This window comes from Sander vitreus, chromosome 9 (assembly GCF_031162955.1).
Source record: "Sander vitreus isolate 19-12246 chromosome 9, sanVit1, whole genome shotgun sequence".
Classification (NCBI taxonomy): domain Eukaryota; kingdom Metazoa; phylum Chordata; class Actinopteri; order Perciformes; family Percidae; genus Sander; species Sander vitreus.
This window is the reverse complement of record NC_135863.1, coordinates 33,881,186-34,006,007: the sequence shown is the minus strand read 5'-3', so window position 1 is coordinate 34,006,007 and position 124,822 is coordinate 33,881,186. Positions and strand designations below refer to the sequence as shown.

The 124,822-nt window shown below is 41.2% G+C and overlaps 7 protein-coding genes across 8 annotated transcripts; 6 read left to right on the top strand and 1 right to left on the bottom strand.

Annotated features, from left to right (window-relative positions):
• The first annotated feature begins 15,405 nt into the window (after window positions 1-15,405).
• Window positions 15,406-24,495, top strand: amotl2a (angiomotin like 2a). Its single transcript, XM_078259876.1, has 11 exons — window positions 15,406-15,606; window positions 16,361-17,153; window positions 17,603-17,753; window positions 18,279-18,423; window positions 18,525-18,617; window positions 20,469-20,764; window positions 21,261-21,451; window positions 21,559-21,660; window positions 21,753-21,913; window positions 22,204-22,383; window positions 22,634-24,495. The coding sequence occupies exons 2-11, from the start codon at window positions 16,435-16,437 to the stop codon at window positions 22,717-22,719; spliced, it is 2,124 nt and encodes a 707-aa protein (XP_078116002.1). The 5' UTR covers window positions 15,406-15,606; window positions 16,361-16,434; the 3' UTR covers window positions 22,720-24,495.
• Window positions 24,496-33,052: 8,557 nt separating this feature from the next.
• sap130a (Sin3A-associated protein a) lies at window positions 33,053-44,184 on the top strand. Its single transcript, XM_078259875.1, has 21 exons — window positions 33,053-33,152; window positions 33,796-33,923; window positions 34,365-34,621; window positions 35,193-35,360; window positions 35,451-35,577; window positions 35,704-35,819; window positions 35,914-36,038; window positions 36,227-36,374; window positions 36,771-36,861; window positions 36,998-37,102; window positions 37,213-37,354; window positions 38,813-38,928; window positions 39,100-39,387; window positions 39,911-40,082; window positions 40,886-40,984; window positions 41,092-41,453; window positions 41,740-41,985; window positions 42,091-42,216; window positions 42,322-42,425; window positions 42,588-42,701; window positions 43,301-44,184. The coding sequence occupies exons 2-21, from the start codon at window positions 33,812-33,814 to the stop codon at window positions 43,457-43,459; spliced, it is 3,177 nt and encodes a 1,058-aa protein (XP_078116001.1). The 5' UTR covers window positions 33,053-33,152; window positions 33,796-33,811; the 3' UTR covers window positions 43,460-44,184.
• Window positions 44,185-44,200: 16 nt separating this feature from the next.
• myo7ba (myosin VIIBa) lies at window positions 44,201-73,974 on the top strand. Its single transcript, XM_078259872.1, has 48 exons — window positions 44,201-45,823; window positions 46,271-46,308; window positions 46,447-46,548; window positions 46,650-46,802; window positions 47,303-47,487; window positions 48,177-48,298; window positions 48,398-48,540; window positions 48,635-48,748; window positions 48,851-49,004; window positions 49,594-49,670; window positions 49,764-49,883; window positions 51,098-51,228; window positions 51,375-51,585; window positions 51,671-51,806; window positions 52,530-52,699; window positions 52,823-52,963; window positions 53,064-53,222; window positions 53,326-53,418; window positions 54,410-54,504; window positions 54,598-54,682; window positions 54,773-54,991; window positions 57,182-57,391; window positions 57,478-57,687; window positions 57,791-57,949; window positions 58,469-58,780; window positions 58,861-59,021; window positions 59,107-59,233; window positions 59,331-59,450; window positions 60,087-60,260; window positions 61,092-61,319; window positions 61,765-61,932; window positions 62,854-62,971; window positions 65,821-65,947; window positions 66,052-66,218; window positions 66,333-66,514; window positions 66,607-66,728; window positions 66,835-66,989; window positions 68,214-68,367; window positions 69,131-69,286; window positions 70,445-70,550; window positions 70,651-70,764; window positions 70,873-70,960; window positions 71,075-71,181; window positions 71,466-71,651; window positions 72,456-72,572; window positions 72,800-72,883; window positions 72,961-73,080; window positions 73,185-73,974. Exons 2-48 carry the CDS (start codon window positions 46,291-46,293, stop codon window positions 73,278-73,280), a joined length of 6,696 nt encoding a protein of 2,231 aa, XP_078115998.1. The 5' UTR covers window positions 44,201-45,823; window positions 46,271-46,290; the 3' UTR covers window positions 73,281-73,974.
• A 105-nt stretch (window positions 73,975-74,079) lies between these two features.
• Window positions 74,080-82,006, top strand: gpr17 (G protein-coupled receptor 17). The gene is made up of 2 exons (XM_078259874.1): window positions 74,080-76,205; window positions 78,554-82,006. Exon 2 carries the CDS (start codon window positions 78,562-78,564, stop codon window positions 79,579-79,581), a length of 1,020 nt encoding a protein of 339 aa, XP_078116000.1. The 5' UTR covers window positions 74,080-76,205; window positions 78,554-78,561; the 3' UTR covers window positions 79,582-82,006.
• Window positions 82,007-82,215: 209 nt separating this feature from the next.
• On the top strand, window positions 82,216-99,922 carry inpp5d (inositol polyphosphate-5-phosphatase D). Its single transcript, XM_078259871.1, has 27 exons — window positions 82,216-82,553; window positions 83,047-83,110; window positions 83,989-84,124; window positions 84,227-84,350; window positions 84,569-84,709; window positions 84,792-84,882; window positions 84,968-85,045; window positions 85,163-85,240; window positions 85,344-85,467; window positions 91,040-91,146; window positions 92,280-92,382; window positions 92,470-92,666; window positions 92,754-92,871; window positions 93,320-93,416; window positions 94,203-94,341; window positions 94,683-94,791; window positions 94,942-95,030; window positions 95,428-95,509; window positions 96,445-96,534; window positions 96,624-96,734; window positions 96,826-96,905; window positions 96,993-97,080; window positions 97,164-97,310; window positions 97,399-97,462; window positions 97,548-97,733; window positions 97,844-98,272; window positions 99,116-99,922. Exons 1-27 carry the CDS (start codon window positions 82,414-82,416, stop codon window positions 99,123-99,125), a joined length of 3,222 nt encoding a protein of 1,073 aa, XP_078115997.1. The 5' UTR covers window positions 82,216-82,413; the 3' UTR covers window positions 99,126-99,922.
• A 2,549-nt stretch (window positions 99,923-102,471) lies between these two features.
• Window positions 102,472-104,330, top strand: smx5. The gene is made up of 5 exons (XM_078259870.1): window positions 102,472-102,578; window positions 102,798-102,865; window positions 103,258-103,288; window positions 103,402-103,461; window positions 104,149-104,330. Exons 1-5 carry the CDS (start codon window positions 102,576-102,578, stop codon window positions 104,272-104,274), a joined length of 288 nt encoding a protein of 95 aa, XP_078115996.1. The 5' UTR covers window positions 102,472-102,575; the 3' UTR covers window positions 104,275-104,330.
• A 1,733-nt stretch (window positions 104,331-106,063) lies between these two features.
• Window positions 106,064-123,706, bottom strand: bcl6aa (BCL6A transcription repressor a). Of its 2 annotated transcripts, XM_078259868.1 has the most exons (10): window positions 123,125-123,706; window positions 113,902-113,994; window positions 109,746-109,917; window positions 109,409-109,630; window positions 108,350-109,315; window positions 107,812-107,993; window positions 107,539-107,706; window positions 107,314-107,444; window positions 106,906-107,043; window positions 106,064-106,793 (listed from the first exon to the last, which is right to left on the bottom strand). In XM_078259868.1, exons 1-10 carry the CDS (start codon window positions 123,150-123,152, stop codon window positions 106,650-106,652), a joined length of 2,244 nt encoding a protein of 747 aa, XP_078115994.1. In that variant the 5' UTR covers window positions 123,153-123,706; the 3' UTR covers window positions 106,064-106,649. The 2 variants fall into 2 exon arrangements, with proteins under 2 accessions (XP_078115994.1, XP_078115995.1); XM_078259869.1 differs by lacking the exons at window positions 113,902-113,994; window positions 123,125-123,706 and adding an exon at window positions 112,169-112,327.
• Window positions 123,707-124,822: the final 1,116 nt, after the last annotated feature.

The following is a 124,822-nucleotide window of genomic DNA, read 5'->3' as shown; positions in this document are numbered from 1 at the left end:
ATGAAAATCTCTACAAATTACAGTACATTACTAAAGCGGATGTCCAGACTGAATTTTTAAACAAACTCAATACCCCCCAAATCTCTGAGGAAAGCACAGTTGAGATATTAGAAGCTATATGTGCAATGACGGCTGGGAAAGCAGCAGGGCCAGATGGCCTCCCAATTGACTTATATAAATACTTTAAATATAAATTGGCAACTCCGCTTTATGAGATGTATCGAGAATCCTATGGTACCTCTCGGCCTCAATGAGGGAGGCCTTAATCATCCTGCTTCCAAAACCAGGAAACCCTAACACTAAATGGGAGAATATGCGGACGAGGTCTCTAGTGCGCCTGCTCTATGGGCCACATAATGCGAAAGCAGCGTCGACCATCCAGGTAATGTTATACAAGGAAGTTGAACTTTTTTGGCTTCATGCGCCACATATGAACGGGGCTCCTCCTCAGACGCTGGATCCAGGTTTTTAATACATCCATTGATGGCGCGCTGCCGGTGGTACTAGCATTAGCAGGTGTTGGCTCAGTAGATCAGCTAGTATTGGCTAGGTTGTCTTTCTTTTTAAAGAAACTTCCTATTTTTTTAAGCTTTGCCTTTTCTTTCTCAACTGCGTCTTTTAATTTATGCTTCTGAAACTTACTTTTGTGCTTGTATTGCATTGCTCGTCTTGTCTTGAAACGTCATTCTCTAGCTAGCTAAAAAGTATTTTTTGCGATTTTGCTACTTAGTATGCACGTCCATAATTACCAAGACTCAGAATTCCGCTGGCGCACTTTGCACATTTTTGCATGGGAGAAATTGGCCTTCAGGGCTTTCTGTGAGAAAGCCTTTTCTGCCAGAACTCTTTTAGATTAAGGCAAGAAAGATTTGTTTTGTGTGAACACTGCAGATGTGCTGGGTGAGATATTTTGATCCGCTGGTAGCAAGATAGCGTGCAGGACCCAAATAGTTACAGGCCCTAATGGGAACATCTCATTGTTCCTGACTCAAGAGTGGGTGCAGGTTGTGGCTGGACTCGTCTCCTGCAGTGGGACTCCGGACGTTCGCTGCAGGACACTTGGAATGCTGCAGAGACAGAGGGGCGTGTTCTGATCAGCCCGCTCGCTGCTCTGTGCTAAGGGAACTGTGCCAGAGAGGTCCAGAGGAAAAGACTCATTCCTCTAACACACAATGAGCGCGTGCATGCACACTAATGTCCCACTTACAGTACGTGTTTGTTTGCATGCTCTGGCATGTAAACAGTGGTGGAAGATGTATTGAGAGCTTTTCCTCAAAGAATGGAATTGGAATACATTTGAAAACATAAGAATACTCATTTTAACCCAGCAATAAAAAATCTCAACACACTTTCTGTTTCTGAAGGGGGGTCAGGAGGCTAAAGGCAGTCATCTGGCCGAGTATTACTAGCGGTAAACACGGACCTCCGGGTACTAGCGTTACTCTTCTGCATGTATGACAGTACACCGAAAATGAATGAATTAACTTTCCCTTAAGTTACCAGCTAACGCTAATGCTAGCTAGCTTTGGTTGACAAGGTGCTACTGAACGCTAACATTTTTAGGCAACTAACATCATAACTTGGATGAAATAAAAACACACTGTGAGAGGGTCAAGGACAACACCCAAAACTATTTCACAGCTATTTTAATGTACACAGTGCCATGGATATGCGTTGCTAAGCCTCTGTCCTGATTGACAGGTCGGCGCGTAGCCACGCCCCTAAACCCTTCCAAACCAGTCAGTGTTTTGATTTTGGTGGTGGGTTAGCCCTTCTGTTTACAATATGCTTGGATGGATGGATTGCACCTTTAATGAATATGGGATGAAGTTTAAAAGCCCCCCCATTCTCATACAGCCCCACAACCATAGCTTCGTCACTTCCAAATAATATCAATTCTTGGAAAAATGGAGCATCGTCTTGTTGATATTCAGCCCAGTCAGAACAGGAATTCTATGATGCACTTTCTGCGTGTACGCTTTGATGTCGGGTTTCTGTTATGTAAAAACTATTTAGAACATTCCTTGTTCATTCAGGGCTAATGAGGGCGTCCATTTGGATCGTCTTGTGTAATTAGTTTTCAGATTTCCTCTGCAACCACAAACAATGCAGCCTAGCCTCATTTTCTCTCTCTCTGTCTTACGCAATGACATGCACAAGTTAGACTGAGTGTGACCATGGTGCAGTGTTTTGTGCTTCAGGATTGAGGTGTGAGTTGTGACATAATATTAAATATCTAAAACAGTGGGGATGAGGCACTTTTGACTCTACTTGTAAATGATTTTGAATGCTGTATCCTTTTATTTGCATATTGTTGCAGCTGTAATTACAAACAGAAGTAAAGCCATTAAAACACCAAAATTGGAATTACCAGGTTTTTACACATCCATCACAAGTGAAAAGATGATTTGAGATGAAGTTTGAGACAACTCAGTCTGAGACAGTTGTGATATGCTTGATACGTCTATGCCAGAAAAAGAAACTCCAGGGAAGAAAGCAATGAGCAACAACTGATTATAATCTACATCACACAAGCATCCTGGGATACGCTGATGAATCCGGGAGGGGAAAAGTCAGTTTACATTCTTTCATTTTTAGTGACATAAACAGCCATTTTATGAATGGCAACATGTTCTCAGAATTTTCTAATGAGAAATAGAAATACAGTTTTTACAGTACTAGATAATAGCTCCCAGAGATCAGCAATCGCCTACAGCGTCAAAGGTTTTGAGTTTGAGCCCCTGGTGTTGCAAGATGGTCATACATATATCTAATCATATATCTAATCAGGCAAGGTGCTGTGGACAACTGCCCTGCATATTTGAAATGTGTCTGCATTAACACACCTGATTCTGATTAACAATCATTCCAGTTTAGGGAAGTCATGTTATTGAGTCAACACAGGCTGACTCAATAAAATATAGCCCCAATAGTTAGGGGTGAGATTAGTGCTTTCCTTAAAACCTGAAGGTTGAGAGTTCACGCACAATGAGTTACAAGGTGAGCGTTTTATAAATATTTAATTTATCAGCCATTGTGCTTTGGTACACATTCCCTGCATATTTTAGATGTTCCTGAGCATCAACACACCTGCCTGAAATGATCACACACCTGATGCAGATTAACAATCATTTCAGTTCCAGTTTAGGAAAGTCATGTTATTGTGTCAACCAATAGTATTGCTCAACCACTCACTTAAACAGTAGGCCTGTTCCTTGGGCGTAATCAACGTGATGAGCATCAATGTTTGGCACTTCTGCTGACAGAACGCTCATGTAGCCTATTTGCCATTTTCTTCTCTTCCTCTTCTACATTCACCGCGTTTTCCTTTTCCTCCTCAGAATGCTCGGCCCAGGCCATCGCTGCGGAGCAGCTATCATTTTCTTTTGCTGTTCTGTTTTGTGAAACGTCGGCATGTTTTGTGAAATGTGTTTTGTCCATCATTTCTCATCTCTTTAGTGAAAGCTTCCAAGGTTTCCACTCCACGTTTTATATGCACAAATTGAAAATGTGCAGTAGAAAAAGTGGATGGAAATGTACTTTTTTTTAATCTTGTTTGCTCGTGAAATAATGCAGTCTAATCTCATCAGGTCTCTAAAAACTATCCAACTGTAACAATTGAGAAGGGAACAGTGGGCAAATTGGTGAATCAGTGGTCTAGATCAGGGGTCTTCAATGCGTTTTAAGCCAAGAACCCTTTAACTGAAAGAGAGATGGAGCAGGGACCCCCTACTACATATATTGTAGAAAATGAAGTTGCATATTGAACTGGGCCTACAATAACGTGTAGGGTGGCCTAAAGCCTTTATACATACCTTTTTAGTGTACAGAATACTAAGCTATTTAATAATTGTTGGTATGATTTTATAAATCATGTTTAAATGTTAAACATACATTTGACACAGTGAATCCTTAGGATGAACTGGATCTGTGGATGGTTACCGTGGTGACTACCTTACCTAAAGGACAGTAAACCATCATTAATGTCTTTTTTTCACAAATAGGCTGATTTATATTTGCTAATAATATGTTGGATTCATGTTAAGACATTTTGATTTTAGAAAAACTTTCAAAAAATGAACAATAATTTGGTGGCCCCCCTGCAGTAACTCTGAGGACCCCCTGGGGGCCCCGGGCCTCTGTTTGGGATCTCTGGGTTAGATCACTGGTTTTTCCCCTGAGTTACCTTTGATTTGACTCTGCTGAAATGTCAACATATACTGCCAATACCAAAAATGATTGTTCCTCATGTTACAGCTCTGGTGCCAAGAGTGATGAAATAAAGTCTGATAGTTTCAAGCAATCACTAATGACACCCACAGACAAATTGCCTCATTCAGTCTTTATCTAATTATGCCCAGTACTCTCAAGTACCATGAAGAATGTATGTATTTATTTATATTAACCAGAACATGGTGACAAGATATCAGATCCTGTAGTGGATGGTGTAAGAATGTTTACACTCTTGTGTCTTGAGAGGGAGGCTTTTTTCACGCATCATTACTTTCAGCCAGCTGTTGCCAGCGAGGTGGGGGTAGATAACAACAGTGTTATCAAGATAATTTGTACTCAGAAATGGATGTCATTATCTGTCCATTCCAAATAAAACTCATCTCCTTCCAGTTTCCACTGAAGTATGAAGGAACGTGAAATCATCACACTGTACCCAACCATAAACCACTCATTAACCCTCTTATGTAATGTCTCTTACTTTACCTTCTCTCATTTGAAACTTAACATTTAATAGTAGGGGGTTTCTAGTAATCTGCAGCAGCTTGAAACTGCATATTTGTAATGCCATTGCCTTATCTGGGATCTCCAAAGCCAATTTAAATGCCTTCTAAGTCAGACTCAAACATTACAGACTCTTAACAGCTTCCCTTCCCTTCATGTTTGAGTCAACTTTGCTGCTCCTGTGTGTTTTAAGTCTTGAATTACACAAGCCATAAAATGGTCAGTGTTGTTGGAGATCACAGAGAAAATTGTCGTCACCTGTGGTGATCAGTCAGCGGGGTGACTGCGTCGTAAATCTAGAGGCTCTCGCGGCTGCTTGTTCAGCAAATCTGAAAGGCACTTTTAATGACATATGGTGGATTTTAAATACCCATTTGCAGTTACGTAGATGAAAGGCCTTAGTCAGACACTTTTAGAAGAAGTTCCAAAGCTTTAAAACATGCAAAGAGAGGCGAGAATGTGTTGCATCCATTCATCACATAAACAGGGTTTGATGTGTGATTGTTGGAGGTGTTTAAAGTTAACTGTGTTTGTTTATGTGATTCATCTAATAATGGAGTGAACATTGCTGTCAGCATAATACGCAATGGTTTTTATTTCTTTTTATATTTATCTATATAAGTTTTTTTGATCAACTGCAGCAGAAGAACTCAAGATGATTGTCCTAAAAATGTAAGGGAACACATTTTGCTCTTCGGCCTGTGCTTACTTTCTGTTTGGCTAAATTGAATGTACTTCTCATTCAGCTGGTCACTTCAGACCCTCTCTTAAAGAATGGGACTCCTATCCTACCCTGGACTTGATGTAAATGGTTCCTCTTTATTGACCGCTTCCACAGTCACGGCCTGTGGATGTCATCAGGCACATAAAGGCCACCTGACAATACACAATCAGTGATCCGCAGGTCTCCTCCCACGCTTTTACCGCACTCACCCCGAGCTGCACATGTTGCATTACTGAGGGTGAGTTTGTATGCAAACGGCAGTGCTTCCTGGCCTCTATCTGCTGGGGCCAGGGTGGGATTTCCTCATTCCTGACGTCTGACCCCTGTGCTCCTCTGTCTCCTTTCTCCCTTTAACTGCAGTCTACCATCTGCACATAGAGGTTATCACAGCAAGCTTGTGGCCGCTTCATGTTTGTTCAGTTAGTCCTGTATTTACCAAAGCTCTTATCTGACATAGTGTTAATTAACAAATACCAACAGGTTCCCTTTTTATTTAGAAATCTACATTTAGATGCCCTTAATATTAGATATTGTTAAGAGAAGGACCTCCATTTTAGTACTACGAATTGTTCCAAACTGAGGTCTGTGGATTTTACCATTATAGTTGCAGACTTATTGACTCTGTTAGTTGATAGTGTTTATCTAAATACTAGTATTGTAAGACCATCATCAGAGGGCACATTCAAGTTTCTGTATATAAGTGATTTATTTGATTGAAGAGCATTATTTCTGTTCAATGGACACCTTATTTTCTCCCAACTAATGACAAAATGACCACAGTTGAATAGCCTCACATTGCCAGACCTTCCTCCACAGCGCTGCGGAGGAGGGTCTGGCTAGTCCACACAGCATTCCGGGATGGGAGAATAATTTCAAAAGAGTCACAAGCCAAAAAGGTTGGAAACCACTGTTTTTAGGCACGCTGGTGTAACACTTGTTCAGTAACTTTAACATTGCATTTTATATCTCAGTAATATGCAATGCAACATATTTCAAATTTATAGAAGGGACCATCTAGGGACGTGCATTGCAAATTAGTTTAGGCTATAAATGCTGTAGTGTGTGGCATAGGTCTATGCTATTCAAATAAACATGAATAAAAACTATTTAAAAAATAAAAAAGTTTATAAAGTCCTGTTATACATAACTACAGACTTTCATTTTTTTTATTATTCTTTTAATGGTAGATCAGCTTCACCCCTGACATATTTAATGTTGTTAAATAGGAACAAAAGAACAATAACAATACGCACTGGTGTGTTATCTTTGAAAATAAATACTTTGGCGTCCAACAGTCTGTTGCAGTCAATCATGAATACAGTTTAGAATATATTCTCTGTGTTCACTTGCGTGTCTGTCCGGATACACTTTCTCCAAACACCGCAGTGAAAATGGCAGAAATCGGCCCCAGAAATCCAAAGAAACATCCGTAATTTTAGAGAGGAATGTCACATTCCTTTGCAGCTGACTGAGCCCAGTCTTCCAGAGTGCCTCCTATCAGGAAGTGCTGCACAATGGGAGCAAATTGCCAGAAACACAAAGTCAGACATTTGGGACAGAGGTGGGGGCAGACAGAGGAAACTGTGTCAGGCGCTGCTTTCAGACAATAACCTCTGCTACCACACTCAGATTTAACATAAATGTAACCAAGGATAAACTAAATAGTCAAATGTTCTGGGGATGGAGCCCTGTTTAGAATGGCCCTAATTAACTAATTAATCAGTTAAAATGTTGTATTCCTCCACTTGTGTTAAAGACAACGTGTCATCCAAATGTACACAAACAGCTCTCTGCACAAGTATTATTACATGGATTACCACTATATTTGGAATTATATTTGTCACTATTTAGGACATGATGGAACATTTTGAGCACCGAATAAGATTTTTTGCAAGCATCATTTTATTTTGTGGAGAATTTATTCTAATGCAGTTTTGAGAAAACAAGTCTATTCTGTGCTGAATTAATTAGTATGAACTTAGAAAACATATGATTGGGTGTTCATAAAATAGCGACCACGCAATAAATGTCTTGAGCGCAGAACAGATTTTTGTTTGCTCAAATTCAATTCTCCTTTGCTTTACAGTACCTTATTCAAAACAACCTTTTTTTAGTGTTCAAAATTGCCCATTGCTGCTAGAAATTTAGACACAAATATCATTCCATATACACAACAACTAAATTAAAGTTATTCATGTTTTCTGCCACAATTAAAAGGTTTATTTACATCGGTAATCTTTAGAAACTCAGGAGTAATTCTAAAACAATACCAGTTGAACCTCTATGTGTTGTTTTTTCCATTGCACATGCATGCATTTTGATTTAAGAATAATCCAATTAAGACATCAACTAATTTTATCCTTAAATTGATTGAATGTTGTTTCTAAATTGTCAATATACCCTCTTCTCTCCCCGTTTTCAAATGGAAATCCCAGTGTTTAACCCTTGCCTGTCAGTCTTTTGGCAGTAAGATAATTGCACCACCTGCTCTCTGTCTGACACAGGGCCGTTTCTAGGCATCCATCTCAGCTCAGTGGCTGGTGAGCAGATTGGGGGCTCTGCACTCAGCATGGCCCTAGGAGACATCTTTATCTGGCCTGGAAGCCATGGCTTTACCCGGCCATCTGCTTCCAAGGGGACTGCACCAGGCCTGCACTGATGGGGAGGGGGCAGGGGAGCATGTGTGTAACCTGAGATTCATTGTTCAGACTTGTTGTCACTGTCATTTTGGATCTACAAATGATGGTGTGGATTAAAACATTTTTATGAGATGAGCAACAGCGGCTGGACTGTTAAACAGTTTAAACATTTGTTCACAACTGCAAGTGAAGTGCAGCTGACGTTAAATGGTTCTTCCACCTGCTCTCAACATAATGGCTTTAGAATGTGACCCAGAGAAATGGGAAGATTGAACTTGAATAGGTCCTCTCAGTCAGGAAAACAGATGGAAGATTTCTCCTGTACTGTTTTACAGTATGTAACATATTTGAAGTCTCTTTTTTTTTATTTTTTTTTTATTGCTGACTGTACACTTGGTCTGCTTTTTGTTTTGCACACACTGCATTCTGGTGGCAGAAGACCATATGGTGGGGGGCTGACAGGTGCATCTGCCTCTAAGCTGGAGGGCAGGAGATAGCCTGCACTGTGCTTTGTTTCCACAAAACATCTGCCCCTCAGCCTGAAGCCCGGTGGTATTCCACTTAGGGCTGAACCATTTCAGGAAAAAATCAAATTGCGATTTTTCTGCCAGATGCCAGGTTGCAGTTACGATTCGATTTGCGATTATTATTGTTTAAAGTTTAGCTGAAGTTCAATATTGTCTGTGTAACAGATGTAACATGTCATGGAGCATTATAACATGAGACACCATCAAAACTGCTCTATATTCTTTATGCAAGGAATATAGATATGAATTTCCAGCGTGATATCACCCGCGTTTCAAGTGATATGTAAAATTATTCCAGCATTTATGTTATAAAAAAAACTGTAAATATAATAATAAAAAGAGGAATAAATAATGTTAAACCAAATGGTACACCAAACACTCAACTAAATATTGCACATTTGATTAATCGCAGCCTTCACGAATAGCTAATCACATTCTTTCAAATCGCCCTGATTCCACTAAATACCATCCTCTGGTTTAAAAAAGTAGCCTTGTTTATGTTTAAGGTTATTCTTCATCAGCATTGTCATCATACAACATGAACAAAAATGAAACCTACAATAAAGGCTTGCAGGCCTTCTGTGTTTGGTAAAATTCTTCCTTGATTGTAACTGTGTTTATGCCACTTCTTGTTGCCTAAAACCTTTTTTTTTTAGATAAGTTATGGTATGTTTTCAATAAACATTAGGCAGCATTCAAAAAGGCAACTCAAGCATCCCAAAGAATGCTCATGTTATCTGTTGACACAAGCTTGGTGTTGTGAGCCAAACACAAGTTGCTTGTTTTCCTGAAATGGCTAAATTGAGCTTAACACCTTCCAAAGGTCTCTGCAACAGTGACTGTAAGGAATGTTTGGGCATCAGCTGTTCTCAGTGTTTACACAGCTCTTTATTCATATTGATGTCTTTAGTTTCATTGAAGCAGTAATAAGAAGTCTTATCACGTGGATATTTTGGGGGTTTTGAAGGCTTGTGAATCTTATTTTGGCTTGTAATTTCGAGGTAATTTATGATTACTCCATTATACACTCAAAAAAAAAAAAAAAAAAAACATTCTCAATCCCACAGTATCAGTAAAAGACAGAAGTGGCTTCTGGTATCCTTTTAACCACCGGTGTGCATGGAAGGGAATAATGACCAAGAAAGTCATAAAAAAATCATGTCCAGGCACTCAAGGTTGGATACAAAAAGTGATAAAAAAAAAGGCCTTTAATAAATAGGGCAAGACATTAGTAGATATGGTTGTCCTACTGGCCGTTAGGAGAGCATCTTAAACACATTTGTTTAGGCAGATGAGACTGCAGGATGTTGGTGTAGCTGCAGAGATGACTCTCTGACCCCTGCCTAAAGCAAATAGCCAGCTGCCTCTGGGCAACGCCGTACATGTCAGCACTGGACTCCTCACATAGTTGGGAACATTTTTGTTCTAAACTATTTAAACAAAATTGTATCTGTTATACACCAGTTATGGATACCAACTCATAAGAGGATTAATAGTTGTTACTATAAATACATTAGTTAACCTGCTTACAGCTACTTTATAGTGTGTTATAAACTATGTATTAATTAATTGATTAATTAGTTATACACTACATACTAAATAGGGGAAGTTAAGATGAATTGTTACCAAAGATCCAAAAACAGAGTTTGGACTTACTAAAACCTGCTCTGGTTTATTGACATTTCTTTAAACCAATCACAATCATCTTGGGTGGGGCTAACCTCCGGACGGAGCCACGGTGCCTCTGCTAAATAGTCTCAGGAAGGAACTTGTTTTGGTGGAACATGTGGACGTTCAAAAGTAGTTTTAGTCGTGCAACAGAAAACTCAGATTGGACAGATAGTCTAGCTAGCTGTCTGGATTTATTTAAAGAGGGACATCTGGCGGAATTTCCGACAGCACTCTTAACAATCCCAGAAGTGGAACGTGGTGGATATAGACTACTATATGTATAACCCAATACTGTTATGGTGTATACCTCTTGAATGTCTTGTATCAAAAACAGAATCATGTGAGTGATACAGGCTTACAGATCTTCATAGCAGGCAGCGTCACTGTATTCTTATTATTTAAAATGTGCTGATAATGTGAAACTATTCCCAAATACTACTGTGTTTATCTGTTTTATATACACATGCAAAAGGTACATAAAAATGTGCAGGTGGTTGTAGCAATAACCAGGGCCACGTGGAATCTGCAGATGCAGAATTATCTGCAGATTTGAAAAGGAATTGGAATTTTAAAACACCTCCACCCCAAGTAGAAAACCAGTCCGCTAAATTCTACAGATTTTTCATTCTGGATCAATGCTGAAAACTATTTTTTTTAAAGATCTGCAGATTCTGCTTGGGTCTGGTGATAACCAAATAACATGGCTCTATCAACTTATTTGTAGGTTGTGTTCACCAAACTGATGAAAATACTGTGACACTGGGATCCCAAGATGTCACTTAAGTCAGGGTTTCCCCCAGTGTAATGCAAGCCTGGTGGCCCACTGGGCCTAAGTTGCCCCCCACCAGGCCTAAGCCACTGGGGGGGAAAAAATGTAATGTATTTTAAAGACGTTTTATGACGTATATTTTCAAATCTGAAATTAGCTTTCAGCACTAACTTAATGTAGAGCCCTATGAAATATTTCTTATAGCTTTTTTAAATTCTCAATTTGGCGATTCCTTCCATGATTCTGTTTTCACAGAAACTACTATTAATGCTGCCATCAGTCTGGGACTGGCCCCAGGCTGGCCCTCGTCAAAAAAAGACACTTGCCACCGGCTGAACAAGGTTTCTGGGGGAAACCCTGAACTTGTTGTACTAGCCCATGAAGTGTAGACGTGAATCAAACTCTTCTGAATTGAGCTGATGTGCAACAGAGTCGAACCAGAGAAGCGATGAGTCCGCGTTGTAATCATGAAAATATGTGTCCTTGTCTTATCTGTAAACAGCATCACTCACAGGCGCAGTCCTGTTTACAGCGCCTCATTGGTTCACTCGGACTTGTTTACTTTTATGGTGAAGCGAGGAATTTCATGTGTCACCCGGTGCGAGAGACTGTTCCTTGGTCGACCTGCAACAAGTCAGACTTGTGTGAATGTTGTTCACCTCCAGTTGTTTCACAGTCCCTAAATATGTCGGCTGACGTTTGTTAGCGAACATAGCATGGTCTCTCAAGTCTGCTGCTTTCAGGAATGACTCCTACCAAGCATCTGTGTATTCAGTTTTTACATTTTATGACCTATAGAAAATAGCTCTTTGCTGACATTTTAAAAATCACAAATCAACACACATCAGAATGAAGTTGGTCTGCCTCTGTATATTTAACTCACTTTATTTCCATAAGTTATTCATAGCTATTGTCTACAAAGTAAAGTTGTGCTTATGATTTAGGACAGCAGTGTTATTCATTAGAGAACCCCCCCCCCCAGTGGCTGCTGGTTGCCCTCCTGTCGTCCCCAGTGAAACAGCAGACTGGAGGCTCGGTCAGACCCCATGGACATGGTAATGTGAGGAATGCGGCCATTTCCTCCTTTACAGGAAAACAAAAGGAGCTGCTGAAGCGCCTAGCTTGTCCCACCTCACATAACAAGGCTGCCGCTCCCAGATCACAGTCTGCATTGTGTTAACCCAGTCAGCCCAAGCCCCGCCATTAACAGGTTCGAATGGCTGATCTTAAATGTCACTCCTGTTGGCAAATGTGTTTTCGAACTCTGAGGAGAAAAGTCTTACAGGATGTCTCTTTGACAAAGCGGGAATGTGCTAATATGGTGACCAACTTGGTGTAAAAGTTGCTGTTTGAATAGTTTAAATCTTTGACTTTCTTCCGTTGGGAAGGCATGTACTAAACAAGTGTTGGAAACCACGCCAGTGATCTCACCTGCCTCCCCTGAGAATCTGTCACCTGACTGCCAAACAACTCTCAGGAGAGAGAGGGAGCACATATAGTATATATACACATATCCCTTTTGTTTTGTCAGTGAATTTATGGGTTATGTAAATGGTTACCAAATAAACAGCTAAGCTAACATCACCTGACTCTAGCACCATAGTTATGTTCAGAAATGAGAGCAATATTAGTCTTTGCATCTAACTTTCTGCAAGAAAGCAATATGCAAAATGACCAACTATTCCATTAAGAGACAAATAGTTTCCTTCGGTTCTTTACTTGTTTTTACTTGATGTAAAATCATGTTTTGACAAAACAGCAGGAAATGATTTTGATATTTATAACCGTGTGAGTGGGATGAACACATGAATAATATTATGCTGGTTCTCACTAAAATTAATCACATTTCCAGGGAATGGAATCACACAGTCACACTTTCAGGTGTTTGACGAACTGGTGTGGTTCACAGAGTGGGAAAGAATAATGTCGACTTGTACCAGCACCGGCATTTATTTTGCGTGTCTGTGCTGTATTTTACCATTAACAGGACATATCTATATGCTGTATCAGAAATGATACACAAATAACACCCTGTGCATCAGTTTCTATATTTTCTAGTCAACCTACCAATCATCCACACCATACACAAACTATGTATTGACGGTATTGACATTTTTCCACGGTGCAAATAAAATGTGTGCGTCATGGTGCTCTCTGTGTAGCTGGAGATGACACAGTTCAACAGAGATACTACATGAGGTCCATTGAACTGGACTGAATGACGTAAGGGCTGACGTGTGGTGAATGTGGCCCATTGTTGCTGATACCTCTGTATAGTTTCATAGTAGAAATAAGTTGTATGAACTACATTTTTTCTTCAGTTATATAAAATCTTAAAAGGAATAGTTCAACATTTTGGGAAATACGCTTATTCACCTTCTTGAGTCAGATGAGAAGATGAATGCCACTGTTATATCTGTTAAATATGAAGCTACAGCCAATAGCAGGTTCCGGGTCTAATTTATGTCAGTTCAGGTGTCCTTGACATGAAAAAGTTTGTGAACTCGCTGACCAAACCGCCCTTAATTGACAGTTCACTTGTATGAAAAAAATAACAATATCCACTTTTAAATAATATATAAAGTGTTATACATTTGGAACATATTGGGAATGGATGACGGGGTATGTAAGTTCATCTGACAGGGCTGTGGGGGGGTACCTCAGACCAAAAAGGGTTGGAAAACCACTGCAGAACATCATAAAATCCTGATAAAATGGTACACAGTGCAACAACACAATGTGGGGTGTTGTAAACCTCTTTCTTATCTTGTCGACCCAGATGAATCATGAAATGGCAAAACCGGTAGATTCTTATCCGTTGCTGATGTAATCAGCATTCTTTAGCAACTGCTGACTTCAACTGCCATGCAAATCACCAGGTGTACGTTTACCTTTGAGTGTTTGAGATAAAGGAACCTGCAGTTTTTCTGTTGATGGACTACACCGCCTGAACATGGGGAGACTTGTTTACCCCCAACGACCTCCACCACCATTAGGATGATCCTTTTCAAAAGTCTGCAATCAATGACATTACTATCCAATACTGGCACCCAACCCCCACTGCCAGCTGATCCCATGGTGTCCATCTACATACGTGTGTGTGTGTGTGTGTGACTGTGAATGAAGCGTATAGCTGGTGCTAGTGGTGGAGGGGAGACCAGCAGATGGCAGGGCTGCCCCCGTCATGTCTGCTCTTTGGGGGAGAACAATGCATCTCTCAGAGCTCTTATTAAAGGAGGGGAAGGGGATTTCAGTCCACGGACAGCTGGCAGGCACCCGCCCCTCTCCCTCCATGTCCACACACAGACACACACTCTGCAATTAACTGGCACGGGCCATGGCTTAAATATTTACCAGGCACATGCAAACAAAAGGCTGTTCGAGAAATAATGATTAATCTGTGTCTCAATTATATGAAAGCACTTTTTTCATCACTGCCTAACTGTAGTAGTTCTAATACGACCCCGTCTATGTAGTCTAAATCATGTAAAGCAGGTAAAATCTGCCATGCAATACAATTATAATGAGGTCTCGGTTCACTATCACATCTTTTTTTTAATAATTGTTAGTGCTGATTATCAGTCAATTATGGGATTAGTCAATCTACAGAAGATTGATCAGCAACAATTTTGAAAATCCTTTTTTTCATCAAGTGATCATTTAGGACATTTATCAAGCAGAAATGTCAAGCAAGTTTTTTTCAGCTTCTCAAATGGGACAATTGGCTGTTTTTCAAACAAGGAGTTTGAATCCATCGCTGGGGGCTTCTGGGAATTTGAGGTGAGCATTTCCTGACATTTTATAGACTAAAAGATATAATAATAGATGAATTGATAATAAGAGAGAAAGAGCTAATGGCAACCATTATCATTTTACTACATGTTGCAATGAGAGACTGACACATTGTGTAGACAACAAAATGTCCCCCTGCTCTTGTATTTATGTATTTTTAAACACAGAAATCCTTAATCATTATCATACCTCTTACATTTGTATTTCAATAAAACATGTATGACAGTGAGTTAGTAACATTTTACTGCATTACATGATCTTTTCTCTTTCTTTCTTTTTTAATCTCCTGCAGCCTCAATAACATTCCTATGTTGCTCATAAAAGTGTAAGGACTTTAATCTTCTTTAACTGAGCAGCAGCAACTTCACATTCAACAAAAACAACAACACAGCTCTTTAACATAATACAAGCAGCCAGCTGAGACAGTGTGCTGCTGCTCTGAATCCAATTTTTGCTCCCCCCTTCCTCCTCCCCCTCTTCTCCCCCTTCCTCCTCCCACTGCCCCCCCGCTTTTGATCCCACAGGGACTTGGAGCCTTTACATTCCAGTCATTCCAGCCGCAGCGAACAATCGGCCCTCAGTATTTATCGGTGCGGCTCTCGGCTGCGCTCCGCTCAGTCTGCTGCTGCCCGTCGGCGTGCACACACGTATGGAGTGGAAGGAAACTTGTGGACCTTGTTGAATTTAGCGCAGACTACTGTGAGATTACGCCACCGTTAACTCTTTCCTTTGTGATGAGACTATAATTTGGTAAGTTTTACGTTTTGTTTCCCCTGTTTTGATCTCTCGGCCGGCCTGATGGGCACGGACTGTGTGCATGGCGCTGTGTTGACTGGTGGATTAATTATGTGAGTTTTCACGTTTTGTTTCAAGCTGAGTCCTGGTGGAAAAGTCCCATATATTTATTTATTCTATAGTGCACCTTTATTGAACTCCTGATTTCTAAAGATATACAAACATTCAACATTTAATAAATCTCACTAAGTTGAGTTTGTGTTCGATTAAAAGCCTCTCAGTAGGATTTTATAACATCAATTCCCACAATGCTTTTAGAGAACTTTTTTTTTATTTTATTTTTTTTTATAAAGATTAGACATTTTACATGTTACAGCAGGTTTCCTGTAGGCTCATAGTTTTGTGCTATAGCCTACATCATTGTATTTTATGTCAAATTTGGGAAATCAGTCTATTTGTTGTTTGTGTAAGTCTGTGGGATGTCTGGGATGTTTATAGTAACTGTATTAGTATTACACTTCTGTCTGGCTGGGGGAAGTTATGATTTTAAGTGTGTGGGCAATAAAACTGGATCTGCACTGACATCACTGGCAGGGGTATTTCCAGCTCATGCACTTGAATGTTGGCTTCTGCTTGTGGCTCCCAGCTGAAATACTACCATTAAAAATGATTGTGATGGACAATGGAGTTGGAGGAACCCTAAAAAAATACTTAGCTGATGAGATACAAATGCTAAATCTGATCAATATTATTATTATTTTTCCTTCAGATTTGTGATTTGTGAAGTGCCCAAAACTGCCACCTCGAGGCTGTTTTTTCCCCACTCATTCCCTACGGACTGAAATGAGAACCGCCGAAGGCTCATCTGGAACGGTCCTGCACCGTCTCATCCAAGAACAGCTTCGCTACGGGAACCTGACGGACACTCGCACACTTCTGGCTATCCAGCAGCAGGCCCTGCGTGGAGGCAGCGGCGGCGGGGGGGGCACAGGCAGTCCTCGCTCCTCTCTGGAGAGCCTGACTCAGGAGGAGTCCCAGTTCATCCAGATGTCAACAAGACAGGAGCCTCAAGGCCAGGAGCACCAGGGGGACTGCCTGCACTCTGAGAGCCAGGTGTGCCATCTGTACCAGCTCCATGGAGAAGAGCTGCCCACCTATGAGGAGGCAAAGGCCCACTCCCAGTACCGGATCTCCCAGAAGGAGCAGGAAGGGCCCAACGTGGACATAATTGGGAGTCACAGCGAGGGACAGTGGGATCTGAAAAGGGAGCATACTCGCTCCCTCAGTGACAGGCTCATGCAGCTTTCTCTGGAGAGGAACGGACCTAGAGACAGTCTGGCTATGAGCTCCTCGCACAGCTACCCACAGCTGTATAATAATAATAATATGACAAATGCTGTGGCACCTAACAGGCAAGAGGCCCAACAGTATGCCGAGCAGCGGGGGCCGCCCCCCGACTATCCTCTGTTTGCCAGACTTCCTGGATACATGCTCAGCCACTCCCAGGATCACGGACAGTTCTACAGAGACCCTCCTCCCCCCCTTTACTCACAGCATCACAGGTGATCACAACAGATAGAGGACACTATTTTCATTGTCGAGCAATCTGTCGGTTAGTTTCTCGATTCATCGATTAGTTGTTTGGTCTATAAAATGTCAGTGTATGGTAAAATAATGTTGATCAGTGATTCCCAAAGCCCAAGATGACGTCCTCAAATGTCTTGTTTTGTCCACAACTCAAAGATATTCAGTTTACTGTCACAGAGGAGAGAAGTGAAGAAACTAGGAGATATTCACATTTAAGAAGTTGTAGTTGGTGATTAATTTAATAGACAACTTATCAATTAATCTATTAATCTTTGCAGTTCTAGAGGACACTATGGATTTATAATTTAAATATCATATTTAGATAAAATGTAAACGGCTTCAGACACTGCTTTCATTCAGTATTTCCAAGGCCTTGTAGTTTTCACCAGTGTTGTAATGGATTACTCATGTCTCTCCTTGGCAGGTATGTGTCTGCTCAGTCCCAGGTGGCTCACAACAGCATCCCCGCAGCCTCCAGCGATAACTCTGCTCAGACCGACATGTTGATGCTGGAGAATGAGCGGCTCAGGAAGGAGCTGGAGGTCTACGTCGAGAAGGCCGCCAGGCTTCAGAAGGTGAGAGGAGAAGGTGGTGTGATGAACGGAGCCGTTGGCTCATAGAGGGTGTGGAAATCGTAAAACAATACTTCTCCTGTCAGTACATGTCAAGGTGATAAGTTGTCTGGCAGTTAAGGAAGACACACATGCGAGAGATCCCAGTGGTTGGTTCACTTTTCAACAATGTGCTCCACCAGTTAGATGTTGGTAGTCTTCTCTTCCTTCCAGCCCCTGGAATGCTTACAACACATCCCACCCCCTGTGTCTTTCAAACATGCTGGCATATTGCCATGAAAGGAAATAAATGCCTTGACACCTGGGACCCACAAGTGCTCACTCAGGAATGTTAATTCCCACTTTTCCATTGCACAAAGTGTTAAAAATCCATTTGCATGTTAGAAGTAAAAAAAGAAAAAAAAGGGCAGCATTTGTTAAAGATGACTAATTGGTCTTATTGATATTAACAGAAACATAAGTACGCAGTACAGACAATGAATGGGGATGCCTCTCCCAGAGACTGAACATCTCACATTTTCTTCCCAGTTGGAGTTGGAGATTCAAAGGATATCTGAAGCTTATGAGACTCTGATGAAAGGCTCTGCCAAGAGGGAAACTCTGGAGAAAACAATGAGGAATAAACTAGAGGCCGAGATTAAGAGGATGCATGACTTTAACAGAGACCTGAGAGGTATGTGCTGCTCATCCATCTGTTGGTAATGCACAGCCTGTTTTTAAATGTCACTCAATGTGTGTGTAACCATCATGTTTTGTTTGTTAATCTCTGTGCAGATCAGCTTGACTCAGCAACCAAACAGCGAGCGGCCAAGGAGGCTGAGTGTTCAGACCAGAGGCAGCATGTCTTCGTTAAACTGCTGGAGCAAAGTAAGTTTTTATCTGTGTCAGTCTTTTATTCTGAATGTCTTCTCATAGCACGGCTCATGACAGAAATGATTAAGGGAGACTTGAGGATATATCTGACTTCACAAATCACACTGCCCTATGTAGCACTTAACCATGAAAGGCAGGGAACTCAGTTTGGCAGGGATTGGTTTCCTCCTTCACTGAGGTGGTGACTTATAAAAGCTGTGGCTCGGCATGTCAGGACACAAACGGCTCCATCTCTAATGTTAAGAGTTGACACTTAGATGGAAGCCGTTTTTCATAGCTGCAGTAAATGTGGCCTGGATTCCAGGATTCTTTTAGGGGCCCCCCCCCCCCATGCTCAGTTTTGCATCACTGCTGACTTCCCTCCTCAAGGGGAACTAATGAGTGGGACTCCAAGGCGTCCAGGCCCAACTCAAGATGACCCCTGGCCAGCTCGCTCTACTAGTTAGGGCATACCTCACAGTTTAATCATGAACGGCCAGTTGTGAATATTTCTTTACTCCTTTTCTGTTCTGTTCAGTGCAAAGATGTGCTGTTGAGTACACCCATCTAACCCCAGCATACTAATCTTTTTATTTGCCAAATACCATTTTCAATTTGATACATTTGTCAAGGTTTTTCTGACAAATACCTTGCTTTTTATACTTTGTTGTAGCTACATAATCAGCCATACTGTTCTGGGTACTAGTGTACTTTTCTGGGTATTTTACACAGCCATATTTGAGCCATAAGACCAAGAACTATAAAGTCTGTCTGCTTTTCCTGGACGTAGTTATCTTAGAACAACAGGAGCAAAGCCACATTACATACATTATAAATACAATTACAATAGTGGGATGTGTCATGTTTATTTTTTTGGTTACAGCGACCACTTGAATTATGTTTTGAGCTGCTTGTTAACGTCCTTTCCCTAGAAGCATTCCAGAGCTTTTCCCAGTACAAAGCTATGCCTGTGTGCGTAAGTGGATAAGAGGAAGTCTGCATTCCCTCAACAGGCATGCACTCGTGTTGTGTAATCAAGCCTCTATTAAAAGTGGCACAACAGATAAACTGGCTTTTCTTTCTAAACGTTTTTTAGTAAAACATGACAAGACAAGACCTGGTGACAAATGGTCTGTCGTTGAATAACATGCCTTGATGGCTGTGTGTCTCTCGTTGGGTCACGTTCCATTCATCCTGACCCATCACTAGCCACTTAATTAGTGTTGATTTACTGTACAGTATACCCTTCTTTAGCATTAATTTGACCTCTTCCACAAGGCTGCTACTGTCCCAGGACAATCGGATAATAAGTCCCCAACCTCATACATTTCAGGAACATGTCACTGTTACTCTTTACAAGGGTTTGGCATTGTTTTGATTTTAACAGTTCTGATTCCAATTCCGGTTCTTATCGATTCTCGATTCCATTTCTTTGAGAGGTGGAGTTGAAACGGGTCACATGCTTATTTCACAGAAGATTATTTTTTGGGACTTTTCCCCTTATTTGATAGTGACAGTGGATAGACAGGAAAGGTGGGAGAGAGATGAGGATGACACGCAGCAAAGGGCAGCAGGTCAGACTCGAACCTGGACCGCTGCTAAGGACTCAGCCTACATGGGGCGCACACTCTTACTGGGGGAGCTAGAGGTCGAGAGTTTTATTTTGATTCACTGGTGATTTACAGCTTTACCAGCACCTGGAAGTACGATGGCCGCTGCGGAAACCAAAACTTGCGCGATGATCGGATTCGTAACGAAAACGATTCCAATAAAAAAACTTTTTGAAACAACTTCAAGTTGGAACCAGTTCTCGGTGCTCAATCACACTCTCTACCATCTTTTATTAACCTCTTTTTTTGCTCTTAGATGAAGAGCAGCAGCGGGAGCGTGAACAACTGGAGAGGCAGATACAGCACCTGCGTGTCTCCGGGGAGGAGGGCCAACGGAGACGGGAGCTGCTTGAGCAGGCCCTGGCCTCGACGCAGGCCCGCAACCGGCAGTTGGAGGAAGAACTGCAGAGGAAGAGAGCGTACGTAGAGAAGGTAGAACGGCTGCAGAGCGCGCTGGCTCAGCTGCAGGCGGCGTGCGAGAAGAGGGAGGCGCTGGAGCTGCGGCTGCGCACGCGACTGGAGCAGGAACTGAAAAGCCTCAGGGCACAACAGGTGAGGCAAAGAAGTACACACATCAACTTGTTTCTTTTGTCTGTAACTAAAAGGAATAGTTCAGCATTTTGAAACCTATGCTTATCTGCTTTGTTGTCGAGATTTAAATTAGAATATTGATACCACTCTCAGGTCTTTGTGCTAAATATGAAGCTAGAGCTGGGTGTTGATTAGCTTAGTTTAAATGCTGAAAGCTTGGGGAAACAGCCAGCATGGTTTGATCCTGCCAGCACCTCTAAATGGTCACAAATGTACACATCATAGCTTCTTTGTTTTATTCCATAAAAAACACTTTGAGGTGCTAGTTTTTTGTCTGTGGACAGAGCCAGGTTAGCAGTCAGTCTTTACACTAAGCTTAGCTAACCAGCTGCTGCTATGTAGCCTCATATGTAGTGTACAGATAGTTCTCACCTGACACTCGCCATGAAAACCACTAAGCTTATTTCCCAAAATGTCTTTGTTTCCTAATTTCAACAACGGTTGTCTATTATCTCAGTCTCAGAGACAGGCAGCTGATCCCATGGCTGCAGGACTGAGCTCCACGCTGCAGCAGCAGCAGCTGAGGGAGAAGGAGGAGCGTATTCTGGCCCTGGAGGCAGACATCACCAAGTGGGAGCAAAAGTACCTGGAGGAGAGCACCATGAGGCAGTTTGCAATGGATGCAGCTGCCACTGCTGCCACACAGAGGTACGACACAACATGGAGAAATACAGCAAGGAGGAAAACGTCTTTTAATTAGAAATGCATTGAAGTCGATGGATATTTTTTTTAACAGTCCTCTATTTACTTCTTAGGGATACAACCATCATCAATCATTCACCTTGTCATTCACCAAACAACAGTTTTAATGAAGACCTGCCTTTGGCGAGTCATAGACATCAGGAGATGGAGAACAGGTATACAACTTTCCACATTGTTGTTACATACTAGCCTATGCCTGCTTCTTTTGTTTGAATTTGTGATGTAATGGTGTCTTCCATGTGTTTAGGATCCGTGCCCTTCATGCTCAGCTCCTGGAGAAGGATGCTGTGATCAAAGTCATCCAGCAGCGCTCCAGATGGGAGCAGGGCAGGCTGGAGAGACAGGGGCTTCGTCTCGCCATGTCCGTCCCCTCTATCAGCACGGTGGCCAGCAGCACAGAGTCTAAAGGTGAGTACAAGATGGTTGCCCCCATGCTTCATGCAACACTGAGGAATTTTGAATCTGTAATGACGCATGTTAAGCGACAACTGATAGACTGGTCAGTGTCGCCAGACAGAATGTGCACTTCCTAAAAAAAAGAATGAAGTAGGAGACAACCTACATATCATCTCTCACTCCAGAATAGCCCAACCCAGAATAGTCATGGGAAGAACTCCGCAGGGTAGATGTTCAGTAGTGTGTGAATGTGGATGCAAGTGGGTAATTAAGCAGCCTCCTCTCTTTGTCTGCATTCGTAGGAAAGAGCCTCTCAGATGACCAGACAGGTGCTGCTGCGCTGCAACCCCGACCCCGCGTGGGGCCCAGGGCCCCGAGCCGAGACTCCAGCACCCAAAGTGACGAAGTCCCGCAGGAGCAAGAGCTCACAGCAGAGCCTGGAACACTGAAGACGTCTGAGATGAGGTCAAGAGCTACCACTGGTGGGTTTATTCTTTTGTTAAGCATTTGACACCCAATCACCACCACACAAACTACTGCTCTGTTCCTTTTAACAGATCTTTGTTCTATTTGACCACTATTTAAAGTGTAACTAGACCCTGGATTAGTACAGACTAGGGATGTACTGTTGATACTAATAACTGATACTGCTACTTAGGCAGCATTGCAGTTGTATTTTCTTTAGCATGCCAAGGTTGTTTTTCTAATCTGCTAATTTTATCTTCACTGTAGACACCTCGGCAGAGCCAAAGGCGCCCCTCAAGACATTCAAGAGCATCAACAGCTCAGATGGAGAGGTGGTTGAAATCCTCATTTAAGGGCTCACTATAGCTGATATGACTGTACAGTGACAGCCAGTGATGTCTTTTGGCCGAGGTGTTCACCTACACCAACATGCAGAGTCCAAGATGTGGCACAGTTTGGAGAGGAGAGCTGAGCTTTCCTTCTAATGGACAGTTCACAAACGTTGACACTTTCAGAATAGAAAGAGTCAGAATTCTCCAAGGTACCTGGACAGTATTCTGCATTGTGATAGGAACTGGGCTGCTGGTTGTGCATATACATTGGTTGTGTTTGTTAGTTTTTTACTTATGTATTGTATTTATATTTATATATGCTGCTCATTTTGTGATGTTACTCTTATGTTTGGGGGGTGAGTAGAACAACGATTACTAGCCTAGCCTTCTCCACTTAAATTATATACAGTTATACTCACTTGTCAAGTTAAGCGCGTACCCCTTCTTTATTTTGTTTGGTTTATTTAAAATTTCCTTTATCAATCCTATTATCATGCCCTTTGAATGTAATGGGGATATTTATAATATGAGCATTCTCTTTGTTTTAATGCCATGTTTGGGGATTATTCTGTTTAACAGAATGACTCAAATATAAATCAGCAGTTGCTCCTCTCTTTAAAATACATTTGGGGCCCTGTTCACAGCTCAGAAGAAGATTTAGAAACTTTGAATGCAGAGCCTGCAGAACGTCTGCTCATTTCCCTCTTTAAAAAGCCTACGAGGATTGACAGTGTTTCACGGGGGGGGGTCTAATTTTCCAGATCCTGGGTTAATGTTCGGGGCCTCAGATGGCGACGGTCCAGCATTTCGCTCCGCTGTGTCCACTGACACGCTGGAGCTAATCTTCTCACATTCCCTCGCTCAGGGAATGCTCCCGTTAAAGAAAAAGGCTATCTAAAGTCTGACCCCTCGCCCTTGTTAAAATGGCACGCATTCTCCACATGATTCTCTTTCTGGGGCAGGTTATTTCGTCTTAGTCGTGGTGGCTGGTTCTACCATGGGCATAGAAATGGTCAACTATAATTGACCTGCATTTGCTACTCTATTTGTTGTCCCCATCACTGTGTTATATTCAGCTGTGTTTTCTCCACTGCTCAAGTATCTCACATTTCTGAGTGGACTATGTCCTTAACATGGAATCTTCTATTTATTTCTCCCTGCATAGTGTAGGATTACTGAACACTGCTGAATGTAGACTCCTGTTTTCCAGGACTATGTGTTGTATTTAACTGGAATGTGCACAACTCAGATTTGTTCTACTCCTTTTAGAGGGGCATACCCCTAAGCTAATATATTATCCTTCAGTTTTGAATTCCTGCATTGTCAGGTTCCACCTTGATAACATCATCAACAGGAGTAGTGTTTGAAAGCCCACAAATTGCATGGGAATTCTCACATTTGACTGGTATTCCCCTTCAAGCTTTTTCATCATATTTCCTCCCACAGTGTGTTTGCTGGTCAATGCAGTGTGTCAGTTTGAGTTAATGCCTACTTCACTTGTTTGGAATGTGTTTACATGAATGGCTATCTGAAGTGACATATGTTAATATATATATTGTATTTTTGTTTCATTTATGTAATTTTTTTTTTTCTGGTGCCAAAGATGTACTCTACGTTTTAAGTTATAACTGATGACAAATACAAAAGGTCCTGTTTAAGGTACCTTGCTTCAGCTGGTTGATCCGTTTTGATGTTGCTGTGAACATTTGTAAAGGAAACATTTGTATGTATGCCTTAACATTTCACTATAATAGATTAAAACTCCTAATATATGTCTGATAAAAGTTGTTCTGTTTTGATGTGTTGCACTGGTTTAATACAGTATGCACTGGATTGATTACACAAACCCTACTGAAAGACTGAGGTAGGGTTAAAGACCCCCATTAAGACCATCACGGTTTGGTTTTTTCACTACCAACCTTCAGCTATGGTCCATCTTGATCAATAAGATAAATTAAGTGACGTGCTAAAACACAACAACAATAACATGCAGTTGCATATTGTTTCATTTCTTAAATTCTTAAATTTCAGAATATTTTGGCCTTACAGCGAGATAAAAAAGGTTTGTTGCTTTACTGCTGACATTTGAGTGATCTATTGGAACATACGCCACAGTATTCAGAACTTGGCATAGTTGATTATTATAACTTCAGAATTCAGTTAATCTAAAACTAGTCTCTCATTGCCAGACCTTCCTCCACAGTGCTGCAGAGGAGGGTCTGGCTAGTCCAACCAGCATTCCGGGATGGCAAGCAAACCTGCTCTGATTTATTGGCATTTCTTTAAGCCAATCACAATCGTCATGGGCGGAGCTAAGCACCGGATAGAGCCGACATGCTAAATAGTCTCAGGAAGGAACTTGTTTTGGTGGGACATGTGGACGTTCAAAAGTAGTTTTAGTCGTGCGAGAGAAAACTCAGACTGGACAGATAGTCTAGCTAGCTGTCTGGATTTACCCTGCAGAGATCTGAGGAGCAGTTAACCATAGTCCTCACAAATCCACCGGAGGTTAGAGCGCCAACACAAAGGAAGCTTCTGGAGAGTGCTCTTGATCTTATAGTTCACTCTCACAGTTCACTTTCATCAACCTTGTTTCTGTTTCAACAGGCAGCTGTTAAGAAGAAAGCTAAATAACCCACCTGCCCAGCACCAAATGGAAGGGGTGGGTTACCATCTAGACACAACCTTTTCTCTCTGGACCTGGTGGAGACCAAAAACATAGCATTTATTTGAAGTCATTTTTTCTGGCTTCGCTGTACTTTAAGCTAACACCTTTAAGGTCCCTAAGGATGATATGTGTGTTTACAGTTGGTTACGCTGTCCCCGCTATACTGAAAAAAAAGTGTAACTGGAGTTTGGCAGTTTTATTTTGGTGACGTTCAAAAACAGTTCTAGTGAAAATGAATGAGAAACATTAGAACACTTGACTGCAGCATTACTCGGAATAATAAAAAAATCCTGACTGAAAACTGAAAGTAGTAATTTGATAGTATGAAGCTCAGGTTTGTGAGGAACCCATTATCGTTATCTTTTGGTGAGACATAACCTTTGCACCATTTGTGACAATACTTTGACATTTCTTTAGAGAGATGGACTCCGCAAATCAAGAGCTCAATCTTTTTGTCTAACTGCTAATGTTCCAAGACTTAACTAAATACTCCACATCGATCCTGCATGTTTTAGTTTTTTTTAACCATGAACACAATACCTTCATGACATTTACCCCTCATCTGACTCACACAATATTGTCCTCATAGTCTGTTTTCCATTATTCCTCAAGCAAACAAGTCTCTCATGACAGACAAACATAAGTAGCGTTGTGCTGTGAGCTGTACTTTACAGTCTTTACACCAGATCCTGAGCAAATGTATAAATACTTGGAATTTCAGCAAGTCTCATCATAAACAGAAGATCTCATTTCACATAACGTAAAATTTCAATGAACTGTTCTACTGACTGCGACAAAGCATACATTTTGAGAATATATTTATATGAGCATGTCACATTTTATGCTAATTGTAATGTATTGCTCCTCGGGAAGTTCATTTTTAATGTGTATGATCTGTCTAGTAGATTTCCATTGAGCTAATACAGCCGTTAAATACAAAGATTCCCCTGTACACCTTTTAATGTAAATATTTTTGCCTTCCATGTTCCCCCTGGTGAGCTTGGAATGGCATTCCATAGATGCCACACATTTTCCTCCTGCTGCCTTTACTTGTTGAAGCTGAGTGCCACTTTTCTCAGCTCAGAAGGGCTGCAATAATAAATCTCCATCTGCTAAATGCCTTTTATTCAGCTGGGACACATGTAGCACCTTGGGGTCTGTGATATACATTATTATTATATTATATATTATTTTGGTCCCGTTTGTGCTCAGACAGATCACATTTCAGATTTAATTCTGTCACTGATGTCCGTACATGTAAGACAAGAGCCCCCCACCAAACTTTGAGAGATGTAAGGGGGATCTGTAGGTGAAAGGTTATGATGACCTGACTCCAGGCAGGGCCAAGTTTGAACAGCTTCCCAGGACGAGAATCATTCCTGAGGATGCTCAAGTGTCCTAAAAGAAAAAAAAGAATCAATCCTACGTATGTGTGCATTCCACACACATCTGGAGTCCTATGGAGTTATATTCCTATCTTTATTCAAGAGCGCATTATTTCAATTTGAGAGCATTTCTCACTAATATTACGTTCAGATGTTGTAATAATTTCCCTCAAAACCTTGCTCTCACACTCAAATAGTCACTGCTCACACTTGGATTTGCTGCGCTGGTGCTCAAACTTTCTCCTTGCACTCAGGCTGATTCTGCGCCCTTGCAAATCTTCTCCTCTCAGATTTTTCCTGCACTCTCGGATTGTTTGTGTGATGCAGCATTGGTCGAGCCCTTCAGCGTCAACTGGAAGAAAAGAAAAGAAAATGCTTGTTTCTTTTCTGCTCAGTTTGCTTTGTATTCATAAAAAAAAAAAAAAAAACTGCTATTTAAGGAGCACATCAATTCTAGATCTGTTTTTATTATAGTAATAAAATTGTACTTAACATTACAACGTTTTATACAGACTGATATGAATCCATAATTTTCAAACTAATGTTATATGAAGGAATGAAGACTAAATTCTGATGAACAACACACAACAGTGATCAAAAACGGACACAAACAATCCAGTTTCTGGTGTTCTTTCAGTTATATTACAGTTTAGGTTTTACTATTGGCTGACATGAAATTAGCCAAATCCCCAGGAACAAGGTTAACCAAACGAGGAAAAAATACAAAGTGGGGTTATTAAATACCAGTTGTAAATACACACGTACTGTCCGTCATATGTCGTTCAATCTAGCTAGCTAAACTACCAGGATAAAGAAAAGCTATTTGTTTACGGACATCAAGCTAGGCTAGCTATGGCTAGCGCCATATGCTATGTGCTACATTTATGTTACTCACCCTCGTAGTTGAGGACCTAACTTGATATGTCCCACTTCAAAGCTTTCTCCCGTTTCCTGATGGGTGCAGGTGAAAGAGCGTCGACCATTCTGTGCACATTATTGACATATACTAATAATAAAGCGATGGACGGCGGGGGTAAATAACCTTGGGTTACAGACCCATGGTTACAGAGGAGCCGTCCACAACGGATGTTCTAACATAAAACAAACGCACCCTCAACGGGGCAGGGGTCATTTCATTGGTCAACACTACAGCTGGCATTCTATTGGTTGCTGAATTTTGATAGGGTTGTCACACAAACAATCCGAGAGTGCAGGAAAAATCCGAGAGGAGAAGATTTGCAAGCGCGCAGAATCAGCCTGAGTGCAAGGAGAAAGTTTGAGCACCAGCGCAGCAAATCCAAGTGTGAGCAGTGACTATTTGAGTGTGAGAGCAAGGTTTTGAGGGAAATTATTACAACATCTGAACTTAATATTAGTGAGAAATGCTCTCAAATTGAAATAATGCGCTCTTGAATAAAGATAGGAATAAGAGTAGGATAACTCCATAGAGTCCTGCAGGAATGACTGTTGCATATATCATGATGATTTCACCACTTTGATGACTGCTATTCCCTGCTACGCTCTGCAGTGCCCTGCTATGCCCTGCTACATCCTGCTAGGTCCTGCTATTCCCTGCTACGCTCTGCAGTGCCCTGCTATGCCCTGCTACATCCTGCTACACCCTGTAACGCCCTGCAGTGCCCTGCTACAACATGAATTACTACGACTACCATTTGTAGTCACTGTTCCATTATCTTTATTGTGACTATTATTGCCACTGTTCATCACATCCCCAACCGACACCGTCAGACACCACCTACCAAGAGTCTGGGTCTGTCCCAGGTTTCTTCCTAAAAGGGAGTTTTCCTCACCACTGTCGTACTAAATGCTTGCTCTTGTGGGAATTACTGGAATTGTTGGGACTTTATAAATTATAGTGTGGTTTAGACCTACTCTATCTGTAAAGTGTCTTGAGATAACTCTTGTTATGATTTGATACTATAAATAACATTGAATTGAATTTATTTAGTTTGCTTTGCATATATTTGTCTTGCCTCTACAGTTATTGCACTTTCAAAGCCATGCATCATTTGTATCATAATGTGAGTAAATCAATGTGTCTGGCAGCAATAGAGGGGACAATTGGTAACAAATCATCTGTCTCCTTTCAGAGGCTTTGGAACACATTTTGCACTAAAAGCCTGTGCAAAATACTTGGAAAAATAACTGTGGAGCTCTGTGTTTTGCATTAATTTCCATGGAGATTCCAAAACTTCCTGCCTACAGCAGTCATGGAATGTGCCCCCACCCCCTTAACTTTTCCACATAAATCAGGGCATCGTCCTCTAATTTTAGGGCTGTTACTGAGACATGATGAAGCAAACCTCTTAGTTAGCAGACTACTTGCAACAAATTCTTAGGGCCATGTCAAATTCAACATTATGTGGCTGGTTGGCCAAAGGTATGAAGGTGTTTTGCTTTGGGTGTTGACTTTAGCTGAGCAGCAGCAAGAGCACCACACCTGTTCTGCTCCTCTGCCACCCCCTTCAACCACTTCACTCTTATAACTCTTTCACACCACCTACCAGTGTTGGGCTAGGGTTGTCTGATCAGGGTTCAACCCACCTTTTGGAAATTCAAACCAAGCCAGTCTACACGGGTATATCCCTGGACATGACATCAGAGATCACCTGGGTCAACCCGGGAGCAACGCATAACAATTACCTTAAGTGCTAAAAAAATGGGCAGGGCTTTACACATCATATTCAGTGAACAGCTAACATCACATACTCCCATCCAGCTGTACACCAGAAGAACTAATGTTTTGTAGCTACTTGAATCTGTCATTGTATAGTAGGGAGAGCTAAATAAAGCTTATGATTGTTTCGCAGTGATTATGTTCCAAAGCGCAAATAAATAACCATCAAACACTTATCAGATGATTTTGTGCAGAGTGATTTCTCCTCCTCTGCATATTTCTTGCAGCTGCTGGAAAAGGAGGCAGACTAGTGAACATCCAGGCACTCACTGTCAGCTATGTAAAAAAAACTAATGTATGTGAAAACAATTACCCCTTTTGAAAAGAAAATGACATTGTCAAAAGCCATGTCATTTTGATGAACAAAATTCTTCACTTGCAATTTGTTAAAGGGGCTGTACTCGATAGTCAGAAAAAACATGGTCTGGGATTGCCTCCACACAGCTCTCGTGAATTGTTCCCCGACTCGTCAAATACCGACACATTATCGTCGCTATCAAAACAAAGAACAGAGAACCTCAAATGATATCACACACAGAGGGAGGGTGACTTCATTCTCTGCTCAGGACGCCATTACTCCACTATACATAGCAAATATTTGTTTACTGCTATATTAGTGTTCTGAATATCAAGTAAGTATGTTTGTCAGTGTCGGGGTACCTACCTGCTCTTTAACCTGATATAGATATATAACCTGTATAGATTTATGTGTAGGGTATCTGAGTCAAAAAATGACTTGATCACTGTTTTAGCTAACCCTGTACGCAGTTCTGTCAGATTTTCTTCCAGACTGTGGAACCATTGGCGAACATGTCTGTATGTCAGACACTGAACATTGTGGAAGGTTTTGTATTTTTGTATTTTATGTTATACTCTGTGTGTTTTTTATTGTGATATGGATCCCCCTGGGTCTGAAATAAAGTTTATAAAAGAAAAGTACAGCCCCTTTAAAAAAGACTTGGACTTGCCCTCAGGGACTTGAAACTTGATTTGGACTTGTTGATAGGTTCCAAGCACTATTCAATAAGATAAGATAGATTTCATTGATCCCACACTGGGGAAGTTCCCTCGTTAGAGCAGCTCAAATACAACCCAACAGATAAGAATATACACATTAAATAGAAATAGAAGTTAGAAATAGAATTTGCTTCACTTGTACACTGTGTAACCTCTAACCCTGTCCTTAGAATCTAATCTCAACCTACTGTACGTCTGGCCCTTACTGTTTTTACATTTTAGCCAACAAAACATTTAGGACAGTGTTCTTTATGAAACATGCATGAGGCGCCATGTTCACCATGGCTGTGTGGCTGTTAACAGTCCCGGACTGCCAGTGGTTCCCAATGAATCAACTGTACAACCTGGAAAGACTGATTCACTGTAGGAAAGGAGTGGGTGCATCATGAGTCAAATGTTGTGTGTCTAAAGCAACGCAGACACACGGTGGAAGATGATCTCCAGGCTAAATGAAGACAATGGCAACTGAGTCAGTGGTAAAGAACAGACACTGTGTAGCCAGGTGCAAGCTAGTTACCTGTGAAAAGTTATTTTATTTATGTATACAATGCCAATGAGTAATTAACAACATAGACGAAACAGTAAGTGGAACATTGGTGTGTTTAATGGCAATGATCATACGATAGAATTCATAATAATAAGATTAAAGGATGGGTAAGTCAGCATAACAGAAATTCCTCCATCAGCAGACATATTTTAATACTCGTCACATTAGTTTAGTCTCAGCGTGCCTCGCTCTGTGCAATTTAACCAACCTTTGCAAAGTAATTATTGGCATTTCCCTATTCTTTGTGAAGATGAATTGCATGAGATGAGTTTCATGACAACACACATTATTTTCTTACGTAGTCAGCAATTATATCCAAAGAATTCTTATCATTATATAAGATCTGTGACTAAAAAAAAGATGTTTTAATATCTGTAGTTGAAAAAAAATCAAGCTACTCTTCCATGACAATGTCTTGAAAGGCAGTGAAAAATCCATCTTAGTAAAGTTGAAATGTAGATGTTTTTTTTTCAAAACTGCATATGTGTGAATCTTTTGCCAAAGACGATTTTTTCATTGATGCTTAACCCAATTTTAACCTCCAGATGGAAATATCGTTGAGAATGAATTATATGCCAACAGTTAATAATTTAAGAGCTGAATAGCTTCAGGGAGTTTACTTCTCTTGAACCTCTCAGGTGTCCTTCTAGTCACAGGTACGGTCATTTATATAATTGGAGACATGGTGACCTGAAAGCCATGCATCATCGTAATATGTTTGAATAATACCCAGAAAAACAGGGAATCCCCACACAAAGACTCTAATAAAGCGTATGGTCATACACACTGTCACATACTTGTTTGACCGCTGACAGCATGACCCTTGACACTGTCTCACCCATTCTTTAGATTTAGTATGCCCCCAGAAAAATGTCCAACATAGTCATAAAGTATAGAAATGGACATTATGAAAACACATTTTGACTTGTCATCAGGAAGATGTTACGAATAACATTAACAATGGCTCTGTTTGTTTCAATTGTAGTAAGCCATACCAAAACCAGGACCCTGAAAATGAAGCAGCTAAATGGAATTCAGCCATCAATCATTTTATTATTTACAGTGTTTTCATCCTGTAGGTAGGTGAACATCATGGGGCATACAGTAGAGTACTGACATTTGTGTAAGTGGCTACTGCTCTCTAGTGTTTCAACCAAAGTATTGCGGTATCACTAGTGCACTACGAAGGCTCAGATTTAAGTTCACTGGCAGGAACCAATAAGAAAGCAGCCAGCACCGGCCGGTACCAATCAGATTGTAAAGCGGGAGACTCTAGACTCTAGAGCCGGTGGTAGAGTTCCACCGGCAAGCCGATGTCACAGACGAGGCATCAGCAGACTACCTTTAACCCTAACCCATTTCACCGGGCTTCCATATAAACCCTTTATGGTTTGGAATTTAACATTGACACTGTCAATGGTGGAAAGTACTTTTAAATAGCCTACATGTAATTTACTACGTGTAGCCCGATTAAGAAGAACTTTGAGTTACTCGTAGTAGCCTATTTACTTGAGTATTTCATCCTACTTCGTAGGTCCAGTCAATACTGTACGTTTTACTCCGTGGCCACTACATTTATATGACAGCTATTGTAGATTAAGATTTTACATAGCCTACATTTATGATACATATATAGCCTACATCGACCAGCTACAACATTAAAATGCTTACATGTGTGCATCAATAATAATATAAAATAGTGTAACTCTGAAGAAGAGATGTTTCTGCATTTTAATAGTGATACTTGGTAGGCCTACATTTTGCTAATAATCTGTACTTTTTCTGAAGTCTTTTAAATGACTTAAACTTGTAATTGAGTATTTACTAATTTAATAACTTTGACTTAAATAAAAGATCAGAGAACTTCTTCCACCACTGGCCTATTAATAGTCTTTCACGGCAGGTTGGCATTGCTAGAAGATTAGCTCCAGTGCTCCACTGCAGGTTTAGGATGGTCAAAATGTTTCCGTAGCTCCGATTGGTCAGCGATCGCAGAGTCTCTTTTCTGATTGGTGGAATGAAACTGGGCGGTCCAGTTCTTCTTGAGCGTTCTTCCGGCTTACATGTTGGAAAAAAGAAAAGACGAATGGAAAAATTGTAATCCACAAAACGACCATTGCTTACTACCTTCACGACACGGTAACATCTGCACACACGTAGATAAGTGTTTGTTTGTTTAGCCTGACGAAGTTTATGCCGTTGTACCCTTTACAAAGTTCAGGATTTAGCAAGAAAAGCAGGCGGCAGCAGGGTTAGCGATTCTAACGTTAGCCTGCTGCTAGCTAAGATAACTGGCTAACAAGGTAGCATTTTAGTTTTAAGGTTACCAAACCAAAATCACTGACCACAGGAAGCATTATTTCACTGAGCAGAGATCGCGTTTAGTCATTTTGATGTAGGCTGTCGAAAAATCGTTTTTGTACGTAAACTTGATAAACAACGAGCAGTTGTGGTCGAGCAGTTTTATCATAATGATGGTCATAACGGTAAACAAAGGTCCACTAAAATCATATTGTCTTGTATGTATTTATAACGGTATCTATTATTATCAACGCCATTTGGTAACGTTAATGTTATCGACTTTGCTAGCTGGTAAACACAGGACTCCGCAGCGCTACATTAGCCTTTAAAGGGTTAACTGTGGTAGGCTTTTATTGTTGTAGCCGTCGTACTGTTTAATATAGCTAGCTAGGAGTGGAATCATCAACTGACTTAACACCTTGGTGATATCGTCAGTGTGTCTGGTACTTGACATTTATGTACAATCTTTCCACTATTTTAGGTCATAATTAGTTCAAATGAGCTCCCAGCAATTCCCCCGACACGGGCTGCCTGCTTCCAGCGGGGGAGCACCTCAGATCCCCGCTGCAGGAAACCTGGTGTCTATCACTCAGCCGTCAAACCCACCAGGTAGTGTATTGACCACCATTACAGCCCCCTCCCTCTGGAACTCCCTGCCCATACACATCTACAGCCCCCTCCCTCTGGAACTCCCTGGCCATACACATCCGTGACTGTACTGACCTGGACTCATTCAAAACACACCTCTTCAGATTGGCTTTCCACATACAATAGTCTTACATTTCTCTCCTGATAGTTACTGGTTGTATTGTTTTTAATTGCTTCTAATATGCTTGTTTTATGTGTTGGTTTTATTACTTATCTGTTTTTAATGTGATATATGTGCTGGTTTTACTGTAAAGTGTCTTTGAGTACCATGTAAAGTGCTATATAAATAAAATGTATTATTATTATTGTCACTGAAATGACTAGCAGGATATTGTATGTATGGTGAGGAAGACACATGTAAGTAAGTGTTTAATCAAACTATTTTTTCCTTCTCTGGTGCAGATGCTGACAGCAGTCGGGACGCTGACCACGGGCACCAGGATCACCCCCATGCTGGGGGCGGGGGAAGCTTGGCGTTCAGAGATGACAAGCAGGAGACCATGGTGGTCAGACCTTACCCACAAGTACAGACGCTCGGCCAGCCACAAGCTACTCCCCAAACCGTGGCCATCAAGCCTGGCACACCTGTGACTGTACCTGCTCCCTCTGTCCACCTCCCACAGGGCCAGCCTGCAGTCCTCACCGAGGGACAGATGAAGGTACTGATTATGTAATAGTGTCTTTACCATTTTCATTGTTGTCAAAGATATAATGCATTCTGTGGTTAGAGAACAATAAACTGTTCAGGTTGATTTATTCCTGTTCTGTTTTCAGTCTAAATAGATTTAGACTTTACAGCTTTGAGTACTTCCTGTTTATGTAATTTAATTTGGAGTGATGAACTCTGTGACTGAAAATGTATTTTAACTAAATATATTCAAAAGCAATTGCTTTTTAAATGTTGGAGAAGAGATTTGAAAGATGTAGTTGATGTTATTTTTATACTTATAAAATCAGGTGTGCTATAAAATGCTATGGTAATAAATCAACAAATTGTTTCCAAGGTGCTTTAACTGGAAGGGCTTTGATAGCTTGATAACTGACCCACCAATACAATTTACTCTCAACTTGATGAGGATACTTGCCATGTGCAAACTGTCTAACCCTTATAATGACCTTGTAAAAATGTTTTACTGCAACATTTCTGCATTCACTTAACTTGTATTTCTAGCATTTCTAACCCTAACACCCTTCATGGCTAAAGTCCAGAGATATATATATTTTTTTTAGGCTGTCCTGAAGTTACCTATGCCAAGTCGTCTAATTGCCCCAGCACCAGCTTCCAACCAGGGTCATATTCCCATACCTTCCAAGGTGCCTGGTCACATTACTGTCACCATAGAGAGCAGTATTGCTCCAACCCCATCTATTCCTGTGGCAACTATCAGTGGTCAGCAGGTGAGTGCACTGTGAGTCGACTGTTAGTGTACGTTGTTGTCTTTTTCTGGCTGATGACTGAAGTTGTGGGCTGCTTTTATTGTGTTTCAGGGTCACTCTAGCAACTTACACCACCTAATGCCAGCAAACATTCAGATCATTAGGGGCAGTGCCCCAGCACTGCAGATCGGGACTCCTACGGTCCCTCCGCAGGCCTTCACATCCCATTTACCCCGAGGTATGCCTGATGTAATAGGAGCAGTATGGCAGGCTTGATGCTTGCTTGTACTTGAAATAGTAGTCCATTTACTACTCATCTGTGGCAGTGCATTTCTCTACAAAGGTCTGTTTCTTTGTTCTGAAGGGGCTGCTGCAGCAGCTGTTATGTCCAACCCCAAAACGGTCCTGCGGCCAGCCACCGGAGCAAGTGCGGGCCCCGGCCAGCCCACAGTGCAACACATCATCCACCAGACTATTCAGGTACCGGGTGTACTTTCATCTAAAGAATTGTTGGTATCATTTTGGACCTTGAGAAACGTTGTGTGTAACAGTGTCATCCTCCCACCGTCCCCAGTCCCGCCCTACTGTAACAACGTCTACCGCCGTGCTTCCAACTGTGGTGGCCCCCATTTCAGCAACGAGAACTCAGTCCCCAGTTATCAGCCCAGCAGTCACACACTCTGCAGAGGTGGCACATGGGTAAGTAGCAGTCCAATAATGTATTGACTAGGGCCTAAGTAGAGATGCTGCATGTCACTCAGTACTAGAATAATAAGTCAGTTGCAATTGGTGAGAATGATTCTGCACTGACCAATCCCTCTGGACTTTTATCAAACCATGCCTGTGCCTGATTTGATGCACTAAAGGGACAGTTATTTTTTCCCCAGGAGACCAGGGCTGACCATTCACCCCCCTCCGGCCACCGTCAGTATTCAGAGGTCTCAGACATCCCGTGACACCGCCACACGGATCACGCTGCCGTCTCACCCTGCAATTGGGGCTCAAAAGCCTCAGCCTCCGCACACCATGACACAGGTTCCTGGTTCTTGATGGCTGCCTCCAGAAATATAGTCATTCGAGCTGCAAAGATTAAACGATTAGTTGTCAACTATTAAAATAATTGCCAACTATTTTGATAATCAATTAATTGGTTTGAGTAATCTTTTTATTTATTTTTTATTTTTTTTAAAGTATAAATTCTCTGATTCCAGCTTGTTAAATGTGAATATGTTCTAGTTTATTCTCTCCTCTGCCACACTAAACTGAATATCTTTGAGTTGTGGACTTTTTGGGAAACACTGATCAACATTTTTCATTTTCTGATATTTTATAGACCGAACAACTAATCGAGAAAATAATCGACAGTTGCAGCTCTAATGGTCATTTAATACAGTGACTGAAATAATTGTTCTTATTTTTTGTTCCCAACAGAAACCCATCTTCAGTCCTGTAACACCAGTAGCTGCAGCTACTGTGGCACCAATAGTTGCCACTAATACTGTTTCATCAACAACAACAATAGGTATTGCCTTTTTATATATTGTTTGTAAGCTAGCCACAAAACTTTGTAACATTTAACTGAGGGAACACAAATTGAGACTGCAAATTGTGCAGTTAATCTTATACAAATGATTGATTATCTTGTCATCTTTATATAGGCTCTGTGCCACATAGCCAAATGACCAGTAACACTATCGTCACCATGACAATGGCATCACACTCCTCTCATGCTACAGCAGTGACCACCTCTGCCATCCCTGTTGGTAAGTTGGCCCTTTGGCGTCTTAGGTTGGAACACTGTGGTGTACTTCATAAGCAGGAGGTGTTATCTTGATCTGAATGAATTCTCAGTGGTGTTTGGTGTTGTTTACAGCTAAAGTCGTCCCTCAGCCCATCGCGCACTCTTCATCCCGTGTGCAGTCGGACTACCCTGGGGAGAGAACCAACCTCATCCCCATCCCAGGCCATCGCTCATCTCCTAACTCGGTCACCATGGAAGCAAGAAGTGACAACAGGTGAGCAATGTTGGCCCGTTGACACGGTTATACTACGAAACAAAAACATGCATAATATAGACAATGTTTTGGTAATACGAAGACAAAGGTTGACCACTAAAGGGCTCAACCTTTCGTCGTCTCTCTTCAGTTAGACATTTTTGTTGTTGTCTTAGTGACGTCTTGCTTCACCCTCGGCTCGTTGTTTGTTTATTCGATGATTTGACATGATGAAATGATAAACTGCACTATGCAAATGTCTTGCATTTCTGGATAGGCTCATACCTTCTCCTTGTTAAAACACATCAAAATGCTTGCTACAGATGTGAAAAAATGCACAAAAATTGAACTTGAATTTTCTTTTATGACGGACGGAATTTTTGGAGGCAGTGTATAAACATGATTAAAACAACGTGAGATTGTATTTATTTTTTAACATCTGAAAATGTTGGACTCAGTGTGCAAGGACCTTAACAAGAGTCTACAGCCACACTAGAGTCTGTGTGAGGCTGTACTCTGCATTAAGCCCAAAGCACCACTGTGTCCAACACGGCATGCTTACATGCTCTGTTTATGTTTACCATCTCAGTGTTAGCATGAAGAAGTAAGATGTTGACCTCATGATGGCAATAGTTAAAGTCGGAGGATCATCAAATATATTTAACATATATAACTTACACGTAAATGTCTGCATAAAAATGTCATGGCAGCCCATCCAGTAGTTGTTAAATTATTTCAGTCTGGACCAACAGGATTGGCATCGCCATAAACCTACTGATGATAAAAGGATAAGAATAGGTTGTTTTGCTAACCCATTGATTATGTTTATGGAAGCATATTTGAATTCAAAAATAGATGATAGATCAATAGATATTTGAAAAAATAGATGGGTGGTTTTATAATTATGACTTGTGTATAAATATATGGAGAATATGATGATTATTAATTATGATATCCATATCCTGTGACTATTAGGAAATTATCTTTTATTTGCATCCCTTACTAAGTAGGGGTAGGTTACCATAATGTATTATTGTTTTGAGTAATCTATCGATTACTCAAACATCCCAAAATCCATATTTTAATATGCCTTTTTGAAGAATGGACCCTCTTTGATTAATGAAAACATTAACCTGGTGCATTATAAAACATTTTTGAGGGTTGCTTCTTGTTTGTACAATTATACAATATACAGCCTATACAGTTCTCGTGACAATCTCTTTCATATCTAAGCAAAATTGGTATTGTAACCTAAATTTCCCTAAGGTAATTAATATTTAATCGAATCGGAAAAGTAATCGAATCAGGACATTGTGTGTCGTAATCGAAATGATTGGAGAAATCCTTGGCGATACCCAGCCCTAATACTTAGGAAGTTAAGACAAGAATTAAAATGGCATCAACCTCATGAGTACAGATACTTTATTCAGCTGACGATGAGTGTTGGATTAATCTTGTACTGTATGTTTTGTTTTGAAGGCCTTCGGTGCCTGTGCAGTTCCAGTATTTCCTGCCGACGTACTCCTCGTCATACCCTCTGACACACACCTACACCCCCATCAGCAGCTCTGTATCCACCATCCGCCAGTATCCTGGTAAGCTCTGCTAACCAACGTTGTTATACTGGCAATCACAGCTGCTGTGGTTTAACATACCCTTTTATTTGACTGATATTGACAAACTATTCTGAACTATGTACTTGGGTTAAACATGCAAACTTGGTAGCACAAAGATCTCCTTTTAACTTTATTTTCCCTGTAAATAAGTCACTCCTCAAGCTCCGAGTTCAGCGCTGCCCACCCAAGCTGGAGTAGGCGTGGCGACCACTGTCCATTTAAACCACATGCAGCTGATGGCAGTGGATCGGATCGGTCTCCCATCTGCACAGATCAGCACCCAAGGAATCCAGCAAGCGCCGATCACTGCGCAGGGCATTCAGCCTGCACCAATAGGAGTGCAGGGCCTGCACACGTCTGCACCAATCGGCGCACAAGGACTACAGCAGGCGCCAATAGTCACTCAGCAGCAGCAAGCGCAATCTGAAGCAAAACCTGGTAATCAATAAAGCGTGATTTATACTTCTGTGTAAAATGCCAGACCCTACGCCGTAGCCTGACGTCACACCTCGAAAAATGTAACTACACGTCGCGGCGACACACGTCACTCGGCCGTGGCTTGGTAGCGTTGCATTTCCCCCCGGACTCATTTAGGGTTAACTTTTCCTGCTCCAGATTTCCCACCGTAGTCAGAAAGAACAGGGGAGACACTTTGTTTTTATCTCTCTATGACTCTAGAGTCGTGACTCGCTCCGGAGCTAATCGCTGTCACTCTCTCATGTTCTCTACCACACACTCCCCATGCACACACACATGCCGGCCCTACAATTCTCTTAAAGAGGTCGACGCACACACCAACGCACTGAAGTATAAACTTCAGGCCACTTACGTAGGCTACGGTGAAAGCTCTGCGTGGAGCCTCCGCAGAACCATAAATCGAGCTTGAATCTGTACTGCCTCAGTAAAAACGACATGGTGTTGAGTGGGGGGCTGTTTGTAATGCTTGTTATATTTTCTACAGGTGTTGTTTTGGCTGATGGCTTTGTAGCTAGCCCCATCAGCAGCACATTCAGCACCACCCAGCCAGTTGCCACCATGGTGCAGGCACACGCCCAGGGAGGAGTAGGGGGAGCCCCCCCTCTGGTGTCCTCCCCTAGACCCAGCATCCTCCGCAAAAAGCCCGCTAATGAAGGGTGAGTATTACTCCAGCACGCAAGATGGTGGGCCTACTGGAATATTGGCGTATTCATCTCCTAAACCTCTTTCCGTAAGGTTTGCTTGTAAGAGTGCTCCAAGTCGGATTCAGCAGACTGGTGGAACCTTTTCACCCTGCAAAAGAAAACCACTATTGTTCATCCATACAGTTAACTTCATGAATATTCAATGAAGTTAACTGTTCACACAATACAGTAATGTGAGCTATTGAAATTAGCTGATACATGGTTAAACCTCATTTGCTCTTACCAGTGGATCTCCATGTGTATTTTGTCCATAGCAATTCTCCGCCAAACGGTCCCAAAACGTCCCAGTTAGAGAGGAAATGCCGTAAACATATTCTTTGTAAATCTTTACAATCATTCCCTGAAAGAACCAAGCAGACCTGTCCTGTAGCATGATCCAAATGTTCTTCTAAACTTGCCATTTTCAGCATGTAGCTTGCCAGCTTGAAGTTTGTTGTTTCCTGAAGAGAACGGAGTTGGACAGCGGCAACACACATCGCCGGAACATCCGGCAGCGTTGGCAGTTATTCTGGAAATGAATTGTCGTCGATCCAGACCAACCTAACCCTGACCTAATTTAAGAGCTAAACTGAAAACTGGGTTTGACACTGCTCTGTATATACATTGTCTTTTTAAACTAGGCTTTTCAGTGGCACGTAGTCACTTTATAGCAGGTTGACTGTCAGCATTAGACTCTCCAAATAAAGTTTGACAGAAACCTGTTCCAGAAAAAAGTTCCTTTTACCAAACCAGTCCTGTTTATGTTTGTGTTTCAGATGTGTCCGTAAGAACCTGATCCCCGCCCAGCCCAGTGAACCTGGTAGTGGCAGAATTGAGAGTGGTGTGCGGGGAGCAGGATCTCCCCGGCCTGCAGGGTGAGCCTCTGTCAACATCGATCACATTGGTTACATCTGTGTTCACATCTGGTCATTATAGGTTATGATATGAGTCTGTAAGCTGACACTTTCTCTTCCTCTCTCAGAGTCAAACCCAAAGCTGAGGTGCACATGGCGGTGGCCCCTCCTGTCATGGCTACAGTGGATGCACTGCCTTCTCAGGGAGGAGAGCAGCAGGGCGTGTCCTCAAACGCCCAACACCTGGCCCAAGCCATCCCCACCATGCTTGCCACACCGGGGCCTGTTCCTCCCTCCCAACCCTCCACTGTCCTCTCAGCCCTGCCAGCAGCCATGGCTGTAACTCCCCCCGTCCCTGCTTCAATGGCCAACACTGTGGCCTCCCCCACTCAGCCTGCAGCCAGTAGCACTGCAGCGTGTGCTGCCAGCTCCGCATGCCCAGATTTGAAAATTAAGCAGGAGGTGGAGACCATGGAAACCTCGCAGCCAGGTGAGGAGCATACCAGTTGTCAGTGAAATTGATTAAAGGTGCTGTAGGTAGGATTGTGAAGATCCAGGACTTAGCCAAAAAATGTGAACATCAACAACTTCTCAGTCCCTCCCTCCTTTCTGCTGAAGCCCAAACGGTCTCCTAAGCCCCTCCCCCCACAAGGGAGAGCTGTGCACGATAGAGTTTCAACGTGTTTTGTCGCAAAACATCTGTCTGAACTGGGCTTTAGAAAAGCCAAATACTGTGTACACACAAGAAAACAATGTGTTTCTATTCTTCCCCTCAGATCCCAATTCAAACTTGTCTTCAGCCTCGGCCCTCAACACCCAGGCCTCCACCCTGAACACTCCCGCCATAGGAGACCTGATCCCTGGGGCCTCCCCGAGGAAAAAGCCCCGCAAGCAGCAGCATGTTATTTCTACAGAGGAGAGCGAGATGGTGGAGACCAACAGCACAGATGAGGAGAAGGCTCCAGGCAGGCCCATCACCGGCAGGGCTGAGAGGCGCGAATCTCCACCAAGGGAATATGTTGGTATGTAATAATAAATAAAGGCCTATCTATCTATCTATCTAAAACAATGCAATCCATTGTCACAGTGAAAAAAGTGTCTAATCAACGCTTGTTCTTGTCTTCCAGATGAGGAAGGAGTGCGTTACGTACCGGTCAGGCCTCGACCACCTGTTACTCTTCTGCGGCACTACAGGAACCCCTGGAAAGCTGCCTACCACCACTTCCAGAGGTACAGCGACATCCGGGTCAAAGGTCAGTAGCTTCCTGTGCAAAAAACGCCTTTATTTGATACAGTGAATGAGAAACGAACGGCATTGGCTTTTTATTTCTCACAACGATCCTTTTCTTTTCTCTCAGAGGAGAAGAAGGGCAGCTTACAGGATATGGCCAACCAGAGAGGAGTGGCATGCAGAGCACAAGGCTGGAAAATTCACCTGTGTGCTGCCCAGCTCAGGCAGTTGGTGAGTGCTGGCCCCAGACCTGCAGAATCCAACACTTTTACTCGGTCCATTCAAATTCACTGGTGTCTTTTAGTGATACTGTGCAGAGAGGAAATCATTCTTGTGCACCCTTTAATTTATTTGACTTCTGTAAACACGCTGTGTTTGTTTCTTGGTCTGTAGTCGAGTTTGGAGCATGATGTGTACAGCCGCCTCTCCACCCTTCAAGAGGGCTTGATTCCTAAGAAGAGAGCAGGCTCCGATGATGACCTGCACCGAATCAACGAGCTTATACAGGTAAGGTTGTTACTGCAGACCCAGACCTTAAAATATACATCTCTCTGCTCAGTTATTTGCAGTTTTTGCTTGCCAACATTATCTATACAAATTAAATGGAAAGCAAACAACTATTATAAACATTGTTTATTGGCCTAAACCAGACGATCTAAAAAAAAATCCGTTCCTTAAAAAAGTCCACAATCATTTTCAGGCCTCAGCAGCAAACACCTGTGCACATACATGAGAGCAGCAGTGTCATGTGTACAGTGGAAACAGTTTAGGCAGCCGTGGTAAACACTGGTTGTTTGAGAACACCTTCAGAATATGACACTAAATGGATAAATAATATTCTCTATGTCAAAACTGCAAAAAAAATGCAACCAAGCGGTAGAGGAGCATCATCTTAGTTGTTAGTCACATACATTACTCACAGGCCTGAAAAACACAGTACCTATACATGTACAAATGGAGAGATGTCGGAGCGAGGGGGCTGCGCTGCCCATGGACAGGCGCCCTGATCAGTTGAGGGTTCGGTGCCTTGCTCAAGGGCACCTGGGCAGGTGAACTACCCGTCCACACTCTGTGGTTACCCTAACTGTTTGTGCGTGTGTCCTCAGGGTAACATGCAGCGCTGTAAGCTGGTGATGGACCAGGTCACAGAGGCTAGAGACACCATGATGAAAGTGCTGGACCACAAGGAGAAAGTGCTGAAGCTGCTCAACAAGAACGGGGCTGTCAAGAAGTCCTCCAAACTGAAGCGTAAAGAACGGGCATAAGCTTGGCCCTTCTCCTCTGTCGACAACCGCTGCCCCCTCTATGAAGGGGTCTGCTCAGAATCTGGTGCTATGATTTGCTGCATACAATCGCACGCACCCTCCCTATCTGCCTGAGAGCAGACAGAGAGAAGTGACAGGAGGGCTTAAAGAAGCCGAAAAGCCCGTCTGGAATAGGTTCTCATTCAAGACCCAGCGCACATATTGAGCGTGGAGCATTGTAGGTTGCATTAGAGTGTCCGACTGGACAGCCCTGTCACTGTTTCCCCTTCCAACCCCTCCCCCAGAGACCAATTTTAATAACCTAAATTCTGCCTCTTCTTTTAAGACAATGTTTGAACTGGTGCATTGTGTCTTTGATATTTGGCACTAAATGCAGTTGTAGTAAAAAGTGATGAAAGTATTTCAGTTAAGGTGAACCACATGGGAGTAATTGAATGGGTCAAATCAAAATCATTTAAAAAGGAGTCCATCACTAAGCTGTGTGTACACAGGCTAATCTCAATCGTGCTCTTTTCATTAATCTGTGCCTTCATTTTGTCAGGTGTACATGAAATGGATGGGGACACGTGAAAGCTGTTCCACGTACTGTCTAAATATTCTTAAAATATCTTTCAAAGAAAAGTGTCACTGCTTCCCCTTTTTCTCCAAACACCTGCATTTTTCTAGTTACCAGCCACAAGTTTAGGTGTTATCTAGAAGATAATGAAATAAAGTTGGTTGACGTTGTAAGACGTTAAAAGTACTAGGAGAGAACCTAAATGTGTCAAATGTAATACATTTAATAGCCACAAAATGCTCTTTTGGGTGATGATTAGGGACCTACGATGGTTATCTGAAAGTGAGAACATACTGCATAAGCATAATGCCAAGTTAACTTTCCATTTAAACTGCCAATAATCATCATCTTAATCCAAAGTAAATGGATGTCATGGTGGTGAAAACTATATTATCGCTTGGTTTCAGAAAGAGTTAGTGCTTGAAAGGAAGAGAGTGAGTATCCTTGTGTGATCATACTGGTGGATTGAATTCATGTAAATCACTGTAAATGTGCTTTTGGTTTTCCATTGACCTGGTTCTTTTCCAGTTTTGTACTCGATGAAACATTTCGTGCCGTGTGATGTGCGCCGCTTCATTTCGTAGAGAGTCACAGCGATAATGACGTTTACGAGATGAAGTGAGCCCAAAGCATCAAGCTATTGTACATTGTTTTTGTCTGTGTAATTATAGTAAAGATACTTAAACATACCGGATACACTGTTTATTAGTGTTCCTTTTAACGCTTTCATCAAAAAAATGGTTGCAAGTTTTTTTTTTTTTCATTGTTAAAATAATTTCTCATTCGATCTGCTTCTAATGTTGTAAATGCTTAAAATAAAATGAAACCACATTCTGTTGCTAAACTGGATAAACAGACCACACCTTAGGACAGAATGTGAGATTGCAAGATTATTGCTTTACAGTTTTGTCATGGATCCTCTGAAGGAGCATGCACAGACACTGATCTAGAATGTAAGCCTTTCCAATGTTATACATCTCCAAAACTGTATCTTAATGTCTCAGTCTGATCTGTCAATATCCCAGACCATGCAGCTTCTATGGATGGTATGACATGTTTTATCTATTAAGATCACATTCTCATATGTCCAGAGTGAGCCATCAGTCATTCTTCTTTACTATCTGCTGTTTACAGCATAATTGCAGTCAAGTACAGCGCAGCATGTTGGCTGTACTTGACCTGTGACGACAGTTTATGGATCAGTAAAACGACTTACTGGCATTTGAGTAATCCACTCCCCCCTTTTAGCGTGGTTTCTGACACCAGCTGGCTGATTCTGTCGACAAAGAATACAGTGTTGTCTGGTGTTTATCATTATTCAGTATATCTAATAAGATTAGCAAAGAAAATATTTTTAAACATATATTGTGCATTTTTTTCAAAGTGAATTTTGTTTGCCATATATGAACTGATATTTAGTTTTTAGTTTACAGTAGATAGCAGTTCTACTGTAGCCTTGTCTCTACTCATCAACCATTGTGAAGCCAAGCGTCAAGTAAAGTAGTCAAGTAGTCAGACTTCTGTTCATTGGAAGGGAAAGAACATGTTCATCATCTTTACATTACCATCAGATATTTAATGTAGATTTACAGTCATTGTGATAAAAGCAATTTTGACACACTGTGATGATATAAAGTATATGTCTTGAGTCTGGTGGTTGGTGACACTGGTTGGCTCTACCTTTGCAGGAGCAAAGTCAAAGGGCCATAAAGCAGTGTTTGCTCGGATACCTCCCTGCTTCCTGCTTCATAGTCATTCAAAAACAGCAGCAGCAGCAGGGGCTTCACCAAAGAGACAGCTATTCTCAGGTAAGAGTTGACACCATACACACAACAGTGTCTTTAAATCTAGGATTTCACCCAGGGTCTTATTGTTTCCCAACAGGTAGCATAATGATGTGTATTTTTTTCCACTGTGATCCTATGAGGAGATTTTATGTAAAAGCATTAATAACAGTCTCCAAAGTGAAAATTATATTGATATCATGATTTTTTTTAAATGTGCTTAAGGTGTCCAGTCAAAATGAAAAACCGGTAGTGTTTACGGCCCCCAAAACTGCCTTGTAATTTGAAGTTTTTAAATTTGATTATATCTTCTCTACAGTATGTTGCTATAAATAGGCATTATAGAGGCATTGGCCACACTATTAAAGCGTGAGGTGTAATGAGTAATATTGGTTTGATAGCAGGTATCTGTCAACTGTAATAACTGGGCTGAATCTGAATTAAGATAATATCTTCTCATTTTCTTTACAGACTCAACCCAGGTTTATGATATGCTGCATTTGAGTAAGGTAAGAAAGAGTGTGTCTGTAATATATACACATAATTCTAAAATCCATGATGCCCAGATATTTAGTTTGAGAACTGTTAAGGCGTTTTTATGGTACGGCAAATTTTATTATATTATAACTTCTGGTTTCCCCAACTAGGGGGATTTTGTATGGGTGGACTCTGGCATCGGGGTGCCAATCGGGGCGGAGGTCACAGTGACAGACACCGGACAGCTTCAGCTGATCGATGATGAAGGAAAGGTACAAAACCCCACAAGAGTTTGCCTTTTTTTCAGGTCCAGGAAAACGAGTGTAAGCTTTCTATAAAATGTCAACACTGTCATAACATACTGTACATACAGGAGCACAAGATCAAGAAGAAGACGGAGGGTACCATCAGACCCATGCACCCCACCTCTGTGAAGGGTGTGGATGACATGATAAGACTCGGTGATCTCAATGAGGCAGGGCTCCTCAGGAACCTCCTGGTGCGACACAAAGAAGGCATCATCTATGTAGGTTTCTATTCACCAGATTCACTCTGAACCTAGTTTTATGATGTCCATAATGTTGAAATGCTTACTCGCCTGTCTTCTCTCGCTGTGAATGGCTTTCTGTCTTAGACTTTGCCCTGTAGTTTATCACAGTGTTATTTGTCTCCATAGAGACGAATGAGCCTCTGTTGAAAGAGAACGTCAACAGTGTTTTTATATCATCAAAGCTAAGCAGTGTGTGTTCAATTATGAATCAGGCCAATTTGTTGTATAAAAATACTACTGCTGAATGCTGGGGGCAAAATTTGACTTGGGCTGATAATCCTTTGTGTTGGCTAGCTTTTCATGATTATAATCCATCCATGAAATCAATAAATCATATTTAGAACATGCATCCCATGCATTGCAGCCATAACCCAACAGGGTCACTGGATAAACAATAACTTTTTTATACTCATGTACACACAAACATTGGTCAGCTGTGCCGATGTGTGATAGTTAACATCCCCTTCTGTTTTAAGACATACACAGGCTCCATTCTGGTTGCAGTCAACCCTTACCAGCTGCTGCCCATCTACACCACTGAGCACGTGCACATGTACACAGATCAACGGCTGGGTGAACTGCCGCCGCACATCTTCTCCATCGCAGACAGCTGCTTTTTCAACATGCGCCGCAACCGAAAGAACCAATGCTGCGTCATCAGGTCTACTTTTGTCTGAAGCTGATTCCAACTCATTATTAAGACACTAATACAATTATTCCATTTGTAAGGTGCAAAGAAACTAAAAGCTGATTTTCCAAAGGTTTACTTCAGGGAGCTGGATTGATGTCTAGGTAGCTTTTGAATCAAAAGTTTATGAATGAAAAGAAGGCGTTGTTTCTCACTGAGATAGAGATGTCCAGTTTACATTTTTCTAAAGGATTCAGTAATGAAACTTTGATGTAGAGGTTATAACGGCTTAAGCAAAGAAGCTGATAGGTGCATATAACTGCATCACCATAGTCTGCAATTGGAAGAATTCTGACCAAATGTTTTCTGTTGTTTTTAAAGAAGCACTTCCTATTTCTATATTGGAACCCAAGTTTGAGTTCAGGCTTCTTTATCATTTTTGGAATATAAAACAGCAAGATTCATACAAAAGCATGATTCTTTTTCTTGAGGTATGCTTATACAATTGTCATCTGCATACAAATGGAATCAACAATTATAAGCCTACAGGAATAGGTTATTATAGTTTATGAAAAGAACAGGACCTAAAATTGATCCTTGTGGAACCCCTTTGTTAATTTGAGAAGTTTTTAACCACATTGCCAATGGGTTTAAAATAGGAGTTTAGGTGGGAAACAGTCAACAGCCTTTACACATGCTTACTTCTATGTTTTCCCCATCAGTGGAGAGTCGGGAGCAGGGAAGACTGAGAACACCAAGCTCATGCTGCAGTTCCTGTCTGCAGTGAGTGGCCAGCACTCTTGGATCGAACAGCAGATTCTTGAAGCAAACCCCATCTTGGAAGGTATGAGCAAAATACTAAGTTATAAGAAGTCTTCATAATCAGCTGAATCCCGCTTTTGACTTAATCTGCTTTTATTATACCTTGTTGTTTGCTTCTCAGCCTTTGGTAATGCCAAAACCGTTCGTAATGACAACTCCAGTCGTTTTGGGAAGTACATTGACATCAACTTCACCAAGGGTGGGGCCATTGAAGGGGCCCGTGTTGATCAGTACCTGCTGGAGAAGTCCAGAGTTTGTCGTCAGGTAGGAATATTGGTTAGCTGATTATTTTAAAGAGCAGTAACACGGTGCAAGGCAAATGTTTTTTGTGGTAATGAACATGTGCTTTCATGTGCAGGCGCCTGAGGAAAGAAACTACCACATCTTTTACTACATGCTGATGGGCATGACAGCTGAGCAGAAAAAGATTCTTTCCCTTGGGAACGCTGCTGAGTACAACTATCTGACCATGGTACTAAAAATAATCCTGCAAACTTTGAAATCAGAATAAAACTTAAAGGTCTTTATATGTGACTGTGAATCACAGATTTAAACCATGCGATCATATCACTAGGGTAACTGCACCAGCTGTGAAGGACGTGATGATGTGAAGGAATACGCCCACTTCCGTTCAGCTCTGAAGGTCCTCATGTTCACAGAGAATGACTCCTGGGAAATCTCCAAACTACTTGCTGCTATCCTTCACCTGGGCAATGTGGACTTTGAGGGTAAGGAGAGCACCATACAATGGGATGCATGCAGTGGTGGAGTGTAACTAAGTACATTTACTCAAGTACTGTGCTTAAGGTCAAATTTGAGGTACTTGTACTTTACTTGAGGCCTTTCTTTTCATGCCAATTTCTACTTAGTTACTAGTTGGTTTACAAATTAAGATTTTTGCACACAAAACACTTGTTTTATAATAATTTAAACTACCCAGCAATATAACGACCTACAAGTCCAGCTGAAAGGATTAGACCATTAATCACTATACTACAATAATGATTGACAGAACTGTTAGGATCGTTTCCAGATTCTAAAATGTGAGGCTTATTCTGCATTGAGCATACTTTTACTTTTAATACTTTTAATACTTTAAATACATTGTCCTGATGATACTTACATACTTTTACTTAATGCAGGACATTTACTTGTAACAGAGTATTTCTACAGTGTGGTATTAGCACTTTTACTTCAGTAAAGGATATGAATACTTTTGCCACCACTGGATACATGTACTGTAGATATAATAATAAATAAATAATAAATAATTGCATCTTTTGAGCCATGAAACATATTTTTCTTGCATAATTTCAGGTACCATAGTAAATAACCTAGAGGGCTGTGACATCCTCAAATCATCCAATTCCAATATGGCCAGCCAACTTTTGGAGGTATATGTCGTTTGTTCTTTTTTTCTTCTTCACAAAAGCAAATAAAAGGAGCTGAGAGGACCTTGTCTGACTGTGTTTGTCCCATTACTTCAGGTGGATCCCAAAGCGCTGGAGAAAAGTCTGACTCAGCGATCTTTCATGACAGCCAGAGAGAGTGTGACCAAAGCTCTGACCTCTGCCCAGGCTGTGGACGGCAGGGACGCCTTTGTCAAGGTAACACAAGTCTTGATTTATGTTTTCATAAGGCAAAAAAAATTATTATAATAATAGTAATGCAGCTCATGTTAACATATGCTAAACTAGCCCCGAGAGGATGTACTGCTCATACACACCAGAAAACAAAATCAGTGGATGATAAATGGAGAAACCTTTTAATTCTTAACATGAATGATACCTGATGTGCTGTGGCTGACTCTACATACAATATTACTTTTCTTTTTTCTTCTGGCCTCTAGAATTCTTTCAAATAAAGTAATCCGAGAAGGGAAGGAAATCATGTTTTGGTTGAACTGCTCACAGCTCAGTCCAGAACTAGGCACCTGCAATGACGGGTTGCAGAGACACTGATTATTTATAGTAGTATTAGTTATATATAGTTGTAGTAGTTATCCTATGATAAAAAGGTCGGGAACCATTGGTCTAGCGTTAGCTGGTCATTGTCAGGTTTAGCTCAACATCCATCAACGTGACAAATTTCCTTAGTTTTACTGATTAATTAACTGACTAATTACTGTTAGCAGCATACTATGTTAACTGTGGCAGCATAGTAACATTTAGTATTGAATCATGTTAACATGCTTATGTGTAGCATGTTATACATGCTAATGGTAATATGCTGGTATGATAATATACTAAAGTTTAGCAGCATAGTCATGTATTTTATTATGTTAACTAACATGCTAACTTTTAGCAGGTAAGGATACATGCTAATGTAAGTAATATACAATATGTTAACGTTGGCAGTGTAGTAGCGTTTAGCATTTTATCATGTTAACATGCAAAGTTTTGAATGCTAATTTTTGAATGTTGTAATGATATGTTAGCATTAAGCTCAAAGTATAGCATAAGTGGAAATTTTGATCTGCAGTTAACACTAGATAAAAAGTGTTTGGGAGTTATCTTCTGAACACAATTTTTTCTATACCCTTTATTGACCCAAATTGTCTTTTGCAAGGGAAACCTGGCCAAGACAGACAGGGCTAATGCTTTTGAGAGCAGAAACCGTTAACAATGGAGTCATTTACCATAGCATGGATGTAATAACATGTCAGAGTGTGTGACATTTGGATCTTTTGTGTTGTTTTGTTCAAACCGTGTGTGGCCTTATGTATAATATGGAAAGCTATCCTCTGTATGGGTATGAGCACTGTAATTTCCATTTTTATGGATGAAATAAACTTGACTTTGACTTTGTATTATTTGTCCAGGCTATTTATGGAAGACTTTTCCTTTGGGTTGTGGACAAAATCAACGCTGCGGTTTACAAGCCACCTGAGGATTCCCAACAGTCAATAGGCTTGCTCGACATCTTTGGTTTTGAGAACTTTACCAAAAACAGGTTGGTGTTCACACCAACTCTCATGACATTAGAGCTTTATTGCTGCTGTTTTTAAAGACAAAAAACACATTGTTAATTGACACACTGCCTGAAATCCACCCATCTTTCTTTCCTCTTGTGCTGTTGCATTTGTTGAACTGTTGCAGCTTTGAGCAGCTGTGCATCAACTTTGCCAATGAGCAGTTGCAGCAGTTCTTCGTCAAGCATGTTTTCAAACTGGAGCAGGAAGAGTATGCCCGTGAAAACATTGTGTGGAAGAAAATAGACTACAAAGACAACCAATGCACCCTGGACGTATTGGCCAACAAACCTCTGAACATGCTGGCGCTTATTGATGAGGAGAGCAACTTCCCCAAGGTCTCTATCCTCCTTGTACCTTGTAAAAGTCAAATGTAATAAAAGAAAGGTGGGTTTTAACTCTCCTCTTTTGTTGAATTTTCAGGGCACAGATACCACCCTGCTCCAAAAAATGAATCAGGTCCATGGGAAAGGGAACATCTATATTCCCCCCAAGAACAACCATGAGACAGAGTTTGGAATCCAACATTTTGCTGGAAAGGTCTACTATGATTCAAAAGGTGCTCTTAAAGCTTTTAAAAGCAACAAGTCAAGGGTTTGTGCAGGGTCTTAACTCTCTGTCCACTATGCAACTTTTAGTTCTGGGTCAAAACTTTTTTGTCACTTTTTTTTTTAATGTTTTTGTTATTTATTTCAAATGCTACAAGATTAAAACACCCAAATTCAATGAAAGTAGTGAACTGATCATTTATTTTACTCATGAAGACCGTTGTAGTGAACCATAAACGTTATTTTTTTTTTTTTGACAATTTGGTTAAAAGAAGCCCAAATTTCTGATATAGAAACTTTTTTAAAACATGGATCAAATTTGACCCGAGGACAACAACAATCAAAATTGTAGGCCTTAATAAGTCGTAAATTGGCTGAAGTATTGTGTTCTAGGTCTTAAATCATTTTAAACAGGTCTTCATTTGTCTATGTCCATGTAACGCTACCTCTGATGCTCATTGAAATACTTTTTTTTAATTCCATGGTGTTGTAGTTCTTTCCTTCAATAAATACAATTCAAAATATAATTCACTGTATATGTATAGATTATTATTATTATTTATTCACTTTGCAAGTACATTTGTGACTCTGCATTTCATTGTACTTTAATTTCGTGATGTAGGTCTTAAATTTCAATCATAAAGGTCTTAAAAAGTCTTAAATTTGACTTGTTGAATCCTGCAGAAACTCTGAAGTCCCGTAATATGTTCCTATTCTGTGTGTCTTGTTTTGAGGTTTCCTTGAAAAAAACCGTGACGCCCTCAGCTCAGATCTGATTCAGCTAGTGGAGACCTCCACCAATAAACTCCTCAAGCAGGCCTTTCAGGATGTTCTGTCTACCAGTACGATCAAGAGCAGCGCCAACCCCAGGATGAGCATCACCTCGGCCAACAACAGCATCCGGGTCAGTGCAGCCTTTAGCTTCAGCATTAAACACATATATATAGTCAGTTATAAAATAAAACATACTCATTATTGTATGTAATTACTTTACTTACACTATTTGACATTTGTCTGTGTCTGACAGCAAGCGCCTGATAGCAAGAAGCGTGTGCCAACTCTGACTGGCCAGTTCCGTCAGTCTCTGGATTCCCTGATGAAAACACTGACTGTGTGCCAGCCCTATTTCATCCGCTGCATTAAACCCAATGACTTCAAGAAGCCCATGGTGAGGAAAGAAGCTGCATTAACTCTAACTAAATCTGTACCAAAAATGAATGAAACAGTTTGGTGTGAGTAAATCCGATCCCATTCCTCCTGTGTCTCAGCTGTTTGACAGAGAGCTGTGCATGCGTCAGCTCCGTTACTCTGGTATGATGGAGACCATCAGGATCCGGAAAGCTGGATATCCCGTCCGCTACACATTCGATGAGTTTCTGACTCGCTACCGCGTCCTTCTGAAAACTTCCCTCTGTGATCCCAAAAAAGTAAGTTGGAGGTTTTAACGTGATATTTTTGGTCATGACATCCTCACACCATTTCTCATCTTCTCTTGCTGTATTTGTATGATGATTCATTTTGCTCTAACAGGAAAGTAAAGAGAAATGCTGTGAAAGCATTTGTGAGACTGTGTTTGCTGGAGAGGGCGACTGGAAGACTGGCAAGACAAAGATATTCCTCAAGGTGCTGCCTTACATTTTTATGTACAGTCTGTTGTTAGTGATGGATATGTGTGGAGGTATACAATCGCCAAAATAATTAGAATGTTATAAGCGGGCGCCTGGGTAGCTCACCTGGTAGAGCGCACACCCATATATAGAGGTTAACTCCTCGACGCAGCAGCCGTGGGTTTGACTCTACCCTGTGGTCCTTTGCTGCATGTCATTCCCCCTCTCTCTCCCCTTTCATGTCTTTAGCTGTCCTGTATAAAGAAAAAATAATCTGAAAAAAGAAGTGTTATAAGGAACTCAATTCCTAATTGTAAAATATAACAACTTCTGAATACCTAATGTTGAAATTCTAATACCACTAAATTTACACCACTGACATAATTAACTATCTAAATTTGTGTGCTTTTAATTTCTCTATTAAGAAATAAATAGAATAGAAATTTCCGATAAGTAATTTTAAGTAAGTAAATAAAGTAAAAAGTAAATTCTTTCGCTTTACAAATTCAGTAGAAAATGTGTTCACTATTAAATAAAACTATATTCATTATAATCATTTGAGGAACTTAAATGTAGTTTTTATTCAGGGTTCTGTGGTTATGAAGCCTAATAACGGTGTTGATCCCCTGACCTTTCATGGCATCACCAGGTCCTAATTTCAATCTGACCAATACTTTGGTTTATGACCAAATACCCGCAAAACTAAAGACATTCACATCAGCTGTTGTTTGTGTTTATTGTGAAATGTTAGCATGCTAACGTACTAAATTAAACAGGTGAACATGGTAAACATACCTGCTAAACAGCAGCATGTTAGCATTGTCATTGTGCGACTGTTAGCATGCAGATGTTAGCATTTAGCTCATAGCACCACTGTGCTTTAGTACAGCCTCAAAAACCACATTATTTGATTATTTTTTTCCGATTAGGTATTCAGTTGCTTATAATATATAAACTGGAAGTGAATATTTCCACCAAAATAAAAACTTGCTACTGTTTTCTCTCAGGACTTCCATGACACAATGCTCGAAGTGGAGCGAATGAAAGAACTACATGAGAAAGCCCTTCTGATCCAGAAAGTCCTGCGAGGATACAAATACAGGTATTGGGCAAAAGCTTTAAAATGAGCTGCTTGTTTTTTTATTTGCTCATGTAGTTTACAACTTAATGTCTGTTTGACTTATGCCCTCTAAAGGAAACAGTTCCTGAGGAAAAAGGCAGGTGCTCTTGTCATTCAGAAACACTGGAGAGGACACAAAGGCAGAAAGCTGTACAGAGTGGTGAGTCACTGTTTAATACATCAATATGTATCAACGTGAAAATACAAGCTTGACATGCAATAAATCCCTTCAATTATGTTTTAATTCTAGGTCCAGCTGGGCTTTGCGAGGCTGCAGGCACAGGTTCGGTCTCGTCAGCTCCACTTCCAGTATAAGAAGAAGCGGGAGGCAGCCCTTGTGCTGCAGGCCCGAGCCAGAGGATACCTGGCCAGGAAGGAATGGAAGCGCAAGAGAGACGCTGTGATCCTACTGCAGGCACACACCAGGGGTGCGCTGGCAAGAAAAGCTGTCAAAAAGAAGAAAACCGATGTAAGTAGAAAGTGTCTATTTCTAACTTTCAGTTGGCGTTGATTCTAGCGGCCCCTTTGGACTAAAGCGGTAGTGTTTTACCACACCTGCTGTGGTAAAGCTCTTTTCTTCACGGTGCTGTATTACCCACTGGAGATTACTGAGTTAGCGTTACGGGGAGGTCATATAGTTGCGAAGAAAATCATTCATTTTCAATAAGAAAGTACGTTACAGATGCATCGTTGCATTTCAAGTGTTGCATACGGTAACTTAGCCTAATTTGGATGTCTCGTGAGCTTAACTGGGTAACGTTATCACTGTCACTGTGTCACAAACCCAGCATTAGGAGTTTGTTGTAGCAACCAACGTAATAATAACTTAGACAGCGCATTTAATGAAACCCAAGGACGCTTTACACAAGTACAGGGGGACAAGGGAAAAGAAAATAGTAGGCCAACACAAACACGGACTAAAAGGAATAAAACGTCTGCGCTAAATGGAAGGGGGGCGTAATTTAATGTTGGCTACTAACGTACAACCACATCACGCAATCTAAAGTTATTTTATGAATGAAATAGGCTCCTTTTACCTGGCTGGATACTAACACAGGCTTTTCCGGTGTTACAAAGAAATCTGTGACCCTTCAGAATATGTTACTGTAGTAACACATTCAGTAACAGTAACAGTAACAAATCATTCTGTGACTTTGCGGGAAAAACCCGGCAAAGGCATTAATTAAAACTATATAAAACTAGCGTTCTTTTCACTGTTATTCTCGTTTGCTGTTACAGGTCATTTATGATCATCAGATGGAACATTACACAGTTTCAGAAACATTTCAAAGTTACATATATTCACTTTAAATAACTTTGAAGAACCCTTTCTGGGTGTCAATTGTAAAATAAGGTTAAAGTCCCTGCTGGTGTTATCCATAGACTGTATATAAGGTTTTATCTTGTACAGCCAACCCACATCCCTATCCCCCTTTCATCCACAACACCTGTTAATGTTCCAAATGCCCATTAGCCTACTAGCTACTATTACTTGCTACTTACGTGAACTGTGTATACATTACTTTAAGCTAACTATTTTAACAATGTATTACTTTTAGCTATTTCACCTGTTTATCCATTCATTTTGAGGTATTATTTCAACTGTTTAACCATTACCCTTAGCTAACTATTTCATTCATTTATCAGTTACTTTTAGCAAATTATTTTAACCAGTTATCTATTACTTTTGGCTAACTATTCCAACAGTTTATTATTACGTTAACTAACTATCCAAACCATTATCCATTGCTTGACTCCTCTGCTAGCTTCCTGAACTGACTCAAGTTAGTGGAGGTGTGTACTGTGACGTTAGCCTATTGTAGCTGGAGGCTTACTGGTTACCGTAACGATAAATGTAGTAAATGTCAGTGTCACATCAATTTCAAATAATATTGGAATGGTTCTTTTCCTCCTGAACACAAATGCAAGTAAATGTTTTAATCACATCATCATTTTATATTTTATATTTTTATATGAGCTACCCCACAATCTTTCCACATATCCCTGTGGTTAGGAGTCATTGTGGTAGAGGATAGTGTGTCAGAAGCCCCTGCTTCAGCAGGATTTCCATATACCCACTTAAAAATGCCCAATGACACGCAACAACATACTTTCTATTATATTTTTGATATATTTTGAATTGTCATCTGTCTTCTGTTCTTCGCATAGGCTGAATAAAGGTATTTCCACCGTAAATTGGTGCATTAAAGTGTATCCAAATGCAACAAAAATGAAGTTGCTGACGCTCAAAACTTCCCTGGGGGAGGACACCCAGACCCCCCACTATCATATGCCCCCCCCCCCCCTTCCCCAAAAGCAGATTCTGGCCCAGATATATAGGCCAATATACTATACAGTACAGTATACCCACTACAATACATTAGACTACACCACTGTGCTTCAGTAACTACTATCAAGATGTATATGAGCAAGACACTACCACTCTGTAACCAGCAGCAGAAAATAAATTAAAAATAAAGAAATCATAATTTGACTGTTTAATTTATTCATTTATTTTTTTAATCGTCATTCCCCTAAGTCACTGCTGTGACAAATGTGTTATTTGGGCTGCATTGTTGATTAATTAAGTAGTAAAAGACATTTTGCAGGCTGTGATAATCCTTTTGCCCTGATCTTCCCTTGTGTTGTGTTCTTTCAGATGTATCTCTCTGCTAAAGAGAAAGAAGAAGAACAGCGGGCCATTTTGGAGAAACAGAAACATTTGGAGGAATTGCTGAGGCGGAAGAAAGAGATGGAGGCCAAAGCTCAGACTGAATCCATCACAGACCAGGAGATGGTGGACAGCATCTTTGACTTCCTGCCCGTTATGGTTGGAGGGCAGGAGGGGCAAGCACCTGTCGGATTCGAGGTTCGGGAACCGAAATTTTTGCACATTTTGTATTTTTTTGTATCTTGTAGTGTCAGTCACTGCATGTGTGTTTCTGTTTCCATTAGTTTGAGGGAAAAAGGACAATTATTGAGGAGATAGACATCGACGAAATCCCCATGGAAGAAGATCCTCTCAAAGAAGACTATGATGATCTGGATGAGTACTCCTTCTCCAAATTTGCCTCCATGTACTTCCAGGGTGCAGCCACCCACACTCACATCCGCCAGAGGCTACGGCAGCCCCTGCTGTACCACGAAGATAAAGGAGATGTCCTGGTGCTTCTCTTAGATCACTTTAATTCATCCTTTCAGTTGTTCTATTATGAGGAATATCTTTGTTTATTTCATTAACTTCTTTTTTCTTTTATGTTATCACCAGGCTTCACTGACAGTGTGGTGGATCATCCTGAGGTTCATGGGAGACCTCCCTGAGCCGAAGAAGCAGGTCCAGGGAACCTCCACGCAGGAGCGCTTTGTGCCGCAGGAGCTGATTTCCAGAAAGGACAGGCGTCTCAGCCACATGGTTGGCCTGGATCAGGTAAATACCCCCATAGTCTATATCCACGATGTTACACTTCCGGGATTGCTCTCGTTCTGCCGGAAATTCCACCGGATGTCACTATTTTCAGATGTCTGTTTTCAGATGTCTGTTACCTTCCTCTTTCTTTGTGTTGGCGTTCTAACCTCTGGTGGATTTGTGAGGACTATGGTTAACTGCTCCTCAGATCTCTGCAGGGTAAATCCAGACAGCTAGCTAGACTATCTGTCCAATCTGAGTTTTCTGTTGCACGACTAAAACTGCTTTTGAACGTACACACGTTCCACCAAAACAAGTTCCTTCCTGAGACTATTTAGCAGAGGCACCGTGGCTCCGCCCCTCCCAAGACGACTGAGATTGGTTTAAAGAAATGCCAATAAACGAGAGGAGGAACGTCTGGCAAAGCGAGACTAATATCCGTACAAAGCAAGGACTTTATGAATTTGGAATATTGCCTAATTGTGTAGACTACCATTCATTTTTCATAGATTTAAAACAAATATTTTCTGACTGTTTTAGAGGGTGCTAAGGAATAAAAAAGAAAGGAAACCTTCCACAGTACCCGAGGAGCCAATGCAAAACAGAAAGGCCTCCATTTTCACAGACCTTCTGGCAAGAAACCGAAAGGCTTCTGCTGTGCCTGGTGAGACGGCTCAAAACCCAAAGGTTTACACAGTGCCAGAAGGGAACCCTCGAACAAGGAAGGGATCCACATTCACTGACCTAGTGTCCAGAAACAGAAAAGCATCCACTGTTCAAGAAAATGGAATACCAAAATCCACTTCAAAATCTACTTCAAGCCTCAGGAAACCCTCGATCATCATGGAGGAGGTGAGGTGTAATATTTTTACTTAGTGTTGCTGTGATGTTCACTTTTTTTAACATATTGATGGATGTTTTGTTTCTTACAGTCAGATGATCTGACTGAAGTTTCCAAGCCTCCCACCCTGCAGACTTTGAAGGAGGACAGTGACATCATGACTGAAGAAGGACCCACCCTGGACCGGCCTCTGACGGCACTCGAAAAAGTCCACTACATCGTGGGATATGCCATAGTCAGACATGACCTCAGGTAACAGAAGCTCCATTTAAAAATCCATCCAGGTTTTATGTTTTTAATTATCTACTAATACAATATGTGTCTTTTGTCTGTCCAGGGATGAGATTTACTGTCAGATCTGCAAGCAGCTTCAAGATAACAGCAATCGCAACAGCTACTTCCGTGGCTGGATCCTGCTGTCCCTCTGTCTGGGAGTTTTCCCTCCAAGTGATCGCTTTATAAGGGTAAGAACAACAGTTGCATTTGCTGCTTCAGTCTCATAAACAGTGTGCCGCATGCTGTGATGTTTTGTTCATCTCTTCTTATCTCTTGTTTTGGCAGTACCTGCAAAGTTTCATCCGTTTCGCTCCAGGAGGCTACGCTTCCTACTGCGCTGAAAGGCTGCGGCGCACAATAATGAACGGAGTGCGAGGGGAGCCTCCAGCCTGGCTGGAGCTGCAGGTCCTGCAAATATTTCAAATGGTTTCATGAGCATTGTCCCTATAGAATTTGAAAATATATAAGATATTAAGATATTATATATATATATCTTATATCTTATATAATATAAGATATTTTTGGTTTAATTTGTCCATGTTTTGAGGATTTGAGATTTCTGACAGCGGCCATTTTTAAACATTCATTTAAACATTAATTTAAAGCTTTGGTGCATAACTTTTTCATATTAATGAACGTCCATTACATTCAATTGTTTTTTTTAATCCTCCATGTCCTCCTTGGTTACAAGCAACTGTGTGGAGGAGGAGGGGGGGGGGGTGCGATCACAGAAGGCTTGTATCATGTGGACGCGCCGACAGTGGTGTTGTCATTACTTATAATTCCTCATGGGGGAGACAGAAACTACACACTATAGCTTTAAAAGTAGTTCCATTGAAAGGTTTTGGCAGTGACGTTTGTGGATTATCCAAAGTATAGGGCATTGTTTATAAGAAATGTAATTTTTCTATGCTGTGAGCACCACAAACTAACTCCAAACTGTTTTAGCTCCAAACCTTTTAACACTTATGAACTTACATGCACAGTATATCTCATTACTGTTTAATCAGCATGGTCATTTTATTTTCTGTACTGTGATAGGCAACCAAGACTAAAAAGCCCATGATTGTGTCTGTGCTGCTGATGGATGGGCGCTCCATTAACCTGCCTGTTGACTCAGCATCTACCTCCAAAGAGATCTGCCAACTCCTCTCTAACAAAGTCAAACTCAAAGACACCTTCGGCTTTTCCGTCTATGTCGCCTTGTATGAAAAGGTACGCAGTTACATCCGTTCTGTGTATACTGTATCTTTCTGAAGTAGCAGTTTAGTATTCTATACACTAGTGAAGTTTATACTCCATTTTAGGGATGTAACAATACACTCAATTCATGATTTTAAGTTTACGATACGATTACGATTTTTTGAGCTGCAGACAAATGACAAAATATTCCTTTATTCATATAAACTGTGCAAAACAACATATGTGTCCTCTTATCAACTAACCCTACGAAATTGTATTTTATCATAAATAACAAAATTACATAAAAAAAAAAAGATTTAATTAATAATTACATTTTTAAAACAAATTCCACATCCAAAAAAACTAAGTAAATGGGAAAAAAAATCTAATTAACAAACTAAGAAGACATAGTGACGTCTGAGTCAAACAAATGAAATCAAAAGTAGATTACGCCCTAGGCCGTTAAATATTGCACCGTGATTACACAAAATTACGCAAAATATATAATGTAATTTGAATACTTTCACCCAGGAAACGTGTGTTCGTTCCTTCAGGAGTGTTTTAATCCAAACCACGATCTTTTTCCTTAACTTAACTAGTCATTTTGTTACCTAAACTTAATTGTCGTCGGCGTAGCTGCATCCCAGCTAGCCTCAACCGTTTATATTTAATGGACAATGTAGACATTACTGAGGGTTTCCAATAAGCAGATGTCCGAGGTGTATTTTGCACACTGGTTAAACAGCACTGTCTCACCTTTTTAAGACGTTTTACATTAATAAAGAATCTATTGTGGCATCCTGTTTTAGTGATTTTTTAGAAAATCTAGATATCCATAAGTTCAAATGTTGGCCTGTCCTGAAGGTGTGGGCTCTGGGCAGCGGGCGGGAGCACGTGATGGATGCCATCTCCCAGTGTGAGCAGGAAGTCAAGAGGAGAGGAGGGCAGGAACAGCACGCTCCCTGGCGTCTCTTCTTCCGCAAGGAGGTCTTCACCCCTTGGCACGACTGCAAAGAGGACACCATCAGCACAGACCTCATCTACAAACAGATCATCCACGGTCTGAAGTTTGGAGAGTACCAGAGTGAAAAGGTGGGCTTATATTTGGATGAATATCTTATTCCTGCCATATTCTCACAGTGTTTCTCAAATGGGGGTACATGCGTACCCCTAGGGGTGCTTTGGAGAACTGCAGCGGGTAGGTGAGATTTTTGCAAAATGCTAATTTAAAAACATCATGCAAAATTCTTAAAATACAGAAATTCTAAAATAATGAATAAACTTAGTGATGATTTCTAAACATTTGAAACGTAGCATTTAAATGTCCAGTTACAAGGCTGTTGTTTAGTGAATCTATCACTGCCAGCGCTCTATTGTACTTCTTTATATAGACTTTTGTGTTTTGTGCTGGTCAGGGGGTACTTGGCTTAAAAAAAAAAATACATCTCAAAGAGTGTACGTTATTGAAAGAGTTTGAGAACCACTTTTCTAAGATATACATTTGACATATATTTTTGTCTTCATTTCACTTTCACAGGAGGAGGATTATGTTCAGCTCGCTGCGAAACATCTCTACATCCAGCATGGCTCAGACAGCTGTGCAGAACATGTGAAGGAAGCAGTTCAGGACTGCATCAACAACTCTCGGCTGGAGGCCAAGTCAGAGGCCCAATGGGTGCAGATGGTCAGCACTTCTCATGCTCAGGTCAGTCATGTTTTGGAAAAACTCAAGAGTAGCACAACTCATTTCACATACGTGAAGAAGGTTTCGGGAGATTTCGATGACTTACACCGGAGCATTTAATCAACACTCAATTGAGGAGAGAATTTAGGAAGGCAGTGCAGTTTAACCACAATGTGTTACTGCGCAGTGCCGTCCCAACTCTCTGAAGTTCCTGTCTTCCTGAAGGTGTATTTAAACTCATGCTGTGTTATGCTTAAGCTTCAAAACAGAACTGGACCCCCAAGGCAGACAAGGCAGGTTTAAACGGTTTATTGCAAAAATGAGAGATCAACAGGGCAGCTGGGTGTTGAGGCTGACAGTCAGGGTTGCGAGTGGAGATCTGGATGCAGACTGAGAACAACAGGACGAGGCTGGGCGAGGCAAACAGGCAGATGCTAGAGGCAAAAACAGAGAGCAACAAGAAGCCGAACGTCGGGGTTAAAAGACAGTGTCAGCGGGGGGTCTGGAGCCCTGTTGGTGAGGCTTACTGCTGAGGGGAAAAAAAATGTTTTTATGGCGTGAGGTTTTGGTTGGGATGGACCGCAGCCTCCTGCCAGAGGGGAGAGGTTCAAACAGACAAAGTGTTCTGTGTTATCTTTCTCTATGGCCTTGGCAGGGTGAGCAGCACTGTTATCATACAGCTGGTACGTCTCCCGTCATCTATGGAGGCACAAAGTTGAAGTATTGCTCTGCCTGGAAAGGGTATGAGGTTATGTTGGACACTGACCTGAATGACACATAGGGTACCCTTGTCTCAACTTACATAGCACGAGTTCATAATCTGGAAGTTTCACAACAAGTCACACCACATACCAGAAGGTGCAGCATGAACAGAACTGGACACAAAAAAAGCACTACAGTGGCCTTGAGTTGAAGTTTGTGTCTTTTATTTCTCCACCCAAGGGTCCGTTTTTGAGTTCAAGACAGAAGGCAGATTCAGTGAGGGCCGAGATGGTGGACTACGCCCGAGAGAAGTGGCCCATGTTCTTCTCCAGGTTCTTTGAAGTTGTCAAACTATCAGGTAGGGATCCTACACTGTGTCTTGCCTCTCTGTTATGTATTGAAATATTTTATAGATCGACCAATTATGATGATAATATTCATTTAAACAATATTATATAAGGCTGTTTACACCCATGGGTGACAAGAAAAGACGATGTGTTTTTGTGCTGGATATGAAATCTTTAAAACCAATAACTTAAAAGATAAAATGATTAAAGGCATCATGCTCTCGAGAATTTTTTTTTAGTTTCTCAGTTAATTTTTACCTTTTACAAGAATTGATTACTTTAGATGGAATAGAGGATGTCTTGCAGAATGAGCTATATCTAGATTATCATAAAAATGGCATTTAGAGCTAGCTTTAGAGTTTCTGCTGAGGACTTGCATCCACATCTTGCATCAAACAATTTTGGATTTTTTTCCTTCCTCAAATGTTTAAAGAAACAGCACAGAATAGTCTCTATTTGTGATTGATGACGAACAAGTGACAAAATAGCTTTGAAGTCATTAAAAACCAAGAAGAAATGCCACATAGATTGTATTGATTTTGTATTCTATCACTGCAGAACATAAAACATGTACAGTATAACATTTCTACACTCTCCTCTGAAATATAGAGAACAAACAGAAGTGAAGCTGTATTTTTTAACCAGCTCCCTTTGAGCAATTAGCTGTCGCTGCGTTTTGTATCTACGTCAGACTGGAATATGCAAGGCTATTTATTAGGGCTGTCAAACGATTACATTTTCTTAATCGCGATTAATCGTTGAAGTTCTATAGTTAATCGCGATTAATCGCATGTTTTATCACATGATTAAAATTCTATTATTTTGCATTTCAGAACAGTTTTTAAGTTCATATTAACAATGGAAAGCCATTCTTACCAGAGGATCTTGATTGGGAATCAAATGAATGCAAAGAAAGTTACTTTATGAACTTGATTTTAAGATTTGTATTTGTTTATTCTATATTTAATCTAGTCACACATTAGACTCTAGAGTCAATATTAGGGTTGGATATTGTTTGGTTTGGATACCGGTGATGTTGTACTTTAAAACGGTACCGTGCCTTAACGTGCTCTGAACCGATACTTTTAAGAAAGTAAAAAAAAAGAAGGGTACTAAACAGTTGGCAACATTAAAGAACGGCTTGTTTATTGCTAAGGCCATATCGTCAAAATTAAATGTTTAATTATAATGTAATCACTATAACAATAACTTATTTCACTAGTAAATAGCTGTTGAACGACAAAAACAACCACCAGATGGGAAAAGGGCATTTAACAACAACTTTGAATGCACCACAAGGATGTAAATTACAGAAATCGGCGTTGCTATTCCTGCAGCAGCAGGATGTGTTAGGAGGAAGTACGGCAAAATAGTATCCTGTTAGGCACGACGCAAAGCTGAGTGAAGTGAAAATAAATTAATAAATGGTGGCAGGCGATTAATACGATAAAAAAAAATTTACGCATTATGTTCGGCCCTTAATCGCATCGCGATTAAGGCACGCTGACAGCCCTACTATATATAGATACACTATACCACCGGGGTTAAGACTGGAGCAAAGTAGTTGTTTAAGAGTGAATAAGTAGGCCAGGACTCCATGTCTCCAGAGTTACTGCTGTTTACCTCCGAGCTGTCTAATAAGAATGGGCCGTGACTCACTGACACAGTGGCTATTTTCCACATCAAATTTAAAATACGCTGCTAATATAAAAGTAATTCCTCAATATAATATATCTAACGAAGTTTCCTAGTAAACAATGCTTTATTTCGGTCTAAACAGACAGTATCGTTCCCAAACATTTTCTACAGGACCCCCCTTTTTGGTAGATAAAACTATTTTATATTCTATATCTCTCTATATCTCTATAGAGTATAAAAGAGAGAGAGACAGACAGACAGACAGACAGACAGACAGAGAGGGAGGTTTGCCACAATCAGCTGTTTCTCCGCGGAGGGATAGTCAACGAGATGACAAGAATCAGTCAAATCAGGCTCCTTCAATCATATTGTGGTCACCACTACATCTTTTCTTGTCTTTGTTTTGGTAGTTGTTGCATTCTGTGTGGCTTCATCATCTGCTTTACGTTTGCCTGGCAGTCCTTTCACTTCTTTTCTTCTCCATGCTTTGCTAGCAGTGCAGCGATAAACCATCAAATCCAATTTTTATTTCTTCTCACATAAACAACAGCATTTCACTTTTTTTTTTAAGTGCACACTTCCTATAAAAGGTACCATGAGGCCTTTCTCATCTTGTGGCCAGTTTTTTAAATTGTCTGCCCAGAGCCAAACTCGATTTATACTCTGTTAGTAGTGACATCAACACACTGTGGTTTAATTAGAGCACAAGACCAATGTATCCCTTCTCCTATATTAGATTATAGACAAGATTATATTATACTAGATCATTAATTGTTTGTTATTTATTAACTAAAATGCCAATGCTCCTTGTGTCAAGTTTCTCTGATTCTCTTTTCTTGTGTTGTGTGTGATTGTAAGTTGAATATCTTTGAGTTTTGAACTCTTGATACTTCACTTTACTGTCTGGCAGCTTGTAATGAGCATTTTAAATTATTTTCTGTCATTTAATTGACTAATCTATTAATCCAGAAAATAACTGATCAATTAATTATAAAAAGTAATTGTTAGTTGCAGCCATAAAGTAAAGCCCCCATATATGTGGGTTGATGATAGGGCCTTTCTAGTGTACACATTAATGCTGCACTCAAGCTCTTTCCTTCAGGGTGGCTGACATGATAGAGAAAGCACAAGCAACACTTTACTGCTGCACAGTAATATAACTCATAAATCCCCTATGAGTCATGATTAATTGGGCTTGTTCCTTCCATGTTTCTTCTCTAAGGTCCTGCGCTGCCAAAGAGCAAGTTCATTGTGGCCATAAACTGGACTGGTATCACTTTCCTGGACGAGAAAGAGAAGAGGTTGCTGGAGCTCTCCTTCCCTGAAGTCACCGGAGTCCACACCGTGAGGTAAATTGATTTGAATCAAACTGAAAAGTCTGAAAGTCCGAAACAAACAAGGTAGGTATGAAAGCCCCCTAAAACAGTGTGCTGTTACTTGTGTTCTGACCCAGGGAGGGCAAAGTGTCTGGCCAGGTGGTGAGCCTGCTGACACTGAAAGGAGACTTCACTCTGAGTGGAGGCACAGCTGAGGACATGGCAGAGCTGGTGACAATGTTCCTCAGTGGACTGACAGAGAGATCTCAGTATGCTGTGACCCTAAAGGAAGCTGACAGGCAAGGTCAGAGGCCACATTTCTTTTCTTTTCTTAAATGGTCATGGCTAAATGATCTCTTTTAGGGTCATTTCTGCTAATTCCTAACTGATTTCTGATTTGACTTCCATTCCTCTACAGATGACCCCACACTCCTGGGCTTTAAGAAAGGAGAGCTCATTATAATAATCAAAGATAACGAGTTCTCTCAGGAACGTGGCTGGATAAAGGGCCAAAATGAGAGCACGAAACAAACAGGGGCCGTCCCCACCGAGGCCATCTTAATCCTGCCAACACTCAGCAAACCCACCAAGGAAGTCATGGTATATGGAGATGTCAAAGACACATCCTTCTCAGATGAGTGATTGTGCTCAGGATCTGTGGAGTATTCAATATCTTTTACATTTTTTTTCAGAGCCTCCTCAACTTGTCTCCTAACCAGAGGAAGAACATCATAAAGGAAACCCAGAAAGAAACAGGAACGATGGAGAGAGTAGCTCCTGCCACGCTGAAAGAATTCTCCCTCCAGTACTTCAGGTATCTGGAAATTCCTCCTTTTTTTTCACCAGCTGATCAGCAGGATAATGTTCACAGGAACAACACTAACAGCAGGAATACCCATCTTGTTTCCTTGATCCTACAGGCAGCCCACTATCGATGTGAACCGCCAGGTGATGTCCAGGAACGCTGCTCCTGAGAGGTTGTGGGTGAACTCCAGAGAGCCAATCAGACAGCCCTTCCTCAAGAAACTGGTCGGCAACGCAGAGCTCAGCCACAAAGCCTGTCTGGCCTTCACTGATATCCTCTACACACCAGAGATATATAAAAGAGTAGCATTTCTTGAGAGTACGAGTGCAGGCAGGTCTACAGTGTCAGCAGGTGGGTCTATAAACTGTGTTTTGTGTTCCAGTGTCGCTCTTTGTCTGAACACATCCACTCAACACAGCCCTCCACTGCAAGCTAGCATTGTTTGGCTAACATTTGAGACACATTCAATTCAATTTTATTTATATTGTCAAATCATAACAGATGTTCTCAGGTCATTTAACAGATACAGTAGGTCTAGACAACACTCTAATTTACAGAGACCCAACAATTCCCCCAAGAGCAAGCATTAGGTGCGACAGCGGTGATTTTTTAAATACTATTTTTTGGCCTTTATTAGATAGGATAGCTGAAGCCAAGAAAGGAGAGAGAGAGGGGGGACGACATGCAGCAAAGGGCCACGGGTCGGACTCGAAGCCAGGCCACTGCGATAAGGACTGAGCCTTAGTATAGGGGGCAAATGCTCAACCAGGTGAGCTACCAGAGTGCCCCGGGAAAACTTCCTTTTCACAGGCAGAAACCTCTGACGGAACCTGGCTCGTACCCCCTGGGGATCAATAAACCCGAACCCCAAAAACTAACTAACAAATAAAACAATTCTACCTATAGCATCACCAGCTAAAAATATTTTCAAAGTTTATAAAAACCAGAATGGTTGTTGCTCAATGACTGTTGTGCACCGATGCTGTAATATATGGGAGATAACCCCACCAAGCAGATGCAGAGTCCTCTCTACCTGTGCTAGCAGAAGGCCTCTCCATAGTCAATATAGCCAACACCACCAAACACATTAGCCAGTGACTAGGCTTCTATGGCCATGGACATGTCAAACTCGCATTGGTAGCTGAGCAGTTACAGTGCATGCCATAAAACAGCACGGATCCCATTACAGCCTTGGGAACTTGGTTGCATGTCATACCCCTCTAATTCCCCCACATTTTCTACACTGTTATCTGTCAAATAACATGAGAAAAAGTAGTTTTGACATGACTATATAAACTGAGTATAGCCAAGATAACTAGCCTTGCTAAGCTAACGAACATGCTAAGCTAACAGCCTACAGCCTAACCCCAAAACAAAACTAACCAAACAAGCTTCCTCAGCTACCATACCAATTTTATCTATAGCATCACCAGCTAACACTATTTTCAGAGTTTAAGAAACCACAATGGTTGTTCCTCCTTGACTGTTGTGCACCAATCCTAAAATATATGGGAGATTACCCCACCAAGCAGATGCAGAGTCCTCTCGAGCTCACCGACCAGATCTTCAGCCCCGCCACTCAAAATGAGGCGCTCAGGGATGAGATCTATTGCCAGATCATGAAGCAGATGACCAGCAATAACAACCGGTACGCTGATGTTATTTCACCATCTCAGGTTCTCAGATTTAAAGCTGTTGGTGCATTTGTTCTGGGGAAAGGAACATTTGTATTATACAAAATGTTCTTTGTATATGCACAAAGAACATCTGTAGAAGAAAATCTGTATGATAGAGGAAAGAGTATTTGCGATGTGAGTAAATACAGCCCACCTTTCTCCATTGCTATAGTAATATTTATATTAATGACGTATTAAAATCATATACGGGATGTTGCTCAAAGGGTTAGACCCATTCTGTTACTGTAGTGATACATAGTTTTGTTGTTTGTAGATAGTAAAGCACTGCAACAGTAAGTCAATTGACAGAAAACTATTTTGATTATCAATTAAAATTGAGAATGTTCTGGTTCTCCAATAAGATATTCTGCTTTTCTCCGTTTTATATCATTGTAAACTGAATATATTAAAGTTTTGGACTGTTGCTCAAGCAAAACAAGACTTTCTTTTCAAATTTTTTTTTCATATTTTTAGGTCAAATGGTTAATTGATTAATCAAGAAATATATGACTTAATTAATTGAGATGAATTGATAATGAAAATAATTGCTAGTTACAGCGCTAGCAAATCAAAGCCTGGTGAATTGAAGTAACTAGCACTGTTTATTTAGACAGTAAACAAACAGTAAAATGAAGAAAGACATTTTACATTGTGTAACCACCCTCCCATGCTTTATATTGTCCTAGATGTATTTCTTTCTGTTGCTTCTGTATTTCTTTCTGTTCCCTCACCCAGGTTCAGCATGGAGCAGGGCTGGCAGCTGCTGTGGCTCTGCTGCGGCATGTTTCCTCCCAGCCAGTTTCTTCTGAAGCACACTCAGCGATTTCTGGAGACGCGTCGCAGAGAGCCCCTCGCCTCTGACTGCCTGCAGCGTCTGCAGAGCTCCCTGAGGTTAGCCCAACGCGTGGTTTTATACGTCACCAACACACAGCACCGTGTTTCCCCCAGTGTTTCAAAGAAGAGATGACACAGACCCCCAGTGAGAGTGTGGTTTCTACAGCAGCTAGTGTCACTTGTAGAAAAGTACAAGGCATGCCAACACTTCACCTCTGGTTAGCAGCTAGCATGATTCAACATGACGACATGATGTGAGAAAAGGAAATGTCTTGTGTTTTTAATCTCTCCTGAGGTAAAGGCTCTCTAAAAATAAACTAAGTGAAGTGTATGGACTTCTTGGTCTTGATTTGTTGAGAGTAAGTTATGTAGTTTAAATGGTAAATGGTTTTGTGTCTAACTGACTTATGGGAACAACCATTTTTGAAACTGGTCCAGTATTAAGCAAGACTGCTGCAGTTAGCAGCGGCAAAACAAGCTGCAATGGAAGTTATTGGGTAATTGCGAACCTTCAATTTACGTCCACTTAAAAGTGCTTGTTTTTGCCACTGACATGATCATATTATTATTCTAAGGGTCTGACAACGTTGTGGAAGGATCCCTTTTAGTTAAAGAGTAAGATCCTTTTAGTTTAACATGAAACAGCCCTGAACTCGCTATCGCCAAACCTGCCAGACTCCATTTAAATAAATAGTAATTGTATCATCGTAAAATACACTTCATTTTAAGTCAACAGAAACAGAATAAAACTATCAAAAGCCGTCTTGGTTCATCTTTCCACTGTTCCAACAATCACCACTCTGGTTTGGTTGAAATAAACCCTTCATTCACCCATTTACATGTGAAAATATGCTGGCTCTATACACGCTAAAAGTACTGATTATTTACATGGAGTCTGGTGGGTTTGACGATAGGCGAGTGGTTTCTGGTTAATTGATGTTGCATTACCTTCACAGTGGACCAGTGACCACACTCTGCATTTGCATGGCCCCCTTTATAAATAAATGTGATTTACATTCAGTAGAATTTCCTTCATGACAGCAGGATCTAAGAGACTTATTTTTGATCGGCACAGTTGATGCATGGTGTTGCTTTCTGGTTTGCCATTTTAGTGATAGAGTGTGTGCTTTTGTCTTTATCTGCACTGTGGCTTTAGAGTCAAAAGGATAACGTAAAAAACAACAACGTGACTAAGCATTTACTGTCCTTGTGTAGGATGGAGCCCAGGAAGCTTCCACCACACCAGGTGGAGGTAGATGCCATACAACAGAACAGCACCCAGATCTTCCACAAAATCCACTTCCCCAACGACACAGAGGAGGTACGAAACACACACCTCTTCTTTGTGTGAAGTTACAGGAAAAAAAGCCAGGTCAAATATTCCTGTAGTAATACCAGTGATTCCTTTCGCCCCTCTTCAGAAATTTGAGGTGGCGACAAACACCAGGATCAGGGATCTCATCCAGAACATTACCAAGAGGCTCAGTCTGGCTTCAGCGGACGGCTTCAGCATTTTTGTCAAAACAAATGACAAGGTTTATTTGACATTTCTCATCCTTGAACATTATATTCTGATCTAGAAATTCAATATGTGTGTTCTTGCATTAACTTTCACACAAGAAAATCTGTCGTGTTAATTTCAGGTTCTCAGTTTGAATGACACAGACTACTTCTTTGATAGTCTGAGACAAATCACTGACTGGTCCAAGAAAGCCAAGGGGATCAAAGACGGTACAAACTGATTATCGGATAGGAGTGTCAATCGCACTTTTGATGGTTCTTTTTTACTTGTAAAAACCTCTTTTTTGGTGTGTGTGTGTGTGTGTGTGTGTGCGCGTTTTCCAGGTGGGCCAGTCAACATATCTTACCTTGTGTTCTTTATGAGGAAGTTGTGGTTCAATGTGATCCCTGGCAGAGACACAGAGGCCGATCTTATCTTCCATTTCCCTCAGGTACATTTGAATGATGCAGCTCAGTCACCATCACATTTTCCAGGCTGGTTTGTTTTTCTGCATGATATGAAAGCCAAACTTTTCCGTGAACATAATCGTACCTGACATATATATTTGAGATAGTATCCATACTACTTCCAGACTGCTCCCTCTGGTTTCATAACAATGACCAGTAGGAACAGATTAAAAAGTGATCTCTTAATGAGCAATGTAGTGAGTAACAACTTGGTTTAAATCTGTTTCACACAATAGCAGACTTAATAAGATATCTTTCTATCTTCCAGGAGCTACCAAAGTACCTGAGAGGCTATCATGTTTGCACCAAAGAGGAAATGGTCAACATTGCAGCTCTGCTCTTCAGGATTAAAGTTGGCAATGACAAGAGCCAGTTTGTCATGATTCCCAAGATGCTGAAGGAGCTGGTGCCCATGGACCAACTGAAGGCCATGTCTGAAAATGAGTGGAAGAAGGTATGAGGGGCCTTCTTTTCACTGATTTCATATTAAAAGTAGGGCTGCACAATATGAGGATAATATGCGATAACATTGTTGAGTATCGCGCAAACGGAGTTTGAGAACGGCAACACACAGAGAGAGGAAGGTGAGGGACATCCATTGCGTCAGGCAATTATCCTGGAAATATACTTCTGTTGATCCAAACTACTGAGATACCAACCACTGACACACCGACAGACTGAAATTGCTATCCCAAGAGCCACACAGCTAGCATGGCTAAAAACAGTTCTCATGTATATAGTATAAATAGTTTAACTTTAGATACTAAAAAAGAAAATCCTAAAACAGCTGGGCACTGTCGTTTTTAGGAAACATTAATTTAACTAGAATACTATGCAATTTTTGGGGACTAGCAGTGGATTAATACACAGTTGGTGTGCTAGCAAGTATTTACAGCACCAGGACGTTGTATGTGATCACAATAACTACTACAGATAGACTGTCACCCAGTGCAACAGTGTGGCTATTGATGTGTTTTTAATAGTTTTTGGACATACAATGGAGCTCTATGGCACATAGGGAGTAAGATATATCAGGCTATGGATACACAGACACTTGAGTATCACTAGATTCTTTAAATTGCCCATCTGAACAATGTCACCATTATGCCATCCCTGTGATCTCAGCTCTCTGAGAATATTGCCTGAAGGCTGTGGGGGCGTTAGAAAATCATTAACCTCATTAAAAGCAATGCAAATACTTCTACAGGACAAGAGTGTTGTATCATACTGTGATGCATTTTTTACACTTTATTTTCAGAGTATTGTTGCCTCTTGTAACAAACAAGTTGGTATGACTGTTGAAGAAGCTAAAGTGGCATTTCTAAAGGCGGTCTGCCGCTGGCCGACGTTCGGCTGTGCATTCTTTGAAGTGAAGGTAAGGGCTGCAGTGAAAGCCGCACAAACGGTGCTTTATCTAGCTATCTATATCTATAGTCCATTGGGTTGGGTGGATGGCTTGTTTATCTGATGCTCTCGCTCTGTCTCAGTCCCTCACCCACCCTCTGTCACCATGGTACACTAAGTGCACGTCTGCAGAAAGCAAATAGTCATGACTACAGTGAAGAAAAGTGTCCTCATTTGCCTTTCTAACTTTCTTTTCAGCAAACATCTGAACCAAATTTCCCAGATATTGTGCGAATAGCTGTCAGCAAGCAAGGACTCACCATCATCCACCCTAAAACCAAGGTGAAAATGAATTAACAGTATTTCCATTAACACCCTGCTCATATTTTCAACCATTAACAATTCTTTCTCTTGTAAAGGATGTGCTGGCAAATCACCCATTCAACCGCATCGCTAACTGGTGCAGTGGAAGCACCTACTTTCACATGACTATTGGCAGCTTGGTCAAAGGGAGCAAATTTCTGTGTGAAACTTCACTGGTAAGAGCTATCATTAGATACGTGAGCTTTAAATGATACACTGTCAGTAAGTAAAATTGTCCTTTTCATTTCCTTTCTTTACCTCTGTGTCTTCCTTCCAAAAGGGTTACAAGATGGATGATCTTATAACCTCCTATGTCAGCATGTACCTCAGAGAGAGGAGGACAGTGCAAACCAGGAACCAGCGCTTTGACATGTGAGCCTAGGTAGCACGAGTGTGATGCAACTGGTGCCTGTAGCTGTAGATTCAAACACACACACTCAACATGTAGTTCATACACACACAGAGGCAGAGCAGGACTACTTCTCTGTTTTTGAAAGTGCAATCAACTTTATTTGTGCTCATGCTTTGATTAATTGCATAAAAAGAACTTGTTGTGGATTTCTGGCATTTTATTTAAAACTAATGTTTATTTGGCGTGTATTCAAGCAACATAAGAAACCCACATTTTAGGTAATACTAATACTGTACTCACATTTATTTCTTAGTGAAAAAATACATGGTTCATGATCCATAAAAACAACAGGATTTACAAATGTGTATGACAGTTTGTGAATCAATCATGGTTTCCCTAAATGCTTCTTCCCATTGATGAATACAACCCAAGTTTATTAAATGTAAAACAAATGTACAAATAGATACAACCTAACTTTAATAAATGCCAGTATTCTATGTATTTCCAACTTCGATTTCTTTAATGTAATAACTTTAAAAAAAAATTGATAATATCAATGTCTAAATGTCTTCTAAATCTGGTGTAATTTTCATTCATTTACAAACTGTCCAACCTGTGTGTAACATATCGCCATACACATTTATACGCCTTGTTTTTATTTTTGTTAGTCACTACTAGTTTAATTCCGCTCCATATTAAACTGCCTGCCTTAAAAACATTTAAAGTGTTCATATTATGCTTTTTGGCTTTTTCCCTTTCCTTTATTGTGTTATATATCTTTTTTTGTGCATGTTATAAGTTTACAAAGTGAAAAAGCCCAAAGTCCCCCCCAAAGGGACTTACCATCTCCAACAGAAATCACTGTTCACAAACTGCTCCAAACAGCTCTATTGTAGTCCAGCCTTTACTTCAGAGACAAACGTGGTCACTTTGGAACACACGTTATAATGCTCGCCTAGCTGCTAGCATGGCACGCCCTCATACTCTGCTTCTGACTGGCTAGTAGTCCTTACCTAGGTACTGTCAGGGCACGCCCTCATACTCTGCTTCTGACTGGCTAGTAGTCCTTACCTAGGTACTGCGCATGTGCGACTCCCAACAAAGATGTTCCAGCAGTGAGATGTCTCACTCTGTAGCTAAAACAGAGAGCTCAACACACAGGGTGAAAAGAGGAGCTGCAGCAATGTGCAGTACAACAAAAATATGGTGTTTTTTGAAAATGAAACCATGTAAACCTATTCTGGTACAACCTCTAAATACAATTATAAACCTGAAAATGAGCAGAATATGAGCACTTTAAGGTGGCACAAACAAAAGTTAAAAGTCAGTGGTTGTTCTCAGCCTAACACATTGTGTGTATCTGTCAGACCTAACCTTTCTTTCTCATAAAACACCAAAGCCAATGTTTTGAGAAAAAAACTAAAAAACAGCCATGTTTTCTAGCTTGCTGCCAATTTCTTTTCTTTTTTTTAGTTGACACATTGCTATGCTTCTGTGCTCGTTATGACTACCTACTGTTCCATGACTGGAATGGCATGAAACTGACGGCATGATGTCACCTAAATGCTTGCTTGCTTGCGTGCGTGCATTTGCATGCTGGTGCACGATACAAATAAAACTGTGACCCACTGGTCACAACATTGCTCAGTAGTGCTAATAGTGTTCAAGAACTCCACATGGTACCTTTAAATAAGTCCATCTTTAGAAAATATTTTAATTTGCTTATCATAATTATTCACATTTATTGCTGAGAAATTCTGCTAAAATTGTGAAATAAAACATTTTTCCAGTGGAAGCCTGTTGGTGAGTGTAACTGTTCAAAAAGTATAGAGCATCTTATTTCTCTATGAGCAGCCAAGAGCTGCTCCCTCACAGCAGTAAGTAAGAAGAATGATATATTTATGATAGTAAGCACTTACGACAGGCAATGTTTTTGCTTCAGGGTTACGAGACGCGCAACAGACAGAGCTGAGGAGCCGAACAAAAGCAGGGGCCGTCCCAGTTAGCAGTTGGCAGTAGATTAACAGGGTAGTGATGTCAAAGCTTCTCCACAGTTGTGCACAGATAGGGCCTCCATACAAGTCTACAGAATACCATTTGCATATCGATGATACAGAGGAGAAAAAGGGCCGATGTGTCTGACACACAGCTGTGATCTCCTTGAATGAAAGAAATATTATTCCCCCTCAGCCAGCGGGTACTCTTTCCACATCTGTCCGATGGCCGTACGACTGATTATTTTGGGCATTCCAATTCAAGATGCCCCCAGGAGGCAAGAGTCCAACAAGGGCCTCTGTTTCCTCCAAGCGTCCCCCCCACCCTCCCCGCTCTTGTTTTTCACTTGCTCTCCTAGAGGGAATGGGGCCCTCTGTAGAACTAAACAGACCATCTACAAAAGATCATCTCTGAGACTTCAGTCATAAACTTCTAAATTAACAACACACTCCATCTTCTGTCTATCAGTGGGGGGGTGGGAGTTCATGGTAAAGGCAATCGGCGCACCACTAGGCCTTGTTTCCATGGAGGCATACCCGAGGACTTGTTGCGACTGAGGCATGCCATTCTTCTTCCCGCTGCTAAAATGTGCTGCTTATTCTGACTGAGCTATTGTGGAGCGCACAAGTGGCTCTCTTAGGAGAAGGGGATAGGGAAAGAAAGGGTGGGGTCAAGGTTCAGACAAAACGCTCCCATTGGGACTCCCTTTCTGTTATCAAATTTGTTGAGACACAAAAAGAGCTACAGTCTCATTCCTAAGCACATCTTGAGGGAGAGAAAGGGGAGTTATAGGACAGCATTCTTTGTGTCAGAGCTTCAGTTCTTCCAGAGCTCGCCGGTCAGGCTGCCAGTCTTCACTCTGCTCCTGCACTGATTGTTCAGCAGACAAATTGTTTCTCAAGCAGCAAACCTTTTCTTCAACAAGTCCACTTTCTGCAAAGCTCTAAAGCTCAGGTAAGTCTTTTTACTTTACCTCAGATTTTGATAAGGCAAAAGAGATGTTTTTTTGATAACTTTATTAAAATGCTGCAGATGAGGGATTCCTTCTATTGTTTTCATAGAGGTGGGGGGGCGGCATAAATGATTACAGTAAAACAATATATCCTTGATTGTAGAACTACCAAGTTCACTGTGCAATAGCACTAAGTATGTGTTCTGTAAATGTGTCACTTTTGACCCAAAATGTAAATCCCAACAGCATTTGACTGATTTTTTTGAAGTATGCATTGATAACAATCTGCTTTTTCAGATTGGAAGGATGAATACCAAGTGCTTTAACATTTAATCCAATAACCAAATTTCACAGTTACTTTATTCTACTCGGGTTTTACTGTGACAAGTTTTAACAATATAGGATTGTACACATTGCAGCTGTCGCAGTTTTGTCCCAACATATTGTTACTGACTAATCTCTAAAAAAGGGCCGATGCCAGGATGCTCAGTCTCCTCTCTGCCAACAGTCTTGCACAGATATGCTTACCCAGATCATTGTGATGAAGGCATATTTCAGGATTGCCTCTCTTTAGGATTATCCCTCGGGGATCCGTATTTATGGGAGCTTTTCCATTGAGTTGTGCTGCTTCTGGTTTGTTATCCCTGCTGGGACTGCAACCCTTTTGGGGTTTCTGAATAGGCTAAGTCTGAGCTTTGGCTGAGAAATGCCCTCCGTTGTTGGTCTCACAGCTCCAGTCAGTGCAGTAGGGTAGCACACACACACACACACACACACACACACTGAAAAGAGCCACGCTGCTACATCTGGCTGCTTCCTAATGGGCCAAAAGTCCGGACAGTGAGCTGGTGAAATCTAGATTTAGGCTAGTCAGATAAAGAGAGACAATCCCTTACTTAATCACATCACGTTGTATATTTGGGAACCTCCCTTCAGCTATAGAAACATCTGTGGGATGACAAGTTCATCTGTGCTGCACATATAGATGCTGTTCCTGGATCCTCCACAAATTTCAAAGTGAAAGTTCGAGAGAAGTATTTTCTGGGATTAATTATTTCTGTTCACAACCCAGTGATGTTTGTGTAGATGTTGCACTTTGGCAGAAAAGGGGGAGATAAAAACAAAATGAGAGTAGTGGACAGTTGAGCTTGCCAGAGATGCAAGGGAGGGACGAAGGAGTGGGTGGTTATTTTTAAGGTGTGTCTAAATAGTTCACTAAGACTGGAAAAACAAAGCAGATCGCACAATCCTTTGAGGAAATGAATTGGTCAATTTCGTTTTCAAAGATTAATCTTTAAACTGTCACTGAAAAAGGAAGACTCAAATGTACAGAGACCAGAAATTTGCATGTAAAGATATTTTTTCTTACCAACATGCAGCATACTGTATGTACCGTAGCTGTTAACCTTAAAGAAATAGTTTGACTTTTGGGAAATACTAAATAACAAACAGGGCAAAATGAGAAGTTACAGCTAGCTGGGCTTAGCACAAAGACTGAAAACAGGGGAAAACAGCTAGCCTGGCTTTGTCCGTAATAACATCTTCCTACTGGCACATAACCACCCGTAAAACCATAACTTGTTGTTTTTACAGTACAGTTTTGTACGGATGAAACAAAAGAGTTTTACTTGTTAATTAGCTTGCTCGCCACTCTCACATGAGAGTGGTTTCAGTCTTCTCATCTAACTGTCGGCAGGAAGGTACTGTACATAAACTAATGAATGTTTACTGCACAGTATTATCTTACACAGACATTTCCATTCCCCCATGTTTTAAATAATGCCTCTTCTCATATGCCCCTTTAAGTTCAGTTCAGTCTGAAATAATTCTTCCTCACAAATCAGACTATGATGCCAGATAAGCTGTAAAAAACAAGAGTGAAGATCTATTGACTAAGACTTCCTGAACTTAATAGTGTGCAGAGGATGTCTCATACTTGTAGTGGTCAGAATGACGTATTTATCCGCTCGGAGGGCATGTACACATTAGCCAGAGACATTGACATCTATTGTTACCTTCTGAGACTGGCACTGTTACAATTAATCTCCCTGTCTATTGTGTGTGGGTGTGTGGACAGGGGCTGGGTTTCCTGTCACTGGGGTAGTTTGCTGTCTGAATACTAACAATGAACTATTTTAGAAATCACAAGCATGTGTTTAGAAACGTCACTCATGACTCAAATGGTCAGAGATCAGACCTGATCTGCGACGGTCATAGTTTTTAGTTTTATCTGTCCTGCAAACATGCATATGTCGCTTTATTAGGATACAAATGAAAAGGGGAAATGTTTCTAGTTATACCTGAAAATTGCCTTCAAGATACATTTATAAAAAATTTTCTGTCTCCTCAGTCACCAAAATGGAATCTGCTACAATGGAGATGCCATCTGTGCTGTCTAATGGGTCATCAGAGAGCTGTGCAGCAGTGGATACAACAGTTGAGAACACACTGTTTGGATGCTTCTACATCCTGGTTTTCTTTCTGGCGCTGAACGGTAACAGCCTTGCTCTCTGGATCTTCTCTCACCAGCGTGGCGCTTCCTCTCCAGCTAACGTCTTCTTGATTCATCTGGCTGTGGCAGACTTATCCTATGTGATCATCCTCCCGCTGAGGGCCACCTACCACCTCACAGGAGGCCACTGGCCCTTTGGCGAGGTGCCCTGCAGGGTGGCAGGCTTTTTGTTTTATGTCAACATGTACGCCAGCCTGTACTTCCTGGCCTGTGTGGCGGGTGATCGCTACCTGGCTGTGGTTCACGCTGTGAGGTCGCTAAAGGTTCGTCGTGCTCGCTACGCTCACATCATCAGCTTCTCTCTATGGGCCCTGGTTACGATCTCCATGGCGCCACTGCTTATCACCCACCAGACCGCGGATGTGGACGGCGTGACAGTGTGTCTGCAGCTTTACAGAGAAAAGGCCTCGCGCAATGCACTGATCTCACTGGCTGTGGCCTTTACCCCACCTTTCCTCGCCACCCTGGCCTGTTACCTGCTCATAATTTACAGCCTGCATCGGGGCTCCAGGTTAGAGCCGACCCTCAAGCTCAGGGCCCTACGCACCATCGGTCTGGTCATGCTTATCTATGTTGTCTGTTTCCTGCCTTATCATGTGAGCAGGGCCACTTTCATCCTGGGCTACAGCCATCCTGACGTCTCCTGCCAGACACGCAGAGGCCTGAGCCTGGCCAACCGCCTCACCTCCTCCCTCACCTGCCTGAACGGCGCCATGGACCCGCTGATCTACCTGTTTGGAGCGGAGAAGTTCCGCGGCACTCTAATGCGATTGTTTTGTAAAGATCAGGCGAGGCTGTCAGGAGCTACCAGCGGAGAGTTAAAGGGAACACATGAGAGCTCTGTGAGTGCCAAGTCTGAGTTTTGAGGAAGAGAAATTTGATCTGGAGCGCTGTTTGATATAGATGCATTTCCAACACACAACTAATATTGGACTGACTATTAATTGACTGTTGCCTTTGCCAGACAGAAGATGGCTCATTCCACAATGTGGGTGATGTGCCACTGTAGCCCCCATAGCTTGAATTTTAGGCCCAGTTCCAGTGTCCACCCTACGCCCCATTCACCCTCTCATACGTTAACTGACATCACCTGTGTGTGTGCAGGAGAGTGCAAGGACTCCAAACGCCATATGAGGACTGGGACAGCACTTTGTGAACTCACGTTATCTGGACAGGGGCATCCTGTTCATCTTCATTCATACGTGATGTAATTAATTGATGAGAAAGTTGTTTCCTCCCTGTTTAAAAGCAAAATGATACCTTTGGAGCAAATCAACATATTTGAAAGTCACTATCACGTCATTATAAGACAAATAATTAGTGAGTGTATACCATAGATATAAAACATCATTCATTTCTATGGTCTATATTTCCAGGAAAATTCCTTCCTGCCAACTTCTTCCATGTTTTGCTTATGTTCCCTTTTTATGCTTCAAAAATTCCACCTTCATCTCTGTTGGTTATCCATAAAATGTGGGTTCCTCCATGCAAAATCTGTAGAGTTACATAAAGTCACCAGAGAACCGTCAAACACAAGCCCTCTCCATCAAAGTCTGAGACTAGGAGGCTCCAGTTGCCTGTGACCTCCACAACACGGAGTCTACTGTTTCCACAGGCTTCTGATTTTTGTGTCAAACACCGATGTTCAAATATTTACATAAACTTTTGATTTAAACTTTTAATGTATATTTCCTGTCGCTATTTTGTATCCTACGCCAAATGTGATAAATACTTTTTTATTCAAGTTGTTTTTAGCCATGCTAGCAGCTCTGGCAATGTCGGTCGGTCTGCTGGTCGGTCCACCCCTTTGTACAGACTAAAATATCTCAACAACTACTGGATGGCTTGCCAAAAAAAAAAAATACAGATATCCATGATTATTGGAGGATGAATTGGAATTACTTTAGTGACTTTTTCTGTTACTAGCAGGTCTTTGGTTTATGACCAATTACTCGCAAAATGTGTGTTAAGTGCTAATTAGCTAATGTTTGCAGATGTTTGTGGATGGTATATAACTGTAATGATACATTGTTTTTAGCCAATAAGCTAAAAGAATGGCGGTATGGTCTGTCTTTGGTCCAGACTGAAATATCTCTTGGTACCGACATGTTCCCCTCAGAATAACTTGTAATTGTATGACCAATAGGCTACCTGAAAAAACAATGACATTAGTATCTGCCTCAGCTGTACATTGCTAATTAGCAAATGTTAGCATGCCAATGGTAAGCATCATTCCTGCTAAACATCAGCATGTTAGCATTGTTGTTGTGAGCATTTAAGCATCCTGATGTTAGCATTTAGCTCAAAGCACCAGAGAGCTGCTAGCATGGCTGTATTCTTGAGCTTGTTTTAATATAAGTTCACCCACTTACAAATGTATTTTCCATGACATTTTTAAATTGCTGGAAGACACCAGTATCATGTTTACTTTGCTTTTGCTAGGCAAATCTTCATTGTACATATATACTTCATTATCCAGCTCCTTAACTATCTATTCTATGCATTTATTGTTTTGTCCACATTATTTGTATGCTATTGCACTATTGCATGACAAACTATTCATCCTATTTTACTGTGAGTCAGTTTGGCTTGACGTCATCTGCAGAAGAAGTGATGTTTGAGACAGAAAGACATGATTCACACAGCTTAGTAAAATGTGAGTTATAAATGTAATTTGTGACTTCAAGTTGTAAATAATAACGTAGTAAAGCTGATCTCACATCCTCTGTGTGTGAGATGATGTCTTGTCTAAACTGCTGTTGCATATCTGAGACTTTGTGAAAGTGGGAAAGCTATTTATACAAACCTTGAAACCTATTTCAAGCGCAGGACAGAAACCTCCGAGGCTGCAGTGACTTGTCACAGTGTAGTTCTCTTTTTGTATCATGTGACCTATGTTGTGGTTTGTTAGCAGCTTTTTTTCCTCCTCTTATTTCTGCAAGACTTCCTGTCCATCACATGAACATGGCAAACCATTTTAAACGTGTATTTCCTGAATGTATATATTTTCAAAAAACCTTTGCGGCTCCTGATTCATATTAGAGTATCAATCAGACTTGGATCGGGTCTTCTGGGTACATTTAGGCACTTGTTTTATTTTAGGTCAAAGGTGATTTGGGTTTTAAAAATGCACCTGGGAAACAAATGATGGCTTCTTATTCTTTGAAATTACCCAGAGCCAATTTATCAGTAAATTCTTTGACTACAAGTTAGAATCATCATATTTCATACTTTGTTTTTGTTACTTCCCTTTTTCACTTCTTTAAATTAAAGTTTTTACATATTGCTTCACTACTTTCTGCATTGTTCTCATTAACAAGCAGGTGCACAGAAACTAAAGAGGGAATGCTGGTTAATCATTAAAGTAGTAGTGTGATAAAGATTTCTACTCTGCAAGTGAAAGTCTGTATTTCCATTTACAGCTCTGTGGATCTGTCATATAACAGGCAGAGCAGAGGCACCAGGGCCCTCCTCCCTCAACTTCTCAAATGAGGAAGTTCACAGCCGAGCTAGTAGCAGCTTCCTTTTACAGCTTTCGGAGGCAGGGGATGAACAAGTGAAAGAAAGGACTTAAAAGTATGCACCATGAAACTATGAAAATAGCCAGAAAGAAAAACTGAGTCTACTTTCATTTGCTGGAATATAGCTTGAGAGCAGATGCAAAACTCTTGAGCTCAGGCTTGTGGGTGAGAAACAGGATGCCAAGTTATCAACCTTGGTGCCATGGTACTATAACTCGATCCAAGGCTGAGGATCTACTTTCCAAAGCAGCAAGAGATGGAAGCTTCCTTATCCGGGCCAGTGAGTCCATACAGGGAGCGTATGCCCTCTGTGTTTTGTAAGTTACCATTACTTGTTTCTAACTATTGCACTGACAGTTTATTTTGATGCAGTTTCATATAGAGTGGACCATGATTCTTGTTCCTTGTTCAGAAAATGTTCATAATATGCAATATGAGCCGTGTAACGGAAGAAAAACATGGCATGTCTGTTATACTGAATGTTTTTGGCATCAGGCTTAAGAAAAACAACAACCAAACATCATTTCATATAACATGTTTAAAAGTTCAAATGTCCCCTGCTGTATTACAATGTATCCTAACACATTTTTTGCACATACGCACTGCAACGCAAGACTAGTTCCCCTTTATTTGCATACTGTGCTACCACAAAAGCAACACCCTTTGCCCTCTGCAACTTTTATCATTTTTCCACAAACTGTTCTGATTTTATGCTGAACACACTGAAAACACCAGGCAGCATGTTTCTTTACACTACATACATGGCATATTCAAGTGACAGACATTTGCATTTTGTTATTTTAACCACAGATACCAGAACTGTGTATACACATACAGAATCCTGCCAAATGAGGATAAGAAGCTCTCTGTCCAGGTGGGTTGACAGTTTGACACAAGCCACCATTATTTTGGTCCAAAGTCAGATGAATTATTATGGTTGTAGACTTGTTGGTGTATTTACAGCATGGGGCCTATGTGAAGATAAAGGGCTAGTTCTCTCTTTAATATCAGAACTGTTAATGCTGGTAGGCTCAACTCAACTCGCTCTTTTTTGGTTTTCCATTAGTAAAAGTTGTGGTACTTTTTTTGGTAACATCTTGGTCGTGAGAGAACCATCACTAGCGCGACACAGGAAATCTTGCACAAACTCACTATTTTTAAATAGTCAAGCAGCTGTCAATAGCGACCACATTTTTTTTTAATTCAATAGCCCCAGATTATTAAAAATAAATAAAAAATGGCAGCCTGCAAAATTACGCCATAGACTACCTAGGCCACATTCTACACCGTACACTACACTGTACACTCCATACACAATGCCGTACACTACACTGTACACATGACGAAGTCCAGCAACTCTGCTGATGAAAGGATCCAGCGAATGTTGCGTTGAAGATAATGTTCTGTTGTGTCAGGGCGATTAGAATACTGCCTACACTGAGGGGGAAAAGGGTTATAGAGAAAAGCATCTGGTACCAAAAGTGAGTTGAGTCGAGCCGAACCAAGCAGTGGAAATGAGGCATTAGATGATGACACAATTGCAGCACTAGCCTTTTGGGAGAAGCCACAGACTGTGCAAGTAGACATATCTAACATCAAATGTGAAATAAAAGTGAAAGATTATGTCTCCGGGTTTTGTAATAAAAAACAAAACAAACCACAAAGGTCTTCCAGAAAAACAACAGCACCACGTGACATTTCAGTTCTGCTGAGGTTTGAGGACAATTGTGTCTACTGTGATCTGCTCTTCAGGCATCTGAAGGAGTTCCTATCAGGTTCTTCTCTATGCTGCCTGAGCTGGTGGAGGCGTATTACAGTCCCAACATGGGTCTGGTCACACATCTGCAGTACCCTGTCCAGAGGGAGGAGGATGTAGACGAGGAGCAAGGTCAAACAACTTCACTTCAACTCAATAGTGGCTATAATGTAAAATTGTGCCTTTCAAAGATTAAAGAAATTCCTAAACATACCATACGTTTCTCTCCTGCAGAAGCCAATAATTTCCCACCGCAGCTTCCACCCAGGAACTTCACAGTCAATGATGTGAAAGACAGTGACCCCAAGTCCTTATCAGACACCTACCTGATGAGACTGCAGCAGATGGACTTGTCCACGTATGGTCAAATTTGCAGAATGTGCCCTGATGCACCTCAGGCCGATAGTTCATCATTCAAAGTTTCTGATAATGCACTGACAGTATATACAGTATTGTGTACAATGTGATAACTCCAACGATTGTGGGCAATGATTTGACACAGTTATGTGCTTGGCTGAGGTTAACTGATGTGTGAATAATGACATAACAGTGTTTGAAATGTTCCCATACTTCCAGACTACCAGAGGAACACCAAACAGCTATCCAAGAATACTTCAGGACCTCAGTCAGCTTGGATGCTGACCAAGCACAATGTGGTTACCCTAACCTCCCCGGGCTACAGAAGCTAATATCGGCAATCTGCAAGAATCTAAACAGGTATAGTTACCACTCACTATATTCTATATATTACAATGTTTATTGGTGATTTAACCATGTTCTGACTTTTTTTGTGAGACAGTGAAATTTCCCGCATCCTGCCAGCTTTAGAGGTCTTTCATAGAGCATTGGACCAACAACTCTCCCCAGGGATTGCACAGTTTTCAAAACAAGTGGGTTGCACCCTTGATCCTTTGCATCATTTTTTTATTCACACTACAAAGCCTTACCATAATGTACTATTTCCTTTATTTTCAGATTTCTGGTGATTCAAGTCAGTCTGTATCCTTTAGGCTTGAGCAACTAACAAAACTGCTGTACTCAATAGAAGATAAGGTAAAGTGACTCACTTTACTGACTGACCAGTCACAACAGTCTTGGTTATCGACGTAACAACAGATGATGCCAGTTACAGATGACATAGCACTTCTCTATTTCTTTCTTTTTTTTCAGACTAAAAGCTCTATGTTTGAGTCTGGTGGCTATGAAGGAGGTCACAGGAAATCTCTCATTCCGCTTGTTACGTTTGAGGTGCTTCTCTAAATCAGTAACTGTATAACAATTCTGGTTTGAAATGATGTCCAATGTTTGGAGGTTTGTGGTTTATTTGACCTGTTTCCTCTTTCACTTGCAGGTCAAGCAAGAATCCCTGGCTATTCCCACAAAGATGTTCCTGAAAGTAGATGTTGAAAGTGGGAAGCTCTTTCTCAAGAAGTCGAAAGATGGGCCTGAAGACAAATTCTTTGTGCACAACAAAAGTAAGAAATCACACAGCTCTAACCTTTTTTCTTTGTATTTTTACCCATGCAAGCAATGTGGCTCTAGCAATGGTCAGTCTGTTGGTCGATTGGTCCAACGCTGAAATATCTCAACAATTATTAGATTTGGTTCATGGTCATTCATGGCTCATGGCTCTTTGAGGTTGACATGTTTGCTTTTTAGCATAACTGTTGGATGGATTGCCATACAATTTGGTACATACCTTCATGTCTTTCTCAGGATGAATTATAATAACCAGCACAATAAGCAGGCCAAAACTTTAGTACTTTGTGTTCAGTGCTAATTAGCAAAGGTTAGCCTGCTAACATGCTAAACCAAGATGATGAACATGGTAAAAAGTATACCTGCTAAACATGAGTCATTTTGAGCGTGTTAGCATGCTGGAGTTAACTTGCTGAAGTTAGCTTGCTGAAGTTAGCATGCTTATATTAGCATGTAGTTCAAAGTACTGCTGTGTCTACATACACCTTCACAGAGCCGCTAGCATGGCTGTAGACTCTTAGGGCGCTTTCACACCTGTAGTTCGGTAGACGTGGTACGATTCGGGGTTGAAGTTGCAACATTGTTCATCCATCCATCCATCTTCATCCGCTTATCCGGGGTCGGGTCGCGGGAGTAGCAGCTCCAGCAGGGGACCCCAAACTTCCCTTTCCCGGGCCACATTAACCAGCTCCGACTGGGGGGATCCCGAGGCGTTCCCAGGCCAGGTTAGAGATATAATCCCTCCACCTAGTCCTGGGTCTCCCCGAGGCCTCCTCCCAGCTGGGCGTGCCTGGAACACCTCCCTAGGGAGGCGCCCAGGGGGCATCCTTACCAGATGCCCGAACCACCTCAACTGGCTCCTTTCGACGCAAAGGAGCAGCGGCTCTACTCCGAGCTCCTCACGGATAACTGAGCTTCTCACCCTATCTCTAAGGGAGACGCCAGCTACCCTCCTGAGGAAACCCATTTCGGCCGCTTGTACCCTGGATCTTGTTCTTTCGGTCATGACCCAGCCTTCATGACCATAGGTGAGGGTAGGAACAAAAAACTGACCGGGTAGATTGAGAGCTTTGCCTTCTGGCTCAGCTCTCTTTTCGTCATAACGGTGCGATAAATTGAATGTAATACCGCACCTGCTGTGCCGATTCTCCGACCAATCTCCCGCTCCATTGTCCCCTCACTCGCGAACAAGACCCCAAGGTACTTGAACTCCTTCACTTGGGGTAAGGACTCATTCCCTACCTGGAGAAGGCACTCCATCGGTTTCCTGCTGAGAACCATGGCCTCCGATTTAGAGGTGCTGATCCTCATCCCAGCCGCTTCACACTCGGCTGCGAACCGATCCAGTGAGTGCTGAAGGTCACAGGCCGATGATGCCATCAGGACCACATCATCTGCAAAAAGCAGCGATGAGATCCCCAGCCCACCGAACTGCAACCCCTCTCCACCCCCGACTACACCTCGATATCCTGTCCATAAATACTACAAACAGGATTGGTGACAAGCGCAGCCCTGGCGGAGGCCAACTCTCACCTGAAACGAGTCCGACTTACTGCCGAGAACCCGGACACAGCTCTCGCTTTGGTCGTACAGAGATTGGATGGCCCTGAGAAGGGACCCCCTCACCCTGTACTCCCGCAGCACCTCCCACAGTATCTCCCGGGGCACCCGGTCATCACGCCTTCTCCAGATCCACAAAACACATGTAGACTGGTTGGGCATACTCCCAGGCTCCCTCCAGGATCCTTGCAGAGTAAAGATCTGGTCCGTTGTTCCACGACCAGGGACGGAATCCACATTGTTCCTCTTCAACCTGAGATTCGACTATCGACCGAACCCTCCTTTCCAGCACCTTGGAGTAGACATTGTTGCATTTTTTATTTGGATCGGTTTGTGTTCAGATTGCACTTTTTCAAGTGCACCAAATATTGTAAACAAATGTCATACGGTCAAAATGGTCGCTTGTTTATTGGGCAGAATATCTGAGTGAAACTCGTCGACACTCCCTGGTCTCAGAAATAATGTAGCAACACCAATAACGTCTTGGGGTTTCTGGTTTTGTTTTAATGTTTCTAATATTTTAGAAGAAAGCGAACAATATGAGCAGCTGACAGACAGTGAGTGAAGAAGAGGGTGGGCCCTGATGAGAGATTGTGCAAATACATCTGATGCTACTGGACACATCTTCAGTGATGTTCCTGGAATCATTAGATGTTTCGGGTCTTTCAACATCATACACCCTCCTCCAGGCGACCCAGCTGAGGCCGATCAGACCCCAGCTTGTGTCCAGTTGGCGAATCTAGCTACTCTGCCCCCAAGGATCTCCTCTCTTTAGCCATAGCCATCTTGAGGCTTTCTCTGCCGCTTCGGTGGTATTGTGGATGGCTCTTCTCCTTCTCACTCCATCGATGCCTAACACGCTGAAGGCTCTGAACAGTGATCGGGCTGCAAAGCCCCTGCTTCCAACCTCTATTGGGAGACACCTTGCTCTCCATTCGGCTTGTCGACACTCGCTAACCAGTCCCTCGTACTTGGCAAGCTTCCTTTCAAAGGCCTCTTCCAAACGGTTTTCCCAAGGGACTGCTCCAACAGAACCACTTGTTTGGTGGATTCAGACAAGAGAACAACATCTGGTCTTAAGGTGGTGGTCACAATGTGGTTGGAGAACTTGAGTTGCTGCTCCAGGTCCACCAACAGCTGCCAGTCTCTCGCAGTGGCCAGGATTCCTACAAATGTTTTTGCAGCTGGTCTTGGTTTCTCTCCAGCTCTAATGAAGGTGATGGCTTGCATGGAGGGGCGGGAACGTTTGGCCCACTCGACTCCTGCAGCAATGGCTTCAGCAATGGCCTTCAGCACCTGGTCATGTCTCCACCTGTACCTTCCCTCTCCCAGTGCCTTTGAGCAGCTGCTCAGAATGTGCTCTAGGGTTCTACGCTTGGAACACAGTGTACATGCTGGTGACTCCACTTTGCCCCATATGTGAAGGTTTGATGGGCTGGAAAGCACATCATATACCGCCTGGACGAGAAACTTGATCCGCTGTGGTTCTGCCTTCCACAGCTCCGCCCATGTCACCTTCCTCTCGATCGCATTCTCCCATCGTATCCAGGCACCATGTTGCCTCATTCCCACTGTCCTGCAGGTTCTCTCCTCCTCTACCACTGCTCTTACCTCCTCCTGGACTAGGCAGCATCTTTCCTTACCTTTGGTGGTGTCAATGTGGGGAGTTGAAAAGGAACCCAGTCCAGCCCTGCCTCTTGTTACCACTCCCACCAGCCTGTTGTGATGTAATCTTGCCTCTGCTTGTCAAACAGCCCCCTCAGCCTTCCACTTCCGACCAGTCCTCACTTCAATCCCAGCCTTTGCCACCTTTGGATCGCTTGAGTCTCTATATTGCAACACTTCCCTGGCTCTCGTTATCTTGAACTCCTCTTCCAAGGACTTGAGTGGCAGTTGCAGTTTGTTGCGATGCCCATAGAGTGCGATGCTGCTTAGACTTTTTGGAAGCCCCAGCCATTTTCTAAGGTGGCTGCTGACCTTCCTCTCTAAGGTTTCCACAGTCGAGATTGGCACTTCATAGACAAGGAGTGGCCACAGGATCCTGGGAAGAATGCCATGCTGGTATAGCCAAGCTTTGAACTTCCCTGGCAATCCAGACCGGTCCACTGACTTCAGCCATCCGTCCAGCTCAGTGCAGGTTGATCGGACGGATGCTGCGTCCCTCAGGGTGCTGTCAGACACCTTGCCTAAGCTCTTGACAGGCTTCTCAGTGACGGTTGGGATTGTTACCCCTGCAACGCTGAACCGGGACTTGTCATCTACCTTTCCTCTTTTCAGCACCATTGATCTTGACTTGGCTGGTTTGAAACACATCCGTGCCCACTCCATTAGCTTTTCGAGACCCTTTAGAATCCATCGGCAGCCTGGGACTGACTCTTTGGTGACTGTGAGGTCATCCATAAATGCTCTCATCGGTGGCTGGCATTGAGCTGACTTCATCTTGGGCCCTCTGCACTCTGGTTCAGCAGACTTTGTGAGCATATTCATGGCCAGAGAGAACAGAATTACGGAGATGGTACAGCCCGTGATAATTCCGATCTCGATCTTGTGCCAGTCTGATGTCACTGCTCCTAAAGAGGTTCTCATCCTGAAGTTGTTGTAATAGTCAGTGATGAGGTCTCTGACTCTGGGGACATGATGTTTTGTCAGAGTGAGCTGCACAAGCTTGTGTGGTATTGAGCCATATGCATTTGCCAGATCAAGCCAAAGCACTGACAGATTACCCTTGTTCTTTCTGGCCTCTCTGATGAGCTGCATCACCACACCTGTATGTTCCAATCATCCAGGCATTCCTGCGATTCCCCCTTTCTGAACTGATGTGTCGATAAACCTGTTCTTTGAAAGGAAGGTGCACAGCCTGTTGGAGACAGCACTAAAGAAGATCTTGGCTTCAACACACAACAGGGAGATGATGTGGAACTGGTCTATCTTCCTGGAGTTCTCTTCCTTTGGAATCCAGACCCCTTCGGCAACTCTCCACTGTTCCGGAATCCTGCCCCTCCTCCAGATGACACACAGGATCTTCCACAGACGCAGCAGGAGTTTAGGACAATTTTTGTACACTTTGTACGAAGTGCCGCTTGGTCCTGGAGCAGAGCTTGCTCGCACTTTACAGATTTTGCCACATGTACAGCGCTTGCTCGTAGTCGTTTGTCCATTGCCTTGGTCCAATACCATTGAATCCGTCCAGTTGGGGTGCTCATCCTCCCCCCCTCTCGGGCACCCCTGGGTGTATTTTTCCTTTAGGTTCATCGTAGCTTGTTATGGGCATCCCCCTCACAGAAGACACAGATTGGGTTGCCGGCCTGTTCTGCCCCAGTTAACGTCTCTCCTAGCTGTCACTGACTCTCCAGTCGTCACCACGCTTTTCGTGGTTGTCAACCAGTCTTTCCTGGTTGCCACTGATCGAATCAGGTTAAAGCTGTGCAAATACATCTGATGTTACTGGACACATTTTCAGTGATGTTCCTGGAATCATTGGATGTTTCGGGTCTTTCAACATCATACACCCTCCTCCAGGCGACCCAGCTGAGGCTGATCAGACCCCAGCTTGTGTCCAGTTGGCGAATCTAGCTACTCTGCCCCCAAGGATCTCCTCTCTTGAGAGAGAGATGATGATGTGTTGTCACACAGACGACGAGCAATGTGTGGTCTTATGAAGTTATGGATTTAAAAGTTAACATACGCTAGTAAATGCACTGTTTTTTGGTTCACTTCCTATATGTAGGTCGGATCGCATCTCACCTAAAGTGAAAGGAACTCTAGTTCACCTGGAAGTGAACCGATACCCCCATTTTCAAGCGGAGCAGAGTTCGTTTGTTTGGTGCGCACCAGAGTTCGAATGAGCTTTCACACTACCACAAACCAACCGGACTATCCAACGAAACGCTCCAGGGTTCGGTTTAGACCAAACAGCTCCGGTGTAAAAGCAACCTCAGTCTTGTTTAACAAGTGCTGTAAACCATCAACAAGGCTCATTTTAATAAGAGTAATGTGATTATTTTTCAGTCCTGCAGTTGGTGAAATCCCAGAAAATGCACGCCAAACTTGTCATCGTGGCAGAGACCGAGAAAGAGAAGATTTTGCGTAAAGAGTTTGTGTTTGATGACACAAAGGTAAAAAATATCTGGTCACTTGGTTTGCTTGCTGGTTTGAATTAGCTTAAGGCCCCTGAAAATGTGTTTTTAGATCAAGTATAATTAAGCAATAGCTCACGAAAGGCAGGAGTTTTGTGATACTTAATTGTGCAAAGGAATTTGACGTCATAGTCATTGTATGTGCTTATTATACCACAGCAATGAACCAAACAGATTGCTTGATTTGAGCTTCCTGTTTTATAAATCTATAACATTAAATATTCATTGACCAAATTTGATTGACAGTGGTCTGGCAACATTATAGGTTTCATTAGCATAAACCTACAAGTGGTAGCACATTTTGATTCAAATGTTGCTAAATCCTGATTATGGGGTATGTGACATCACCTTTTTTTAAATGATCACTTCAGACCAGTGAGAAGAGCACAGAGAGAAAATCACAAATACAGAAATCTCATGTGAAACTGTTCTAACTTTGGCCTACCCGCATGTGAAAACAAAATGCTTTTGTTACGTTGTCTATACTGTTTTAACATATAATAAATATAATAACTAAATAAATAATTGACATCCACCGAGTCAAAAAGCTTATGGCATCATTAATTAGCTCATTCTTGTTTCCAAACTGCGTCGCGATGCGAGTTATAGGAGCTCCGCCAGAAGCTTCATGAAAACGATTGTGATTGGTTGAAACAAATGCCAATAAACCAGAGCACGTTTTTCCATCCGGGAATGCTTTGTGGCCTAGCCAGACCTCCGTAGCGCTGTGGAGGAAGGTCTCGTAATGTGAGACTACTCCATTTTGTGTGCCAGAAATGCAATGTGCTATGACGTAGTTACCCCTTCTAGTCAAATGTTGGAAGTCCCTCTAGTGGACAGATAGATAATAAATAATATAAGATAAGACAGATAAGATAGTAAATAATAAATAAATAATAGGTTGAATTTGAGCATTAAATGTTCTGATATAATTTGAATATCAAAAATAAACATTGAAATTCGAATGGTATTATAGAGATTTACAGCTCTAGTAAGTAGCTGATTAAGAAAATATGTTTTCAGGGGCTTTAAGTAAGGCACATATAATTCATAAGGTATAATGTTTAAATGTGTTAATTATAAGAAATCATGTTTTTTATGTGTCTCACTAGAAAAGGGAAGGGTTTTGCCAACTTCTTCAACAAATGAAGAACAAACACACTGAAAAGCCTGAACCTGACATGATCACAGTGTTTGTTGGCACCTGGAACATGGGTAACAACATTAACATCTTAAATGTTTGAATGAATTTGAACTCATGACTGTACAGATACAGTAAAAGACTTCTTTATAAACCTGCAGGAAATGCTGGTCCTCCCCACAACATCAACTCCTGGTTTCAGTGTAAGGGTCAAGGGAAGACACGAGATGACACCGCCGATCACATCCCACATGATTTTTATGTCATTGGGACTCAGGAGGATCCTTTGGGTGAGAGGGAGTGGGCAGATATAGTGAAAGGTGTCCTGCGGAAAATCACAAACATCAGCTTTAAACAAGTGAGTGACCGTGGCAAAGTAACAAAGTTACAACTGATGTAAGGAGGTGCAGAGCAGTAATGCATCACATCGTCTTCTAACATCCAGGTGGCGATCCACACTCTGTGGAACATTCGGATCGTGGTGCTGGCCAAGCCTGAGCACGAAAACAGGATCTCCCACGTTTTTTCAGACAGTGTGAAGACGGGGATTGCCAACACTCTGGGTAAGCAGTTCCTCTTCTCTACAAGCCATTTAAAGGTATACTAAGTGTTGTTAATCCAATACACTTTTTGTCAAATTCAGTGAATATCTCCTCACGGTCACCTAGCTCTCTATTTTCTGTGTGCGCTAAAAAAACAACATGGTTATAATACATACCTGGCTGTGTAAATGGAAAACAAACAGAAAGGGGTGCACAAAACACTATTCCAGCCAATAGGCAACAGGCAGCGACAGTTGATGGGAGGGGCGGGCGAGTGGGGGGGGCAGTATTTGAATGTGCCGGCCAGTAGTTATCTGTCCGTGAATCTGGGGGGTGGAGCTTATGAAGGGGGGTGTTGTATTTGTTAGGCAGTTGAGTTCAAATATCAACAATCTTTTACTTCACCTTTAATGACCTGTCATATAAGTTCATTGAACAATTAGCCATCAGTGTGATGTTTGTTTTGTAGGAAACAAGGGAGCTGTGGGAGTGTCCTTCATGTTCAACGGTACATCTTTTGGTTTTGTCAACAGTCACCTGACTTCTGGAAGTGAGAAGAAGCTCAGGTGAGCAACAGATTACATTTTTAAAGGGGACATATTATGCTTTTTCATATTTTCTGTCACATCAACAATGTTATAATGTTGTTTCATGTAAAACATGGCCAAAACATGTGAATTTCAAATAATAAGGTAAACTTATTTCATTTATTCTTTTAGATACATTTTTTATTAGCACCATTTATCATTCAGCCATACAGAACAAACTCCACAATGTATGACAGTCAGTGTCAAATGGTGCATACAACAGAAAAACACAAACTGCACAAAAACTAAAACCCTCGCCCACCCCCCCCCACCCTCTGCGGTCTCAAAGAAAACAAAACAAACAAACAGAAATCACACCTTGCCTAATCAGGTAAAAATATTTTAGAGAAACCACAGTGAGCTAAAACGTTCAGATTTCCAACTGTTCTGAATGCTCCGGTTTCTCGGTGTGCGATCACAGAAGGCTTGTATCATGTGGACGCGCCGACAGTGGTGGTGTTAGTGTGTACAGTGTTGTACTTAGAATTCGTCATTGGGGAGACAGAAACTACGCACTATAGCTTTAAATAGTGTGAAGACATTAACAGAGTATTTTTACACATTACATTTTTTGTTAGAGGACCATTATTGTGGAAATCCCGAACATTGTCATCATAACAATGTGTCATTTGCTAGATTAAAATACATTTATATAAATGCAGGAAATAGTGTTCAAATTGTTTTTTTTTATCAATTTTTTGTTGAAGAACCTTTTATTTCATCACATTTGTGATGTTCTTGCTATTATTTTGGCTGTATTTGCAGACGCAATCAAAACTACACCAACATCCTGCGATTTCTGAATCTGGGCGATAAGAAGATCAATCCGTTTGACATTACACATCGGTTCACCCACCTCTTCTGGCTCGGTGATTTGAACTACCGTGTTGAATTCCCATCGACAGTAAGTTGTTGTCAAGTTCAGTTTGCTGTATAGAAATGACACAGAGGCAAATGTAATATGATGCAACACACTGTATGTACTTGGAACAAAATTTACTGAGCTTCTATTGTTAGAAATCTTTCAAATAAGAACATGCAGGTTCACAAATAAATGATGTGTCGGCTTTTTATATACATTTTGTGAAATGTGTTATTGTCATGGTATCTACTCAAGAAATAAAAGATCCAGCATCATTGAGTGGTGCATATAAAAGAGTGTGCTGGTTGTCAGGTGGCTGAGCTCTCAGCTGCTAACACTTTTAGGCAAGAAAAGTCTTTACTTTGCACTGTTTCCCTTCACAGGAAGCTGAGTACATTGTGACAAAGATCAAACAGCAGCAGTACCAGGAACTCCTCAGTAAAGACCAGCTCAACATGGAGAGGAATGATGGAAAGGTCTTCCTGCATTTCGGTGAGGGCGCATAGAGAATATTGATTAATACACACATACAGCAAAGTGTACCAACTCTGTTCTGTTCATCGCCTGATGCATTTAATAATTGTCGGCATGCATATAAAAATCAAAACCTGTCTCCTTAATAATTATTTATTTTGTATGTAGATGAAGAGGAAATCACGTTTGCGCCCACGTATCGCTTTGAAAGAGACACGCGAGAGAAGTATGCCTACACAAAGGCCAAAGCCACGGGGGTAAGCTTATGTTTAGTCAGGTGTCTTTGCCCTGTATGGCTCCTGCATGCCCCATAGTGCAGGAAACTGTAAAAGCAACTACAGCATTGAACACATCACACATTGATCCATCTGGATCAAAAAGCCCATGTGAATATGTGTTCTGGCTCATAGAAAATGGATGAAACAACTCATCTACAGGCACCAGGATCAATTTAACAAATTTCCCTTTTAGACATATAGAACCTCATGATTTTTGATCTCTTGAATTGATCCATAGCAGCAAGAATGTTTGATAATGTATCTACCAGAAATTACATAACCTTCCAGCTTTATAATGCTTAAATTGCTATAAAGACTGTCTGTGAAAACTGTTGTATTCAGCTTTTATGTACATATGATGACTTTAACTCTACAGACAAAATACAATTTGCCCTCGTGGTGTGATCGTGTCCTGCGGAAGTCATACCCTCTGGTTCATGTTGTCTGCCAAGCATATGGTGAGTAGTTCGAAATGGACAATGGTCATTTTTTACAGGGTCTATCATTTCTGAATAATTTCCTATGGTTTTCTTGGAAGGGTTCCAGAAGGAACTATGTAATTTTGGTATGAATTAAAAAGAAAGTAGAGACAGTGTTCAGTTACACTTCCACCGAATTATTCCAATTAATTATCTTTTAGTTGGTGCACTATGAGTCAGTTGAACATCAGCCAGGCCGATATCTTTTTGCAGATATATTGAGTTTAGAGTCCAGCGGCTCTGGCAGGCATATTGGTCATACATAAATAAGTACATCGTTTAATTACCAGAGAGCACTGAGTCATTTCTTCAAAAGAATATTCTGTAAATCTTTTAATCTGGAAAGCACTTTGAGCTTAATGCTGGAAAAGTGCTATATAAATACAATTATTATTATTATTTTTATTATTATAAATATGGAATTTTCCAATACAATGTTTATTTTACTCAGGTTTAAATGGAGCTTTTTTTTTCTTCTTTTTTTTTAAAGGACAATCATTTTTTCCTACAAAAGTAGTACCAAATGGACTTGTGTTAGCATGTTTATGTTTTTAAAGGGGCACTTCACCAATTTTACACATGAAGATCAGTTTACTTGTCATGAGGAGCACAACTTAACCTGCATAAATAAAACATTTGTATAAGGTTCTCTGCAGCTTTAAAGAGAATTTTCTGGATGTAAAGTATGACAGGTGTGGGCCTCTACCAGGCAGGGAGGGTGTAACAAAAGACAACCCATACTAGGGACTGAAAGTCAAGTTATGTCAGCGTCTGCTGCACATTCTGACCATTCTTTGTTTAATGTGTCACTCGTCAGTCCCCAAAACTTAATGAAAACGTAATGCAAAATGACTTTACACCTTTAATGATATTGTATGAGACAGACTCATTCCGCCAAACTTTCCAACTTTCAGGGTGCACTAATGACATCATGACAAGTGACCACTCGCCATTATTCGCCTCATTTGAAGTCGGAGTAGCCTCACAGTTTGTCTCCAAGCAAGGTATGATCACCCATTTTACGGCTCACTGCAGATGACGCTGTGTTATCCACTTCAAAATTATAGCTAATGTTCGTTGTTTTTTCTTTCAGACCTAAATAGTGCACCTCAAGGTGGGATACAGATCATGAACTGTGTGGCCACCTTGTTGACAAAATCAAAGACCAAGTTCTTCATCGAATACCACTCCAGCTGCTTGGAGAGTATGTTTTAGTCTGTCTGACTGACCGTAGCCCATTCTGCTTTAAAAATGGGGCTAATGATCAAAACAAACAATTCTTTTAATGTCTACAGAAACAGTCAAGACTTCAGAGGGAGAGAACACGGAGCACTCAGATGGGTCAATAAAAGTTTGGTTTGGTAACCAAGTCGAGGTAAAATCCGGAAGGAGCTTTTCAGTGTGGAAGACCATTTGTTCTGGCAACTAATAATCAAAGTCCTTGTCTTCTCTGTGTTTTCAGCTTACCCCTATCATCTCTGACCCAGAGTACCTTTTGGACCAGCACATCCTCATCTGTGTAAAGTCGACAGACTGCGACGAATCATATGGTAATGAACTTACACACAGTTTGTAATGCAGATGCATTGAGCTGAGCAGTGCTTACAGTTTGCTGGTGTCTTATTCCCTAAAGGAGAGGGTTGTGTTGCGCTGCGAGCAGCCCAGTTCTGCTACACAGAGTTTCAGATCACACTGACTCATCATGGAGAGAAGACGGGCACTTTGACAGGTGGCATTCAGTTACACACCTCTGAGGGCAAGCCCACTGAGAAGTTATACGGTGAGTCTGGAAATCAGCTCAGGACTTACTTATTAAAATGCTTTCTACTTCAGTTCCTGTAGTGTCAATATTTCACTTTTACTTTCAGATTTCATCAAAGTCGAAAAGGATGACACTGTCACTTCAAAAGGCAAAGGCGGTGAGGCCAACAAGTAAGACATTTTCTCACTTGTGGTTACCTCAAAATATCTCAAACATGACTTCCGGGTGTGATATTTTCTGTCTTCTGTTTGACAGGTTTTCCGTCACCCAGGCACATGATATTTCTAACCCCAGTTACATGGGAGTGTCCTACAGAAGTGGCAATGTGATAGATAAAGGTTGGAGCTACAGCAAGCCACCGAAAAATCTTCTACTCGCCGGACAAGGGAGTAAAGACAGCAAGAAGGGTGGCTATGATGTGGGCTCACGCAGTCCCCCTATGTGAGTTGTTTCTGTTGCAGTGTGACTCTTTACGTGTTTCATTGACACGACATGAAATGAATAGCTGATTTTGTAGAAAGTGAAACTGAATCTGATCCCTTGTTTCCTAGGGGTGAGGATGAAAAGTGGTCAGAGATGTTTGATAATCCGTTATACGGTTCGAGGGTAAAATCCTGGGGCAAGGATCCAGACCATCAGCAGATGGACCACCTCACACCTCCGGATCCTGTTTTTACAAGCTCCAAACCAGCAGATGGAGACTCTGATCGCCCCCCGCTGCCCACCCCACGCAACCGCTCCTTCACCCTCTCTGAGACCAAGCCTCAGCCCCCAGCCCCCATCACCTCGCATCCCTCAACATACAAGAAACCAGTGGTGCCGTCACGCTCGGAAGGGGGGATGGCACTCAACCGGCCTCCTGTACCTTCTAAGTCCCGACCGGGCATGCCAGAGCCCCAGAACCCCAGAGACACCTCCGAACTCCCCAGCAAACATAGACCGCCAGCAAGACCTGGCCAGCCACAGCCCCCACAGAGACAGTAAGGACAACTCTGTTCCTCTTATGGCAAGACTCATTAGTCTTAAATTCACCAAAAAAGATATTTAGTGCTGGGTAAGGCATCAATCAAACTGTAGGGCTGCATGATATAAGGAAAATATCTAATTGAGATTATTTTGACTGATATTGCAATTGCGATATGGTTCACGATATTGGAAGGAATGATCGTTTTTTGTATCATTATTCTCATTTTCATTAAATAATATTAAAATTTTAAAAATTGAAATGATTAGAGTGCTATTTTTGCAATGATCTGTACCAAGCAAAGATGTTTTCTTTCATTTCTAAGATACGATTTGGCCGGGATATCTCTGCAGCACCACGATACCTAATTTAGAATGGTTTGACACATATTTTGCCTTTAACAAATATTGCGTTCCCCTGCGATTTGGATTTGCGCTAGTCCATGTTGCGATTTCGATAAAATTGAGATTAATTGTGCAGCCCTACCGAATTTCCCCCATTGTATCAAGTATCGAAAAATGCCTTGTCATTCAATACCAAATTTGAATACTTAAAGGAGTCAATTTCATCAGTGTCAGTGAGCCAATAAGCCTGAAGCATGTTTCTACCAAGATCTTACAATGCTGCTGATTGGCTGTCTACACATCGTAGACGCATGCAGGAAAAACACAAATTTAATAATAGTAGACTTTAGTAATGTTGTAATTTCTTTTTGTTCAAATGAATTTCATAAGATTGGCATCAAAAAACGTACAGGAACCAGTAGCGAAGTCACGGTATTAGTGTCGGGTATCGAACATTTTTGAATGATACCCAGCCCTAAAGATAAAACATATGATGACTCTCTCTCTTTCTGTAGTGCATCCTGAAGTTCCCAAGATGGGCCGATCTGTGAAGTGAGACCAGGCTGCTGCGATGGTTAGCACGACTGTACAGCTTTCTGCACTGCATTATTGGAAACATGAAACGCATCAACCAGTCACTCCCTCAGCCATATGTATCACTTATAAATGACTATTCATTGGTACTGTTACAAAAGTTCTAAATTTTTTGGGAATGTGCCTATTTACTTGCTAGTTGAGAGTTAGGTGAGAAGAGCGATAACACTTTCATGTTTGTATGCTAAATATGATGCTACAGCCAGTTTGAGCTCATCTTCTCCACCTGTTCCTCTGGGTTACTCTGAGGTTTACATTTGAAAAGTTGACTGGCTAGCCGGCTAGCAGCAGGAGGGGAAAAGGGGGGGGGAATCTGGCAACAAGCACCTTTAAAGCTCATTAATTTACATGTTTTAATGCCGTTGAACAGAGCCAGGCTAACAGTTGCCAGTTTTTCTCTCTTTTTAGTCTTTATATTTCACATACTAACAAGAACATTGTACCAATCTTCTCATCTAATTCTTGTTTGCAAAATGTCAAACTTTTCGTTTAAAGTGATATAAACAATAGCGAAACATTTTCAGACTTCATTTCTGCTAAGCTCGCATTAAGAAGTTGGTTTGGAATTAAACTCTGCTTATAAATAATTCTGTTACATTTCTTTTTTTTTTTACACTATACAGTAGCTAACGAATGTTTACCACACAGTATTATCTTGCACATACATTAACATGTTTGTCTTTAAGATGTACAATAAATGATCAAATAAATTTAGCTTTAATTTGTTATTTTAGACCATCACAACCTCATGTCACTATCATTGCCTGTGAAACTGTGAATAAATACATGTTAAAGTCTGCAGCAGAGATGAATCTAGTGCTGCAACACTTCCATCTGCTGTTGCCTATGAAGAACTGCATGCAGAGTGAGAATCTTAAGTTATCCAAGCAAGGTAAAATATTTAAATCACAAAAGACATCCTACTCCTATTTTATTGCGTTATTTTGTTTAACCAGATGTGTGTAATTGTGAGCTGCACTTTGCATTCACTGATTACATAATGGCTGCTGATTTGCACAATTTAGAAGATTATACATACTGTACTATTCTTTTGAATTTTCATATTTTTTCCTTAAAATTGATAGTAGTGTGGTCAGGTTAGCTCAGCTGGTAGAGTGGGCGCACATATATAGAGGTTTACTCCTCAACGCAGCGGGCCTGGATTTGACTCCGACCTGCGGCCCTTAGCTGCATGTCATTCCCCCCCCTCTCTCCCCTTTAATGTCTTCATCTGTCCTGTGGAATTAAAGGCTTATAATGCCCAAAAAATAATCTTTAAAAAAAAATAGTAGTTATAGTACAGTGGTTCACAACGTGGGGTTCCGGGCAATCCAAGGGGTCAAAAGATGAATTACAGGGTCAGGGATCATGAGATGAAAGAAGATATTTGCATTTGCTACACAAAATGTCATAAATCTTTTTCCCATACATCTCTCCAAGCCTCTACCTCTTAGGGCAGCTTTCTTTTAGGCCAATGACCCCTCAGCTGAAAGAGAGATGGAGCAGGGACCCCGTACTACATATATTGTATAAAATTGAGTTGCACATTAACTTGGGCCTACAATATCGTGTGGGCTGCCTAAAGCCTTTATACATAGCTTTTTATAATGCATACAATACTAAGCAATTCAAATAATAATTTGTAATGTGGCACAGTAAAACCTTAACTGCATCTGTGGATGGTTACCTTATCTATAGGCCATTAAGCCTATCATCAATGTTGTGTAAATTAATATAGATTTGTCTTTACAAATGATATGTTGGATACCTATACCAGTACTGAGTTACTTTTTGGTTGACTTGGTCCTTAGCATATATATATATATATATATATATATATATATATATATATATATATATATATATATATATATATATATATATATATCATATACACACACACACACACACACACACACACACACACACACACACACACACACACACACACACACACACTCACTCACTCACTACCGGTCAAAGTTTGGGGTCACTTAGAAATGTGAACAGAAATACACTGGGACCTGAGGCACAGGACCTAAAACTAGAGAGGCCAAAAAGGCCTTTTTACCCATTGGGATTTACTAGATGATTACTAGATAGATTTACAACCTTTTTGGCTTGTGACTCCTTAAAATGTTGCCATGTCTATTTGGAACCTATCGTCAATGGTTATATATATATATATATATATATATATATACACATATATACACACACACACTACTGGTCAAAAGTTTGGGGTCACTTAGAAATGTCCATTCCCCTCCATTCCAGACAGAATAGCAGCTGATATCAGTTGCATTGTGTTTTTAATCAGGGCAGCAGTTTTCAGATGACATTATGTGATTACATCATGTCTAAAGGGTTCTCCACTGTTGGAGACAGAAGTAGCTGAAGAAACGCTTGACATCCATGCTTTTTGGTCTAAACATCATACCCAAATAAAAGTGGTACAGCTCCCATATACTCTGACACTCTGGGGTGAGCCTGGTATCATTGGAAAGGTGACTGATGTGGGTGTGTTTGTGTATTTGAGAAGTGTTGTATTTTGAATTTTTTTGGCTTTTTTCTTTGCACTTTTCAAATGGAAATAAAAAAAACGCACAGACATATCTGTAGAAAAAAGATCATATAAAATCAATTTTTGTCAGATGTGTTTACAGCAGTGTATTTTAATCATTTTACAGATGTATGACTTGGACGGAAATAAAAACCCTCCATTCTAGCCTCTGTAACTCTGTGTCAGTAAGGCCTAGAATCACCCTGACACATGGAACAGAAACTTGAGAGTGTTTCCTTTCCAATGATACCAGGCTCACCCCAGAGTGTCAGAGTATATGGGAGCTGTACCACTTTTATTTGGGTATGATGTTTAGACCAAAAAGCATGGATGTCAAGCGTTTCTTCAGCTACTTCTGTCTCCAACAGTGGAGAACCCTTTAGACATGATGTAATCACATAATGTCATCTGAAAACTGCTGCCCTGATTAAAAACACAATGTCCTTGTGCCTCAGGTCCCAGTGTATTTCTGTTTTTATTTAATATTCCAGTCTGCAAATCAAGAAACGTGCTGACAAGGCCGCAGATAAACACCTCGAGAGTCCTCCCACTTACTATATGCGACACTATATTACATTTTACTTCACATGCTTAATGGTCGCACCATTCGCCGTTCAAAAGCTACAATAAACTATATTCTCAGGAACTGAAGTCTGAAGTTTTCCCCAGGGATGTATTAAGAGACTCGTTAACGCTGAGCGCACCTCTTGCCCCCCCATGTGGGGCTCTTCAGTAATTGCCCCCTGGTGGTCCGTCGCAGCAATATCACGTCACAACATCAATACCAGACGTACAACCATAAGAAACCAGCAGCAAACATGGTAAGATATCGATTTGAACGTATTTATTTGTTTCCAGTTTACAACAAATGTCTTATTGGAAGATTGTGTGAGGCGTTGGAATACTCACAGCTCACCGTATCGCTTTATGTGGTGTAGTTTGCTAGCTGTATGCCATAGATACACTGTATGCAGCTTGTATCGTGCTCGACGTGTAGCACGATGCTAACATTAGCGCTAACATGTCGGTCTGTTTTTCAGCTTTTCTACTCGTTCTTCAAGTCGCTGGTGGGGAAGGATGTGGTGGTGGAGCTCAAAAACGACTTGAGGTTAGTTTTTCCCCCCGTGAACCCGGGTAACTTTGTTACACTGTTGTCTACTATTTGGGCTAGTTTGTCACAATGTAGCTACATTACTGTAATTCACGTGAATGATAGTAACAATAGTCATTGAGCTTTGAATTAACGTCATATGTTGCAACAAGAGTGACCAAACTAAAACCGCTTTGTTGTCATGTAACTGCAGTAGCAGTACAAACAAGTTAAAACCAAAACCAGGTTGCTGTTAAAAGCAGTGGGGTTGTATTACAAGGTATTCTTGTTATTTTGTCCACCACCTGTATCGAGACCAGTGATTCGTCCACCTCCACTTTGGTCTTATATGTTGTTGATGATGTAAGGATGGGATGTAATCATTTGAATCCTAACGTTTCTCTTTTCAGCATCTGCGGAACACTTCATTCTGTTGACCAGGTTGGAAATGATGATGTTATTTTCCTTATTCTGAAACAAAGCCGTTACATTTTCTACCTGACTGCCCAGTTAGGACTTCTAATCAATATGTGTCACATTTCTGTGTGTTTCAGTACCTGAACATTAAGCTCACAGACATCAGTGTCACTGATCCAGAGAAATATCCACACATGGTGAGTTTAGCTGTCTGGCACCGATCATTCAGTGTCATTTCAGCTTTTAGGACCTGTCTTTCTAACACTAACGTCTGTTTGACATCTACGATATCCCAGCCCTATTTGACAGCTCAAAAAAACAAACGTAACATTGTTTTATCACCTTGTTATTTCATGACATCCAAGAATTGCTTATAAACATGATTTTTGAGACTCTCTAACGCCACTATCTGCTAAAACATCAGACAGATTCTGGATCACTTAAAGCTATAGTACGTAGTTTCGGTCTCCCCCATGAGGAATTCTAAGTAATGACAACACCACTGTTGGCGCGTCCTCATGATACAAGCCTTCTGTAATCGCGCTTCCCCCCCCTCCTCCTCCTTTTTTACAGTTACTAGTAGTAAGGAGGACACGGAGGATTAAAAACACGATGGACTCTTCAGAAGAGGTCATTATCTTTACTCCAGTGTCTGCGTGTGAAAGTCACCGGACGCCACAATCTTCTGAACATAGTCCTACTGAGAAATCCAGAGAGTTGTGTGGAGCTGATAATCTTAATTAGCTTTGTAGCAACTCATTTGGTAATGGCTTGAATGTAACGGACGATCATTTATATCAAAAAGTTACGCACTAAAGCTTTAAAACTGATTTACAGCATCTCCCAACACTTTGAATGATTGTCCTGTTTTAATTTTGCTCCAGCTGTCTGTGAAAAACTGTTTTATCCGTGGATCTGTGGTCCGGTACGTTCAGCTGCCTGCAGATGAAGTGGACACTCAGCTCCTGCAAGACGCTGCACGGAAAGAAGCCATGCAGCAGAAGCAGTGATTGACCTGAAGCATGGGGTTGGGTCTGGGGTAGGGGTGGGGGGGAAGGAAGGAAGGAAGGAAGGAAGGAAGGAAGGAAGGAAGGAAGACAGTGAATAATGAGTAGTTTTGAGTTCATTTAAAGAAATCAGTTCGTGCAGCTCTTGTAATTAGGCAGTATTGGTCATTTACCTGTACTTTCACAGAGAACTTCATTGCATTCCTGACATTAGTGATCAATCATTTGCCAAACAGTAATTATTGGAAATGGTCTTGACCTCACAGGCTACACAGGAGGCTTCATTTGATACTGTCTTTTATTTTGCTTAAAAGAAATGGAACTGAATTGAACTTAGCCTAGTAGAGGTAAAGATCTGTTGTAGTTTTTCTGTTGCATAATACAAGCACTCTTGCTTATCTTTAAAAGAGTATGACTTTTTTTTTTATACCACTTCAAAAATAAAAAGCTATTTTATTACATTTTGATCATGTTATTGTCATTCATGTGACATCTATAAAGTCTTTTAAAACAACCTTATTGCCGTAAGCTGTGATTATGAAAGAAAGTAATTTTCTAAATGACTGAATTTATGGGAAATAAAAATGAGAATCCCTCATTGTGCAGTTATCCAAATCAGAATAAACTTAAAATACATGAGATAATAGTAAAGACTTGACAGCGTACAAGTTTAATACAGGACGCAAAAAACTACAAATACAAGTTTATAAGAGTATGATCAGAAACTATAAAAAAAAGCCATGTTTTCCTAGTGCAACAGTAAAGTTTAGAAGTAAGTTTTCTTCCTGTCCCTGCAGTATTTACCAAACTTTTTAAAAGCCAAGAGATGAGTATGTGACACATTTTGAAAGGTGGTGAGATGAAGTTCTTTCCTGGGATTCACTTTTGGTCAACATCAGGAGAAATCAAGCTATATTTGTGCTTTATTTTTGCAGAACATTCTTTTATAGTTGCTACAAAACTGGTATTTTGTGGATACAGTTAGATTAAACTAAGACTAAAGTTACAATCCTCTGATTTGTAAAGTTTGAACATCCCTGCAGGTTTCACACTTCTAGAACTATGTTTATTTAATAGTTATATATTGTGCTGTATTTGATCTACAAGTTATGTCCTCTAGTAGTTTTTATCCATCTAACAATATTTCTGGAAACATGTTAAAACGGTGTGCCTGTATATCCTACGTCAATTCTTATTTGCAATATGACAAACTCAAATCTGTTGTTAATACATAGAAATCCAATACCTTTATTTTACATTCATACATCTATACCATTGTACAATAATTTTAATGCAGTTAAAAAAGCCCAATCCCAAAACAAGTCCTGAAGATGTACAATGATGAATTTGCATGTTTTAAGGTTGGTGACAAGCATTTAAAAACACACACACACACACACACACACATGGTATAGGACAAGTGATGTCCTTGAGTTGTACCTTAATAGAGCTGGGCTGAATAGAGAGGAATTCAGACACCATAGAGAGAAAGGCACATTGAATACACAGTGTATGTACAAACCAAAAATAGACACTTGCACAACTTTACTGTAGGATCTAGAACAAGGACAAAACTGTAAACCTTCACTTATGGAAAACGAATGAACAAAAACAAAAGTCACATCTATACAAATACACTTAAAGCAAAATATTTTCTTGGTCAGAACAAAGCAGTACCTTGAAATGCATTTTCAACACTTAGATTGGCTCTGCCAGCAGAGAGCAATCCCACAGATATAATTACACAATATGTCACAATATTTATGCCATTGTCCACTTCATGTGCGCTGACAACGGTAATAGAGTACCTCATGCATAACCTCATCAGACAGCAGCAGTCATCTGATATGTTTTAGACTAAATCCAATTACATTAGGACTTTTTTTTCTCCCCTCGTCACATGAATATGGCAACTTGACATGGTGCAACATGTACGTACATCGACATAAAAATGTATAGACAACCCTATACAGCCGCAAATCTCAGAATCTTAAAATATATGTACCACCCGTCAATCAAAATTTTCAATACTTCAGAAAAGTAAGTTCTCTGATATAAAATACTGTATTTTCAAAAAACAGATTAGTTTACATTCCATCCTTCTCAACAAAATAAAGCTTTATATATGTACCTTCAAAGCTTAAAAACACTCCCGACATACACATATATATTCATATCTATATAGAAACAATAAAGTGACTAAGATGCCATAAGTGGCTCTACGTTCACATGTAGTGGAAACCCGTTTAGAATGGCGTACACAGCCAATTTGTCTAATGAACACAGTGTGGCACTACAATTTTGGATGATTGTACAAGTTGGGTCTTTAAATGCCAAGGTCAAGGTTGCCCCCATTAAAACTGTTCCCTTCCCCCAGCTCAGCACGCCTTTGTCATGTCAGTGGGCATGTCAGCCGTCGACATACGGTACTGGATCTTTGTGTTGGTGATGGCGCCGTGCTTCTGTCGGAGATGCAGCCGTAGCTGACTCTTGTGGCGGAAGTGCAAGTTGCATTTCTCACACTGAAAAGGAAAGCGACGCAACTTTTATTTTACTGCATTTTATGATGTTAGCTGCTTATTGTATGATTTTGTAACTGTTTAGGAAGGGAAATAAGAGTATAGGTCAACCTACATGGTAGGGCTTTTCTCCTGTGTGTATACGCAGGTGGCTCTTCAGCGTCTGCAGGTGACGGAAGCGTGTGCCACAGATCTCACAGGGATATGGCTTCTCACCCGTGTGGATCAACACATGGGCGCGGAGATGAGCAACCTGAACATGAACAGAACATAAATCAGCTTGATTCAAACTATCTGACAGCACTGGAACCAATGCGAACTAGTATTGGGGAATGAGTTCTTCTTCCACACAGATCGACGTATTAGTATGCATTGTATAAAAGCCAAAACACCCTTAAGGCTGTTCTTCCCTGTAATTACCTGTACTTCTGTAAAGCTGAAAATGACTATACCCACTCATAGTTAGTGCTATTAGCTCAGACAATTTTTATATAAGGCCAATTTTATTTTAGCGTGTTATTACCTGTACAAAACGAGCTCCACACGTCTCACATTTGTATGGCTTCTCTCCTGAGTGGATGCGAGTGTGAGTCTTGAGGTTAGCTGGTCTGTTAAACTGAGCACCACAGATATTACAGCGATACGGCTTCTCTCCTGAGAAAAGGGAATCAGAGGAAAAGAAACGTTTGAATTGAGCAGCAAAGGAGCATAGACTGGACAGACGGACAAATCCATCTCTTAGATGTACCTGTGTGGACAGTCTTGTGGCTTGCAAGGTTTCCCTTGTAGCGGAAAGCAGCCTGGCAGCGGTCACACTTGTATGGCTTGTCGCTGTGCACTTGGAGCATGTGTTGTTTCAGCGCTTCATCTTCAGCAAACTTGGAGTCGCATTCATTACAGAAGAATGTACCGTTTTCTGTTCAGGCGAAATCATAGTAAAAAAGTTCAGACCTCTAGTCCTAAATAATACATACATCATTGTTGATTTGTCACTGACATTTACCATCCATCTTAAACTCACCACAACTGGAGTCGGAGTATTCTGAGTGCAGCTCAGCCATGTCCTCTGCCAGACGGGTCCTGGAGGTGTTGGGACACACTTCGGAGTGCTTTGGGGACGGCGTGCCGCAGGTCGAGCAGTTCAGGCGGCTCAAGTAGTGTGGAGGGTGGCTGTCACCGTTCCTCAGTGACCCCTCCAGTGCACTATAGACACAAAACAAATAGTTCAAGTCAGACTTCAAATCAGAGCTAAAGCTAAAAAAATTCAATACTTTAAGTCAGACGTAAACAAATATTTTAAATCAAATGTCATTCCAAAATAAAGTTCCTAAAATAATCCCGGTGAATGTCCAAAATTCAGAACAGTAAACAAAATGCATAAAAAAAAAAAAAACATTGACCATTAAACCCTCCGCACACATATTGTATCTTCCTTCATTTCCTCAAAATCCTCCCAGCGCATCATACAAAATGATGCATGTCGCATGTCAAATGGACATTTTCCTGTTGTACACAAGCAAAAAGATGCCACTATGTGTATGAAGAAAAAAAAAACTCACCTGTTAATGATGTTGTTGAGACGACTAGCCTGGGGCACAGGCAGGTCCTCACTGTGATCGCTGCTCTTGCTTGTGGTTTGTGGGTCGAGGTTCTCCGAGTCGCTGGGGTGGAGGTAGGGCGGCAGGCCGAGGCGCTGAGGGGAACGAAGCCCGGGATCCCGCAGCCCCCCCTCGTCTTCCTTAGCACTCTGATTCAGCACGATGAACTTGTACTTTTTCCAGTTGCGAGATTTGGGGTCCTGCGTACCTTGCGGAGCTTGCACTCCGGCAGCTTGGGACAGGCCGGCGTTCTTGCTACTGCTGGACTCTGTTGGGGAGTTGGGCTGGCAGTCTGATTTGAGGGGGCTCTGTGGGCTGCTCATGAGGCTCTTGCGTCCAGCGGAGGAGATTCCCAGGGGGTAGTGCTGATGGATCAGGTCTTCCTCTGCCTGAGGAGCGTGATCTTTTTCAGAGTCTCTCTGGTGCTCCAGGGTCAGCACAGGAAATGCACGCTTTCTTGTGCCGAGAGCGATAGACTGGCTGACCCCCTCGTGGCTTTCCTTCCGCATCTCGTCGTCTCTCGCTACCTCCCTGGAAGCGTAGGTGGTGGAGTGAATAATGCTGGAGGAGCTAGTGCCAACTGCCCTGGTGTATTCTGCCCTGATGAGGTTGGCGCTGTCATGCGGAGAACAATGCTTGTGGTGGATCCCACTCTTAGAGAGGTCAGCAAAAGTGTTTTTGGCATCAGTCAGCTTGCAGAGAGGGAAAGGGAATCCTGGCATGGGAAACTGCCCGTAGAATGGGTAGTTGCTGGGGGTGCTGACCCCGTTGAAAATGTTTGAGCCGTAGGGCCTCCCATCCCTGAATGGAGCCACGCGGCTGTGCAAACTGTCGACAACATCATGGGGCCGGTAAGCATGGACATCCTGAGGTAGAACCAAGGGACTGATCAAAAACTCATCTCTGGGCAGCTTGGCAGCCGGATCACTGGAATAAGAATGAGAAGGTAAAAAAAACTAAACACGACAGATGCTGATAATGATTAATTTGACCAATGTAATGGAACCTTGTTCTGCCTACCTGGACTTGATGAATCTGTGGCAGGTGTCCACAACATGGTCCATCTGCAGGTAGATGGCGGTGTTCATGATCGCCATAATCAGACTCTCCTTTAGTGTGAGACGGGAGGTGTACATGAACTCCAGCAGGATGGCAAAGCCCTCTGGGTCCACCTTCGGATCCAGACTGATCGCATTAAGGTTACACTTGTGGGAGTCAGTAAAGATGGTGTAAAACAGCCCACTGCAGCCATGTCAAAGAAAACGAAATGCAGACAGAGCATATAGAGATCAATCACATCATCTTTAAACTGCAACAGAAACATTGGCTCATATAACTTGGCCTGAATAACACGCACCTGCAAGCCATGAGAACGGTCTTGTGTGCACGAAACTGCTGTCTGTTAACCAAGATAGTGACATCTGTGAGAATATCTCTGCTACGCAGCCGGTTCAGGTTGAGCAGGACATCACTGGCATGGCGTGTGAATTGTATGCAGCTGTCTGCTGCGCAAGCCATTTTGTTAAGTTCTGCAATAAAAAAAAAAAAAAAGACTTCGACATAAAGATTATTTCACAAAAAGCAGTGCCCTGGTAGGCCAATGCCACAATTCACCCATCTGTTTCAATGCTGAAGAACAGGCCATCTTTAAGTAAATGAATTGGGCTGAAATTATTTATGATCCTCACAAGGTCTTTATCAATGTGGCAGACTAAAACAGATACAGGCGGTCCTCCAGAAGGCGGCGCCATTTATTAAATAAACACTGTCTAGACATTTAAATCACACACACACACACACACACACACACACACACACACACACACACACACACACACACACACACACACACACACACACACACACACACACACACACACACACACACACCTTTTTCTAAACCACTGGTTGACAAGTTGATATAACAAATGAAGATGAAGGGAAAATTTGATCACATTCTAACAGACAACATGATTTATGATACAATTCTGTAATAACGGATTTTGTTTTCGATAATACAAAAATGATGACCGGTAATTTTAATTAAATAACAATATCACATATTTGTATAATAAACACCATTAGATGCCCTGAGTATTGTTTTCTTGTTCACATCAACTCGCTCTGTCCTTTCATTTGGTCTGAGTTCAGTCTAACGGAGAAAAGTTGAGGAAAACAGCAAGCAGCTGACTTAGCCTATTACTGAAAACTTCACTAATAACGGCCAAACTATGAGTTTTTATTTCAAGATGTCCTGTTCTGATCTTCAAAATAAGCCGGGGCAGCTGGCAAGGTTATACAGTACCAGTTTTACTCGTTTGCTCTGATCAGACCTGTGACAGCGTGTTGTTGGAAATGAAGCCCAGCAACGCTCTATATTCTCTTTTTCTTTGCTAATATGCTATATTGCATTTCTAGGTCAATTACTGTAAGGGCGTGAAAACTATTATTTAATTAACTCAAGGCAGAAATGGCTTTATAACATGCAGGCGGATTTATGACAGCATCTTGAACTGAATGTGAAGACTGAAGTCTGTAACTGGACACGTCCGAAAATAGAACCAGAACAGAACGCAGCCTTGAATAGACTGATATCCTCTGATCAAAAGGTACCGAGTTATGACCTCTAGTTAGGGACAACAAGCAGTAGGCCTAAATTAGGCTAGTAATTAACTACATTTTCAGAAAATAAATTATGAGGACTGCAACTGGGCTACATAACTTCAGTCAATCTGCCCTATCATAGTTTGTCAATTAAAATGCAGCACACATAATAAGAATAAAGCGTCTCTTTGATTTTCATTTTATTTTATATGCTTAAACATAGTCTTATTGTAACTGTTCCTGAGCATGAACTGAAACTCTCTGATTCCGTGACAGAAATGAGGCAGCAACACTTTGCAGGAAAGCTGAAGCCAACTCCGAGCGCATCTCAGTAAAACCTTTCAACTTGGCAGCGCAGACAGTGTGTCACAGTGGAAACACAACTTGGTGCGACGACGTGTCTTGTAGCCTCTCTGCCGTGGAAAAATACACACACACACACACACACACACACACACACACACACACACATCAGCACCAATGTTTCCGCTACAACGTTACGGTAACACAAGTGCTTGTTCGGCGCAGCCTTTTTTGCGCTCCATTGGAGCAAATTACCGCCAGAGCGACCGCTAAGTAAAAATATCCTGAACCTGAGGCTGCCATGCTGCCAGCAAAGTTCGTTTGACAGAGCCGCCGCCACACTGTGTTGACACTTGACCGTACAAAGTAGCGTTAAATGAGAGCGCATTTAAAGCCCCGGCCGGCTGCACTGACAATGTTAACACCGCCAACTCTGTCCACCCGAGAACCATGTAGGCTACTATAACCCGGGCTCTGGATAGCCTATACACCGATAACATTACACCTAATTTTCATCGGTAGTTATCTCAACGGAGCCTTATTACATCTTTACAACATGACTCTGTATCGGTGCGGCTTGGGGAGCTGCAGCGGAGGAAGACTGCTGTCTGCCCCGCTAGTTCAACCGCGACCAGCTCACTCCAGCGCAGCGCGGGGCAGATGATCTGTCAGAGAGCAGCGCACTGCCTGTCTCCGTCACTACAGCGGCCACTTCACAGCTTCTGCTCGGCACTGTTCAAACTGCCAGCAGACACAGTCACACACAAACACCTAAACAGCACAAATGGACAAATAGCTGTCTAAAACATAGCAACACACAGTAGATAACAACTTCGCGCCAATTTAGAGGAAAAATGAATTTAAAAAAATCACCTGGTAGCGCTTTCCTAGAAACTTCTTGCATCACCACTTCTAAGAACCCCAGTTCTAAGAATCAGACGAGCTCAATTCTCGGAATTTGAGCCTGAGACCGTACCACTTTCCCGTGACAGGGGTGTGATATTTTTTCCCCTTGTGGTGAAAAGAACTTCTTTCCAAAGCGGTTATTCTAGCGAGTATTGCACATTATGATTTTTACAGTAAACACTGCTTACATCTAGTGTTTGAATGAGTAAAAAAATCTGAATTATATTGTAAAATAATGCAGGAAATTGTTTCATTGTGATCCAACCCCCCCTGCGCTTGGTTGAATCCACAGTCACAGGACGTCGAGTCGGCGACGTCACGAGTTCCTTAAACCCAGCCCCCGAAATTCTCAGAACTAATTTATATTCCATTTTTTAGGCAATGTGTCGTTTCGTTGCCGTTCGTCGCATCTAACACCCAGACCCTACATGTAGGCTACTGCACACACGCCGAGATCATAATTAGATATGACTGGCGTGCTCTTCTTATCCAGAATTCATTTTTTAGCCAGATTTCCTGCAGGTATGCTCTCTTCAGATGAGGAATGCTGCGAATCACCAATCGGGGGTTTGTTGAAAAAAGAAAGCTTTAATAGATTTATTATTTACAAGTAGGCTATATGAGGGAGTCAGTTGAGCGTGTGTAAGTGAGTTTGTTAAACGGTTTGGTGTTTCAGTTAATGCATGGTCGGATTGGCAATTGTTAAGTCGAGTTTTATATTCTCATATGCGCATATAACGGTTTAATGCACTCTCGCTTAATGGCCGCTATTGTGTTAAAGCGACTGTTTTCTTTCCAGACAGTGGGTGACATTAACATGTTAGACTAATTAGATGCGATCTACAGTCCTAATATTAACTTCATGATTAACGTTACATAGAAAACTTGTTGCATGAAAGCAAGCGCATCACCAATCTAAATGGTATGAGCAAGGATGTAGCCTGCATACAAGTTGAATGCAATCAAGCCTCGGTTATAATTCAGAATCGGGCATATGGGTTTGATATTGAGGGTATTAATGTTTAAAATGCCATTAGACTTATTATAGGCTACTGTGAAATTGAATGTCTTGGTGTAAAAAATGTTACATGCATTTGTAACTTGGACTCCTTAGCAGGCTCCATCCTCCTCCAAAAACAGTTTAGACAGACTTTAGCCTCTTGTTATGTGGACGGTTGCCTTTTCTTTTGAAATGTTTTCTCTCCTTCCTCCAAAAAAAACACTTTTTTAATAGAAGGGGAGGATGCCTTGTTCATGTCGGATGATGTGCACACTTACAACAAAAAATATTGCTCATTGAAATGCAAAGTGAAAGTTTCCTGGAAAATGCTACTATTTAATTTATAGCATGTATAGGCTACTCCATGTTGCATAATTTCTCAGATTTGGGAGAGAATAAACTGAGTATTTCATTTATTTCTTTATTTTACTTTTCAGCTTACTAGTGTTGTGTTTGACTTCGTGCTCTTTTAGTTTGAAAAGTATTTGTATAAAACGATGGCACGGAAGAGAAGTTGAACTCTGTAGTTTGTTTCTTCCTTGCATGAAGATGAGAACTGGTGTGGATTTACATATATAAATATATCTTCTTTTTTTTTGCCAGTGGTTGCCTGGTTAGGGGATGTGTACTGTATGACAGCATCTCAAAAATTGTGTTCATTTCATGAGTTGTGGGCAAGCATTTACTGTCAGTGACTCACCGTGGAAACTTTGCTTTTGGTGATTCCAAACCACGGATTCCCCGTCTTTTCTCATCCCGTTCACCCCTTGGCACAGCAGGAGCATCTGCTGAGCTGAGAGTACACACAAAGACAAGTTCATACAATGAATTAGAAGATATATTAGTTTGCATTACAACAATGAAAGTGTACACTCAATTAAAACTCTCCTTTCTAAATAGGCTATATCCTTTATCTTCAGTAGTTTTAATATTGCAAAATAACACACACCATCTCTGCTTAGATTGAAATGTAAAGATCAATGGGCAAACAAAGGTGGAAGCATGAGCTCTAGTCATCAATGCTAACAATTAGTAACACACAGCACATGCCATGTTCAAACATACGACCTTGTATTTTATTTTGGTAAATATTCATTGACTTTTAACACCTCCACACCTATTGATTATTATTATTATGTTTTATCAAGTCTTTGAGGAAAATGTTGTAAAGCTCATGATCTTAAATTTGATGAAGATGAACGGAGAAAGGTAAAATACATTTTAAAATGAGATTATCTACATTTTCATGTAAAATATTTTTTTTAATCTTAACTAAGATGTTTCTCTCATTTTCTCTCAGAAAAAAAATGAGTTTTAATTATAGGGACATTTGAGCTGTGTCAGTCAGTGTGATAGAAACATCCACATGAATCAGATGCAGCCCTTTCTTTTGGTTTTTGTTCAACCCTTCATGTGACGCCTCACTCAACTCTAATGTAACCCACATTTCCTTGTGGAGTGCCTGAGCATCCACCCATCTGGATCCAGCATCCCACTAAAAAACACTCCAGGTGTTTCCAAACCAATGAGGGGGGGGAGAAAAAAAGTCTCCAAAATAATTAAGACGCACACTTTTACTGCAACCTCCGATTCAGCACTGCCAAATAAAGACTATGTTGAGCTCCAAACAAAGAGCAGCATCAACTTTATTTTAATCCACTTGGGGGATGTTTAAGGCGCTCCGGCACAGTTATGCATAATGCACGGCCATAAACCATCCAGGAGTTCGGAGAGAGAGATGTGTAATTTACCAAAGCCCCATGCTGTGCCCAGCTATAGAAGGAGGAGATAATTACTGCATTTCCTTGGCAAACTTTTACTCAACCAATTCCTAGCAAAAAATAAATGACCCACTTACACAGGGCAGAGAAACAGTGCAGGGTAGCTGATCAATATCAATCTGTGTGAATAACACACAGGGCACATTGTTACATTATGAACAGTGTATCAGTTAATCCTTGATCTCCATTCAGGCTGCATAATGAAATATAACGGCTCATGATGTTAAGTTCTTGGTCTCTTTGTGTAGCACGCTGCAACACAAACAATCACAGCCAAAGCAGGTTGTGACAGTGATTCAACTCTGCCCCGGCCAGTAACAGCTGCAAATATATAAAAAAAATAATAATAATAATGCTTGTACACGTCTGACACATTATGAAACATCTCCAAGTTGTATCATTGCGTACACTTGGTGCATGATAGGTCATTGAATAGAAATGCCCACTGACAAATGCCCGAGGCCCGGAGGTTGCCTCACTTTTTTTTTCTTCATAAACTGCACACTTTTGTCTCGTTTCACAGCAAATTTCTGCCAACTTCAGTGTTCATTGTCAGCAAAGATGTGAGTGTGGAGTTTTGTTCTGTGAGGCATGATGCAACCAAGCTGTAACACCAAACAGAAAATGCTGTTAGCTACAGAGGTCTTTTTAGTTCCTTTCTTTAAAAGAATTTCTTTTCATATTAAGTTTCACTTTTCTAACTCCATGCATCCCAGAAGCTTTTTTTTTAATTTTTTCCTTCTTCTTTTGTCCACAATAAAGTCGCCCTTTGTCAATCACCATCGGATTTGGACACGGCTATACAGTATGTCTATAAAAAAAAGAAAAAAGATTTGTTCCTCTGTTGTATTTTCTTATACAGCTTCCTTGATCGTCTGTTTGTGCAGATCATCGAAAACAAATGACATGCATAATTTATAACGCCAGTTAAAGAACACGACGTGAGATAAAATAGATGCAGTGAAAAATTCACTGATGCCACTTCAAGAGATGTTTCTGCGCAGGTAATGATGAGCACACTTTACTTGGAAGCTTGCCACCTTGCCTTTTTTTTTGATTAACAGACCAACTGCCTATATATATATATATATTAAAATATATTCTGACACAAAATCAACGTCTTGTTTGCAACAATGCTGCTGCTGTCTCCACACTTACACAATCCAGGTTGAGAGATGGCTTTCATCCCACTTGACAAGGTTAACCTTTAAACACTGTTCGTTGCTACCCCCCCCCCCAGTTAATTTACTGTCCGCGGTCAAATTTGACCGGACAGTTTTAACTGCTCTTATTTTAACATAAATGCCAATAAAAATGACAAATGGGTTTGTGTGTTTCTGTGTGTGCGTGCATGCATGTGTGTGTGAACATTGGCGGTTCACATGCACAAGTGGCAACATGACACATGAACTTTGTGTGTGTGTGTGTGTGTGTGTGTGTGTGTGTGTGTGTGTGTGTGTGTGTGTGTGTGTGTGTGTGTGTGTGTGTGTGTGTGTGTGTTTGTGTGTGTGTGTGTGTGTGTGTGTGTGTGTGTGTGTGTGTGTGTGTGTGTGTGTGTGTGTTTCTGTGTGTGTGTGTGTCTGTGTGTGTGTGTGCGCGTGCATGCATGTGTGTGCGAACATTGGTGGTTCACATGCACAAATGACAAATTGCAGTCATGGTGCAGTGTCCCTTGCAAATGGAAGCTTTGCACCTGAGAATGGGTACACAAGCACAGGAGAGTTGTAGGAGTGTGTGTATGGAGATGTATTTTATCTCCTGGATGAAAATTATACTCTTTCCCATTCATTTCCTATGGCGGTCATTTTTAACTGTAAACAAAAGAAGTGTGACTAAGTTGAATAAATCACTCAAAATTCAAAGAAAGTAGTCACAATGAATGTTATGTGTTCAAATGCCTTTTGTGAAGGATATCATAAGGTCTTAAAGGCAATCTGATGACAACTGCCATATTTATGGTACAGGGAATGTGTAAATCGGTCATTTTTGACCGGAACAGTGTTAGAAGGTTAAAAACACACCAGGAAGATAAGCAGCAGAAGGGAATCATAGAGAGGGAAAGGAGTCCCTGGATTGTGTGTTCTGCTGTTAGTATGATTTTGAGTATGAACTTTTTGGCATTCTATTTGGATTAGTTCCCTCTTCCTGTAACTTTAATTGATGACTCACAACTTACGCCAGTGGTGGAATGTAACGAAGTACATTTACTCAAGTACTGTACTTAAAGCTATAGTGCGTAGTTTCTGTCTCCCCCATGAGGAATTCTAAGTTATGACAACAACACTGTCGGTGCGTCCACATGATACAAGCCTTCTGTGATCGCGCACCACAGAGGTTGTTATCTACACCACTCGAGTGTCTGCGTGTGAAAGTCACGGGACGCCACAATCTTCTGAACATAGTCCTACTGAGAAATCCAGAGAGTTGTGTGGAGCTGATAGTCTTAATTAGCTTTGTAGCAACTCATTTGGTAATGGCTTGAATGTAACAGACGATCATTTATATCAAAAAGTTACGCACTAAAGCTTTAAGTCCAAATGTTGAGGTACTTGTACTTTACTTGAGTCTTTTCTTTTCATGCTACTTTCTACTTCTACTCCACTATATTTCAGAGAGAAATATTGTACTTTTAACTCCACTACATTCATCTGACAGCTAGAGTTACTAGTTACTTTACAAATGAAGATCTTTGCACACAAAACACATGTAGTTTATAAAATACAATGTTTTATTATAAACTAAACTACCCAACAATATAACAGCCTACAAGTCCAGCTGAAATGATTAATCGATTGATAGAACGTTTTTGATCGTTTCCAGTTTCTAGAATGTGAGGCTTATTCTACATCGACTACTTTTAATCAATGACAAAATGATGCTGTGTGGCAGGAAAATAATCAGTATTACGGTTACGGTTAACTCTTGCTGAGACATTGTATGATTTACAATTATTCTTGAACGTGTCATCTGGGGTTTTGACAAAAGTTAGAGGAACCAGAGGGGTCAAAGGTTATATGACGCCACTGACAGGTGACTAAACCAAACATCCCGTGTCAGAAATAAAATTATAGATTTTTCTGGGATTGAAAATAGTTGGAAACATTTGGGATAGTGTAAGTACACGACTCAACAAAATATATAACATAGGTATAGTCATTTTTAGACATTTTAATGCAGAAATGTTACATATGTACCTTTTAATACTTTAAGTACGTTTTCCCGATGATACTTACATACTTTTACTTAACCCTTGTGTTGTCGTCCCGTCAACCATGAACTTGTCGTACTTCAGTTTAAAAATTGAAAATGAACTTTTTTGGGCGCTTTTTTCCCTAGAGGTTTTTGTTGCTTTTCTCGATGCTTTTGACATTTTGTTTTCATTCATAGTCAGTAAACCCAAATTTATATGGCATTATACCTCATTTTTAAGATGAAAAAAAGCAGAAGTCATGAATTATTTTGACTAATAGTTAAGATCAGAGGATATTGATGGCTCACAGACTGGTTTATGTCAAAATTACTTGCAGTGTGCCTGCATGTGTGAATAACCTTGAGTTCAGCAGCCTGCCTGTGCAAGCTACATGCTAAGGTTATAATCAGAGCAGAGGCGTGTTGGTGGGCTAGAATTCCAATTTGGTCGAATCAAAGCATGTAGATTCAGGACTTTCTCAGGGCCAGCTGAGAGGAGCCAGAATGCAGCCTGCAGACTCCAACTTGATGGAATTTTCCACACATACCACAAACAGTCCCTTCCCAGTATGCCATCTGCTGGCTGATGGGTCAGTTACTTCCACAAAAACATGAGGAGATATAGTACAAGCGTGCAGTAATAGCAGCCATGCATATAAAATACATCTTCACAGTTTGTGTTTTTGCTCTATCTTCCCCTCTTTTCTCTCACATGCCCAGGGCTGCAAAATACAGGAGTTCCAAGAGCACATGATGAGGAGGAGTTGTTAAATTTGGGAAAACTTCTGCACAGATCAGTTTCAAAGCCACGTTATGTGTCTCTACATGGATTCAGCTTGGTATTTTAACAGCGGTATCCACTCTCAGCTTTAGTGCAGAGATGTTAAACGGTAAACAAGTGTGTCTTATTTCATTGCACCACCCTCAATTATGATCCAATAAGAATCATCTGTCCTGAATCAACCCCCTTTCCTGCACTGCTGTCACAACACCTATTAGTTAGTATCAAACTGTACATCTGAATGTGTTGGGTGTGTGAAACGTTGGGAGGCTCCTTCCTTATATCACACAACTTTTTGTTTGACTTTAGGAACATGCATTCTCCTGCTTACCAGTGTACACATATTACAGACAGGGGGACTCACCTAGCAAGCTCACACAAGTTTCAAAATAGTTAGCCAAAAATAATGGATACGTAGTTTAAATAGTTAGCTAAGAGAGCATAAACATTTGAAATAATGTGCCAAAAGAAATTAATCAATGGCTGACATGATTATCTAAAATTAAGTTGAAAACAGTGAGTGAAATCTATTTGAAATAGAAATCTGAAAGTAATAGCGGAACAGTCAAAATGATTAGCTAAAAGTAATGGATAAATGGTTGAAAGATTCAGCTTCTGCCACTTTAAAGCTGTAGTGCGTAACTTTTTGATATTAATGAACATCATACATACATTCAAGCCATTACCAAATGAGTTGCTACAAAGCTAATTAAGACTATCAGCTCCACACAACTCTCTGGATTTCTCAGTAGGACTATGTTCAGAAGATTGTGGCGTCCCGTGACTTTCGTGCGCAGAATCTTGAATGAAGATAATGACCTCTTCTGAAGAGTCCATCATGTTTTTAATCCTCTGTGTCCTCCTTGGCTACTAGCAACTACGTTGGGGAGGGGCGAGTGTGCGATCACAGAAGGCTTGTATCATGTGGACGCGCTGACAGTGTTGTTGTCATTACTTAGAATTCCTCATGGGGGAGACAGAAACTATGCACTATAGCTTTAAGTGCTACTGTAGTAGTAAGAATGCAAACCTGACCAAATTGACCCAAACATCGACAATTGCAATGTATACAAAAAAACCTATAACCATATCCACTTTTTGTAGTGTTACTTTACATGTCTATCTGAGTTGTATCTATGTAAAATGCCTGCTTAGATGCTTAAAGTGTGTTTTCAGCGTATCTTTTCACATTTCAATTGAACATATTTGAGACATTGTCCAGCACTTTGGTGACAATGCAGGAAAACACAATCACACTTTCTCTAGAAACGGCATCCAGTGATTTCAAGGGTCTCACATTACCACTGACACGCTGCAGGAGTGTAAAATAAATACAACTTTGTGCAAAGCTGAGCATGCAAACTGTGAAGATTTCATTTCAAGCTTGCCATTTGCACTGTGTAGGCAATGCAGATAGCATTTCTTCTGTATTTACGTATGTCCCGGTGGAATCTTCCAATGATATCATGTTTATGGGGACATAAAGGCCACTGAACCAGTTTGAAGTCTTTGTTTTTTACTGGAATGATTGTTCACAAGCAATTTAATTGTGTTTAGAGCAGAGATCTTCAACAGGGGGTCTGTGACCCCTAGGGGGTCATCAGAGTTACTGCAGTTATTGTTTGATGTATATTATTTGAAAGCTTAAGGACTTACTTTGCCTTCCACGTGTATGTTTAATATTAAAACATAATGTTTAAATAATATATCCATTTTCATCCATCTGTCCCAGTTTAACATGCTACTAACTACATTTTTATACAATACATGTAGTAAGGGGTCCCTGCTCAGTCTCTCTTTCAGCTAAGGGGTCCTAGGCCTAAAAAACGTTAAAGACCCCTGATTTAGAGTATAGAAGTTAAACTGATGCTGAAACAATAGCAAAAACAAAGTCTCTCCGCATAGACACAGAGTCACAGTCAGTGTTTAGTTTTGGACTTGGCTCTCATGTCATTCATTCCATCAGTTAACTGTTCTTAATCTCTCTCTCTCTCTCTCTCTCTCTCTCTCTCTTTCTCTCTCTCTCGCCCCTGCACTCCAGCCCAATTTCAGTTTATATCAAATTCTCCCCTGTTACATTGCGCCCACTGCCTGCATCTAATGCCAACGACTGATCCTGGTACATAGGGCTGGTTAAATAGGAACTACACACACCTAGCTCCAGGCCGCAATTCAACAAGAACCACACACAAAGCACTTAGCACATCCACCACCTCAGCTCTCTGTCTCTACAGCTCCTGTGTTTGAAAAATACTACAATATCATAGGTAATTCTGGGTAAAGCATTTCATATGAAATATATTATTTCCTCACAGGCAAGTCCACTACTGCTACAAAAAAAAAAATAATAAGCTAAAAACAGGCTTTAGATGAGCTTTCATATTTTCATTTCATGGGAAAAATCTGGCATTAGCCCTCAGTGTATTTCAGTAGAGATCATCATCAAATGTTCACAGCCTCTATTAGTATTATATAGGTGTATTTTTCATGTCAGCTTTTTATTTATTTTTTGGTTTCCTCCAGCCAAAGCAGTAAATGGATTTAAATCCAACATGGAAACATGGGATTGGCGAGGATGAAAGCAATCCCACCAAAGCCACAGAAGTCAACTGCTTTACCCCCCCAACTCTGGGTACTTAGATGGATTCAAGAAGAGGTCATTCAAAAATGTTTGTGATATATCAGTCATGATACATGTATAATGCATTAAATGCACACACAACTTTTTTTTCTTTCATGTTTCATCCAATTTCTGAATAATCTGTTAGTTTTGCTTAAAATGTATCATTTTTGATTGATTTTTCTTCTTTGTCTTGTTAGCGCCTACACCCTTATTTCAGCCAATACATGAAACCAGACAAACAGTGCTTTCTCCTTCTAAACTCTGGAAAACCTCCCACTCTTTATGTTTGCTAGAAACAAATCAACTCATATAACCATCAGGCCTCATTAACCTGCATTTATGCACATTTGAAACAAAAGAAATGAGCATATTTTTAAATACAATTAATTCTTACTAATGTATCACAGTTAAGAGCTACTGCATCCCTCAGTGCTTTCATTCAAAGTAACTCTGAAGCCCAGGAAATGCCAGGTGGAAGTGCTGATGCAAGAAAGCAGAGTGCCACCTGTGTGTTATCTGTTCTACATCACACATGCAGACACTCTTGGTATCTGCAGCACTACAGACATATTTAGTGTTCTGTGTGCATGGGACCACAAGCATTTTATGATATCATCACATGTGAACCAGCCATAGTATAGATAGCATTGTGCATAAATGATCTGTTTTCTAAGGTTGAAGGAGACTTTTGATGGTAAAACGTCTTTTTTGACATAGCTTTACTCAAACCACTTACCTTTGTTTTTGTCTTTTGTGCAGCCGTGGAAAGATTCTCACATGAAAATCAAAAGTGAATCAAATATAGGTCTCTCAAATCACCCAAATCCTTTCAGGCTCACGCTGAATGTCTATTCTACATGTATTTACATACTGTAGATAAGCCTGTGAGGACATTAATTGTTGTATTCTGGTCCTCCCATTTGCTTATCAGATGTCAGTTGTTTTATCGTGACCCCTGTAAATTATACTTTGCATGCTCGCTCTTGTTAATGTTGTGACTGAGCAAGCGATTGAGCACTATATTGATTTGATCTCTGAGATTAGTTGAGCATCATACGAGTGCTATGGAAATATACACTTATTTCAGTGCAGGAGTTGGCGAGTTAGCTTTGTCTGTGGAAGAATGTTTTTTTTTTAGCTGTCACTCGTCCTGTGGATACAGTTTGCTCAATTAAGACATGTTAGACAAAAGAATGGGAACGATTTCATGACCAGTCCCATTGATGATAAGAAACTATAATGAAATATATATTTCTCTGTATATAGTAACTATATATAGTTTTAAATATCATTTCTTAATGCAATGTAGTATTACCTGAACAAAGCCTTGTGTCCTTATGGCAATATATGACAAGAACTGGTAATATAGCAATTCAAAATCAGTCTAGTCAAGTATGTCAAGTGTCTGAAATTTTTTATATTAATTTACACTTTTTGTTATTTCAATCATTTTTGTTAAATATATATTACACATTCATTTATTTTTCCAGCATTGAAATGTTGTCATCCTAGGGGCAGGTTTTGAGAAATAGAATAAAATTAGTCTCACCTTTTTTCTGCTGGAAGGAGTGAGGCATGATGGGATCTGTAGTGGAAATCGAGGAGGAAGTGCCTGTGCCTTGAATTCAAAGCAGTGAGCCGAGGTTCAAGAAGCGAAGGGGGGCCTCTTCTGCACTTCCAAAAAAAGTCTTTTCACTGAGATCAATCTACTGTTCTACCTGACTATGGCAAGGTCCAGCTCAGCAAAAACACAACCCGCCCAAACTGTGTTCACCAGAGTTGTATTTTTCTGGCAAGTAATATGTTCCAGGATGCAGAGTCTGACTGGTCCCCCCCACCGCCCCCTCCCTAAGCTGGAGGGATGAAGCTGTCTTCAGTGCAAGAGGGCACCGAGTCTGAGTCAGGCGGTGGCGGAGCAGCTCTGGTGAAGCCTCATGCCTGTCAGTGTTCAGCAGGATGGGAACGCTTCTGGAAAGGCGGGCGCGGCAGCGGCAGCGGGGCTGAAGTGAGTCAAGTCGACTGAGCACGCTTCATGTTAGTGAACCGGTCCACAGGGCATCTCTTGCTCTCTGAGCTGATAGGCCGCCTGCACTCTAGCGTTCATTGATTGTAGCACTCATTCGCTCCACGTTTCCATGAATGCTGAAACCGTGGGGCAAAAAAAAAAGAGGAAGAGATTAAACAGCCTGTAAAATAATCCCAGTTTTCCTATCTATAATTCATTTGAATGGAGAGTCTACAATCCCATTAAACCACAGGAACACAAACCATCAACTACAGCAGTGCCTTTACCGTGGAGGAACTCCTGGAGCTCAGGCCATCTGCCAGATTAGAGATTTTCATATACGGCGATGACACATTGTTTTATAAACAGAGCTTTTATACAACAAACATTTCAGTGTCCTGGAGCATTAATCTACCTAAGCTGATCTCAATCCATGGAACCATCCATGGAAGATATTGCTCTTTATAACTTGTCTCGTGGAGGGGGGGTGTTATTACATCACGCCAGCTGTCACTTCAACCTAGCACAGCCAATAGGAAGGTCAACAATGTGACTGCCACCGAGAAAATTAGGGAAAATCCTGAAAACAGTAAAGCAATATTTGGGGGAAATTCTACAGTGTTACTACTTTTTATTTTTTTAAATCACTCATGGCAACGTCAAATCATTAGAGTTGAGCTGCATATAATCATTTTCATTTTTTTGTTTGCAAAAAACAAAGCACTTTTCTGCACATGAATCCATAGTGTTAATGTAAAAGCCAGAGTATCAGTGTGTAATCGCTCTCGACACCTGATGTTGAACTCAGATTAAATGAATGCATGCTGTCCGTGCAGATAAGCTCACCTCAGTGGGTAAGAACTCCCAAAGCTCTTGCTATTAACAGCGTTAACATGCTGCACAGCTTTACTGTGTCAGCATCAGGCTCTGTTGTGACTGCCATCATGACAGAAAAAATGAGTGACCAATGCATCAGAATGTGCACTTATACAAGAAACATGAGAGGGAAATGAGATGTATATGGCAGTTTGACAGATCTGTACTGTATGTTCATCGCAGCTACGGGGATAATCCATTGGATGAGTGGACTAATATTCAGCCAATCCTGCTAAAGCCAAATTAGTCCAACACATTTCCATCATATTTCAGAATAAAGCAGCGCGAAACAATCTGAGCTCTTGGGATAGTGACGGCAAATGACCGGTGAGCCCTCAGATCCCTGTGATCCAGGGATAAACTTCT

What these genes read in the sequence shown, in the direction of transcription:
- amotl2a (XM_078259876.1), top strand. Translation starts at nt 16,435, where the DNA reads ATGAGAACCGCCGAAGGCTCATCTGGAACGGTCCTGCACCGTCTCATC. An exon ending in CTTTACTCACAGCATCACAG is followed by an intron (nt 17,154 to 17,602) that starts GTGATCACAACA and finishes TCTCCTTGGCAG; the next exon opens with GTATGTGTCTGCTCAGTCCC. An exon ending in CAGCAGCACAGAGTCTAAAG is followed by an intron (nt 21,914 to 22,203) that starts GTGAGTACAAGA and finishes CTGCATTCGTAG; the next exon opens with GAAAGAGCCTCTCAGATGAC.
- sap130a (XM_078259875.1), top strand. Translation starts at nt 33,812, where the DNA reads ATGAGCTCCCAGCAATTCCCCCGACACGGGCTGCCTGCTTCCAGCGGG. An exon ending in TCACCGAGGGACAGATGAAG is followed by an intron (nt 34,622 to 35,192) that starts GTACTGATTATG and finishes TATTTTTTTTAG; the next exon opens with GCTGTCCTGAAGTTACCTAT. An exon ending in AAAAAGCCCGCTAATGAAGG is followed by an intron (nt 40,083 to 40,885) that starts GTGAGTATTACT and finishes TTTGTGTTTCAG; the next exon opens with ATGTGTCCGTAAGAACCTGA.
- myo7ba (XM_078259872.1), top strand. An exon ending in TTGTCAAAACAAATGACAAG is followed by an intron (nt 70,765 to 70,872) that starts GTTTATTTGACA and finishes TGTTAATTTCAG; the next exon opens with GTTCTCAGTTTGAATGACAC. An exon ending in GTGCATTCTTTGAAGTGAAG is followed by an intron (nt 72,573 to 72,799) that starts GTAAGGGCTGCA and finishes CTTTCTTTTCAG; the next exon opens with CAAACATCTGAACCAAATTT.
- gpr17 (XM_078259874.1), top strand. Translation starts at nt 78,562, where the DNA reads ATGGAATCTGCTACAATGGAGATGCCATCTGTGCTGTCTAATGGGTCA.
- inpp5d (XM_078259871.1), top strand. Translation starts at nt 82,414, where the DNA reads ATGCCAAGTTATCAACCTTGGTGCCATGGTACTATAACTCGATCCAAG. An exon ending in TGTACTCAATAGAAGATAAG is followed by an intron (nt 85,046 to 85,162) that starts GTAAAGTGACTC and finishes CTTTTTTTTCAG; the next exon opens with ACTAAAAGCTCTATGTTTGA. An exon ending in ATTCTTTGTGCACAACAAAA is followed by an intron (nt 85,468 to 91,039) that starts GTAAGAAATCAC and finishes ATTATTTTTCAG; the next exon opens with TCCTGCAGTTGGTGAAATCC.
- smx5 (XM_078259870.1), top strand. An exon ending in CACTTCATTCTGTTGACCAG is followed by an intron (nt 103,289 to 103,401) that starts GTTGGAAATGAT and finishes TGTGTGTTTCAG; the next exon opens with TACCTGAACATTAAGCTCAC. An exon ending in CAGAGAAATATCCACACATG is followed by an intron (nt 103,462 to 104,148) that starts GTGAGTTTAGCT and finishes ATTTTGCTCCAG; the next exon opens with CTGTCTGTGAAAAACTGTTT.
- bcl6aa (XM_078259868.1), bottom strand. Translation starts at nt 123,152, where the DNA reads ATGCCTCACTCCTTCCAGCAGAAAAAAG. An exon ending in ACCGTTCTCATGGCTTGCAG is followed by an intron (nt 109,631 to 109,745) that starts GTGCGTGTTATT and finishes ACATGGCTGCAG; the next exon opens with TGGGCTGTTTTACACCATCT. An exon ending in ATACTCCGACTCCAGTTGTG is followed by an intron (nt 107,707 to 107,811) that starts GTGAGTTTAAGA and finishes TCGCCTGAACAG; the next exon opens with AAAACGGTACATTCTTCTGT.